The following is a 144,179-nucleotide window of genomic DNA, read 5'->3' as shown; positions in this document are numbered from 1 at the left end:
TGTCATCAGCCCAGCCAGTCAATGTATAAACTTGATCTCCACTATAAAAAGCATCTGGACATTCTCACATTTCTTTTAGACTAACATTTAGTGTTCAACACTTGGAGATTTGACAGGGAGGCAGTGTTTCTCAGCCAGTCGAAATCGTGATTCAGCTGGCATCACTTTTATGGATATATACAAAGAAATGTCAATTGAAAAAAGGTATATAATAAACAGCTTTTAGAAAAAGTCTCTCTCTCTCTCTCAACGTGACATCAAGAGACAGGTTGGAATGTCTGACTGATGGTGGTGTTTGAATTTATGGATAAAATTTGGGATGTGATTGTTTGCGGGACAAAGGTCCAAAATTCCCGCACAATCCGGGACATGTGGTCACCCTATTCCCAGGTGAATGGGGAGGCACAGAAACTCACATCAATACCTTTGTCAGCTAACATTGAATCTAAGAATTGATGCTATAGCTAGCAATCAATAGGAAACTGACTGAACCACTCAAAAGGTCCCCAGCTTTCCAAATGGACATTTGTTGTGAGGGCCGAGATGCCCATTCATTTACTTTTGTTCGCTACATGTCGGGGATGTTATTCACGATGACATATTGTTCTGTCTTACGATTCTCGAGCATGAAACTGCACAGAGGATGCGTGACTATATTGACAAAAAACTGATTCCATGAGATTGACTGGTGGGCAAAAAAAAACAGCCTTTGTTGACTTTCTTTGTAATGAAAAGAAACTACGTCCCGTTGCCTATGTAAATTACATATTTGGGAAACTGAACGAACTGAACGCAAGCATGCAGGAGAAATACAAAACATTCTACAGATGAGTGACCGATTCAGTGGATTCAGAGAAAATATTTATTACTGGAGAGAAATCTGTTTGACTGTTATCCTGCCTCTGTTGACATGCCGGTAAGTGAAATTAAATGCTTCAAGAGCCATTATTGTCACACCCTGATCTGTTCCACCTGTCCTTGTGCTTGTCTCCACCCACTCCAGGTGTCACCCATCTTCCCCATTATCCACTGGGTATTTATATCTGTGTTTTCTGTCTGTCTGTCTGTGCCAGTTTGTCTTGTTTTGTCAAGTCAACAAGCATGTTATACCGTGCGCCTACTTTTTCCTTCTCTGTTTTTTGCTAGTCCTCCGTGTTTTGACCCTTGCCTGCCTTGACTCTGAACCCGCCTGCCTGACCATACTGACTGCGCTGACCTCGGGCCTGCCTGCCACTCTGTACCTCCTAGACTCTGACCTTATGATCTTTTGCCTGTCCATGACCATTCTCTTGCCTGCCCCTTGGATACTAATAAATATCAGAGCCTTGAACCATTTGCCTCCCATGTCTGCATCTGGGTCTCGCCATGACCGAATGCTGCAGATAATGCATTTTGGTTCCTGACCCAAAGGGAATAAATATCCTGCCGTCTCCCTCTGAGTATTAAAACTCATGGTACCCTTTGACAGCTCATATCTGTGTGAGGCTGGATTTAGTGTACTAGTCTGCATTAAAACCAAGTAACGTTCCAGGTTGGAAGTGACAGCAGAGATGAGGGGAGCATTGTAAACCACACCCCCTGACTTTGAGAAGATCCAAAGCAACATGCATCAACATGCATCAAGTATGTCTCCTATCTCATTAGTGGTGGTGAGATAAGAGACATTATGTCAGACAAATTTACAATTGACTATCATAGTCCCACATTAAAAGTATGTGATGGTGAATTGAGAAGACAATCAGAAACACTGTTAGAATGTTTTGCTACTGACTGCCATAGCCCATCTTAATTACTACAAAAAAATTAACATGGTTGGGGTCTCGAGAATGATCAGATATCAAAATGGGGTCATGGGCCAAAAAAGTTTGGGAACCCCTCCATAGGTCAGAGTGTGGTCAGTAAAAAGGGAGATTAGAGCAACTAGCTACTCACCATCAGCACAGCGAAGTTAGTGGTGTGATTACAGAAACATCGCAGGCCGTCTTCTGAGTGGTTGACTTTGGAGCAGCCAAAGGTGCTCCAGTCTTTCAATGTGTAGTTCCATGACACGCAGGCAAAGTCATGGAGGGAGGCGTTGGGGACAACCTGAGAAGTGAGAACAGAAACAAACTCACTGTAAATCCTTCAGCAAAAACACATGCATTCACAGTATTCCTTATTTAAAAAATAATCATAAAGTATATTGTGAAATACAACAGGTCATTAAGCACATGTGGGAAATAATTATTATTGATCATATTATATACAAGACAACATATGCTTCCTGGTTCACTATCAAAAACTTGCTTCCCTGTTCACTGGCCAAAATATAAGCGGCAATGGAAAACTTTGATCAGGGTTGTCAAACTTGTTCCATGCAGGGCCTAGTGTCTGCTGGTTTAAGTCTTTTCCTTTCAATTAAGACATAGACAACCAAATGAGGGGAGTTCCTTACTACTTCATCAATCAAGTACAAAAGAGAAGCGAAAACCCACAGCAACTCAACCTTCCGTGGAATGAGTTTGACACATGTGACTTAGATAATGGTTAACTTCCCATGTATGTATCCCAGGGAATTTGGACCGCTATGCATTTATTGATTCTAAGAGAAATCTTACTGTGGGCTTGAAGAGCATTTCAACATGTAACCCAGACACCTGTCCCAGGTTAGCAGAGATGACCCTTCTGCTGGTCCCTGAAGAAGCTCTGAAAGCCCTGGACCTGAAGAACCGGTCGTTTTGGTAGAGTACAAAACCAATGGAGTGGTTTGTGTTTTTACTACGTAAAACTGAGTGGAGTGAGGGAGAAAGAGGGAGAAAGAGAGAGGGGGGCGAGAGAGATTGTTGTTCATATCAGGACTTCATATACATAGTAGCTTGACCTTGCCTTATAGGCTTATCTCATGTGACTCAACTTTATTGGACAATCAATATTTGTGGCACTGCTTACCGGATTTCGACGACCACAAAGAGCAGTTAAGTTATCTCGGTGAAAGCGGTATAAGAAAGGATACATTATGTTTGCATACCAACATTGACTCACCTGGTGGGAATTTTATGACAATCTGGACATCAGTAGAACCTCCATTGTCAGCTATCAGTTCAGAGGTATTGGTGTTGAGATGAATTCTGTTGGCCACAAAATTACCAGATCTTCCTGGAGAAGGAGATTCATTTGATTTAGCAATTTAAAGCAGAACAATATAGTGTTACTTCTGTACTTGTTTGTAGTACAACAAATCAAATCCATACCAAACCTTACTGACCAACAGAGGAGAAACATTAGAAAAATGAGAAGTTTTACCCAGTCTGTCAATACAGATTTAAACTATCACTTTAAATGCCAGTCTGTAGGTTTACTAGCAGTCCCACTCACCAGTCAGAGCAGTAAACTGGATCCCTACTGTGTCACTTGGTACTTGGACAGACTGGACTGCCAGGTTGGGCTGAACCACCAATGATACATTACTGTGCTGGTCCAGGGAAAACTTCTCCAGGGTCTCTGTGAGCCTGGGAGAGAAACACAGAAAAACATTAGTTTACATGCACCCATACAGACACGCACTGAGGCACACGTACACACATAAATTCAAATATATGCAGAAACACACACCACCACACACGCACGCTCACACAGACAAACACACTCAGTACAAACACAGTACTTTTGGACAGCGACTCTCTCCTGTGAACTCTCCTCACTGGAATTCAGCAGCTGACTGATGGTTGTTACAGCTGCCACTGCGATGTCCTGCAACATGATCAAAACCAGGGGATGACCCTCAAGTGTTCAAATCACTGCAGTAACAACCTCACGTTTCTCTCCAGAACATGTCATAGTACGATTTGATTTCAAAACATGTTTTACCTCTGTGATATTTGCAGACAGAAGCAGCGTGTTAGCTATCTGAGCTGCTGTGGTGATGTTGTCAGCTGACAGCTGCTCTGGTTGGGAGGTCAGGATCTGAGTACTGAAGGCTAACTCTAGTAAATCACCTGAACTACTGGAGATCTGAATAGAGACAGACAAGGATTTATATTTTAGTATTGTTTTTCAACAGAACATTGTGCAAGTGGAAGTGAAGTTGCTCTACCAACTGTGAGTACATTTCAATATTAAAATAGTCAGTACTATCTCTGTGGATCAGTTGGTAGAGCAAGGCGCTTGCAACGCCAGGGTTGTGGGTTTCATTCCCACGGGGGACCTGTCACGACTCCGACCGAAGCCGGCTCCCCTTCCCGTTCGGGTGGCGCTCGGCGGTCGTCGTCGCCGGCCTACTAGCTGCCACTGATTATTTTCTCCCCCTCCTTATGTGTTTATTGATTACACCCGTTTTGAGTTTGTTGTAATTAGTTGGGCATTATTAGTCAGCCGGCCCGCCCGTTTCTTTGTGCGGGATTGATTATTGTAAGCCTGGTGTTTGATACAGACAAACGTGTTGGTTTATGTTTGTGTATAGTGCTGGACTGTTTTCGTTCCCCGTGTCTGGGGCAGTTTGTTTTGAGCACCCAGTGTTTAGTGGGGTGGACGTGGTTCACCGTGTGCGCATTAAAAGAGCACTATAATTGAAATCTCTGTTTTCCTGCGCCTGACTTCACACTCACGACACCCAGTACCTTACAGGACCAGTATGAAAATGTATGCAGTTGCTACTCTAAGTCGCTCTTGATAAGAGAGTCTGCTAAATTACTAAAATGTCCCAAACACCGTAATGTGAAACACAACAAATAAAAAATAATGTTCCTCATCAACTGTTAAGCAGAATAAAGGAACAGAATAGATGAGCTGAAGGTAAGAGCCAGTTGTTACTGATCTCCAGACTGTAAGATCTACTCCTCATAATGATGACCTAAGTAACGCAACATTGAGACTTGTCAAATATCAGGATCATAAAAAATATGCTTATTGACTTACATTTCCTTGAATGTCACTGAGGGTAAATTCACACTGCAGCTCATGAGGAGAACCAAACATTGGAGATCCAGTGTCATTTAAACATCTTGCTGAGGCTCTTGGTAAACCGGCTGGAGGAACCAAGTTAAGCAGATACTCAAGATTTTGTGTTATCTATTACAACATTAATTAGGACTGTAACAGATGAATAAATTTTCCTCATTTTAGGTGAATAAAAGTAATACCACTGGTTGTCTTCTCATCACACAACTCTTTTGAATAAGCAGACCAGCCAACCGTTGTTCTTGGGTAGGAGAATTGACCAATGATGGTGGAATTGCAGAAATTCCCTATCGAAGGAAAATGCATTTCAACATTGACCAAATTTATGACTGAATATGAAATATACATTCTGAATGAGAGATCCAGGGAAAAGTGTTGTAGACTCAATGTGAGATCCAGGGTTAGGTATAGTAGTGTAGTGGTGTGTACTGTGAATGTGAGATCCAGGGTTAGGTATAAAAGTGTAGTGGTGTGTACTGTGAATGTGAGATCCAGGGTTAGGTATAAAAGTGGAGTGGTGTGGAGTGGAGTCTGAATGGTAGATCCAGGGTTAGGTATAGTAGTGTAGTATTGTGCAGGAGTCTGAATGGTAGATCCAGGGTTAGGTATAGTAGTGTAGTATTGTGGAGGAGTCTGAATGGTAGATCCAGGGTTAGATATAGTAGTCTAGTTTTGTGCAGGAGTCTGAATGGTAGATCCAGGGTTAGATATAGTAGTGTAGTATTGTGCAGGAGTCTGAATGGTAGATCCAGGGTTAGGTATAGTAGTGTAGTATTGTGGAGGAGTCTGAATGTGAGATCCAGGGTTAGGTATAGTGTAAGTGTGAGGATTTACCCTCTGAACAGGTCTCTCCGGTCCACTCATCAGGACAGATACAGACTCCACTCTGCAGCTCACCACCATTGATACAGACCAGAGGAGGGTTTGTGGTGGTAGAGGTGGTGGTGGAGATGGTGGTGGTGGTGGTAGGAGAGGTGGTGGTAGAGGTGATGGTAGAGGTGGTGGGGAGACTGGTACTGGTGATAGGGATAGAGGTAGGGTAACCAGTAGTTGGAAGACCAGTAGTAGTTAGGTATTCGGTACTTGGAGTGTCAGTAGTTGGAGTGTCAGTAATTGTAGGCTCAGGGGTTATGAGGGAATCAGTAGTTGTAGGGTCAGGGGTTATGAGAGAATCAGTAGTTGTTTGTTCAAGGGGTGCATCAGTAGTTGTTTGTTCAAGGGGTGCATCAGTAGTTGTTTGTTCAAGGGGTGCATCAGTAGTTGTTTGTTCAAGGGGTGCATCAGTAGTTGTTTGTTCAAGGGGTGCATCAGTAGTTGTTTGTTCAAGGGGTGCATCAGTAGTTGTTTGTTCAAGGGGTGCATCAGTAGTTGTATGTTCAAGGGGTGCATCAGTAGTTGTATGTTCAAGGGGTGCATCAGTAGTTGTATGTTCAGGTGGTGCATCAGTAGTTGTATGTTCAGGTGGTGCATCAGTAGTTGTATGTTCAGGTGGTGCATCAGTAGTTGTATGTTCAGGTGGTGCATCAGCACTTGTATGTTCAGGGGTTAATGATGCATCAGTAGTTGGAGTGTCAGTAGTTGTAGTGACAGTTGCTTCGTCAGTAGTTGACGTGTCAGTAGTTGACGTGTCAGTAGTTGGAGAGTCAGTAGTTGACGCGTCAGTAGTTGGAGTGTCAGTAGTTGACGTGTCAGTAGTTGGAGTGTCAGTAGTTGACGTGTCAGTAGTTAACGTGTCAGTAGTTAACGTGTCAGTAGTTAGAGAGTCAGTAGTTGGAGAGTCAGTAGTTGGAGTGTCAGTAGTTATATGGCCATCAGTAATTGGAGTGTCAGTAGTTGGAGTGTCAGTAGTTATAGGGCCATCAGTAATTGGAGTGTCAGTAGTTGGAGTGTCAGTAGTTATAGGGGCATCAGTAGTTGGAGTGTCAGTAGTTGGAGTGTTAGTAGTTATAGGGGCATCAGTAGTTGGAGAACCAGGGGTTAAATGGGTAGTAGTAGTTGGGGGGTCAGGGGCTATAGAGGAAGTAGTAGTTGGAGGGTCAGGGGTTAAATGGGTAGTAGTAGTTGGGGGGTCAGGGGCTATAGAGGAAGTAGTAGTTGGAGGGTCAGGGGTTAAATGGGTAGTAGTAGTTGGGGGGTCAGGGGCTATAGAGGAAGTAGTAGTTGGAGGGTCAGGGGCTATAGAGGAAGTAGTCGTTGGAGGGTCAGGGGTTAAAGGGGCAGCAGTAGTTGGGATAGTTATGTCAATGGTGGTTGTAATGGCAGAGGATGTGGTGAGATCCACCTGTGGCAAAGAAACTGACAAAAAATTAAGAACTCAGTAAACCACATAAACAAGAATACATAGTGTCAGTTGCTTTAATCATAGGAGGTGATCCATGCTGTTCCAGTTTCATTGTGTCTGCATCAGTGTAGAAATATTTTCTACTGTACTTTGACAGAAATACATCTTTATCACTGCCAATAAACGGTAGAGAGTTGATAAAAGGCTATTCTGTTATCAACTGAATCTAAGACCTGACAGTAGTCGATTCACAGTCAATAGTGTCTGCATAAAAATAAACTGAAACAATGTCTTAATAGACTAATGTATTCTTCACAGCAAACAGACAAAACATTGATCAATCATTGACAATAAACAACACTTTTAAATACTTAAACCAAACTGTAAACACAGTAAGGTCACATATTGGTAATAATCAATTGATACGTTAAATGAATCATACATTTTTGCACATCTGAAGTGAAAGCAAATTTCCTACCCAATTCTCAATCATACAAGAAACTTAACATCATACACTGAGTATACCAAACATTACGAACACACTCCAACAGACACACACCCTTCTGTCCTCAGAACAGCCTCAATTTGACAGGGCATGGACTTTACAAGGTGTCGAAAGCTTCCCACAGTTGTGTCAAGTTGGCTGGATGTCCTTTGGGTGGTGGACCATTCTTGATACAAACTGTTGAGCGTGAAAAACCCAGCAGCGTTACAGTTCTTGAGACAAACGGGTGCGCCTAGCACCTACTACCTACTATACCCCTGTCACGTTCGTTCTCCTCGCCTGAGGAGGTGCATGGATCGGATCAATACGCAGAGTGATATGAGTACATCTTCTGTTATTAGAGATGAAGACGAAACGAACAATATACAAACTAATACACAAAAGTGAAGCTACAAACGAAAGTGCACACACAGCTACTAACGTTAGACATAGACAATTACCCACAAACACCTAAAGCCTATGGCTGCCTTAAATATGGCTCCCAATCAGAGACAACAATAAACAGCTGTCTCTGATTGAGAACCAAACCAGGCAACCATAGACTTTCCTAAACCTCTCTACTGAACACAACCCCATACATCTTCAAAACCCCCTAAACAATACACACACCCTAAACTAGACAAAACACACAACCATCCCATGTCACACCCTGACCTAACTAAACTAATAAAGAAAATCAATATAACAAAGGCCAGGGTGTGACAACCCCGTTCAAAGGCACTTACATCTTTTGTCTTTCTCATTCACTCTATGAATGGCACACAAACACAATCCTTATCTCAAGGCTTTAAAATCCTTCTTTAACCTGTCTCCTCCCCTTTATCTACACTGATTGAAGTGGATTTCACAATTGACATTAATAAAGCATCATAGCTTTCACCTGGATTCACCTGGCCAAACTGTCATGGAAAGAGCAGGTGATCTTAATGTTTTGTACACTCAGTGTAGTCTGAACATCTTAAATCACCCTGAATGAATCGAATATAGAGCAAGTCTTACCTGTAGCAAAGACAGCCATAATCCATAGCTCCTTCATCTCTGCTGTTTCCAGTCACCCAGTGTCAGCAGACTGCACATTATTAGGACGTCTGTTGGTCTAATGTTGTGCTGCTCTCCACCTGTCACAGAGACTGCAGTAACGTGCAGATACCAGTTAATGATTTACTATTGAAATTAAGGGGGAAGTACTGTACTTTGGCTCCAACACAACCCATGTTGTCAACAGGGTCAGTAAAGACACACACAAGTAGATCAGCTACATGACAGGATGAATAAAATGGATACACATGGATGGATATTGTGAGGACCAGTCAACCAATAGCATTACCCTTCTCTCTGCAAAACATTCTTAGTTGCACCTGAGAAGATACAGTACATGTTTTGGTAAACAGAACAACTTTCCACTAGAGCAGGTGTAATTAGATCTCCTGATTATAGTTGAAGAATAAAACAAAGTAATGGAAGTGTCTTGGAGGTCTGGATTAGAATGTGAGGACACTAGAGGGTAGACTTCTCTAGAACAGGGTTTCCCAAACTCAGTCCTGGGGCCCTCCTGGGTGGATGTTTTGTTTTCTGCCCAAGCACTACACAGTTAATTAACATAACCAACTCATCAAGATTTGATTATTTGAATCAAACGACATTGAAATGACTCAAACCACATCGAAACTGTGTTGAAATTATAATGGACCTACATTTATAGTCTCTTCACTCTGTCCAGCTTGATGAAAGTCAAATAAAACCTAGACAGTCAGGGAGCCTGGAATATTCCAAAAGCATTGGATAGAGGACTATTTTTAGAAAATGTTGACTGTGAGGAAGTATAATATTTAAAATACAATGGGGGTCATCACTGTCGGCTCACCTGAAAGGTACCTTCTGAGAGCTGGATGGCACTGTAATCGCTACTCCTTCTTCCTCCTTCAAGGAACTCAGAATCACCTTACAGGAATTTGACTGGGTGAAATGGAGCTTCTACAATAAACAGAATAAACAGACACACAATGAACAAGCAGAATATACACGGGCTTTGTATATGTACATACATGTACATACACTTTTTTGGTTACTACATTATTCCATATGTATTATTTCATAGTTTTAATGTCTTCACCATTATTCTACAATGTATTAAAACTAAAGAAAAACCCTTGAATGAGTAGGTGTTCTAAAACTTTTGACCGGTAGTGTATGTAGACACAAACAGAAAAGTTTAGGTCAAAAGTTTTAGAACACCTACTCATTCAAGGGTTTTTCTTTATTTTTACTATTTCCTACATTGTAGAATATTAGTAAAGACATCAAAACTGTCTTGGCTGTCTGCCAACCCCCATGTGTGAAAGTTTGTTGCTGTTTGAAAGACATTGTACACAGAGCAAAGCAGAAACTTAATCCGTTGCCTTACCATGTTCCAGATGTCTTGCAAGGTGAGTGCCCTCTCTCTCACACTCCCCCAGCATGTACAGCTGCCCTGTTTTTTTCTGGCTATTTTTTCTGGCATGCCTGCTTTCTTCCTCAGCCTTTCAGACCTCCCTCTGACATGCCTGTTTTAATTTGGAGACAGGTCAAAAAGCATTAAACATTCATGGAAATTTAGCTAGCTAGCTTGCTGTTGCTAGCTAATTTGTCCTGGGATATAAACATTGGGTTGTTATTTTACCTGAAATACACAAGGTCCTCTACTCTGACAATTAATCCACAGATAAGAGGGTAAACCGAGTTAGTTTATAGTAATCTCTCCTCCTTCAGTCTTCTTCTTCATTGGACTTTATATGGTGGTTGGTAACCAACTTCAAGGTGCATTACCACAACCAACTGGACTGGAGTGTGGACCTCAGTTCATCTTTCAATCACCCACGTGGGTATATGCTCCTAAAAACCAATGAGGAGATGGGAGAGGTGGGACTTGCAGCGCGTCAAGCGTCACAAATAGAACCAAATTCTATTTTAGCGCCTGGCTACACAGACGCTGGTTGACGAGCACAAGCATTTTGGATGCAATGATTGAATAACATCAGTGGCGACCCGTCATTCTCTGCCCCACCTGTTTTGAGCCCCAAATAATTTTCAGCAAAAAGAAATACAAATAAAATATATGTACTTTTTGTGAGGCTTGCGGAGCGTTGCGCTGTAATTGGCTCAGTGTTCTGTCACTCATGGGGACACTACGTCACTGCCAAATCTAAGGGTAGACTTGAAAATTCTATCCCCTTGTGTGCTGCTGTAGAGTTACAGAAGAAGTGCCCATCCAAGAAGGCTCTAGGTCATTGGCCACAGATAAAATGACATCACCTCACGTTGATGGGGCGGCAGGGTAGCCTAGTGGTTAGAGCGTTGGACTAGTACTCGAAAGGTTGCAAGATTGAATCCCCGAGCTGACAAGGTACAAATCTGTTGTTCTGCTCCTGAACAAGGCAGTTAACCCACTGTTCCTAGGCCGTCATTGAAAATAAGAATTTGTTCTTAACTTCTTATGGCTGGGGGCACTTGGATGAATAAGGTGCCCAGAGTAAACTGCCTGCTACTCAGTCCCAGTTGCTAATATATAATATATATTTTCTATCCAAATATTATTAGTATATTTGGATAGAAAACACTCTGAAGTTTCTAAAACTGTTTGAATGATATCTGTGAGTATAACATATGGTAGGCAAAAACCTAGAGAAAATATCCAACCAGGAAGTGGGAAATCTGAGGTTGGTCATTTTTCAACTCATTCCCTATTGAAGATACAGTGGGATATTGGTCATGTTGCACTTCCTAAGGCTTTCACTAGATGTCAACAGTCTTTAGAACCTTGTTTGATGCTTCTACTGTGAAGTGAGGCCGAATGAGAGGGGAATGAGTCAGAAACCTGGCAGAGAGACACGAGCTCGTGACGCGCGTTCATGTGAAAGTTACCTCGCGTTCCATTGCTTTTCTACAGACAAATGAATTCTCTGGTTGGAACATTGTGGAAGATTTATGTTAAAACATCCTAAAGATTGATTCTATACTTCATTTGACATGTTTCTACGGACTGTAACGGAACTTTTGGACTTTTCATCTGCTCGTGAGTCATGAAGTTAGATTACTTGGCTGAACGCGCTAACAACAAGAAGGAATTTGGACATAAATATGGACATTATCGAACAAAACAAACATTTATTGTGGAACTGGGATTCCTGGGAGTGCATTCTGATGAAGATCATCAAAGGTAAGTGAATATTTATAATGTTACTTCTAACTTCTGTTGACTGCACAATATGGCGGATATATTTTTGGCTTGTTTGGGCTCTGAGCGCCGTACTCAGATTATTGCATGGTTTGCTTTTTCCGTAAAGCTTTTTTGAAATCTGACACAGCAGTTGCATTAAGGAGAAGTGTATCTAAAGTTCCATGTATAACACTTGTATTTTCATCAACATTTATAATGAGTATTTCTGTAAATTGATGTGGCTCTCTGCAAAATCACTGGATGTTTTTGGAACTACTGAACATAACACGTCAATGTATACTGATATTTTTCTATATAAATATGAACTTTATCGAACAAAACATACATGTATTGTGTGACATGAAGTCCTATGAGTGTCATCGGATGAAGATCATCAACGGTTAGTGATTCATTCTATCTCTATTTCTGATTTTTGTGACTCCTCTCTTTGGCTGGAAAAATGGCTGTGTTTTTCTGTGACTTGGCTCTGACCTAACATAATCGTTTGTGGTGCTTTCGCTGTAAAGCCTATTTGAAATCGGACACTGTGGTGGGATTAACAAGAAGTGTATCTTTAAAATGGTGTGAAATACTTGTATGTCTGAGGAATTTTAATTATGGGATTTCTGTTGTTTTAAATTTGGCGCCTTGCACTTTCACTGGCTGTTGTCATATCGATCCCGTTAGCGGGATCTCAGCCATAATGACTTTCCTAGTTAAATAAAGGTAAAATAAAAAATAAAATAAAAATATCTACAGTATTTTTGATTGGACTGATGTCAACATCATACTTTCAAAATCTTATCTAGCAGTCATCATCATGAATCAAGTTGACAATCTACTGGCAAATCATTTTTAATCCTTGTCATATGAAAGGAAATAATGAAGAGAAATTAAAGATAAAACGTATCAGTGCTCATTAGCCATTGGACATCAACATTACACAACAAGTTGGAAATCGCAAAGTCATCAATGAGCGGTTTGGAATGTGAGTTCACAACAACTGGGAACTCGGGAAAAATTAGCTACGACTGGGAAAATACGTTTTAAACTTTCATCCAACTCGGAATTGTAAATCGGGAACTGTGATCTATTACTAGAGCTACGAACTGAAGATCACTGACATCATCATGATTCAAAAAAAAATTCCTGAGTTCCCAGTTGTCTTCAAAGCACCATAAATCCAGATAATTCCAAACTTTAAGTTTGATGACCGCAGCTCCACCCTCCTGTTCAAGTGAGCACAGCACAACAAGGTGAGTCCAAAAATGTGTTGCATGCTGCTGCATAAATTATGTAATATGCCAGGGAGATATGTATACTGTAGCTAAGAAAATAATACTAAGTGTATGTTGTGTAGTAAGCTGTTAATAGCCCATGAGGCTCACCCTAATAATTTGGTCTATTTTTACCTCTTACTGTTTTTGAGAAATGTAATCATCTGTTACGGCTGTCGTAAGAAGAGGACCAAGGTGCAGCGTGGTGAGTTTACATGTTCTTTATTTAGACAAGACGCCGAACAAAAACAATAAAACACTACAAAAACAAACCGTGAAGCTCAAAGGCAAAGTGCCCTAATCAAAGTCAACTTCCCACAAAGACAGGTGGGAAAAAGGATACCTAAGTATGGTTCCCAATCAGAGACAATGATAGACAGCTGTCCCTGATTGAGAACCATACCCAGCCAAAACATAGAAATAGAAAATCATAGAACACATAGAATCACAAAACATAGAATGCCCACCCCAACTCACGCCCTGACCAAAACAAAATAGAGACATAAAAAGGATCTCTAAGGTCAGGGCGTGACATCATCGAATATTGTAAGAGCTTTCATTGTCTGCTTATATGCCCCCTTTATTTATCCTACGGTTCTGACTTGGTGTACAGAGAGAACACCTTAAGAATGGCCCATGTTCTGAATTCTGTCGCTGTACATTTCAAAAGTGCTGAACAAATAGTTATATTGACTACGTCCGTCCTAGCTCACTCATCGAAACAACGTATTGCCTCTTATTCGCTTGTTGTCCCTTTATGCCACAGTGTGTCCATATCAATTGTCAGAAGAAACCACATTTGTTTAAGCAAGTCAGCCATATCAGCTATGTTTTTTTAAAAGGCAGTAAATGAGGCTGAATGAACTGTTTCGCTGCCAAGGCTAAGCTGATAGCCAGGTGTAGCAGTGGTAAGGTGTTGGGACTGATGTTGGGACAGCTTTAAGTAGGCACTAACAGTTTGTGGGCACTGTTTGTCACCATTATAGTGCAATTAATGTATTGTTTAGTGTTTTGTTGTATAATGGCTTTGCTGGGATGAATACCATATTTTTTTTGCCCTACCAAGATTTACATGCTAAAATCGCCTCTGAATAACATGTGTAAATGTACTGCTGTGTGGTCAGCATGTCAGCCTTTCAGACCTCCCTCTGACATTCCTGCTTTCTTCCTCAGCCTTTTATACCTCTCTGACATTCCTGCTTTCTCAGCCTTTCAGACCTCCATCTGCACCACAGCACTAATGTGGATCTGCTTTCTTCCAGCTTGACCTGGTTGTGATCCCAGACTCAGCCTGTCTTGGTTTACCGACCCACCAAAATCAGAGTGTTGAAGCCGTTCCCTCCGCCTGCCCTAGCGTTCTGACCTTGATCTCTTCCTGGCGAACCCTCTCATCCTTGCTGTCCCACAACATCATAGCCTGACGTGCTTTTGTTAAATTGTACTCCTCTACCACGGATGTAATTGGCAGCTGCAGCCTGTGCTGTACAGGACGATGGAGCAGAAGCTTCTTAATCAACCTCGGCAATGACCAAATGTGGCCCACTATGATGATGTTTTGACACCCCTGGGCTACACTGTCTAAAGCCATTTTCTGAGAGATTGTGTAAAATAATGTTTTTTTTTTACTAAGAATACTGGAACAAACATTTCTATTCTCACTAAGAATAATGGAACAAACATGCTTAAAACAGAATAATCAGATTTATTCAAAACAGTCAACTTTCATAAAGAACACATGTACATAAAGTATTTACAAACATGTGCATAGCCCAAAAATTGGACAATAACACTTTTGATACATAAATGGTGTGTGTATTACTATAGGCAATAATGGAGGTCTATGAGATATTGACAGAGGTTGAACTTGCAGCCAATCAATTAGATGCTTTATACAATCTGAGTAAGAAGGCAGACAATCAAATGTAAATGAAATTAAACATAACTTTTGTTTACCATATTTTATCATGCCATTTAGTAAAATGATCATGTGGTTTTCATTATTGGACATAGTTTTACACAAACATTCAAAGATGGTTAAAAACCAGGACGTGAACGATAACAAAACGGGAACCTGATTAATCACACATGTTCAGGACTAAATGTGTATAAAATGGGATATTACATGACTGTACAATGTTGTTGACCTCAAACATAATTTTGGTATCATGAAATTACTAATATCTTGTTATTTATTAATTTGAGGAACTCTTGAAAAATATGCTCTACCAGGAGGTTGAGTTGCCCATTAAAGGAATGCTATTTAGACAAAGCTAGCTATTATGGACAATGGAGAAACATTGTTGTGGGATTTTTTTATCTGTGCAAATATACATATATTTTCATATTCATACCAGTATTTAAAGTCTGCCTGTTATCTTCAATTTATTTCACAAATGTTTTCAGGACATGTAACTTTACAGGTATTACGAGCATATAAACAGTAAACATTAATGTGTATATATTTGAATACCCATATATTGACACACAACTATATCAGTCATCATTTATCTTGGCCTGTCTTCCATTATAAGTAACCGAAGCAGACATGACGTTAATTAATGTACCATTTTTCAGATGATTTAAAAAGCATATGTAAAATCCAATACAAAATTAGTTTAACCTAATTGGGCAACTGAACAGGCTGGTTGAGATTTTAGCAATCAAATACACATTATTTATGGCCTATATTAAGGTTAAATACACATATTTTTCAGAAGAAAAAAAATGATGTGGCAGTTAAAGGGTTAATGTGTTGACAGCAGTGTCCAGCTGTGTGTAGGATTCAACCTTTTCTTTGTGCTTGCCTCGCCAAAGACTGAATCTCTTGGTGTGAAGTGGGATTTCAACACTAGAGACAGATTTCAAAGCATCTGCCATCATTTTCTTGACAATTGCTGTTCTTACTGTGAACAGAATGAAAATCTGCAAGCCCTGTGGAGCGAAAACAAAAACAACAAAGACATTATCAAGTATTTTCAGGAACACACAAGGACAAACAAAAGGTAGTGTTTCAATAAAGACCAGCTCAATTTATTTATGTTTAGTATGAGTCTAATTTTCAATCATGTCTGGTTTCTGTGGTACAATAGTACACTAGTATTTATAGATTACATTTTAGTCATTTAGCAGACGCTCTTATCCAGCGTGACTTACAGTAGTGAGTGCATACATTTACTACCTGAGTGGTGGTGAGTACACAGAAGGAGATGTTGAGTATGGTGTACATGGTCTGGTTCTGTGTAATGAGCAACAGATAGCCCAGGATCCAGGAGAGACCGAGTACCACAGCCAGAGAAAAGCTACTGAGGAACTTCTTCTTCATCGATGTGTGTCTTGTACTGGGAAACATAACCAACATACTTAGAATGCTGTAATGCTGTTGTATAATAACACTGTGCTTCCATTGACTGAGTGGGTTAGTGCACGGCGATCACTACATTTGATGATTTTCTTACTAACGGCAATGAATAATAATAGAATAATAATACATTTGATTTATTACAAGCTTTTAATGGAAAGACAATAAAACATTAACAAGCATGTAAATCAAGACATCTTAATGAATACAACTTTGTACTTTGTGCCTCCAAAATGCCCCCAATTAATGTTACCTGGTTAAATTTGGGTTGGTCTTGCCTGTTGTGACTGCAAAACATGCCAACACCACTGTGTTGAAGATAAGCATGGACGCCACAGGGATCAGGAACCCCCAAAACATTGGCAGCTTGAAGTCAAAGTTCCCCTTTGGATCGAGGGCAGCAAGCCAGCAACTGAGATGTCAAATTAATGAGTTAGAGAGTGGGACAATGTGACAGACAAAACAGAACACCTGTTATTTGAGTAACGTGGTATGAAGTAAACAAGAAACCTTTGAACGAAATAGAACATTATTTTAATAACTTATGTTTGAACCTTTTTATATTGCTATTGGCCAATTATTAGCATACATTACAAAACATGCATACGAACATTGATAGGGATAACCTTTTACAGCATGAGTTATAAAATGTTATAAAGCAATTACCCCACTTGAATTTATATTGAACCTATTATACAATAACCACTGAAGATGAAGTAAATTGCAGTACAGCGCAGCACAGTACTCAGGTGTAATACGGGTAGTGTAGTACAGTAGAGTAAGATATAGTATAGAACAGTAGAGCACAGTACACAACAGCAAAGTATAATATAGTACAGAGAAGTAGTCCAGTAGTAATATAGTACAGTATCGACTCACAATTCCTCCTGCCTGTAACCCAGTGGATCATCCACTCTGTAACTAATTCCTAAGGTGAGGGCCACCACAACCGCAGGCAGTCCTAAAATACAGAATGTTGTTATTGCCTGGTAGATTTGCATGCAGCCATATACAGAGTATATACACTACACATACAGTGGGGAGAACAAGTATTTGATGCACTGCAGATTTTGCAGGTTTTCCTACTTACAAAGCATGTAGAGGTCTGTAATTTTTATCATAGGTACACTTCAACTGTGAGAGACGGAATCTAAAACAAAAATCCAGAAAATCACATTGTATGATTTTAAAGTAATGAATTGCATTTCATTGCATGACATAAGTATTTGATCACCTACCACCCAGTAAGAATTGCGGCTCTCACAGACCTGTTCATTTTTCTTTAAGAAGCCCTCCTGTTCTCCACTCATTACCTGTATTAACTGCACCTGTTTGAACTCGTTACCTGTAGAAAAGACACCTGTCCACACACTCAATCAAACAGACTCCAACCTCTCCACAATGGCCAAGACCAGAGAGCAGTGTAAGGACATCAGGGATGAAATTGTAGACCTGCACAAGGCTGGGATGGGCTACAGGACAATAGGCAAGCAGCTTGGTGAGAAGGCAACAACTGTTGGCGCAATTATTCGAAAATTGAAGAAGTTCAAGATGACGGTCAATCACCCTCGGTCTGGGGCTCCATGCAAGATCTCACCTCGTGGGGCATCAGTAATCATGAGGAAGGTGAGGGATCAGCCTAGAACTACACGGCAGGACCTGGTCAATGACCTGAAGAGAGCTGGGACCACAGTCTCAAAGAAAACCATTAGTAACACACTACGCCGTCATGGATTAAAATCCTGCAGCGCACGCAAGGTCCCCCTGCTCAAGCCAGCACATGTCCAGGCTCGTCTGAAGTTTGCCAATGACCATCTGGATGATCCAGAGGAGGAATGGGAGAAGGTCATGGGGTCTGATGAGACAAATAGAGCTTTTTGGTCTAAACTCCACTCGCCGTGTTTGGAGGAAGAAGAAGGATGAGTACAACCCCAAGAACACCATCCCAACCGTGAAGCATGGAGGTGGAAACATCATTCTTTGGGGATGCTTTTCTGCAAAGGGGACAGGACGACTGCACCGTATTGAGGGGAGGATGGATGGGGCCATGTATCACGAGATGTTGGCCAACAACCTCCTTCCCTCAGTAAGAGCATTGAAGATGGGTCGTGGCTGGGTCTTCCATCATGACAACAACCCGAAACACACAGCCAGGGCAACTAAGGAGTGGCTCTGTAAGAAGCATCTCAAGGTCCTGGAGTGGCCTAGCCAGTCTGAACCCAATAGAAAATCTTTGGAGGGAGCTGAAAGTCCGTATTGCCCAGCGACAGCCCCGAAACCTGAAGGATCTGGAGAAGGTCTGTATGGAGGAGTGGGCCAAAATCCCTGCTGCAGTGTGTGCAAACCTGGTCAAGAACTACAGGAAACGTATGATCTCTGTAATTGCAAACAAAGGTTTCTGTACCAAATATTAAGTTCTGCTTTTCTGATGTATCAAATACTTATATCATGCAATAAAATGCAAATTAATTACTTAAAAATCATACAATGTGATTTTCTGGATTTTTGTTTTAGATTCCGTCTCTCACAGCTGAAGTGTACCTATGATAAAAATGACAGACCTCTACATGCTTTATAAGTCGGCAGTGTATCAAATACTTGTTCTCCCCACTGTACATGCTCTAAAGACATAACATCACTATACAAGTTGCTTTTAAGTTCTATTTCAGGCTTATTATCTAACATTAGATAAAATATCTCCTAGCATTAGTTTTGGTTCAAGGAGCCAAGGGCTAATGTCAGCCAAAGCTTCAGAAACAACAAAATACTTTATTTTTCTCCATGCTGTCCTACCCCATCCGATGGCCACAGTATAGGCTGTGAACTGTGACTGGCTGGTGGCCAGGCTGTTTCTGATCATCAGGAAGACATGTGTGGCGTACAGCGTGTTCCAGGTGAACGTCCCCAACAGGAAGTACTGCAGCAGGACTGCCACTGCAGTACAGGGCCCTCTGTCCCGCTCTGTGTGTGTGTCGGACGGGGGGAGAATGTTGTCCTCCTGTATTTCAGGTTTGTCCAGCTGTTTATGAGGGTTGTCCACTCCCAACATGAAGAGGAGGGTGAAGATCAGGAGACACATGCAGACGCTCACTAAGAGGACTGTTGGGTTGGTTTTGCGTGATTTCCTGAAGATAGGTGATAGACAACACTATGTTAGGGAAGTTATAAGTGTAGTTATGGATGTGTTGGTTCATTAATAGTGGGTTTTATAATAGTTTCACCTATCAAGTCCTGTTGGATCAGACAAAGGGCTTCTTTACACTATTGAGATGCACCCAATATTTTGAATTGGTTCTGGAACCCTGTAGGATCTTACCTGGTTGCGATCTGGAATGTTATTGTATATTTTGAATTGGTTCTGGAACCCTGTAGGATCTTACCGGGTAACGATCTGGAATGTTATTGTATATTTTGAATTGGTTCTGGAACCCTCTAGGATCTTACCGGGTAACGATCTGGAATGTTATTGTATATTTTGAATTGGTTCTGGAACCCTGTAGGATCTTACCTGGTTGCGATCTGGAATGTTATTGTTAAACTCAACCCAATGATGGACATGGAACATCCCAATATGGTGATCCAGTTTAGCGCCTCAGCGTATTTCAAATCCCTCCTGAATGACTGTAGAAAAAAACAAAAAACATATATTTCAAACACTCTGTTTCTGTCTCAGTCATACTGTATAAAGTCATCACTCTCATGTGTCTGGATATGCTGGGGTAAACCATAGGTCAGCGGTTCCAACACTAGGGGTCGCCTGATATTAAAATGGGGTTGCAGGAGAATATCCAAAATCCTGCAACAAAAAAATATATATATACAGTATATAAAATAATGAGTGTCTTTATTTCTCGAAATCACTGTAATGTGGATAACCTTAAAAATCTAAATGAAAATGATTCAAATGTAACACATAAAAATCAACCAGAGAGCGCCCTTAGATCGTGGGAAAAGGCCGCACTTGACCGCTGCCCTTGAATTATTCCCACTTGAGGTGACCACATTTAAAATACAAAAATGCGAGACAACAGGAGAATTTGCGGGACAGTGTAACCTACCCTGTACCTAACTTCAAAATAGGCCAATGCATCATCCCTGTCAATCATGAATGATAATTCTTCATGTTTTCCCAGTGAAATGTCCAAACTGCGTCTGATTGCCAATCGTTTGATCTCAATCAGATTCATGAGAATATGCATATATTCTTGAGTTACTGTTTCATGCACAAATTAGAGCAGATGGTGTTAAACTATATAGCCTTCATTAATTTTTTTCAATCAAAGCACTTTCTGCCAAGTGCCATGATCATTTTTTGGGACTATTCATCTAACCATCCTAAATCTCATGAGGTGGTGTTTTTAGTGTAATAGTAACGTTATACTATGCTATTATATTTGATTCTGTTTTGTAGAATACTAAATAATTATTATGTGATCTTCCAAGATATTGATTCAGCTTTTTTATACAATGGCTGGGTCTGATCCTGAATGCTGATTGGTTAAAACTGCATTCCAGCCGGTGTCTATTCCACACGTTATCACAGACTAAATCTATGACGTTAAAATGCCTATTTACTCTGTTCCATCTGACTGTGCAATCCACTATCTCATCAGCCCAGCCAATCAATGTATAAACTTGATCTCCACTATAAAAAGCATCTAGCTATTATCTCACATTTCTTTTTGTTTTCTACATTGTAGATTTGACAGGGAGGCAACGTTTCTCAGCCAGTTGAAATCATGAATCAGCTGGCATCATTTTTATGGATATATACAAAGAAATGTCAATTGGTAAAAGTTCAAACAAAACAAAGTGCAGCTAATTTGCAGTCTTTCCAGCTTCAGTTTGAAGTGATTGTGTTTGCTGTGTTGTTGTTGGCTAGCTCCTCTAAACAACAGTGTCCTGACTAGTGAGCACATTTTCTATGCCAGGCGAAATTGCATCCAAATAAATGTCACTAGAAAACAGCTTAAATAAATGCAAATGCAGCTACTTTGCTGTTGTTTTGGCTGCAATTTTTGACGTGACTGTAAGTTACTAATACAAGACTAGTAAAGGCCCAATGCACTATTGTTGAGGAAATATTTATAATTATTTTCACATTTTTCAGGGGGTGCTGCACCTTCAGCACCCTACTTTCCACTGCTATGCCTATATCTTCAGTCTAATATGGCTACTCACTTACTTTTCTAGCTCTTCATCAGAAGCTTTTTGAAGTAGTTAGGCCTAAATGTCCTCTCCGAGTTTAGTCTGTCTGAAAAGTTTTGAGAAATATTGGTTGATGATAGGCCTAGGTTTCATCTTGTGCTGAGCAGAATATCAGATCTCAACACTGATTGGAGAAAAGTCTTTAACATCACCATGGCTGTAAGCTACCACATCCTTATGATATACAAGTATGTCATAGCGCAACGGGACTGCAAGAGACAGGTTGGAATATCTGACTGAATACGGGACAAAGACAGGTTTTTTCTAAATTGGTGGTGGTGTTTGAATTTGTGGATAAAATGTGGGACGTGATTGTTTGGTTGCGGGACAAAGGTCCAAAATGCAGGACCGGGACATGTGGTCACCCTATTCCCATGGTGAATGGCTAGGCCCACTACTGTATGAAACCACACACTATTTCAGGTATATTACCGCAACAATAAATATGGTGAAAACAAGGTGTGGGGAGGCACAGAAACTCACATCAATACCTTTCTCTGATAACACTGTGAAACTAAGAATTGATGCTATAGCTAGCAATCAATAGGAAACTGACTGAACCATTCAATAACTCCTCAGCTTTCCAAATGGATGTTAGTTGTGAGGGTCGAGATGCCCATTCATTTATTTTTGTTCGCTACATGTCGAGGATGTTATTCACAAGGACATATTGTTCTGTCTTATGATTTTCGAGCATGAAACTGCACAGAGGATGTTCAGTGTGCTGCGTGACTATACTGACGAAAACAGATTCCATAGGATTGAATGGTGGGCAACAAAAAAAACGGACTTTGCTGACTTTCTGTGTAATGAAAAGAAATGTGTGGCACTGCCTATGCAGAGGTCATATTAGGGAAACTGAACGCAAGCATGCAGGAGAAATACTAAAATATTCTAACATTCTGCAGATAAGTGACGGTGGATTCAGAGGAGTAAATGTCTTATTGGAAAGAAATCCGTTTGAGTGTGATCCTGACTTAGTCAACATGCCGGGAAGTGACATTGAAAAGTTGATCGACCCCTCATATGACCGAATGCTGCAGAGAACGCATTTTGGTTCCTGACTCAAAGGGAATAAATACCCAGCTGTCTCCCTCTGAGTATTAAAACCAGTGGTGGGCCGTCAGGGCCAGCAAGTCCTTCTCTGCTGGCCTAAACATCATCAGAATATATATATTTTTAAAATATATTTTCCCACAAATATGTATTAAATTATTCCCCAGAGTAAGAATTATACTCTTCATTTCATAGCTTTCCTCTTGGTTGCACTGCTTCCAGCCCCAGGTTGAGATTTGGACAGCTGGTCTTAATTTTAGATCTTTTATCCAATCATATTCAGACATCATGTGTTGCCAGGGGTCTAAAATCTGCCCTCAGGCCTTCAGAATCAACAGTGCGGGCGCTTGTAGCTTAAAGTGAATGGAAATTAAAATTTAGTGTCAACCAATCAGCTTTAGAGTTGGCTATTTTACGCCTGCTGGCTGGCTCTAGTGTTACACAGGAGCCAGCTAGCAGGCGTAGTGCGTGCACGTCTTTTGATTGGATTACCAATATTGAGAAGCAGGTCCTATGGGCAGGTCTATGCAGATCCTCAGAACTAGGAAACTGAATTTGATAAACAAATTAATTTGCGTACGAATAAGCTGTTGTTTTTTCAACCCACAATGGCGGAAGGAGGAGAAGATATCGATTTGGTCGAGGATATAATTATAACGCCATTCTCAAGACGAACTTTTCAAGAAAAGTTAGACATTGTAAGGAGAGGTCGCCCGACGCCGATGCTACAAAGCCTGTCACAGGCGGGAAAGGGGTTCGTTCGCCACTTTCAAAGTTCCAACTACGAGCGCTATCAATGGCTCACAGGCTCCGAGAAGCACTGCAAACTGTACTGCTGGGAATGTCTATTATTCGCAAGTGATCGATTTGGTGTTTGGAGCCACACTGGCTTTGCAAACTTGAGTTGTCTAACCAAGGCAGCAACGAGACACCAAAGTACGGCTGGGCACTTACAAGCAATGGTGCTTTTGAAAACTTTTGGGGACACCCGAGTGGATCTACAGCTCAATGAACAATCGTGCAGGGCAACGGAGCTGCACAATGAAAAGGTGAAGAAAAATAGCGAAATATTGAAAAGACTCATTGATTGTGTCATGTTTTTGGGTAAACAGGAACTTTCTTTTAGGGGAGACGATGAAAGTGCTGACTCCACAAACAAAGGGAACTACGTGGAGCTTCTTTCTTTTCTTTCTGAAAGCAACACAGATTTACAATACCACCTGTCCACTAACAAAGTGTTCATTGGGACGTCCGGCAAAATACAAAATGACCTAATTTATGCTATTGCTGAAGTGATGGGAGAAGAGATCAAAATGGAGATTAAATAAGCTCCCTTTGTTGCTGTTATGGTGGACGAGACAACAGATGTGGGAAATGCAGCACAGCTCTCACTCGTCCTGCGTTATGTGACGGACACAGGAGTCAAGGAGCGATTTATCCGATTTGAAGATTTGACAAGCGGCAAGCGAGCTGATGACATTGCCGCTCTTATTTTCCGTTTCTTGGAGGAAAATGAATGTAGCCTGGATAAAGTTGTGGCACAGTGTTTTGATGGCGCAGCAGTCATGGCATCTGGACTCAATGGGGTGCAGGCTAAAGTTAAGGAGAGGGCACCGATGGCCTTATTCATTCACTGCTGTGCACATCGACTAAATTTAGTACTGACTCAAGGAGCCTCAAAGCTTAAAGAGTGCAAGGTCTTCTTTGCCAACCTCAATGGCCTTGCAGCATTTTTCTCACGATCCCCTAAGCGCACGCAACTGCTGGATGACATCTGCAAGCGTGTCTTCCTAAGGTTGCACCAACGAGGTGGCAATATACATCTAGATTGGTCAATGCAGTCTTTGAAAAGAGAGTTGCCCTCAAGGAGCTGTTTAGCCACTTACTGGAACATCATGATGACCATGACGGGGATACTGTGCTTATGGCTGATGGATTTAATGCACGTTTGGATGATTTTGAGTTTTGTTTTTTGTTTGAAACATTCAATGGGATTTTTAATTATTCGGATGTGCTTTTTGGAATTCTACAGAAACAAACTTTGGATGTACAATTCTGCCTGACAAGGGTGAACGAGTTTTGTGACACAATTGAGCGAGAGAGGTGCAGGTTCAGTCAAATCTACGATGACACAGCCGCATCTCAAGTTCACCCAGCGCACGCAGAGGCCCAGCACAAGGAGACCCTCACACATACTATCAACAACTCCACAGCAATATTCTGGACAAAATTCTTTGCCAGATACGAAACAGGTTTCAAGACCACGAAAAATGTATGTTTCTCTCCCTCCTGGACCCCCACTTTCAGACCTACCGGAAAAAAATCCCGCAAACAGCCTTCTCCAGCTTAACAGAGAGTCACGGAACACTGTTCGACCTATCCAAGCTAAAAACAGAACTGACTGTAATGTATGCTATGACTGATTTTGAAGGGAAAAGTCCCTCTGATCTCCTTGATTTCCTTAAGCAGAAAAATCTGAATGAGGACATGGGGCAACTTTACACATTGGCATGTGTGACAGTGACTATCCCTATGTCCACGGCTTCTGTCAAGCGGTCATTCTCGGCCTTAAAGCGAATCAAAACGTATTCCAGAAATGCTACTGGACAGACTCGGCTTTCAGCATTAGCCTCCATGTCGATAGAAAATGACTTATTGGTGGAACTAAAACGCACAGATAGACTGTACAACAGAGTCATTGAAGTCTTCTTGAGGAAAGAAAGGAGGAAGGATTTTGTGTTCAAATAATCAGTCTTTGGTGAGTAGGCATACAATGCATGTTATTTTTTATTAAATGTGTATGTATGTTTCGCATTTGATTTCGTTAATATTAAATACCCTATATATTAACAAAATAAAATGGCAAATAGCCTATGTTGCAAATTATTTGTTTTCTTTCTTTTATTTTCAGTGAATAGTTATGTGTCTTTATCATCACGGTGAAACTGCTTTGGGTGCGACAATGCACTGTTTAGTGAACACACTGTATTTATTTTTCGGGGGACTTAAAGCTCAAAGTTTGTGGACCAGAAATGGATAGAAGAAGAATATTAATATAACTCTGTTGCACTCGACTATGTTCTTGACTAATTTGCTAAACGACTACCGCCCCGTAGCACTCACTTCCGTCATCATGAAGTGCTTTGAGAGACTAGTCAAGGACCATATCACCTCCACCCTACCGGACACCCTAGACCCACTCCAATTTGCTTACCGACCCAATAGGTCCACAGACGACGCAATCGCAACCACACTGCACACTGCCCTAACCCATCTGGACAAGAGGAATACCTATGTGAGAATGCTGTTCATCGACTACAGCTCAGCATTTAACACCATAGTACCCTCCAAACTCGTCATCAAGCTCGAGACCCTGGGCCTCGACCCCGCCCTGTGCAACTGGGTCCTGGACTTCCTGACGGGCCGCCCCCAGGTGGTGAGGGTAGGTAACAACATCTCCACCCCGCTGATCCTCAACACTGGGGCCCCACAAGGGTGCGTTCTGAGCCCTCTCCTGTACTCCCTGTTCACCCACGACTGCGTGGCCATGCACGCCTCCAACTCAATCAAGTTTGCGGACGACACTACAGTGGTAGGCTTGATTACCAACAACGACGAGACGGCCTACAGGGAGGAAGTGAGGGCCCTCGGAGTGTGGTGTCAGGAAAATAACCTCACACTCAACGTCAACAAAACAAAAGAGATGATTGTGGACTTCAGGAAACAGCAGAGGGAGCTCCCCCCTATCCACATCGACGGGTCAGTAGTGGAGAAGGTGGAAAGTTTTAAGTTCCTCGGTGTACACATCACGGACAAACTGAATTGGTCCACCCACACAGACAGCGTTGTGAAGAAGGCGCAGCAGCGCCTCTTCAACCTCAGGAGGCTGAAGAAATTCGGCTTGTCACCAAAAGCACTCACAAACTTCTACAGATGCACAATCGAGAGCATCCTGTCGGGCTGTATCACCGCCTGGTACGGCAACTGCTCCGCACACAACCGTAAGGCTCTCCAGAGGGTAGTGAGGTCGGCAGAACGCATCACCCGGGGCAAACTACCTGCCCTCCAGGACACCTACACCACCCGATGTCACAGGAAGGCCATAAAGATCATCAAGGACAACAACCACCCAAGCCACTACCTGTTCACCCCGCTATCATCCAGAAGGCGAGGTCAGTACAGGTGCATCCAAGCAGGGACCGAGAGACTGAAAAACAGCTTCTATCTCAAGGCCATCAGACTGTTAAACAGCCACCACTAACATTTAGCGGCCGCTGCCAACAAACTGACTCAGCTCCAGCCACCTTAAAAATGGGAATTGATGGAAATTATGTAAAAATGTACCACCAGCCACTTTAAACACCCTACATTACACATCTCTTATGTATATGTATATACTGTACTCTATATCATCTACTGCATCTTGCCATCTTTATGTAATACATGTACCACTAGCCACTTTAAACTATGCCACTTTATGTTTAAATACCCTACAGTACTCATTTCATAGGTATATACCGTACTCTATACCATCTACTGCACCTTGCCTATGCCGTCTGTACCATCACTCATTCATATATCTTTATGTACATATTAGTAGTTGCGGAATTGTTAGGTTAGATTACTTGTTGTTATTACTGCATTGTCGGAACCAGAAGCACAAGCATTTCGCTACACTCGCATTAACATCTGCTAACCATGTGTATGTGACTAATAAATTTGATTTGATTTGATTTGATTTAGTTGAACTGTACTGTATTGTACTCTTCCCCTGCAATTCTCTGAATAAAAATGTCAATTTCAAGGTGACGCAACGCCTGGTTATACTGTGTTTCTGTAATAAGAGGTGGATTAATTCGGGTGGGACTGTGTAGGACCTCACTGAAGGCCCAGGCCCCAGGCCCACGGCACGCTACTGATTAAAACTCATGGTACCCCTTGACAGCTCATATCTGTGCGCGGCTGGAAATAGTGTACTAGTCTGCATTAAAACCTAAGAAGACAAGCAGAAACACTGTTAAAATGTTTTGCAATTGACTGCCATAGCCCTGAATAAAAAGTAAACATTGGCTCTTAATTACTACAAAACATGAAAGTGTTATGTTCTGTTAATTACTGATGTCCCCTTTAAGAACGGAGCACCCTTGGTCATGCGCAGTGTTGCTCTATGTTGTTCTTGTAAATAAACTTCAGTTAGTGTTAAACACGGCTGCTAGAATCTTGACTAGAACCAAAAAATGTGATCATATTACTCCAATGCTAGCCTCCCTACACTGGCTTCCTGTTAAGGCTAGGCCTGATTTCAAGGTTTTACTGCTAACCTAAAAAGCTTTACATGGGCTTGCTCCTACCTATCTTTCCGATTTGGTTCAGCCGTACATACCTACACGTACGCTACGGTCACAAGACGCAGGCCTCTAAATTGTTCCGAATTTCTAAGCAAACAGCTGGAGGCAGGGCTTTCTCCTATAGAGCTCCATTTTTATGGAATGGTCTGCCTACCCATGTGAGAGACGCACACTCTGTCTCAACCTTTAAGTCTTTATTGAAGACTCATCTCTTCAGTAGGTCCTATGATTGAGTGTAATCTGGCCCAGGGGTGTGAAGGGGAACAGAAAGGCACTGGAGCGACAAACCACCCTTGCTGTCTCTGCCTGGCGGGTTCCCCTCTCTCCAATGGGATTATCTTGGGGGCCTTGAGCCCTAGGACCATGCCTCAGGACTACCTGGCCTGATGACTCCTTACTGTCCACAGTCCACCTGGTCGTGCTGCTGCTGCTCCAGTTTCAACTGTTCTGCCTGCGGCTATGGAACCCTGACTTGTTCACCGGACCTGCTGTTTGACTCTCTCTCTCTCTACCGCACCTGCTGTCTCAAACGGTGTCTGATTGGCTATGAAAAGCCAACTGACATTTACTCCTGAGGTGCAGACCTGTTGCACCCTCTACAACTACTGTGATTATTATTATTTGACCCTGCTGGTCATCTATGAACGTTTGAACATCTTGGCCATGTTCTGTTATAATCTCCACCCGGCACAGCCAGAAGAGGACTGGCCACCCCTCAGAGCCTGGTTCCTCTCTAGGTTTCTTCCTAGGTTCTGGCCTTTCTAGGGATTTTTTCCTAACCATCGTGCTTCTTCATCTGCATTGCTTGCTGTTTGTGGTTTTAGGCTGGGTCTCTGTACAGCACTTTGTGACATCGCCTGATGTAAAAGGGCTTTATAAAAAAAATTGATTGATACTTGTACCAACTAGCTTTAGTAAATGTGAAGCTCCAGTTCACTTCCTTGTATTCAGTCTTTCTTAATACATACATTAGTAATAAGAGCTAAGACACTACAATGGCGACAAGGATGATTACCTACATTGTGCATCGCGAATGCAGACGGGGCTCGTAGAAAGAGAGGAACATTTCAACCCTGTAGCGCAACAACCAGTGATGACGAGGGGAGTGCAGATCAAAGACCCGCAGAGCCGGAGGTAAAGAGAATGGATAGCATCGAGTTTGATGACACGCAAGAAAAGGAGGCAATTTACATTGAACATCTGGACCAATACTTCATTGCAAACAACATTGTACCAGTGCTGTTGAGTTTGATTGGCCCCAAAACGTACAGTTTGCTAAGAGATCTGACTGCCTCTCTGAAGCCCTCCAATAAAACATTCACAGAGATTGTGGAGATATTGCAAAATCACCTAAACCACTCCTGATCGCGGAACGTTTTCATTTCCACAAGAGACACCAGAATGAGGGGAGGGTGTTAGTTTCTTCAACTCTGCTACATATGTACTGTCTGAGCGTTGCCAGTTTGGAGAGAACCTAAATTACACATTAAGGGAAAGATTTGTTTATGGACTGAAACATGAACACATTCAGAAATGTTTGCTCACAGAATCAGATCTCATTTTTGCAAAGGCTGCAAATTGCAAATTGCTGTAGCTATGGAAATCGCGACCAAAGATGCAATTGAGTTGCATAAATACTGTCCTCCTCTCACAAACTTGCCTGCACAAGTTCTCACGCAGTCGACAGCACCCCCGTGTGGCCTAAAAATGCAACAGGGATGGTCAGAGCAGAGGACTGCCTTTTCAAAGACAAAATAGAAGGGGGACGTTCAAAGAACATGCAGAGCAAATTACAGTCACAACAGGAAAACTGAGAAAGTGAAAAGGCCTGTGAATGCACTAGCAGAGAACAGTGGCAGTGATTCAGTTGAACAATTCATTGGTACAATGGATTTAAACACAGTGACTTCTCCCAGCAGTAGCGCAATATCGGTGACACCAGATATCGAAGGCACACCCCTCAAAATGGAGCTGGACACAGGATCTGCAGTGTCTATAATTTCCACAACTGTCTACAATGAGCACTTCAAGGATATCAAGCTGAAGAACACAAATGTGTTGCTGAAGACCTACTCAGGAGAGAGATTGAGTCCAATGGGGGCGTTGCAGGTCAGGGTGAGCTATGGGGGGCAAACACAGCAGTTACAGCTGTATGTGGTGCCTGGAACTGACCCCCTATTTGTTCGCAGGGAATGGCTGTCTAAAATAAAGCTGAACTGGTGTGACTTGAAAATGCTCCACACATCCCAGCCTAAAAGGAAAGGCACAAACCAAACACTGGAACACTTGCTGAAGAAATATGCCACCGTTTTCAGTGATCAGATGGCAACAGTAAAAGGCTTCACAGCCAAACTCGTACTGGGAGAGGATGCAACCCAAAATTCTGCAAAGCCAGATCTGTTCCATACTCCCTGAGACCAAAGGTGGAAGCGGAAATGGAACGCTTGCAAGATACAGGAATCCTGACGAAAGTGGACAGAAGCGAATGGGCCACGCCCATTGTTCCTATTGTAAGGAAAAATGGGTGTGTTAACTGTGAAGGCTTACCTGCAGCTACCGGTTGAAGAGAGGTTCAAACAGTACCTGACAATAAACATACACAAAAGGTATATACAGGTATAACCGCCTGGTTTTTGGCAATGCATCGGCCCAACCATTTGGCAACAAACTATTGACCAGAGTTTGCAAGGAATCCCATGAACCCAGTGTATCGTAACAGGACGCACAGACAAAGAGCACCTGGCTAACCTGGAAGAGGTCCTGAGAAGACAAAGAGTACGGACTGCAGGCAAAATTCCTCAAAGACAAGATTGTCTTCTGTCGACATGAAATTGACCGCAATGGATTGCCCAATACACAGGACCAAAATCAATGCAGTGGTAGAGGCACCACGACCGCAAAATGTGACTGAAGTGAGATCTTTCACTGGACAGATCAATTACAACAGAAGTCTCCTCCCAAACCTTTCAGCAGTACTCCAGCCTCTCAATCAGCTCCTGGAAAATAACAGTACATGTCAGTGGACAGCAGTGTGAAAATGCGTTTAAAACTGCTCATCACAGCTGAACATGTCCAGATGCATTGAAGTTGGTTTGTGATGCGTCCCCTTATGGCTTAGCGACCATCCTTCACACACACTGAAAGATGGGTCAGAGAGGCCAGTGGATTTTGTATCACAAATGTTGAATGATGCAGAGAAAAACTACTCACAAATCGACAAAGAAGCACTGGCGCTAGTGTGGGGCGTCAAGAAATTCCACACCTATATGGCAAGAGTTTCACAATGGTTACGGATCACCAGCTGTTGCTTTTCAGTCAAAAGAAAGGCATTTCGACAATGACAGCAGCCAGGTTACAGCGATACGCTTTGTTCCTTGCCGGTGATATGTATGTCACTGAGTTTATGCAGCCATCCCTCCACACAAATGCAGATGGATTACAGAGACTGTGCTGTACAAGAGAAAGACAAAGGCGTGTGGATGCAGTGGACACTTTTCATACCTCTCAGCTTGAGGCAGTACCTGTCAAATCAAATCAAATTGTATTTGTTGCATGCGGCGAATACAACAGCTTGGGGGTAGAAGCTGTTAAGGAGCCTTTTGGTCCTAGACATGGCGCTCCGGTACCGCTTGCCATGCAGTAGCAGAGAGAATAGTCTATGACTTGGTGACTGGAGGCTTTGACAAGTTTTAGGGCCTTCCTTTAACACAGCCTAGTATATACTGTAGGTCCTGGATGTCAGGAAGCTTGCCCCCAGTGATGTATTGGGCCGTACGCACTACCCTCTGTAGCACCCTACGGTCAGATGCCAAGCAGTTGCCATACCAGGCAGTGATGCAACCAGTCAGGATGCTCTCGATGGTGCAGCTGTAGAACTTTGAGGATCTGGGGACCCATGCCAAATCTTTTCAGTCTCCTGAGGGGGAAAAGGTGTTGTCTTGCCCTCTTCTCAACTGTCTTGGTGTGTTTGGACCATGATAGTTTGTTGGTGATGTGGACACCAAGGAACTTGAAACTCTCGAGCCGCTCCACATCAGCCCCGTTGATGTTAATGGGGGCCTGTTCAGCCCTCCTTTTCCTGTAGTCCACAATCATCTCCTTTGTCTTGCTCACATTGAGGGAGAGGTTGTTGTCCTGGCACCACACTGCCAGGTCTCTGACCTCCTCCCTATAGGCTGTCTCATCGTTATCGGTTGTGTCGTCAGCAAACTTGATGATGGTGTTGGAGTTGTGCTTGGCCACGCAGTCGTGGGTGAACAGGGAGTACAGGAGGGGACTAAGCACGCACCACTGAGGGGCCCTAGTGTTGAGGATCAGCGTGGCAGATATTGTTGTTGCCTACCCTTACCACCTGGGGGCGGCCCATCACAAAGTCCAGGATCCAGTTGCAGAGGGAGGTGTTTAGTCGCAGGATCCTTAACGTAGTGATGAGCTTTGTGGGCACTATGGTGTTGAACGCTGAGCTATAGTCAATGAACAGGTTTCTCACATAGGTGTTCCTTTTGTCCAGGTGGGAAAGGGCAGTGTGGAGTGCGAATGAGATTGTGTCATCTGTGGATCTGTTGGGGCGGTATGCAAATTAGAGTGGGTCTAGGGTTTCCAGCATGATTGTGTTGATGTGAGCCATGACCAGCCTTTCAAAGCACTTCATGGCTACCGACGTGAGTGCTACGATAGTACAGGGACACATCCGAGCTGAGGATTTAGATTTACCCCCGTGAACAACTGTGTCACGGCTGGGGTCCGCCCCTATATATAGACCCCATGGCTGCGACACACGTTCTCTTTCATTTTCTCGGCAGACGTCCGTATGGTTTGAGGTTAAAACTTTATGAAGTTCACTTGGTAAGTCGCTGGTTAGTGTACTGTAATATCTTGCGTTGAAGTGTACTCACTGGCTGTTTGCAGCCTGGAGCAGCTGTGGCCAGCCTCTCCTCAAGTGTTCCACTTGCTGCGCGCGGTTGATCAGTCTCTTCTGCCCATGGTTTGTCGTACTTGCTTTTGTTTCGTTAGCGTTACACTACGACTCTGTGTGCATCCATTAGTATGGTGGCTCTTGCTGGCAAAAACTGTAATTTACCTTACACAACTTGTCGACTGGCTTGTTCTATGTGTGTGTTGTGAATTGCTTTAACACGCTGCTCCAATACCTGCAGTCTCGCTTGGATGAGGGCTTGGCAGCCTCTACACTGAGAGGATATTTGGCTGCCATATCTGCCTGCCATGTGGGGTGGATGGCTGAAAGAAGGGCCAGTGGGGCGCCATCCCTTGGTCTCCAGGTTTATGAAGGGGGTTCGTCGCCTGCGTGTAGCTAGGACACACTCAATGGCGAGCTGGGATCTGGATGTGGTCTTGGCAGCTTCGGCAAAGCCGCCTTTCGAACCGTTGGAATTTTCCTCCCTGAAATACCTCTCTATGAAGGTGGCTTTCTTGGTAGCTATTAATTTCATGAAGAGGGTGGGTGAGCACCATGCTCTTTCGGTAAGTTCTGAGTGCTACCGGATGGACCCCGGTGGGAGGAGCATATCTCTCCGCCCCAACCCTTCATTCCGAAGGTTCTGTCAGACAGGCATGTGAACATCCCTTTTATCCTGACTGCTTACGACCCCCCGGTAGTGAGGGGGAGTCTGGGCCTCCCTACGGGCATGCTGTGCCCTGTGAGGGCACTGGCTGCCTTTGTGGAGCAGACACGGTCGGTGAGAACAGACCAGCTCTTTGTCTGCTATGGTGAGAGAGTCCTGAGGGCTGGGTTATCAAAGCAGAGGCTCTCTCACTGGATCGTGGACACGATTAAGACAGCATACTGCCTGGCTGGCAGGCCAGTGCTGGGATCTGTGGGGGCACATTCAACACGAGGTGTGGCTGCGCTCTGGGCTCTACTGAGAGCCGTCTGGCATAGCCCCTCGCTGATATCTGTGCTAGGCTTCCTCTTGCTGCCAGCTAGGCTTCCTCTTGCTCCTTTGCCAGGTACTATCGGATAAATGTGGCACCTCCCTCTGCGGTTGGTTCATTCGGCCCTGGGCGTCGCTGGGACCCGTTCCTCATTGACGGACCCTGCATCTCGGTCCCGCGCTGGGACTTCGCCGCTGGCTGGCCAGGTCCCTCTAGCACCGACTAAATCTGGTACGGGTATACCAATATATTGGAGTGATCCAATATAGTGAAACATAACAAAAGTTACGTATGTGAGCTATATGGATCACTACAATTCTCTACGGTGCTAGAGGCTCCTCAAAAAGTATGTAGAGAACGTGTGTCGCGGCCATGGGGTCTATACACAGGGGCGGACCGCAGCCGTGACAGGTGTGCACGGGAGTAAATCTGTAAATCCTCACCTCGGATATATCCTTCTGCCATGGAGTGACACCAATATATTGGAGTGAACCATATAGCTCACATAACCGTGGTTTCATATGTAACCTTCGATGTTTGATGTGGGGATTGAGAGTCATCATACCGCAGAAATACAAACATCAGCTTTTGCAGCAACTACATGAAAGTTAATTGTAATTGTCAAAATGAATTGCTCGCGAGGAGCCACTTCTGGTGGCCCGGGTTGGATCAACAGATCGAAAACATGGCAAAGACCTGTAGCGGATGTTTGGAAACTCTTCACATGCCTGCTCCTGCCCCAGTCCACTTATGGGAATAGCGCATTGCAGAGAATTCATGTGGACGCTTTGAAAAGCTTCTGGTTATAGTTGATGCCAATTCCAAATGGACAGAGGTGTTTTGCACTGACTCCTCCACCTCAGCTCAGATTATAGTGTCTCAGAACAACTTTTACTCGCTTCGGATTGGCTCTGCAGCTGGCAAGCGACAAAGTGCAAGCTTTTGTAAGCGAGTTTTCAAGATTCATGTCAGCCGGGAGCGCCATCTCCGAACAGTACAGGAAGTGATGGTGCGAGATTACAGAAGGGGAAGGAAATGGACAAGAGGGACCGTACACGCACAAACGGGACCCAGAACTTACCAGGTTCAAGTGAGCCCAGACATAATGTGGCGGCGTCACATTAACCAAATGCATTCCACGGAAAACAGCACAACAATCGAGAGAGAACAGGCACAGAGAGCTCCTGAGAGAGACACACAGGGAACTGTAGAGGGCGGTGGGGCAGTAAAGAGACCCCAGGCTGAAAGAAGGGAAAGTGTGGATGAAGGTTCTGCTATAGCAGAAACTATTATGGACCAAGCACACACTGCAGATGTGCAGGAGACTCCAGACAATCCAAGGCGATACTCAGAACGAAGACACCAGACAGACTGGACTTATAAACAAACAAACACAAACAAAAATGAACTGTTCAAGTTCATATCAAAAGATGCAAAATAACTACAACAAGTTCTGGAAAATGTTTCAGTTGTGGTTTGGTAGAAGTAACTCTGATTGTATAAGAGAAGGAATGTCATCTTCTGTTAATTACTGATATCTCCTTTAAGAACAGAGCACCGTACTTGCACTAACTAGCTTTAGCAAATGTGAAGCTCCAGTTCACTTCCTTGTATTGGAGACTTTCTTATTATATCCATTAGTAATAAGAGCTACGACACTACAAAATGGTTGGGTCACGAGAATCTTCAGATATCAAAATGGGGTCATGTTTCAAAAAAGTCCAGGAACCCCTCCATAGGTCAGTGTGGTCAGTAAAAGGGAGATGAAGGCAGCTAGCTACAGTACTCACCATCAGCACAGCGAAGTTAGTGGTGTGATTACAGAAACAACGCAGGCCGTCTTCTGAGTGGTTGACTTTGTAGCAGCCAAAGGTGCTCCAGTCTATCAACGTGTAGTTCCATGACACGCAGGCAAAGTCATGGAGGGAGGCGTTGGGGACAGCCTGAGAAGTGAGAACAGAAACAAACTCACTGAAAATCCTTCAGAAAAACACATGCATTCACAGTACTCATCTTTTTTTTAAATCTAAGTCAATTGTGAAGTCTAACAGGTTTAAGTAAATGTGGGAAAGAAGAAATACCAATTCTGATAGATTGTATTATGTACAAGACTGTAGCAGATGTAGCGGATAAGCATCAATGGAGAACTTCGATCATGGGTGTCAAAGATGTGACTTAGATAATGAATAACTGTGTGTTTATTGATTCCATCAGAAATCTTACTGTGGGCTTGAAGAGCATCTCAACATGTAACCCAGACACCTGTCCCAGGTTAGCAGAGATGACCCTTCTGCTGGTTCCTGAAGAAGCTCTGAAAGCCCTGGACCTGAAGAACCGGTCGTTTTGGTAGAGTACAAAACCAATGGAGTGGTTTGTGTTTTTACTACGTGAAACTGAGTGGAGTGAGAGAGAGGGGAGAGAGGGAGGGAGAAAGAGAGATTGTTGTTCATATCAGGACTTCATATACATGAGTAGCTTGACCTTGCCTTGAGGGCTTATCTCGATAAATGTAAATGTTTGGAGACGACAAAGAGCAGTAAGCTCTCTTGGTGAAAGCGGTACAAGGAAATTGAAGCTTGAGTTTATACACTATGTTTGCATACCAACATTGGCTCACCTGGTGGGAATTCTATGACAATCTGGACATCAGTAGCACCTCCATTGTCAGCTATCAGTTCAGAGGTATTAGTGTTGAGATGAATTCTGTTGGCCACAAAATTACCAGATCTTCCTGGAGACAGAGATTAAACTGATTTAGACATTTAAAGCAGAACAATATAGTGTTACTTCTGTACCACAGAAGGTGGGTGGCACATTACTTTGGGAGGACGGGCTCATGGTAACGGCTGAAGCAGAATAAGTGGAATTGTATCAAATACATCAATGTGTTTTATGCCATTCCATTCGCTCCGTTCCAGCCATTAATATGAGCCATCTTCAGCCACCACAGTTCTGTAGTACAACAAATGAAATCCATACCAAACCTTACTGACCAACAGAAGAGAAACATTAGAAAAATTTGAAGTTTTACCCAGTCTGTCAACACAGATATAAACTATCACTTTAAATGCCAGTATGTAGGTTCACTAGCAGTCTCACTCACCAGTCAGAGCAGTAAACTGGATCCCTACTGAGTCACTTGGTACTTGAACAGACTGGACTACCAGGTTGGGCTGAACCACCAAGGACACATTATTGTGCTGGTCCAGGGAAAACTTCTCCAGGGTCTCTGTGAGCCTGGGAGAGAAACACAGAAAAACATTAGTTTACATGCACCATGCAGACACGCAGAGGCACACGTACACCCATACACTCAAGCATATACAGAAATACACACCACCACCCATGCACACACACACACACACACACACACACACACACACACACACTCCAGTACTTTTGGACAGCGTCTCTCTCCTGTGAACTCTCCTCACTGGAATTCAACAGCTGACTGATGGTAGTTACAGCTGCCACTGCGATGTCCTGCAACATGATCAAAACCAGGGGATGACCCTCAAGTGTTCAAATCACTGCAGTAACAACCTCACGTTTCTCTCCAGAACATGTCATAGTTCACGACTTGATTTCAAAACATGTTTTACCTCTGTGATATTTGCAGACAGAAGCAGCGTGTTAGCTATCTGAGCTGCTGTGGTGATGTTGTCAGCTGACAGCTGCTCTGGTCGAGAGGTCAGGATCTGAGTACTGAAGGCTAAGTCTAGTAAATCACCTGAACTATTGGAGATCTGAATAGAGACAGACAAGGATTTATATTTTATTTTAGTATTGTTTTTCAACAGAACATTTTATAAGTGGCAGCAACATGCTGAACTGTGAGTACATTTGGATATTAAATTGCCAGTACTAACTCAGCAAAAAAAATAAACAGCCTCTCACTGTCAACTGCGTTTATTTTCAGCAAACTTAACATGTGTAAATATTTGTATGAACATAACAAGATTCAACAACTGAGACATAAATTGAACAAGTTCCACAGACATGTGACTAACAGAAATTGAATAATGTGTCCCTGGACAGAGGGGAGTTCAAAATCAAAAGTAACAGTCAGTAGCTGGTGTGGCAACCAGCTGCATTAAGTACTGCAGTGCATCTCCTCCTCATGGACTGCACGAGATTTGCTAGTTCTTGCTGTGAGATGTTACCCCACTCTTCCACAAAGGCCCGCAAGTTCCCGGACATTTCTGTGCGGGATGGCCCTATCCCTCACCCTCCAATCTAACAGGTCCCAGACGTGCTCAATGGGATTGAGATCCGAGCTCTTCGCTGGTCATGGCAGAACACTGACATTCCTGTCTTGCAGGAAATCACGCACAGAATGAGCATTATGGCTGGTGGCATTGTCATGCTGGAGGGTCATGTCAGGATGAGACTGCAGGAAGGGTACCACATGAGGGAGGAGGATGTCTTCCCTGTAACGCACAGCATTGAGATTGCCTGCAATGACAACAAGCACAGTCCCATGATGCTGTGACACACCGCCCCAGACCATGACGGACCCTCCACCTCCAAATCGATCCTACTCCAGAGTACAGGCCTCGGTGTAACGCTCATTCCTTCGACGATAAACGCGAATCCGACCATCACCCCTGGTGAGACAAAACCGTGACTCGTCAGTGAAAAGCACTTTTTGCCAGTCCTGTCTGGTCCAGCGATGGTGAGTTTGTGCCCATAGGCGACGTTGTTGCCGGTGATGCCTTACAACAGGCCTACAAGCCCTCAGTCCAGCCTCTCTCAGCCTATTGCGGACAGTCTGAGCACTGATGGAGGGATTGTGCGTTCCTGGTGTAACTCAGGCAGTTGTTGTTGCCATCCTGTACCTGTTCCGCAGGTGTGATGTTCGGATATACCGATCCTGTGCAGGTGTTGTTACACGTGGTCTGCCATTGCGAGGACGATCAGCTATCTGTCCTGTCTCCCTGTAGCGCTGTCTTAGGTGTCTCACAGTACGGACATTGCAATTTATTGCCTTGGCCACATCTGCAGTCCTCATGCCTCCTTGCAGCATGCCTAAGGCACGTTCACGCAGATGAGCAGGGACCCTGGGCATCTTTCTTTTGGTGTTTTTCAGTCAGTAGAAAGGCCTCTTTAGTGTCCTAAGTTTTCATAACTGTGAACTTAATTGCCTACCGTCTGTAAGCTGTTAGTGTCTTAACGACCGTTCTACAGGTGCATGTTCATGAATTGTTTATGGTTCATTGAACAAGCATGGGAAACAGTGTTTAAACCCTTTACATTGAAGATCTGTGAAGTTATTTGGATTTTTACGAATTATCTTTGGAAGACAGGATCCTGAAAAAGGGATGTTTCTTTTTTTGCTGAGTTTATGTGGCTCAGTTGGGAGAGAATGGCACTGGCAACGCCAGGTTCGATTCCCACAGGGGACAAGTATGAAAATGTATGCACTCACTACTATGTCACTCTGGATAAGAGCGTCTACTAAATGTAAAAATAAAATGTTACGTAAAACACAAGAAATAAAAAAATAATGTTTCTCATCACCTGTTAAGCAGAATAAAGGAACAGAATAGATGATCTGAAGGTAAGAGCCAGTTGTTACTGATCTTCAAACTTGTTAAGGCTGTCGCTCTCCTCATCCTCGGATGAGGTGAGGAGAGAAGGATCTTCAGACCAAAATGCGGTTTGCGGGAAATAAGCCATCTTTCATTATAAATACGACAAAACTGAATAATGATGGCAACAAGAAAACAAACACTTTAACAAACTTACAAAATAACAAAACGACGTAGAACGAAACCTGAACATAAACTCACATCACTAAACGTAAACTCACGGACAGGAACGTTACATCAAAACACACGAACAGCCAAACAGTCCCCGAAAGTGAATAACATCGACAACACGAGAGACATCACAGGAGACAATCACCCACAAACAAACAGTGAGAACGCCCTTCCTAAATATGACTCTTAATTAGAGGAAAACGCAAACCACCTGCCTCTAATCAAGAGCCATACCAGGTAACCCAAAACCAACATAGAAACAGATAACATAGACTGCCCACCCAAAACACATGCCCTGACCATAAACACATAAAAAACAACATAAAACAGGTCAGGACTGTTACAAAACTGTAAGATCCACTCCTCATAATGATGACTAACTGACCTGAAGAACGCTAAATCAAGACTAGTCATAAATCAAGATAATAAAAAAATATACCTTGACTTACATTTCCTTGAATGTCACTGAGGGTTAATTCACACTGCAGCTCGTGAGGAGGACCAAACATCGGAGATCCAGTGTCATTCAAACATCTTGCTGAGGCTTTTGGTAAACCGGCTGGAGGAACCAAGATAAAAAGATACTCAAGATTTTGTGTTACCTATTACAACATTAATTAGGACTGTAAAAGACGAATACATTTTTGTCATTTCAGGTGAATAAAAGTAACATACCACTGATTGTCTTCTTATCACATAACTCTTCTGAATAAGCAGACCAGCCAACCGTTGTTCTTGGGAAGGAAAAATCACCAATGATGGTGGAATTGCAGAAATTCCCTATCGAAGGAAAATACATTTCAACATGGACCAAATGTATGACTGCAAACGTGAAGTATACATTCTGAATGTGAGATCCAAGGAATAATGTTGTGGACTGTGAATGTGAAATCTAGGGTAAGCTATAGTAGTGGAGTGGTGTGTACTCTGAATGTGAGATGCAGGGTTAGGTGTAGTATTGTAGTGGTGTGTACTGTGAATATGAGATCCAGGGTTAGGTGTAGTATTGTAGTGGTGTGTACTGTGAATGTGAGATCCAGGGTTAGGTATAAAAGTGTAGTGGTGTGTACTGTGAATGTGAGATCCAGGGTTAGGTATAAAAGTGTAGTGGTGTGTACTGTGAATGTGAGATCCAGGGTTAGGTATAAAAGTGTAGTGGTGTGTACTGTGAATGTGAGATCCAGGGTTAGGTATAGTAGTGTAATATTGTGGAGGAGTCTGAATGGTAGATCCAGGGTTAGGTATAGTAGTGTAATATTGTGGAGGAGTCTGAATGGTCGATCCAGGGTTAGATATAGTAGTGTAGTATTGTTGTGGAGTCTGAATGGTCGATCCAGGGTTAGATATAGTAGTGTAGTATTGTTGTGGAGTCTGAATGGTCGATCCAGGGTTAGGTATAGTAGTGTAGTATTGTGGAGGAGTCTGAATGGTAGATCCAGGGTTAGGTATAGTAGTGTAGTATTGTAGAGGAGTCTGAATGGTAGATCCAGGGTTAGGTATAGTAGTGTAATATTGTGGAGGAGTCTGAATGGTAGATCCAGGGTTAGGTATAGTAGTGTAGTATTGTGGAGGAGTCTGAATGGTAGATCCAGGGTTAGGTATAGTGTAAGTGTGTATTTACGTACCTTCTGAACAGGTCTCTCCAGTCCACGCATCAGGACAGATACAGACTCCATTCTGCAGCTCACCACCATTGATACAGACCAGAGGAAGGATTGTGGTGGTAGAGGTGGAGATGGTGGTGGTGGTAGAGGTGGTAGGAGAGGTGGTGGTGGTGTTAGACGTGGTGGTAGAGGTGGTGGTGGAGGTGGTGGTGGAGGTGGTGGTGGAGGTGGTGGTGGAGGTGGTGGTGGAGGTGGTGTTAGAGATGATAGGAGAGGTGGTGGTGGTGGTGTTAGAGATGGTAGGAGAGGTGTTGGTAGAGGTGGTGGTGGTGGTGCTAGAGGTGGTGGGGAGACTGATACTGGTGACAGGGATAGAGGTAGGGTAACCAGTAGTTGGAAGAACAGTAGTATTTATGTAACCAGTAGCTGGAGGATCAGTAGTAGTTAGGTAACCAGTAGTTGGATGACCAGTAGTTGGAGTGTCGGTAGTTGGAGGGGCACTAGCTGAAGAATCAGGCGTTAAAGGGTCAGTAGTAGTTAGGTAACCAGTAGTTGGAAGAACAGTCGTATTTATGTAACCAGTAGCTGGAGGATCAGTAGTAGTTAGGTAACCAGTAGCTGGAGGATCAGTAGTTGGAGTGTCGGTAGTTGGAGGATCAGTAGTTGGAGTGTCGGTAGTTGGAGGGGCACTAGCTGGAGAGTCAGGCGTTAAAGGGGCAGTAGTAGTTAGGTAACCAGTAGTTGGATGACCGGTAGTTGGAGTGTCGGTAGTTGGAGTGTCGGTAGTTGGAGTGTCGGTAGTTGGAGTGTCGGTAGTTGGAGAATCAGGCGTTAAAGGGGCAGTAGTAGTTGGGGTAGTTATGTTAATGATGGTTGGAATGGCAGATGATATGGTGAGATTCCCCTGTGATAAAGAGACTTTAAAAAAGATAATTAACTCAGTAAACCACATAAACAAGGATACATAGTGTCAGTTGCTATAATCATAGGAGACGATCCATGCTGTTCCAGTTTCATAGTCTGCATCAGTGTAGAAATGTTTCCTACTGTACTTTATGAGAGAAAGAAGTCATTATCACTGCCAATAAACGGTAGAGAGTTGATAGCAAAAGCTACTCTGTTATCAACTGTATCTGAGACCTGACAGTAGTCTATTCACAGTATGTAAACAGTGTCTTATCAGTAAATCGAAAGTGTTTGGACTAAAATAAAGTCTGAAACAGTGTCTTCATTGATGCTATTGTATCCCTCACAGCAAACAGACAAAACCTAAATCAGTAATTTCCTATAAATCGAACTTTAAAATTAAATAAACCAAACTGTAAAAACAGTACGGTTATATATGGGCAATAATCAATTGATAAGTTAAATGCATCATACATTTTTGCACATCTGAATTGAAAGCAATTTTCCAACATAATTCTCCATCACAGAAGACTCTTAACAACAGCATCATACACTGAGTATAAAAAACATTAGGAACACCTTCCTGATATTGAGTTGCACCTCCACACACTTTCGCCCTCAGAACAGCCTCAACTCGTCAGGACTTGGACTCTACAAGGTGTCGAAAGGGATGCTGGCCCATTTTGACTCCAATGCTTCCAACAGTTGTGTCAAGTTGGCTCGATGTCCTTTGGGTGGTGAACCATTCTTGATACACACAGGAAACTGTTGAGCGTGACAAACCCAGCAGCGTTGCAGTTCTTGAACAAAAACGGTGGGCCTGGCACCTATTTCCATACCTGTTCAAAGGGACTTAAATCTTTTGTCTTGCCCATTCACCCACTGAATGGAACACATACACAATCCATGTCTCAATTGTCTCAAGGCTTTAAAATCCTTCTTTAACCTGTCTCCCCCCCTCATCTCCATTGATTGAAGTAAATTTAACAAGTGACATTAATAAAGCATCATTGCTTTCACCTGGATTCACCTGGCCAAACTGTCATGGAAAGAGCAGGTGATCTTAATGTTTTGTACACTCAGTGTAGTCTGAACATCTTAAATCACCCTGAATAAATCAAATATAGAGCAAGTCTTACCTGTAGCAAAGACAGCCATAATCCATAGCTCCTTCATCTCTGCTGTTTCCAGTCACCCAGTGTCAGCAGACTGCACATTATTAGGACGTCTGTTGGTCTAATGCTGTGCTGCTCTCCACCTGTCACAGAGACTGCAGTAACGTGCAGATACCAGTTAATGATTTACTATTGAAATTAAGGGGGAAGTACTGTACATTGGCTCCAGCACAACTCACATTGTCAACAGGATCAGTAAAGACACACACAAATAAGTCAGCTATGTGACAGGATGAATACAATGGACCAGTCAACCAATAGCATTACCCTTCTCTATGCAAAACATTCTTGGTTGCAGCAGGGAAGGTACAGTTCATGTTTTGGTAAACAGAAAATATTTTTTTCCACTAGAGCAGGTGTAATTAGATCTCCTGATTAGAGTTGAAGAAAGTAATGGAAGTGTCTTGGAGGTCTGGATTAGAATGTGAGGACACTAGAGGGTAGACTTCTCTAGAACAGGGTTTCCCAAACTCAGTCCTGGGGCCCTCCTGGGTGGATGGTTTGTTTTCTGCCCAAGCACTACACAGTTAATTAACATAACCAACTCATCATCAAGATTTGAATATTTGAATCAAACGACATTGAAATGACTTAAACCACATCAAAACTGTGATCAAATTATAATGGACCTACATGTATAGTCACTTCACTCTGTCTAGCTTGATAAAAGTAATCGAAACAAAAGCTAGACAGTCAGGGAGCCTGTAATATTCCAAAATCGATGGATAGAGGAAGAGTTTGAGCAAATGTTGACTGCGAGGAAGTACTGTATCTAAATGGGGGTCATCGCTGTTGGGTCACCTGACAGGTACTCGCCACCCTGAGTATTCTGGGAGCTGGATGGTACCGCAATCGCTACTCCTTCTTCCTCCTTCAAGGAACTCAGAACCAGAATCCCCTTTATTCACCAAATAATTTTGCATGTACAGGAATCTGAGTCTGTGAAATGGTGCTGCCACAATAAACAGAATATACAGACAATAAACAAACAGATTATATACGGACAATATATATATATATACATATACACACAGTACCAGTCAAATAAACATATATACTGTATATAGACACATAATTAATTTAGACTACAGACCAGGCAACAACAAAAAAATGACAGACTACACAATAACCACCAGGCTAAAAACTACAGACTACACAATAACCACCAGGCTAAAAACTACAGACTACACAATAACCACCAGGCTAAAAACTACAGACTACACTATAAACACCAGGATAAAAACTACAGACTACACTATAAACACCAGGATAAAAACTACAGACTACACTATAAACACCAGGATAAAAACTACAGACTACAATATAAACACCAGGATAAAAACTACAGACTACACAATAACCACCAGGCTAAAACTACAGACTACACTATAAACACCAGGATAAAAACTACAGACTACACTATAAACACCAGGATAAAAACTACAGACTACACTATAAACACCAGGATAAAAACTACAGACTACACTATAAACACCAGGATAAAAACTACAGACTACACTATAAACACCAGGATAAAAACTACAGACTACAATATAAACACCAGGATAAAAACTACAGACTACACTATAAACACCAGTATAAAAACTACAGACTACACTATAAACACCAGGATAAAAACTACAGACTACACTATAAACACCAGGATAAAAACTACAGACTACACTATAAACACCAGGATAAAAACTACAGACTACACTATAAACACCAGGATAAAAACTACAGACTACACAATAACCACCAGGCTAAAACTACAGACTACACTATAAACACCAAGATAAAAACTACAGACTACACTATAAACACCAGGATAAAAACTACATACTACACTATATACACCAAGATAAAAACTACAGACTACACTATAAACACCAGTATAAAAACTACAGACTACACTATAAACACCAGTATAAAAACTACAGACTACACTATAAACACCAGGATAAAAACTACAGACTACACTATAAACACCAGGCTAAATACTACAGACTACACTATAAACACCAGGCTAAAAACTACAGACTACACTATAAACACCAGTATAAAAACTACAGACTACACTATAAACACCAGGATAAAAACTACAGACTACACTATAAACACCAAGATAAAAACTACAGACTACACTATAAACACCAGGATAAAAACTACAGACTACACTATAAACACCAGGATAAAAACTACAGACTACAATATAAACACCAGGATAAAAACTACAGACTACACTATAAACACCAGGATAAAAACTACAGACTACACTATAAACACCAAGATAAAAACTACAGACTACACTATAAACACCAGGATAAAAACTACAGACTACACTATAAACACCAAGATAAAAACTACAGACTACACTATAAACACCAGGATAAAAACTACAGACTACACTATAAACACCAAGATAAAAACTACAGACTACACTATAAACACCAGGATAAAAACTACAGACTACACTATAAACACCAGGATAAAAACTACAGACTACACTATAACCACCAGGCTAAAAACTACAGACTACACAATAACCACCAGGCTAAAAACTACAGACTACACTATAAACACCAGGATAAAAACTACAGACTACACTATAAACACCAAGATAAAAATTACAGACTACACTATAAACACCAAGATAAAAACTACAGACTACACTATAAACACCAGGATAAAAACTACAGACTACACTATAAACACCAAGATAAAAACTACAGACTACACTATAAACACCAGGCTAAAAACTACAGACTACACTATAAACACCAGGATAAAAACTACAGACTACACTATAAACACCAGGATAAAAACTACAGACTACACTATAAACACCAGGATAAAAACTACAGACTACACTATAAACACCAGGATAAAAACTACAGACTACACTATAAACACCAGGATAAAAACTACAGACTACACTATAAACACCAAGATAAAAACTACAGACTACACTATAAACACCAGGCTAAAAACTACAGACTACACTATAAACACCAGGATAAAAACTACAGACTACACTATAAACACCAGGATAAAAACTACAGACTACACTATAAACACCAGGATAAAAACTACAGACTACACTATAAACACAAAGATAAAAACTACAGACTACACTATAAACACCAGGATAAAAACTACAGACTACACTAGCCAGCCACCACAACAATAGACTGTTCTCTCTACTTCCTGCATGTCAAGCGGTACTGGAGTGCCAAGTCTAGGACAAAAAGGCTTCTCAACAGTTTTACCCCCAAGCCATAAGACTCCTGAACAGGTAAACAAATGGCTACCCGAACTATTTGCACTGTGTGCCCCCCCCCCCCCAACCCCTCTTTTACACTGCTGCTACTCTGTTTATCACGTATGCATAGTCACTTTAACTATACATTCATGTACATACTACCTCAATTGGCCTGACCAACCAGTGCTCCCGCACATTGGCTAACCGGGCTATCTGCATTGTGTCCCGCCACCTTCCGCCAACCCCTCTTTTACGCTACTGCTACTCTCTGTTCATCATATATGCATAGTCACTTTAACCATATCTACACGTACATACTACCTCAATCAGCCCGACTAACCGGTGTCTGTATATAGCCTCGCTACTGTTATAGCCTTGCTACTGTTTATAGCCTCACTACTGTATATAGCCTCGCTACTGTTATAGCCTAGCTACTGTTTATAGCCTCACTACTGTTTATAGCCTCGCTACTGTATATAGCCTCGCTACTGTTTATAGCCTCGCTACTGTTTATAGCCTCGCTACTGTTATAGCCTCGCTACTGTTATAGCCTCGCTACTGTTATAGCCTCGCTACTGTTATAGCCTCGCTACTGTTTATAGCCTCGCTACTGTTTATAGCCTCGCTACTGTTATAGCCTTGCTACTGTTTATAGCCTCACTACTGTTTATAGCCTCACTACTGTTTATAGCCTCGCTACTGTTATAGCCTTGCTACTGTTTATAGCCTCACTACTGTTTATAGCCTCACTACTGTATATAGCCTCACTACTGTTATAGCCTTGCTACTGTTTATAGCCTCACTACTGTTTATAGCCTCACTACTGTTTATAGCCTCGCTGCTGTTTATAGCCTCGCTACTGTTATAGCCTTGCTACTGTTTATAGCCTCACTACTGTTTATAGCCTCACTACTGTTTATAGCCTCGCTACTGTTATAGCCTTGCTACTGTTTATAGCCTCACTACTGTTTATAGCCTCACTACTGTTTATAGCCTCGCTACTGTTATAGCCTCGCTACTGTTATAGCCTCACTACTGTATATAGCCTCGCTACTGTATATAGCCTCGCTACTGTTATAGCCTTGCTACTGTTATAGCCTCGATACTGTTATAGCCTTGCTACTGTTTATAGCCTCACTACTGTATATAGCCTCGCTACTGTTATAGCCTTGCTACTGTATATAGCCTCGATACTGTTTATAGCCTCACTACTGTTTATAGCCTCACTACTGTATATAGCCTTGCTACTGTTATAGCCTTGCTACTGTTATAGCCTCGATACTGTTATAGCCTTGCTACTGTTATAGCCTCGCTACTGTTATAGCCTTGCTACTGTTATAGCCTCACTACTGTATATAGCCTCACTACTGTATATAGCCTTGCTACTGTTATAGCCTCACTACTGTTTATAGCCTCACTACTGTATATAGCCTTGCTACTGTTATAGCCTTGCTACTGTTATAGCCTCACTACTGTATATAGCCTCACTACTGTATATAGCCTTGCTACTGTTATAGCCTCACTACTGTTTATAGCCTCACTACTGTATATAGCCTTGCTACTGTTATAGCCTTGCTACTGTTATAGCCTCACTACTGTTTATAGCCTCACTACTGTATATAGCCTTGCTACTGTTATAGCCTCACTACTGTTTATAGCCTCACTACTGTATATAGCCTTGCTACTGTTATAGCCTTGCTACTGTTATAGCCTCGATACTGTTATAGCCTTGCTACTGTTATAGCCTCGCTACTGTTATAGCCTTGCTACTGTTATAGCCTCGATACTGTTATAGCCTTGCTACTGTTTATAGCCTCACTACTGTATATAGCCTCGCTACTGTTATAGCCTTGCTACTGTTTATAGCCTCACTACTGTATATAGCCTCGCTACTGTTATAGCCTTGCTACTGTATATAGCCTCGATACTGTTTATAGCCTCACTACTGTATATAGCCTCGCTACTGTTATAGCCTCGCTACTGTTATAGCCTTGCTACTGTATATAGCCTCGATACTGTTTATAGCCTCGCTACTGTTATAGCCTTGCTACTGTATATAGCCTCGCTACTGTTTATAGCCTCACTACTGTATATAGCCTCGCTACTGTTATAGCCTTGCTACTGTTATAGCCTTGCTACTGTATATAGCCTCGCTACTGTTTATAGCCTCACTACTGTATATAGCCTCGCCACTGTTATTTTTCACTGTCTTTTTACTGTTGTTTTTATTTCTTTACTTACCTATTGTTCACCTAATACCTTTTTTGCACTGTTGGTTAGAGCCTGTAAGTAAGCATTTCACTGTTTCACCTGTTGTATTCGGCACACATGACAAATAAACTTTGATTTGATTTGAAACAACAGGCTGGCAGCAAGTCATCAACTGAGAGGTCAAGTTAATGAGTTAGTGCGACTATGTGACAGACAAAACAGGACGCCAGTGATTTGAATAATGTGGTATAAAGTAAACATGGTGGGTGGCATAAGTAAACAGGAAACCTTTCAACACAATGGATCGTTCTTTTAGTTTTTTACAACTTTTAAAATTGCTGTTTGCCATTGATAAAAGCATGCAATACAAACATTGATAGGGAAATGCTTTTACAGTATTAGTTATAACATTTTATACAGCAATTGCCCCAATTGGTAATACAGTACAGTTCATTTGAAAGATATCATCAGCTCCAGCTCGTGGCTTCAGCCAACCAGACTGTCCCCATGCACCCCACACTCTGCCCATGCACTGACCATGCATCCTGTGATTGGTCAGATGCTCCTAGCTAGCCCAACACTGGCAAGTCTGTTCCATTGCATGGTCTCTCAAGCGTATCAGTATTAACCGCAAGATAACACACAAAGACTTGATAAAAGCAAATGAGATGTTTATGCAAATATGTTTCTAGTACAAGAGGGTGCTGTCCGTATGTAGCGGGTGTGTCCTGTCCTGAGGGAGCGGGTGTGTCCTGTCCTGATGGGGCGGGTGTGTTCTGTCCTAATGCAGCTGGTGTGTTCTGTCTGATGGGGCGGGTGTGTCCTGTCCTGATGGGGCGGGTGTGTTCTGTCCTAATGCAGCTGGTGTGTTCTGTCCTGATGGGGCGGGTGTGTTCTGTCCTGATGGTGCAGCTGTGTTCTGTCCTGATGGGGCAGCTGTTTTCTGTCCTGATGGGGCAGCTGTTTTCTGTCCTGATGGGGCAGCTGTTTTCTGTCCTGATGGGGCGGGTGTGTTCTGTCCTGATGGGGCAGGTGTGTTCTGTCCTGATAGGGCGGGTGTGTCCTGTCCTGATGGGGCAGGTGTGTTCTGTCCTGATGGGGCGGCTGTTTTCTGTCCTGATGGGGCGGGTGTGTTCTGTCCTGATGGGGCTGGTGTGTTCTGTCCTGATGGGGAAGGTGTGTTCTGTCCTGATGGGGCGGGTGTGTTCTGTCCTGATGGGGCGGGTGTGTTCTGTCCTGATGGGGCTGGTGTGTTCTGTCCTGATGGGGAAGGTGTGTTCTGTCCTGATGGGGCGGGTGTGTTCTGTCCTGATGTGGCGGGTGTGTCCTGTCCTGATGGGGCGGGTGTGTTCTGTCCTGATGGGGCAGGTGTGTTCTGTCCTGATGGGGCGGGTGTGTTCTGTCCTGATGGGGCGGGTGTGTTCTGTCCTGATGGGGCAGGTGTGTCCTGTCCTGATGGGGCAGGTGTGTTCTGTCCTGATGGGGCGGGTGTGTTCTGTCCTGATGGGGCGGGTGTGTTCTGTCCTGATGGGGCAGGTGTGTTCTGTCCTGATGGGGCAGGTGTGTTCTGTCCTGATGGGGCGGGTGTGTTCTGTCCTGATGGGGCGGGTGTGTTCTGTCCTGATGGGGCAGGTGTGTTCTGTCCTGATGGGGCAGCTGTTTTCTGTCCTGATGGGGCGGATGTGTCATGTCCTGATGGGGCGGGTGTGTTCTGTCCTGATGGGGCGGGTGTGTTCTGTCCTGATGGGGCGGGTGTGTTCTGTCCTGATGGGGCGGGTGTGCTCTGTCCTGATGGGGCGGGTGTGCTCTGTCCTGATGGGGCGGGTGTGTTCTGTCCTGATGGGGCGGGTGTTTTCTGTCCTGATGGGGCGGGTGTGTCCTGTCCTGATGGGGCAGGTGTGTTCTGTCCTGATGGGGCGGGTGTGTCCTGTCCTGATGGGGCGGGTGTGTTCTGTCCTGATGGGGTGGGTGTGTCCTGTCCTGATGCAGCAGGTGTGTTCTGTCCTGATGGGGCGGGTGTGTTCTGTCCTGATGGGGCGGGTGTGTTCTGTCCTGATGGGGCAGCTGTTTTCTGTCTTGATGGGGCAGGTGTGTTCTGTCCTGATGGGGCGGGTGTGTTCTGTCCTGATGGGGTGGGTGTGTCCTGTCCTGATGGGGCGGGTGTGCTCTGTCCTGATGGGGCGGGTGTGTTCTGTCCTGATGGGGCGGGTGTGTTCTGTCCTGATGGGGCAGGTGTGTTCTGTCCAGATGGGGCGGGTGTGTTCTGTCCTGATGGGGCGGCTGTGTTCTGTCCTGATGGGGCAGGTGTGTTCTGTCCTGATGGGGCAGGTGTGTTCTGTCCTGATGGGGCAGGTGTGTTCTGTCCTGATGGGGCGGGTGTGTTCTGTCCTGATGGGGCAGGTGTGTTCTGTCCTGATGGGGCAGGTGTGTTCTGTCCTGATGGGGCAGGTGTGTTCTGTCCTGATGGGGCGGGTGTGTTCTGTCCTGATGGGGCGGGTGTGTTCTGTCCTGATGGGGCGGGTGTGTTCTGTCCTGATGGGGCGGGTGTGTTCTGTCCTGATGGGGCGGGTGTGTTCTGTCCTGATGGGGCAGGTGTGTTCTGTCCTGATGGGGCGGGTGTGTTCTGTCCTGATGGGGCGGGTGTGTTCTGTTCTGATGGGGCGGGTGTGTCCTGTCCTGATGGGGCGGGTGTGCTCTGTCCTGATGGGGTGGGTGTGTTCTGTCCTGATGGGGCGGGTGTGTTCTGTCCTGATGGGGCGGGTGTGTTCTGTCCTGATGGGGCGGGTGTGTTCTGTCCTAATTCAGCAGGTGTGTTCTGTCCTGATGGGGCAGGTGTGTTCTGTCCTGATGGGGCAGGTGTGTTCTGTCCTGATGGGGCGGGTGTGTTCTGTCCTAATGGGGCAGGTGTGTTCTGTCCTGATGGGGCGGGTGTGTTCTGTCCTGATGGGGCGGGTGTGTTCTGTCCTGATGGGGCGGGTGTGTTCTGTCCTGATGTGGCAGGTGTGTTCTGTCCTGATGTGGCAGGTGTGTTCTGTCCTGATGGGGCAGGTGTGTTCTGTCCTGATGGGGCGGGTGTGTTCTGTCCTGATGGGGCGGGTGTGTTCTGTCCTGATGGGGCGGGTGTGTTCTGTCCTGATGGGGCAGGTGTGTTCTGTCCTGATGGGGCGGGTGTGTTCTGTCCTAATGCAGCAGGTGTGTCCTGTCCTGATGGGGCGGGTGTGTTCTGTCCTGATGGGGCAGGTGTGTTCTGTCCTGATGGGGCGGGTATGTTCGGTCCTGATGGGGCGGGTGTGTTCTGTCCTGATGGGGCTGGTGCATCGATCCATCCTGATGGGGCTGGTGCATCGATCCATCCTGATGGGGCTGGTGCATCGATCCATCCTGATGGCGCTGGTGTGTTGATCCATCCTGATGGGGCTGGTGTGTTGATCCATCCTCATGGTGCTGGTGTGTTGATCCATCCTGATGGGGCGGGTGTGTTGATCCATCTTGATGGGGCTGGTGTGTTGATCCATCCTGATGGCGCTGGTGTGTTGATCCATCCTGATGGCGCTGGTGTGTTGATCCATCCTGATGGGGCGTGTGTGTTGATCCATCTTGATGGGGCTGGTGTGTTGATCCATCCTGATGGGGCTGGTGTGTTGATCCATCCTGATGGCGCTGGTGTGTTGATCCATCCTGATGGCGCTGGTGTGTTAATCCATCCTGATGGCGCTGGTGTGTTGATCCATCCTGATGGCGCTGGTGTGTTGATCCATCCTGATGGCGCTGGTGTGTTAATCCATCCTGATGGCGCTGGTGTGTTGATCCATCCTGATGGCGCTGGTGTGTTGATCCATCCTGATGGCGCTGGTGTGTTGATCCATCCTGATGGGGCGGGTGTGTTGATCCATCCTGATGGGGCGGGTGTGTTGATCCATCTTGATGGGGCTGGTGTGTTGATCCATCCTGATGGGGCTGGTGCATCGATCCATCCTGATGGCGCTGGTGTGTTGATCCATCCTGATGGCGCTGGTGTGTTGACCCATCCTGATGGGGCTGGTGTGTTGATCCATCCTGATGGCGCTGGTGTGTTGATCCATCCTGATGGGGCTGGTGTGTTGATCCATCCTGATGGGGCTGGTGTGTTGATCCATCCTGATGGCGCTGGTGTGTTGATCCATCCTGATGGGGCTGGTGTGTTGATCCATCCTGATGGGGCTGGTGTGTTGATCCATCCTGATGGGGCTGGTGTGTTGATCCATCCTGATGGGGCTGGTGTGTTGATCCATCCTGATGGGGCTGGTGTGTTGATCCATCCTGATGGGGCTGGTGTGTTGATCCATCCTGATGGGGCTGGTGTGTTGATCCATCCTGATGGGGTGCTTGCATTCCATTCATGCGGGTGTCTGCTGTGTTAAAATATGGCAGAGCAATGCCACGCCACTCACCAAATGTGCAGTCCTTCTTGGTCGTTTAAGTGGCCCAGCGCTGTCTTTATTCATCTTTCTTCTCCATCGGCTTCCAGGCTCTGGTCTTGTCACTTGTCATTCCAATATTATTCAATAGAGATACAACTAATTACGGCTAGCCCAGTGCCACAACTCACACAATCATCATCAAGATACGAAGGCCTAATACATCTGATAAAGATTCAAGATGCAATACTAACATGCATTACCAAATAGAATGTTGTCCCTTATATACAGTACACACATATGCGGAAATAATAAGGCTACCAGCTAGGCAACGTTATATTGTAATTCAATATGCATGGGGGTCTCGACTGAAGTATATTATGTGATAAACTTGCATTACTAACACAAAAAGATAACGCTATTTTACTTAGTTAGCTCTTGCAAACACTGACGCAACTTTTCCCTGTGAGTTTGTACAAGCTCCCTGGCAAAACCATATGACGTGTATTTGCTCCCTGGCAAAACCATATGACGTGTATTTGCTCCCTGGCAAAACCATATGATGTGTATTTGCTCCCTGGCAAAACCATATGACGTGTATTTGCTCCCTGGCAAAACCATATGACGTGTATTTGCTCCCTGGCAAAACCATATAACGTGTTTTTGCTCCCTGGCAAAACCATATAACGTGTATTTGCTCCCTGGCAAAACCATATGACGTGTATTTGCTCCCTGGCAAAACCATATAACGTGTTTTTGCTCCCTGGCAAAACCATATAACGTGTATTTGCTCCCTGGCAAAACCATATAACGTGTTTTTGCTCCCTGGCAAAACCATATAACGTGTATTTGCTCCCTGGCAAAACCATATAACGTGTATTTGCTGCCAGGCAAAACCATATAACGTGTATTTGCTCCCTGGCAAAACCATATAACGTGTATTTGCTCTCTGGCAAAACCATATAACGTGTATTTAACGTGTATAACGTGTATCTTAGGTCAGGAGTAACCATTCTAACCAAGTGGTCAGACGGCAGATTTTATAAGGCCACTGTTGAATACATTGGGCAGCCAGACCAGATTTTTAAAAAAGTTTGAAAGAAAAACAATGACATATTCTTAGATATGGACAAGCAAGAGAAGGGCTGCCCACCTCAACCAACAGTACGTCAGTCGCCCACATCTGAACATTTAAGCTCACAGTGTTCAAGTGACACTAATAATTGAGGAGCCCACTGTCTGAACACGGTGAAGATGTCAGATCAATACCTACTCTGTGCAGACGAAACACAGCCTGTCCAATTCTATGGTGGCAATGCACCCACCCTGGTGAGACAGCATCAACCAGCCCCAATTGAACAGCACACACCAGCCCCAGTTGGACAGCATTCCCCAACCCCTATGAGACAGCACACACCCACCCTGGTGAGACAGCACACACCCACCCTGGTGAGACAGCACACACCCACCCTGGTGAGACAGCACACACCCACCCTGGTGAGACAGCACACACCCACCCTGGTGAGACAGCACACACCCTGGTGAGATAGCATCCACCAGCAGTGCAGGGACAGCTTTCCCTAGCCCCTGTGGGACAGCACGCACCAGCCCCCACTGAATGGAATGCACCATTCCCAGTGGGACAGCACGCACCAGCCCTCACTGGATGGAATGCACCATTCCCAGTGGGACAGCACGCACCAGCCCCCACTGAATGGAATGCACCATTCCCAGTGGGACAGCACGCACCAGCCCTCACTGGATGGAATGCACCATTCCCAGTGGGACGGCACGCACCAGCCCTCACTGGATGGAACGCACCAGCCTCAGTGGGACAGCACGTACCAGATCCAGTGGGACAGCACGCACCAGATCCAGTGGGACGGCACGCACCAGATCCAGTGGGACGGCACGCACCAGATCCAGTGGGACAGCACGCACCAGATCCAGTGGGACAGCACGCACCAGATCCAGTGGGACAGCACGCACCAGATCCAGTGGGACAGCACGCACCAGATCCAGTGGGACAGCACGCACCAGCTCCAGTGGGACAGCACGCACCAGATCCAGTGGGACAGCACGCACCAGATCCAGTGGGACAGCACGCACCAGCCGCACGGCAGCTATGAGATGGTTGCAGGGATGAGGTTGAAAAAAATCCTGTGACAAGGGAAGGATGGAGGAAGTAATTTTGAGAAGAGGTAAGTAATTAATATCATGTCACCTATCAAACTTTATTTTGTGAAGTTGAATTGTAAATCATTTTGAAAAATTTCACCAACCCCATTTCTGTCTTTATTTTATTTTTTTACATTTGGAAGAGTGATTGGGCCTTGAACACATAATAATGAATGCACTGTATGTGCTATTGTCTCATCTCAGACCGAGTCCAGATCCGAGAGCTGCACGCTCTCATTGACATCGTTGGAGAGCAACACTGTGAGCTACAGGAGAGAAAGTCATCGGTGCTGTCTAGCGAGCAAGAGTTGTTTCCTGACAGTGGCATGTTGCTCTCATCGTTCCATCCTGCTGCCATCCATCAGGCATCTAGGTAAGAGTTGTTTCCTGACAGTGGCATGTTGCTCTCATCGTTCCATCCTGCTGCCATCCATCAGGCATCTAGGTAAGAGTTGTTTCCTGACAGTGGCATGTTGCTCTCATCGTTCCATCCTGCTGCCATCCATCAGGCATCTAGGTAAGAGTTGTTTCCTGACAGTGGCATGTTGCTCTCATCGTTCCATCCTGCTGCCATCCATCAGGCATCTAGGTAAGAGTTGTTTCCTGACAGTGGCATGTTGCTCTCATCGTTCCGTCCTGCTGCCATCCATCAGGCATCTAGGTAAGAGTTGTTTCCTGACAGTGGCATGTTGCTCTCATCGTTCCGTCCTGCTGCCATCCATCAGGCATCTAGGTAAGAGTTGTTTCCTGACAGTGGCATGTTGCTCTCATCGTTCCGTCCTGCTGCCATCCATCAGGCATCTAGGTAAGAGTTGTTTCCTGACAGTGGCATGTTGCTCTCATCGTTCCGTCCTGCTGCCATCCATCAGGCATCTAGGTAAGAGTTGTTTCCTGACAGTGGCATGTTGCTCTCATCGTTCCATCCTGCTGCCATCCATCAGGCATCTAGGTAAGAGTTGTTTCCTGACAGTGGCATGTTGCTCTCATCGTTCCGTCCTGCTGCCATCCATCAGGCATCTAGGTAAGAGTTGTTTCCTGACAGTGGCATGTTGCTCTCATCGTTCCATCCTGCTGCCATCCATCAGGCATCTAGGTAAGAGTTGTTTCCTGACAGTGGCATGTTGCTCTCATCGTTCCGTCCTGCTGCCATCCATCAGGCATCTAGGCAAGAGTTGTTTCCTGACAGTGGCATGTTGCTCTCATCGTTCCATCCTGCTGCCATCCATCAGGCATCTAGGTAAGAGTTGTTTCCTGACAGTGGCATGTTGCTCTCATCGTTCCGTCCTGCTGCCATCCATCAGGCATCTAGGTAAGAGTTGTTTCCTGACAGTGGCGTGTTGCTCTCATCGTTCCGTCCTGCTGCCATCCATCAGGCATCTAGGTAAGAGTTGTTTCCTGACAGTGGCGTGTTGCTCTCATCGTTCCGTCCTGCTGCCATCCATCAGGCATCTAGGTAAGAGTTGTTTCCTGACAGTGGCATGTTGCTCTCATCGTTCCGTCCTGCTGCCATCCATCAGGCATCTAGGTAAGAGTTGTTTCCTGACAGTGGCGTGTTGCTCTCATCGTTCCGTCCTGCTGCCATCCATCAGGCATCTAGGTAAGAGTTGTTTCCTGACAGTGGCATGTTGCTCTCATCGTTCCATCCTGCTGCCATCCATCAGGCATCTAGGTAAGAGTTGTTTCCTGACAGTGGCGTGTTGCTCTCATCGTTCCGTCCTGCTGCCATCCATCAGGCATCTAGGTAAGAGTTGTTTACTGACAGTGGCATGTTGCTCTCATCGTTCCGTCCTGCTGCCATCCATCAGGCATCTAGGTAAGAGTTGTTTCCTGACAGTGGCATGTTGCTCTCATCGTTCCATCCTGCTGCCATCCATCAGGCATCTAGGTAAGAGTTGTTTCCTGACAGTGGCATGTTGCTCTCATCGTTCCATCCTGCTGCCATCCATCAGGCATCTAGGTAAGAGTTGTTTCCTGACAGTGGCATGTTGCTCTCATCGTTCCGTCCTGCTGCCATCCATCAGGCATCTAGGTAAGAGTTGTTTCCTGACAGTGGCATGTTGCTCTCATCGTTCCGTCCTGCTGCCATCCATCAGGCATCTAGGTAAGAGTTGTTTACTGACAGTGGCATGTTGCTCTCATCGTTCCGTCCTGCTGCCATCCATCAGGCATCTAGGTAAGAGTTGTTTCCTGACAGTGGCATGTTGCTCTCATCGTTCCGTCCTGCTGCCATCCATCAGGCATCTAGGTAAGAGTTGTTTCCTGACAGTGGCATGTTGCTCTCATCGTTCCGTCCTGCTGCCATCCATCAGGCATCTAGGTAAGAGTTGTTTCCTGACAGTGGCATGTTGCTCTCGTCGTTCCGTCCTGCTGCCATCCATCAGGCATCTAGGTAAGAGTTGTTTCCTGACAGTGGCATGTTGCTCTCATCGTTCCATCCTGCTGCCATCCATCAGGCATCTAGGTAAGAGTTGTTTCCTGACAGTGGCATGTTGCTCTCATCGTTCCGTCCTGCTGCCATCCATCAGGCATCTAGGTAAGAGTTGTTTCCTGACAGTGGCATGTTGCTCTCATCGTTCCGTCCTGCTGCCATCCATCAGGCATCTAGGTAAGAGTTGTTTCCTGACAGTGGCATGTTGCTCTCATCGTTCCATCCTGCTGCCATCCATCAGGCATCTAGGTAAGAGTTGTTTCCTGACAGTGGCATGTTGCTCTCGTCGTTCCGTCCTGCTGCCATCCATCAGGCATCTAGGTAAGAGTTGTTTCCTGACAGTGGCATGTTGCTCTCATCGTTCCATCCTGCTGCCATCCATCAGGCATCTAGGTAAGAGTTGTTTACTGACAGTGGCATGTTGCTCTCATCGTTCCGTCCTGCTGCCATCCATCAGGCATCTAGGTAAGAGTTGTTTCCTGACAGTGGCATGTTGCTCTCATCGTTCCGTCCTGCTGCCATCCATCAGGCATCTAGGTAAGAGTTGTTTCCTGACAGTGGCATGTTGCTCTCGTCGTTCCGTCCTGCTGCCATCCATCAGGCATCTAGGTAAGAGTTGTTTCCTGACAGTGGCATGTTGCTCTCATCGTTCCGTCCTGCTGCCATCCATCAGGCATCTAGGTAAGAGTTGTTTCCTGACAGTGGCATGTTGCTCTCGTCGTTCCGTCCTGCTGCCATCCATCAGGCATCTAGGTAAGAGTTGTTTCCTGACAGTGGCATGTTGCTCTCATCGTTCCGTCCTGCTGCCATCCATCAGGCATCTAGGTAAGAGTTGTTTCCTGACAGTGGCATGTTGCTCTCATCGTTCCGTCCTGCTGCCATCCATCAGGCATCTAGGTAAGATCGCTTGCATCTGTTTCATTTCCTTTTTGACAGTTTTTTTCTCAGTGGAAGAATGTGTCAATTCTTTTGCCTTTGGACGCCATGGCAACATCCCAGAGGGGAAGCGAGTGCTCGACCGGAAGAAGGTCAGCAGAGTTCTAAGTAAGTCTTTTCTCAAAGCTAGGTTACTTTGTTACTTAACTGTCTACAGCAAATTAGGATTGATTCTTGATTAAAAGGATGTACGTATGTTATTTGCTAATTCATCTCTGCAATCAAGTCAAATCAAGGTTCTGAATACTGTATCTTAAATACCTCGAAAACAAACCAAAATCCCCAATGTTTTTTTAAGATGTTTGTGTTTTGCATACTGTGAGTCCTTGAGTAGATTTGTCATGTGTTATTTGTCAAAATATTCATGAAATGTTTTATATACTGTGTTCCAGTGTCACGCCCTGGCCTTAGTATTATTTGTTTTCTTAATTGTTTTAGTTAGGTCAGGGTGTGACATGGGTAATGTATGTGTTTTTTTGTAGTGTCTAGGGTGGTTGTAAAGTTTAGGGGGTTTATTAGAGTAGTTGGGTTTATGTTTAGTATAGAAGTCTAGCTGTGTCTATGGTTGAGTGTAGGTATCTAGGAAAGTCTATGGTTGTCTGAATTGGGTCTCAATTAGAGACAGCTGGTTATTGTTGTCTCTGATTGGGAGCCATATTTAAGGCAACCATAGGCTTTAGCTGTTTGTGGGGAATTGTCTATGTCAGAGTGTTTAGTGTCAGCACTTCTGTTTGTATAGCTTCACGGTCGTCTGTTTTGTTGTTTTTGTAGTTTGTTTAGTGTTGTTTTCGTCTTCTTTCTCAAATAAAGAGGATGTACTTTCCACGCGCTGCGCCTTGGTCCTCTCTCTCTCCCTTTGACGATCTTGACAGAATTCCCCACCAATCTACGACCAAGCGGCGTGTCAAGCGGCAACAGGATCCACCTACACAGGATTCATGGACATGGGAGGAGATACTGGATGGTAAGGGGCCTTGGGCACAACCGGGAGAATATCGCCTCCCTCGTGAAGAGCTGGAGGCAGCTAAAGCCGAGAGGAGGCGATATGAGGAGGCAGCACGGAAGCAAGGCTGGAAGCACGTGAGTACAACCCAAAAATTTCTTGGGGGGGGCCTTAAAGGGAGTGTGGCGAAGTCAGGTAGGAGACCTGCGCCTACTCCCTGTACTTACCGTGGAGAGCGAGAGTACAGTACGGGCAGACACCGTGTTACGCAGTAGAGCGCATGGTGTCTCCTGTACTCGTGCATAGCCCGGTTCGGTACATTCCAGCTCCATGTATCGGCTGGGCTAGATTGAGGTTGAGCCGGATGTCATGAAGCCGGCCCAACGCATCTGGTCACCAGTGTCTCCTCGGGCCGGTGTACATGGCACCAGCCTTACGCATGGTGTCCCCGGTTCGCCTACATAGCCCGGTGCGGGTTATTCCACCTCCCCGCACTGGTCGGGCGACGGGGAGCATACAACCAGGTAAGGTTGGGCAGGCTCAGTGCTCAAGGGAGCCAGTACGCATGCACGGTCTGGTATTTCCGGCGCCACCTCCACGCCCCGACCCAGTACCACCAGTGCCTACACCACGCACTAGCCCTATGGTGCGTGTCTCCAGCCCTTTGCCACCGGTGCCTACACCACGCACCAAGCCTCCTGTGTGTCCCCAGAGTCCTGTGCGTCCTGTTGCTGCTCCCCGCACTAGCCCTGAGATGCGTGTCCCCAGCCCGGTACCACCAGTTCCGGCACCACGCACTAGGCCTAATGTGCGTCTCCAGGGTCCAGTATGCCCTGTTCCTTCTCCCCGCACTAGCCTGAAGGTGCGTGTCCCCAGCCCGGTAACACCAGTTCCGGCATCACGCACCAGGCCTACAGTGCGCCTCAGCCGGCCAGAGTCTGCCGTCTGCACAGCGGGGCCTGAACTGCCCGTCTGCCAAGCACCATCTGAGCCATCCGTCTACCCAGCGCCATCTGAGCCATCCGTCTACCCAGCGCCATCTGAGCCATCCGTCTACACAGCGCCATCGGAGCCATCCGTCTACACAGCGCCATCGGAGCCATCCGTCTACCCAGCGCCATCTGAGCCATCCGTCTGCCCCGAGCCGTCAGAGCCGCCCGTCTGCCCCGAGCCGCTAGAGCCATTCGTCAGTCAGGAGCCGCTAGAGCCATTCGTCAGTCAGGAGCCGCTAGAGCCATTCGTCAGACAGGATCTGCCAGAGCCGCCTACCAGACAGGATCTGCCAGATCCGTCAGCCAGCCATGAGCAGCCAGATCCGTCGGCCAGCCATGAGCAGCCAGATCCGTCGGCCAGCCATGAGCAGCCAGATCCGTCGGCCAGCCATGAGCAGCCAGATCCGTCGGCCAGCCATGAGCAGCCAGATCCGTCGGCCAGCCATGAGCAGCCAGATCCGTCGGCCAGCCATGAGCAGCCAGATCCGTCGGCCAGCCATGAGCAGCCAGATCCGTCGGCCAGCCATGAGCAGCCAGATCCGTCGGCCAGCCATGAGCAGCCAGATTCGTCGGCCAGCCATGAGCAGCCAGATCCGTCGGTCAGCCATGAGCAGCCAGATCCGTCGGTCAGCCATGAGCAGCCAGATCCGTCGGTCAGCCATGAGCAGCCAGATCCGTCGGTCAGCCATGAGCAGCCAGATCCGTCGGTCAGCCATGAGCAGCCAGATCCGTCGGCCAGCCATGAGCCGTCCAGCCAGGATCCGCCAGAGCCGTCCAGCCAGGATCCGCCAGAGCCGTCCAGCCAGGATCCGCCAGAGCCGTCCAGCCAGGATCCTCCAGAGCCGTCCAGCCAGGATCCGCCAGAGCCGTCATCCAGCCAGGATCCGTCCCTCAGTCCGGAGCTGCCGTCCCTCAGTCCGGAGCTGCCCCTTATCCCGGGGCTGCCCCTTATCCCGGTGCTGCCCCTTAGTCCGGTGCTGCCCCTTAGTCCGGTGCTGCCCCTTAGTCCGGTGCTGCCCCTTAGTCCGGTGCTGCCCCTTAGTCCGGTGGGGTTAATGTGGAGGGTGGCCATTTGGAGGAGGCTACGGAGGCGGGTAGTGACTGTGGTGGGGTGGGGACCACGACCAGTGCTGGAGCCGCCGCCGTGGACGGACGCCCACCCAGACCCTCCCCTAGACTGTGTGCTGGTGCGCCCGGAGTTCGCACCTTAAGGGGGGGGGTTATGTCACGCCCTGGCCTTAGTATTCTTTGTTTTCTTAATTGTTTTAGTTAGGTCAGGGTGTGACATGGGGAATGTATGTGTTTTTTTGTAGTGTCTAGGGTGGTTGTAAAGTTTAGGGGGTTTATTAGAGTAGTTGGGTTTATGTTTAGTATAGAAGTCTAGCTGTGTCTATGGTTGAGTGTAGGTATCTAGGAAAGTCTATGGTTGCCTGAATTGGGTCTCAATTAGAGACAGCTGGTTATTGTTGTCTCTGATTGGGAGCCATATTTAAGGCAACCATAGGCTTTAGCTGTTTGTGGGGAATTGTCTATGTCAGAGTGTTTAGTGTCAGCACTTCTGGTTGTATAGCTTCACGGTCGTCGTTTTTGTAGTTTGTTTAGTGTTTGTTTCGTCTTCTTTCTCAAATAAAGAGGATGTACTTTTCACGCGCTGCGCCTTGGTCCTCTCTCTCTCCCTTTGACGATCTTGACATCCAGCCTACGTCTTGCGATGTGCTACCTTGAAAGGTTGGACCGGAATCGATGAAGGCATTCATCAACAAGTGTAGGACCAGAGCAGGACAGAGTATTGGCTCAAATAGTTTTGTTTGTGTGCAATGTTCATATTTGCAATAAGGTTAACTTAAGAACATACTGTTATGTGCTTGGTGTCACATGTAGGTTAGACTTTTTGTTGACTACATCTGGTGGGTGACAACTGCCTATTTTCATCTCTACAATATTATTTTGGGGTTTAACTAATACAAGAGCATATGTACAAGAGCATATGTACAAGAGCATATGCTGTATATTCATTTTGGTTTCCATTAACTGTAAGAACGTAAATAATCTCAAATCAAACTTTGTCACATGCGTCGAATACAATAAGTGTAGACTTTTCCGTGAAATGCTTACTTACAAGCCCTTAACCAACAGTGTCATTTAAGAAGAGTTAAGAAAATATTTACCAAGTAGACTAAAATTAAAAGTAATACAATAAGAATAACGAGGCTATATACAGGGGTCACCGGTACCGAGTCAGTGTGCAGGGGTACAGGATAGTTGAGGTAATTTGTACATGTAGGAGGGGGTGAAGTGACTATGCATAGATAGCAAGTAGCAGCAGTGTGCAAAAAGGAGTGCTGGGAATGAAAAGTGAGATGCTTTGTTAATATAATAAACACTGTTGAATACATTTGTTGAACTGTATCAGTTTTCATTCTTGTTTTGAACAGCTAATCATTAATACTGCAAATGAACGCTAACAAATTAAATTCTCAACTGTCTCATCTCATCAATCAAGCTGATGTATAGCTTCTGTAGTAATTTTAAGAGAAATAAATGAGACATGGATGAGACGTTGCACATACAATGTAGAGATCTCCTTTATGGCTCATACTTCTTCGATATTTCTGAAATGATCATTAGATCATTAGCCTAATAAAAGTCTCAAACTTGTCTCAGGAACTTATCATTATTGCTCCTTTAAAATAACAGAGGCAAGGATAAGCTCAACGGTATACAATGATGAAACCTCTGCTGATCATACTTCTCGAATACTGCTAAAACCATCACCTCAATTAATCTTCATGTGTCCTATATATGTATCATAGAAGTCTCTAACATCTCAATATTTCTCCTAACGGGCCTTTAGGAGCAATAACCCAGACACAAATGGTCACAGAATGATTCAAAATTGAGAAGCTCTAGATAGCCACAAAAGATCTGGAGGATATCTGAGTGAACAGATTTTTTTCCTATGGGCAGTACAGTATAGTACAGAGAAGTAGTCCAGTAGTAATATAGTACAGTATTGACTCACAATTCCTCCTGCCTGTAACCCAGTGGATCATCCACTCTGTAACTAATTCCTAAAGTGAGGGCCACCACAATCGCAGGCAGTCCTAAAGACAGAATGTTGTTATTGCCTGGTAGTTTGCATTTTATTTAACTAGGCAAGTCAGTTAAGAATAAATTCTTAATTATATTGACGGCCTACCCTGGCCAATCCCGGACGACGCTGGGCCTATTGTGCGCCGGCCTATGTGACTCCCAATCACAGCCCGATGTGAGACAGCCTGGAATCGAACTAGGGTCTGTAGTGACGCCTCTAGAACTGAGATGCAGTGCCTTAGACATGTCAGTTCTAGAGGCGTCACTACAGACCCTGTGCCACTCAGGATCCCATGTATGCAGCCATATAGAGCATTCGGAAAGTATTCAGACCCCTGACTTTTTACACATTTTGTTACCTTAGTCTTATTCTAAAATGGAATAAATACAATTGTTTCCTCATCAATGTACAAACAATACCCCATAATGACAAAGCGAAAAGAGGTGTTTAGACATTTTTGAAAATTTATTGAAAACCAAAACATAAATACCTTATTTACAAAAAAGTATTTACCCTTTGCTGTAAGAATCAAAATTGAGCTCATGTGCATCCTGTTTCCATTGATCATCCTTGAGATGTTTCTACAACTTGATTGGAGTCCACCTGTGGTAAATTCAATTGATTGGACATGATTTGGAAAGGCACACACCTGTCTATATGAGGTCCCACAGTTGACAGTGTATGTCAGAGAAAAAAACAAGCCATGAGGTCGAAGGACAATTAGAGCTCCATGACCGGATTGAGGCACGGCACAGATCTGGGGAAGGGTACAAAAACATTTCTGTAGGATTGAAGGTGTCCAAGAACAGTGGCTTCCATCATTCTTAAATGGAAGAAGTTTGGAACCATCAACACTCTTCCTAGAGCTGGCCACCCGGCCAATCTGAGCAATCAGTGGAGAAGGGCCTTGGTCAGGGAGGTGACCAAGTAACTCTGAAAGAGCCCCAGTGTTCCTCTGGAGATGGGAGAACTTTCCAGAAGGACAACCATCTCTGCTGCACTCCACCAATCAGGCCTTTATGGTAGAGTAGCCAGATGGAAACCACTCCTCAGTAAAAGTCACATGACAGCACGCTTGGGGTTTTCCAAAATGAAACCAAGATTGAACTTTTTGGCCTGAATGTCAAGCGTCACATCTGGAGGAAACCTGACACCATCCCTATGGTGAAGCATGGTGGTGTCAGCATCATGCTGTGGGGATGTTTTTCAGCGGCAGGGTCTGGGAGACCAGTCAGGAACGAGGGAAAGATGAACAGAGCAAAGTACAGAGCTATCCTTGAAGAAGACCTGCTCCAGAGCGCTCAGGACCTCAGACTGCCTGGTAGGTTGGATAATGATAATGGCGCTGGAGGGGATGGCTGCCCTTTACGGGCTTCGAACCAACTGTGCTATGTTGTTTGTTTTTTTGCATTGTTTTCAACTTATTTTGTACATAATGTTGCTGCTACGGTCTCTTATGACCGAAAAGAGCATCTGGATATCAGAACTGCGATTACTCACCTCAAACTGGACAAAGATTTTTTTTCTTTAATGAGTCTGACGCGAAGGATATAGTGCTTCCCCAAGACCAGGCCCAAATCCTTGTCATTCGTGTGAAGAAAAGACGGAAATACAGGGGGCGGAGATCGGGGTGCCTTGTGAGAATTTGTTGGCGAGTGGGTGACACATCTCTAACATCCGTTCTATTGGCCAACGTGCAATCACTGGAAAATTAACTGGGTGATCTCAGTTTGAGATTATCCTACCAACAGGACATTAAAATTGTAATATCTTATGTTTCACCGAGTCGTGGCTGAACGACAACACGGATAATATAGAGCTGGCTGGCTTCTCCGTGCATCGGCAGGACAGACCAGCTATGTCTGGTAAGACAAGGGGTGGGGGTATGTGTCTATTTGTCAATAACAGCTGGTGCACAATTTTTAATATTAAGGAAGTCTCGAAGCATTGCTTGCCTGAGGTAGAGTACCTCATGATAAGCTGTAGACCACACTACCTACAGTTTGAAGAGAGTTTTATCTATATTATTTGTAGCCGTCTATTTCCCACTACACACCGATGCTGGCACTTAGACCGCACTCAACAAGCTGTATAAGGCCATAAGCAAGCAAGGAAATCCTCAGGTAGCCTAGTTGTTAGGGCGTTGGACCAGTAACTGAAAGATTTCTAGACCGAATCCCCAAGCTGACAAGGTAAAAATCTGTCGTTCTACCACTGAGCAAGGCAGTTAACCTACTGTTCCCCGGGAGCTGAAGACGTGGATGTCGATTATTGGTCAGGGGTTAAAGGGGCAGCAGTAGTTGGAATGTCTGTAGCTGGACTGTCAGTGTGAGTGTAAGTAGTTGAGGTAGTTATGTCAATGGTGGTTGGAATGACAGATGATGTGCTGAGATCCCCCTGTGAAAAAGAGACTTTAAAAAAGTTAATCAACTCAGTAAACCACATAAACAAGGATGCATAGTGTCAGTTCCTATTATCATAGCAGATGATCCATGCTGTTCCAGTTTCATTGTGTCTGCATCAGGGTAGAAATTTTTCTACTGTACTTTATGAGAGAAATAAATCTTCATCACTGCCAGTAAATGGTAGAGAGTTGATAGAAGGCTACTCTGTTATCAACTGAATCTGAGACCTGATAGTAGTCTATTCAGTCTGTAAACAACAGCTTAGCGATAAATCTAAATAGTTTGGATAAAAATAAAGTCTGAAACAATGTCTTCATTGATGCTACTGTGTCATGACGTTGGCCTGTTGGGGGAGGTTTATGACCCTCATAAATACTTTTTCCTCTTTCTAACATAGAGAGTCTGGGAACATCAAAAGGTGGGAAACGGAACCATATTTCAGTAATCCAACCAGTTGAAAATATGCGTTGGTACAGATCAGTTGCGTCTGACACATTATTACTGATGATAGGACGTCATAAACTGTATCTTGGAAAGTCTACACATTCTAGTTATCAGATTCACATGGAATTGTTGTGCAATTTAAATGTTTAAATATGAAACTATTTGTGAAAAGATGAAATATAATTTTAGCTTCTAAATGAGAGATTTGGTTTTCAATGGGTGAACTATGCTCAACTCAGTGGCCCCGCCCATGTGAACAGACACTGGTTGTAAAATATGAAACACGGCCCTCTCTCCCAACCCTATATAAGCCCCTTTAGGAAAATGTAACTTTCTGTTCCAAGGACGTGCGGGCTTAAGGTCCCCACGTTGAAAGGCCAAAGACCACCTACAGAACTAAGCCAACCTCAGCAAGAACCTAACGAAATTAGCATCGAATTTCAATGTGAAGGTGACAACCTACACGCCGGAAGGATGAATTTCGACTATACCAGCCAGAATATAGCATGAGCTTAAAGTATGACAACTTGGTATGAACTTTGAACTCTTATTCACTAAAGAAGTGATACCTCCTAGCCATTGTGTTAGCGCAGCAACTGTAGACGTGAGCTAGGAGAGGACGGACAGAGTATCAGTCCTACCACACGACGACGGTACTACCAAGTATCCGTTCTACCACCAGACATTCTTCAAAGGACAACCCAGCCTCCCATCTACGACCAACCGATCGAAGCGCAGCTCAGAGTAAATATTTATTGCATTTTCCTTTTCCAAATGGGCGTTTATTTAGAATGCATAAGATTCTGTATTTACGATAGAGTAGCTGCCTAAAGCCCGATAGAGACACAAAATATTTTTGTTCCTCAGTCTTCCCGCTCTTTCATTCAAAACCCAACCCCCTTTCTTTGTGTAACCAGCCGTCATATCGGTTCCGTCCACTCGGAACATTTTCCTTTATGACATAATTTGTAATCAATGTATGATCCACTCTGTGTGATTATTTAGGTATTTAGTAAATAAATAAACCAAATTTTGTATTGCTGATTCAACTTGTTATCCAGGGTTCGTGAAAATAACCAAGAATTTACAACTTTCAGATGAGACTGAATAAGGCGACGATTAAATATTGACTGCTATTGATGTAAAAGATGACCAGGTCTTTAAGAGTTTATTCGGAAGATAAGTTCTATAAACATTATTTTGTGGTGCCCCGACTTTCTAGTTAATTATTTACCTGATTAGCTTAAATCAGGAAATATTAATTACAGAGAAATTATTTTATAGAACAGCATGTGATATCACTTAATCCGGCATAGCCAAAAGACACGACAACTGTCTTTTGCTATGACAACCTCACAGCACAGACAAAACATTAATCAATCATTGACTATAAACCAAACTTTAAAATTCATAAACCAAACTGTAAAATCAGTGAGGTCATATATTATTATTAGTCTGCATTAACATGCAGGTACCAGATAAAGATTTAGTATTGAAATTAAGGGGAAAGTACTATACATTGGTTTCAACACAACGCACGTTGTCAACATTATCAGCAAAGACAACGAAGGACATTTTTGGGGGAAAATAGATCAGACATGACAGGATGAATAAATAGGATACACATGGATGATGTCCCGTGTGGCTCAGTTGGTAGAGCATGGCGCTTGCAACGCCAGGGTTGTGGGTTCAATTCCCACGGGGGGACCAGGATGAATATGTATGAACTTTCCAATTTGTAAGTCGCTCTGGATAAGAGCGTCTGCTAAATAATGTAAATGTAAATGTAATGTAAATGATGATTACTGTGAGGACCAGTCAACCAATAGCATTACCCTTCTCTATGCAAAACATTCTTTGTTGCAGCTGGGAAGGTACAGTACATGTTATGGTAAACAGAAGAAAAACAATTCCACTAGAGCAGGTGTAATTAGATCTCCTGATTCGAGGATTAGATTTTTTTTTTTTAAGTGATAACTGTTTTGGAGGTGTGGATTAGAATTTGAGGCCACTAGAAGGTGTACTTCTCTAGAACAGGGGTTCAATGCTGAAGTACATGTCACACAAAACTCATCATATACTAAGAGAAAACTGTTCCAATGAAAGGCAGTTGTTCCTTAAGTAACAAGACAGATGAACCCAACTGCAGAGATGACAAATGATGCCGTTACATTGACATTATTAATTCATTCAATAATAGCCTAGACGCAAAGCTGCTACAGCATAGCCATTTATTGTTATTTAACAATGTACATCTCATTTAGAAACAATTAAATTGTTGAGTACTGTCAACATGAAAATGTGCATTGACAGCAGCACACAACCATATGGACGCAATCTGACCACTGCTCTTGTCTTTCTCTGAACCCTTTCCGTTCAGCTCTGGATGCCTCCTCTCATTAAGGCCACATCATGCCCTGACCTAGTCATGGGTATGTCCCAATTATAACTCCTGCCTCCTGAAGTGTACACTCGTTCACTATTTCACCCACAAATCTAAAAACATTGGATTCGCAGAGGCACTGTCCAAGGCAGGGATGGGAAACTGCTGGTCCGAGGTTGGCCCACGAATACATTTCCAAAAATGAAAGAGAAAAAAATGAGGAACTCAGTCGGGTTCTCAACTTACTGTTGAAAGTTAGAATAGTAGAAAACACAAGGTGCAATTTCAATGTTTGGTTGTGCATCAGCAGTTTCTCTCTTGTTATGTCAGTCACTGATATTCACTCAATTAGCACATGTCAGCTAACATTTGTTTAGACTGGTAAGATAGTCCAGCCAGCGATCTAAACTTGTAGTAATCATGGTTGAATTACCGACAGGGGAGCCCTAATTGATTTTGTAAGTCATTCTCACTCAGATATCATAATAAAAACTGCAAACATTTCTCTCCACCCTATTGCAAATGATTAGAACTCCATGAAATTAGTTAAGTTACAAAATCTGTCCTCCCCATGGCAAATTGTGTAGAATATCAGGAAATTAATTCTAAAACGTACTTTTTTCCTTCTCCATTGTCATTAGGGGGGGGGGCGCTAAAACTTTGTGCTCGTAAGGTGGGACACACACAAAATTCCACTTAGGGCCCCCAAAAGGCTCTGACTATGTGTGGATGAGATTATTTATTTAACCTTTATTTAACTAGGCAAGTCAGTTAAGAACAAATTATTTCAAATTGCCTTGTTCAGGGGCAGAACAACAAATTTTTACCTTGTCAGCTCGGGGATTCGATCTTGCAACCTTTTGGTCACTAGTCCAACGCTCTAACCACTAGTCTACCTGCCGCCCCAAGGTTAGGTAGACCCGCGAGCTACTGCGGCCCCTCATGATGAGTTCAGATGTCTTGTGGTCCCCACCCCCATCAAAGTTGCCTGTCCCTGGTCTAGTGGGAGTTTCTACCATATTTATTATTCCAGTCATTTCCTTTCAAATCAGTGAACAAGTGCAAACTTGTGGAGGAAGGAGAGATAATTAGAACGTATGGCTAAGACTGGAGGTACAGTAGCTAGCATACTATCCTTTGGGGGACAGATTACAGATTAAGGCAGCCAGCTCCATAGATCAGGATGAGATATAAAGAGGATGGGTTTCTAAAGGCAGCAGGACAGGTCAACATTAAACCCTGGAGTCTCAGACAACTCAAGTCTTAATCTGTCCACAGGCTCCAGAGCCAGGAGATGAGATAATGGAGGTGAGAGGGTTACCAGGAAAACGACAGGACAGCCTGCTGAGTGGTATAAAGGATTCCAATTAGTCCTACAACTATCAATTAGGGATGGCGAGATGGGGATGTAGAATTCAAATATAGATGGAAGATGGGCCTAGAAGTGGTGTCAGACAGTGGCAGGCAGCAATAGTCATTCCTTGTCAGTTGTTTAAATAATTTAATCCTCTGTCCTCATTTCTTCTTCTTGTCTTGTGTGGAGGTGAACCAGGCGTCCAGCAGCTTCTTGCTGTAGTAGATCTGCCAGCCGTGCACCTGCACCGCGATTACCATCACCAGGTACATGACGGACACAGCAGAGAAGCCGAAGATGAAGCGGTATGCCTTGCCGTGGCGGTACAGCTGCTGGGCCACCGGGAACATCTCCATGCCCCCGTAGATGAGCGGTGCTATGCAGAAGAGACCGGCACTGATCATGGAGATCACCAGGTAGCTGATGTTGTTTTTGGGCAGGGCCATGAAGCTGAAGAGGGAGGGGATGATACTGAGCAGGTAGGGGTACTCCCACTGGTAGGGAGCAGCCACCACGCTGTGGGACACTAGGTTCAGCTGGCTCACTGTCACCTGGGCAGCTAAGAGGAGCCAGATCAGAACATGGACGATGTTCAGTTTACGGATCTCGGACTTGAGGGCGACACTGATGAGAAAGACAGAGGAGAAGCACAAGAATGTGATGTTTCAAATGGGTCACTGTGAACAAAACCTGTCATCTTGTTTTTATGTAGGCACTTAACCCTAATCGCTCCTGTAAGCCGGTCTTTAATAAGAGCGTCTGCTAAATGACTAAAAGGCAAAACCATTCAAATGAGAGCGAACCTCATCTGGTAGTGTGAGGCCACTCTCTCGCGGTGCTGAAAGTCACTTCCATCTGTGCCAGTAGCTCGAGGTCCAGCTCGGGAAGCCATGGTTACCGCCTGTCCAAAAAACTCAAAGTAAAACATGTAATTCATTGTGTTAGAGCTTTCTAAGGTGCTCATTTGTTATTTCAGAACTGCAGATAAGTATACAGCATTCGTTATCACTCTCAAAGACATCGTAACCTAATGGCAGTAGCCAATAGCCTTTAAAATAATAGAACTAATACAATTTGTATGAAATGAGCAATACCAATGAATTAAAAATTGCATTAGTCACATGCACTGTAAACAGGTGTAGACTAACAGTGAAATGCTTACTTACGGGCCCTTCCCACAATGCAGAGAGAAAAATAGAACAATAATAGAAAGATAATAACAAAGAATAAATACACAATGAGTAACAAGTACTTAGCTATATACACAGGGTACCAGTACTGAGTCAATGATAACATGGCTATATACACAGGGTACCAGTACTGAGTCAATGATAACATGGCTATATACACAGGGTACCAGTACTGAGTCAATGATAACATGGCTATATACACGGGGTACCAGTACTGAGTCAATTATAACATGACTATATACACTGGCTACCAGTACTGAGTCAATTACAACTTGACAAAATACATGGGGTACCAGTACTGAGTAATGATGACTTGGCTATATACACTGAGTACCAGTACTGAGTCAATGTAATTGAGGTAGATATTTACATATAGGTAGGGGTAAAGTGATTAGGCAACATGATAGATAATAAGCAGTATCCGCAGCGTATGTGATGACTCAAAAGGTAGCTATTTGGTTAACTATTTAACAGTCTTGTGGCTAAGGGGTAGAAGCTGTCCAGGGTCCTGTTGGCAGTAGGTACCGCTTGCCGTGCGGAGTACAGATAACAGTCTTATGGCTAAGGGGTAGAAGCTGTCCAGGGTCCTGTTGGCAGTAGGTACCGCTTGCCGTGCGGAGTACAGATAACAGTCTTATGGCTAAGGGGTGAATAAGGTCTATGAATTAGGCTACTAGATTAGTTGATGAGGCATAAATACAGAAATGGCTTGTACAAAGCATAGCTGATCCTCCTAGTTTTCCTAAAAGTGACCCAGTGAACTTGACAGTGGACACATGAGGATGATGGGCATGTGGATTAACACTAGCTAGGCTACCCTCTGCTTTCCTGACCCCTTCTGCTGGCTTATCAGATAACGCCAGGCCAGGCAAGGATGATTTCTAGTTAGCAAGTCAAATATTTAAATCCCCCCTGTGGGCTATTTAGAAAGAACCCAGAGGCGCTTGTGTTAAAATATTCATCAACAGGCCTGATTCCAATACAGTTTTTTAAGACAGTTAGTTAGCGAGCATCATCAGCTATTAGTCTGTAGTTTATAAAACGACCAGCTGCTTGTAAACTAAACAAGCATGCTCACAGTTCGTCCTGGACTGTGAGTGGGGAAATGCATGACAATGTAACGTTACAAGTCAAAATTTAAAAAAAAAGTCGCCAAGACAATTTTAAAGTTACCAAGCTAGCTAGCCAGCTTGCCAATTTAGTGGTACTGCTAGATTAAGTCTCATTGCCGTAGACACCTTGCAAGAACAAACTACAGACAACTGCAGCTAAAGTTTAGTTTGCTAGACATACGTTAATGTAATACTTACTGTATGTTCAGTACAACAGTAGTCGTTACACGGTCAATCAACAAACTTATTGCGACTAAACTCGGTGGACATTGCTCCTTTCTCCCGTAGACATGTGCAATACGGAAGTGTTGACTATTCAGTCTGTGATTGGACAGATGACTGAACGGAGGGTAGTGGGGGACAATCCAAAAAGTTATACTACAGTTGGAAACAGAAACGCTCATTGCGACAGGCTATGATCTTCTTGTTCTTCGTGAGGTTCGAAATAAGTTTGTTAATTGAATGTTTATAAATCCATTCAACAATATTATAAATCCATTACACTTTGTGAAACAAAATAAGAAAAGGGGAAAAATAAAATATATTTTTTAATTACCCTACCAACTACCGGTAACCTTACACTCATTAAAACCCACCACCTTATTTCACTACTTTAACCGTATCTGATTCTACCCCAGGCCAACGCACTGAGAGGACGGGACACTACCACTCAACACACCCTGTAACTCTTCTGAAGTCAAATCTCCTACCCCCATGTACTTTTCTACAGCTGTCACCACAACATATATTTTCTGTGACTTACATTCCATCACTGTGGTACATTTGATAACCATTGCTAAGGAGCCAACCTTACTGAAACATACAGTAAATCACTCATTGGCCTATCCCTCTGTTCTGGCACAGATCTACTATTCACAGGGATCCTCTCAGAATCCCTTACCCTTGATCCACCCTCCTCTACTTTCTTCACTGCCTCATAATAGGACATCTTCTGCACTACTCAGACCCTGGCCACCTCAACCTGCGTCTCTCGCACCGGACACCTCCAATTCTCCGCAACATGGGCACAGTTGACACACACATTTTTTTCCATCGAAACTACACATTGCTCTGTCCCATGTCCTCCTTCATACTTCCTACATCTTGGATTATCCCTCCAACACACTGCTGCAACCTGCCCATAAATGTGACACCTATAACATCGCAGTGTATTCTATGATATTCATTTGTTTGTAGCTATATGAGAGATGCATAACTAGTGGTCTGTCAAATATAAATGATTCTTTATGTAAACATTTAGCAACAAATGCATTATAATGAATTTTGTGAGTGTATGCAGTGTTGTACAGGTATTGACAAAAATGATGATGGTGATCTTCTTGAAAACAGTGAGTAACCAACAATAGCATGTGTTGGACCCTCGTTCACACTGCAGGCCTTAATGCCCGAATCAGTTTTGTTTTTGAAATCCGTTTTGGAATACTGTACAAACAGCAAGTCATTTGCTGACATGGCTATGGCAGTTGTCATAGTAATGGCAGGTGTGTGCGCAGTGGTGTAGGCTGATTGGTGGTGGTGCTCTTGGTTCCTATCGATCTAAAGTTATGTAACAGGCTAAGGTGACAACAATGCCTGCCATGGACGTTTACTAGTTGCTTTAAATGTTCAAAATCATAGTGTAAGAACTCAAAGGATAAGATGATTCAACTTTAAAAACAAGTCCTTTAAAGGATAGCCATAGCAGTCAACGAGCTCGCTAGGTAGCATATTGACTAATTTGCTTGTAAACAATTAACAAGCAAGTTGGCTAACACATGTTTTTGTCAAATTGTCAGCGTGTCCAGCAAGCAACAAGATATGCCAAAGTGTCAAGTCGCATGGCCAGGACTCAGATTTGTATCTGATTTCATACCACCTACGAAGATGATTTGAAATGTGGCTTGAAATATCTGATTCCATGTGTTTTTTGGCGGTTCAGATGGCAGGAAAAATAACAGATTAAAATCGGATATACAAAAAAAATGGATTTGAGTCACTTCAAACGGCCAATGTGAACACAGCTTGTGTGCAACAAGAAGAGAACACATTGTTTTAATCACTTCATCTTTATTTAGAAAAACAACAATAGTGCCAAAAACATTATACTAAGTTCTTCATTTGGTTATATGTTTAGCACCATTGTCAGGTAACATTTACTTTTCCTTCAAGGCAGTCTCAACAGGTATACACATTTACAATTTCAGACAAAATCAGTAGTTCAACAAATAAACGACAGAGAGGAATACTGCCACATACCTTACAGAAGTGTGGTTGACTTTTTAACTTAATGTGCATATTGAAAATGTTGACTATACACCCCTTCAAACTCCCATAACTCATTTATTTATTAATGCAGCTTGGCAGCTTACAACCAAATGTCTTCACTATGTTGCATATCAATTGAATTTTATTTTAGGTTCCAAACCATGAAACAATCTAATTTCCAAATATGATATCAATAAATAAAAATGGTAGACACTTCTGCATAATCTGGAACAACGTGAATAAGTTGATGAAAAAAAGAAATCAATCTGTCATGGAGGAACTATGGGATAGGAAAAATCATCTTGTTAAAGGGGAACAATGTATGGTAATACATACTGTGAATGTAACAGTGTTACTTATATGCCAAAAGTATTAGCTGGCATGAAATAAAGCCAGGATGTCTTCTGAAAAGTCCACACATGGAAGAATAATTTTGTATTAACATTAGGTATGCCTGACAGATAAAGCTGATGTGTTGATGCTTGCTTATGAAAGCTGCGGTAGACGGCTAGCCATTTAGTGGCGTCATATGGCTGTGACTGTTGGAATGCAAAGAACGGATATACTGAGTGCACATAACATAAATCTGATATGGAAATATAAAATACAAACAAATGCTATATATTCACATAAGGAGAAGAACATGTTGGGCAAATGTAATAATTCCATCCTAAAAATAGTTATCTTTAATAAAAAAATAACACATTTTTTCCAATGTAATATGCTGCTATCCACAGTAGCGCCATAGGATGTCAGCAACCAGGTTTTCTCTATAAACACTGTCAATCATGTGAGGTGGATGACAATGCTACAATTGGGATAGTCAGTATTCTCAATCATTTGCAACATTTTTACCCCCTATTAACCAACAGAAATTGTAATTTGGATAATTATCTGAATATCTACATACAGACATCTCAAATAATTTATCTGAGGGTTTTGCCAAATTAATTTCTGGGGTAAATTAAATGTATTGCAGAGAGATTGATTTTTGTTTTTTTTCACCCATCTAATACTGCAATACAAAGGCAGAAACATACTATAGCATGTACTGTAGCACTCACACATTCATTGGATACTTCTGAGCCGAGTAGTAGTTTTCACCGTTGTCATCCTGTGTCACTATTGAGGTCAACAGTTTAAAATGAATAAAACACTAATAAAACAGCTATGTAGTGAGTTGTGGTGTGGATGCCCTTTCTGTTGTTGTTGTTGATCTTCACATTGGGTACAATAAATATCCAGAGAATGAAGAGTGGACATATTGACCAGCATAAAGTCCTGCTGCCTGGTCAGATGGAAGCTGTACATGCACAGTGTCTCCTTGCTGTAAGGGGAGCACAGCGCTCCCTGACGCCTGGTCCAGGCTGCCCTTTTTGTACTCATCATATGTGTACATCACAGGCTCATTGTTCTTGACCAGCGCCACCCACACATTCGCTCCTTTGCAGTGGACGTGGTAAGCAAAGTAATAGATTCCCGGTATTGTACAGCTGAAGACGCCGGTTTGGGGATTGTAGTCCTGATGGCCATTGTACAGGAGCTTGTCGAAGACAACAGGGGAGCCTACGGGGGGGAAAGGAGTGGTGAGCTGAGCCGTGAATGCTGGCATCTCCAGGCCGTTCCTGTCCCCTCCATTCTTTGGTTTCTTGTAACCGCCTTGTTTAAGACCGTCCAGACCAGGACCCAGCTCAGGGAGGATTTCACCAAGACCAGGTGGTTGGGTGGGGGGTCCGGGTGGGCCAGGAGGACCAGGTTGTCCTGGTTGTCCAGGCTGACCAGGGGGTCCACCGTTGCCAGGTTTCCCTTGGGGCCCTAAAGCACCTGGAACACCAGGTTTACCTTCGCCGGGGTAGCCAGGTTTCCCTGGTGGACCAAGCTCGCCTTTTGGCCCGGGAAGACCGGGAGGACCAAGTGGCCCACCTGGACCAAAATTTCCAGGGATTCCCTTGGGTCCCTGGTGACCTTTTTCTCCGGGCATTCCACCTTCTCCCCTTGAACCAGGCATTCCAGGAGCTCCAGGAAGGCCAGGTAACCCTTTGTGGCCATTATCCCCTTTCGGACCCAGTGGTCCTGGTATACCTCTCGGTCCTGGTTGACCACCCTCTCCAGGATACCCACCCTGTCCAGGAAGCCCTGGAGGCCCTGGCTCACCTTTAGGACCCGGCAGCCCCTTTGGCCCTCCATTGCCACCTTCTCCCTTCGGACCTGGGAAACCAAGACCCCCAGGTGGCCCAATGGGACCGGGCAGGCCCGGTGGCCCGTTGGGTCCAGGAAGGCCTTCCTGCCCTGGGAGACCTCCATGACCTTTGTCACCTTTTGGGCCTGGAGCTCCAGGAAAACCTCCATGTCCTTTGTCTCCTTTTGGTCCAGGATATCCTGGCTTTCCGTAACCAGGTAGGCCTGGGCCCCCTGGCAAACCTGGTGGGCCTGATTCCCCTTTACCGCCTGGGAACCCTGGTTGTCCTGGCAAACCATCTTGCCCGGGCTTGCCAATACCTGGTAGCCCAGGTGGTCCTCGTTCTCCTCCTTCACCTGGTGGACCAGCAAGCCCTCCTTCTCCAGATGGGCCTGGTTTTCCTGCCCCCCCGGGCAATCCTGGTAGTCCATTCAGACCTGGTTTTCCAACCCCTGGCAAACCCCCTTGACCAGGAGGCCCAGGTGGTCCACCAGGTCCTTTCAAACCTGGCAATCCTGGCAAGCCAATCCCTTTGTCTCCCTTGGGCCCAGGAAGACCAGGCAGTCCAGGTATGCCCTTGTGTCCAGGCTCCCCTCGAGGCCCAGGCTGCCCAGGCAGTCCCTGACCTCCTGGCTTCCCGATGCCTGGCAGGCCTGGTGGCCCTGGAAGACCTGGCCCCCCAGGCATCCCCATTGGTCCTACATCACCACCAGGACCAATGTCGCCCTTCGGACCTGGCTGGCCGCCTCCACCAGGTTTACCGGGCATACCCGGCATTCCGGGTTTCCCTATCCCAGGATACCCTTGGGGACCAGGAGGGCCTGGTTTTCCATGGGGGCCGGGCATCCCTTGACCTAGCATCCCTGGAGGGCCCTGTGGTCCTGGAGGCCCTTGAGCTCCTGGTGGCCCCTCGGGACCAGGACCCTGTAGTCCCCTATCATCAGGTGGTGGGCCTCCAAGGCCTTTCCCATTACTGGGATATGACTGACCTGTGGATGACATCAATTAGCATTTATCATGAATTACTGACTTGAGTTAGTGACTTGAGTATATCATTGAGCACATAGGAACATGACCAATTAATATGCATGGACATTGGGGTAAGCCCAATGGACCTTCATCCGTAGATGATGGGCCAAATTATTATTTTTGAAATCCAGAATCCAGAATATAAATACGTGGTGTGTATAGACATTATATAATTTGTAAGGAAAATGGTTTGTATAGTAGTTACTAAATTAGGATGAGCTATGTGGCGAACACAGTACAGACATACACAGTGAGTAAACAACAGTGTATTTTGCCTGCTTCACATATGATTTGTCAAGGATGCTTTTATAACCCATGAGCTGGATCTGATTTCCTGTGGATGCTAGGACAGATGACGTTTGCTTTGGCGAAGGGAGAAGAATCTTGGAAAAGCAGTTGAGAGGTGTTTTGAATGGAACTAACATGTCAGAGACTGGGTAATGGTTTCATGTCAGCACTGCCCCATGAACATGGCTAGTCTACCTCTGGTTGTACCATACTGTCCATGTTGGCTTTCCCTTCAAACCCACCTTGGTGGCCATGGCCATGATCCAATTTAAAATCTAAATATGGTTCAAATATGCTATTGTTTAGCCTACATTCTTAGAAAAAAAGGTGCTATCTAGAACCTAAAACGGTTCTCTAGCTGTCCCCACAGGAGAACCCTTTGAAGAATCCTTTTTAGTTCCAAGTAGAACCCTTTTGGTTCCATATAGAACCAAAAAGGGTTCTCCTATGGGGACAACCAAAGAACCATTTTTTTCTAAGTGTGTACATTTCTGTGATGTAGACAATCTATTAAAATCTCACCTTTTCCCTTGCCCTTATTAGGTGGCATCTGGGGTTGTTCGTGCATCTGTGGAAGCATCTGTGGAAGTTCTTGCCCATACTGTGGCAGGACATATGGCATCTCTTTGCCGTATGGCATATGTTGTGGCATTTCCTTCCCGTACTGTTGCTTGGGCAGCCCGTCCCCATTCCCGTTCCCGTTCCCATACCCGTTCCCTAGGGGCATGTGAGGTATCTGTTGCATGGGCTGGTGCTGTTGGGGAAGGTGCTGCTGTGGGTGCTGTGGCTGCTTGTGCCCGTAATATGCCGCCCCACGGGCATGGTTGCGTAGGACTAGACACAGCTGGAGTGCCACCACCAATAGATGAGTAGAGGGGAGGGGCTTGGCCATGTCCTATAGGAGAGAGAGGGCAGGTCAGCAGATTCGATTTTCAAGACCATAGAAAGAGTTAAGCAGAGGTATTCTGACAGATATATTAGAGAAAATGTAGGGCAGTACAATAACCCCTCGCCGAAGTTTCTCGGAACCATGAGACCTAAGATAAGTGTGCTATTTAACATTTTGTAGCGAGGCCTCAGGATGCGCACTATAACCATATGACTATACACAGCGAGGGACTCCAAAATATTCTGATCATACTGTACTCTGAAACATTTTAAAAGACATCTTTTTGTGGAACAGATAATAAATAGTTCTGACAAGCTAAATCACATGGATTTGAATTTGATACTCCCAGCATGGACAGCCAGGCCACTCCTCAAGGGCAGACATTTTTGGCTCTGAAACCATAACACTCTTATTCAGAGGTGGGGTTTTGAGTTACTGGGCGGGTAGGAAAAGAGAGTGAGCTCCTTGTTGTTGTGGATGTCACTTCCTGCTCTAATGAAGAGATGTGTTTTGCATCATTGAGAAGCGAATGTGCAAAACTTCAAACTGAAAATAATCCAACGCATTACTTCGAAGCTTCACACAGTACAATTGTTACTGATCCAGTGGGCCTACCCCGGTGAAACGAGGGAAGGGGTGATTCATCATACGACTGTATTTCTGTATTTTGAAAGTTATATATCTTGATAACTTGATTGTTGACACGCAAACCATTTTGGGATAATATCAACCACAGACTAATGAAAGAAATACCAAAAGATTAGTTTTAACACTGCAGTATGCTTGTTTGGGTTTTAAAGGGAACATTTGGTTCAAACAAGGTGTTAGAGTACATTTGGAGGGACATGGAGCTAGCTGAAAGATTACTGTTGATCAGTGGAAGCTGCTGAGGGGAGGACGGCTCCTAATAATGCCTGGAACGGTGCCAATGGAACGACATCAAACAGATGGAAACCATGTGTTTGATACAGTACCATTCCACTGATCCGCTCCAGGCATTACCACGAGCCCGTTCTCCACCAGCCCCCTGTGCTGTTCATACATTATGATTAGTCTTATTCCAGACACCTAGGCAAAACAACTGTGAAAGGTGAAGAGTTAGATGCAACATAGCAGAGTCTAAACATGACAAAGTCTTCACAGCATATCTATTCCCACTGGGAATTCCCACATCATTTCAACAAAATAAATAATGTGATGACGTTGAAGCAACGTGGAAAACTGATTGTATTTGCTCATCAGTGTAAGAGAGTTTTGTCTTTTCTTTTTGTACCTAAATCCAATGGCATGGTGACATTGTTTGTGGATTTCACGCTGAATTCACGTTAATTGACAACTCAACCAAATGGAAATCAAAACTAGACTTTTGAACTGACGTCTGTGCACAGTGGGTTGTCAGTATATGCTAAGTACATGCAGTACAACACTGACATGGCATTTAAGTGACCTCCTCAGACCAAAGGAAAAGCAATAACTAAATGGACAATTGGCACGTGTGGTTCTTGTAGACATCAACATGGACCACAGACTACCATACCACCTGAATCAAGTCATTTATGGTTTGACTTGACAAAAATATCTCTGCTTTCACTAACCATTTAATGCACAGTTTGTCTACGCAGTAACCATTTGTTCTCGCTCAACACTGGATAAAATGACCTCACTCTGTCCAAGTCAAGGTTGTGATTCTCCATGCTTTCATAAGAATCAGTCTGGCCAGGCTGTGAACAGGAGAGAACAGCAGTGAATCCATTTATAGCCCACATGCCAGATGTATTATGTCTCAGAAAACAAGCAGGAAGCAGGGGTACAGGATAACATTTTGTTTTATGCTCAGCCAAAATGAATTGCCCTAAAAAAGCTTAAATGCTGACTTTATCAAGTCTTGGTTGTGACAGACCGCTTAGAAACAGGAGGTCTGTAGCGTCCTGACCAGAGTTCTTATGTGTTTTGCTTGTTTAGTGTTGGTCAGGACTAGCTGGGTGGGAATTCTATGTTGTGTGTCTAGTTTGTCTGTTTCTGTGTCCAGCCTAATATGGTTCTCAATCAGAGGCAGCTGTCAATCGTTGTCCCTGATTGAGAATCATATATAGGAGGCTTGTTTTGTGTTGGGATTTTGTGGGTGATTGTTTCCTGTCTCTGTGTTTTGTCTGCACCAGATAGGGCTGTCTCGGTTTTCACATTTGTTATTTTGTTATTTGTATTAGTGTTACCGTTTATTTGTCTAATTAAACATGTTGAACACTAGCCGCGCTACATTTTGGTCCTCTCCTTCATCCCAGGAAGAAAACCGTGACAAGGTCGGCACATTGGACCTAGTCAAAGCTACGGAACACTTTGACTTTCAGGGTTTTCCAAATTTCACTAATGTCACCAGTCCTGTTGATCAAACATCTTTAAATGTTTACTGGTAGAATTAAGCATCATTTCTCATTCACAACCACTGTAGGAGCATACCATGAACAACTTGTTGATGGAATTGATTAATCCCATGAGCCAGTGCGAAATAAGGAAAGCAGATAAACACCAAATCACTCCACACTGTTCCTTAACACTGCCAACTACCAAGCTGTGAAAGCACCATAACATACATCCAGACCTTTGTGCTGTTACCATGACGTCTGGGAATTCAACAACACATTACCATGTCATTAGACTGAAGGGCGCTACCCACATAAAAAAATACTACAGTTTACTATAGAATACTACACTACTTATTATAGATTTCTGCAGAAAACTGTAGTATGCTGTAGAATACTATACTACACACTGCAGTATTTTTCGATCATGTGTATTACTTAGTATATAATTTTGTAGTATACTATAGTAAATGCTAGTGTTATCTGCAAAAAAATACTGTAGTAAATAATATAGATATGTCAGCAAAAACACATATATAAAAACAATAGTAGATACCACAGTATTTAATTTGCATATACCCTGCCCATTCCCCACCCCCATATCCCAATTTGTGCCAGCCATAAGTGAGAAACCTACATGCCAAGTATAGACCATAATTATATTGTGTTCCGAATGGTTATTGAAAAGAGCAGAAGCTCTGAACTACCTGCTCAGACCCCAGTCCAACCTTTCTACCTACATGTTATGGAAAATTTGCTCTTTTAGTATTTCTCCAGTAGGTTTCCTTAAGGAGAAAACCTCCACTTCTATCTCAAAGATAATGCAACTAAAACACTATAGTAAATACTACACTATACTTCAGTCCACAAAAACACTACAGTGAATACAACAGTATTACTACCATGGTATACACTACAGTCGTTTTTCATGTGGGTAGGCTGTTGGAGCCACACAAATTGGCTGCCGCCAGTGTTGGAGCCACAAGATGGCTGCCGCCAGTGTTACACAGTCCACCCGCTTACTGTCAATGCAATGTCAGCGTTGTGTTGGTTAACATTGGCTCAGTCAGCAGACATTCCAATTTCAGCTGCAAATTCTTTGTGTATACTGTAAGTAGTGGATTTGTAGACACATGAATATGGTTGATATTATCCCTCTATAGACCATAAAGGCTGCCAGACTGTATTAATGGATAACATTTGTAGGCCTATAGTGTATAGTAACTCACCACATCCATAACCTGTTGCATTGTGGGGGGACGTGCTGTAGGCTGGTGACTATTTATTAAATTATTCTATTTCCCTCTGCTAATTTTGGTTTAGTGTTTTAATAGCAACATCAGCCATTTTGTTAGAGTTTGGAATTGGTTTTGGAAAGCTGCGCTGGATGGATTCTCCTCGCCAGAATAGCAGTCATTAGGTTGATGAATAACACATGAGAAATCATGGGAATAATGCCTCTATTATTCCAACCACCAATGTTAAAATAATACAATTACAATAAGCACATGGGGGAAGCATCAAGCAGCTGTGCCACATGTCAGTGTAGACCAGACCAGAGACTGTGAGGAAGAATGGCCTGTAATATTCACTCTGTTCATTCTCAGAGCAACAACATGAGTGGAGCTACGCCCATTCCCTTCATTCCATGAACGACCTCCTATCCACTGCAATTACACTGTGCTGTGTAGCAAAAAATGCACAGCAAAAAATACAAAACAGTGTGGATTACCCTCACAGAAAAAAAACATGATTTCACATCAAATTCAACATAAGATCACATGTGATCACGTGAAATTCAGGGTCCAGTTAGCTGTTGTATATGTAACCTCTACGGTCACTCACCTGCACACCTCTTAACTTGTTTTTATCTGCACTGTGTCTTTCACTTGTCTTTTCTGTCAGAATAAACTAAAACACTCTGGTTCTGGGCTGCAGCACCATCTCATAAACACAAGTTGTCTGACACGTCCTTCTCTCACTTTCTGCTCTTTCTACACAATGATGATGGAAAGTTCAACTGTGTGTGCATGCGTGTGTGTGTGTGTCTAATATGTTTGGTTGTGTGTATTTAGTCCTTGTGTCACTATTTCAATGTTTTATTGAAATTGTTATCTTTATCATTAACTCTGCATTGTTTGAAAATGACCCGTAAGTAAGCATTTCACTGCTTGTCTGCACCTGTTGTTTACGATGAATGTCACAAATCAAATTTGATTTGATGTAATCTCTTTGACCACAAGAGGGCGCTACGCCCAATCATTTCACTCTCCACACATCTACAGTAGTGGAGAAGACACCCCTGATACCTATACCTCACCCTTTAACTAACATCCTACATTCACCACTAGTGGGCAGAAATCAGTCCAATACTTGACAGACGCAGTGAAGACATCATGAGAAAACAACATTGTACCTTGTGTTATGGCAAGTTGTGATTCTGGAGAATTGAGAATTTGTTAGGATTTGTTTTTAAAAAACAATTTGCGGCCAATAAGCTCACACACACACACACACACACATACACACACACACACACACACACACACACACACACACACACACACACACACACACACACACACACACACACACGCTTCCATAGAAGGCCAAACTCAAACGCCCTCCACACCCTGGATGTGTGTACATTCCTCCTTTCCTCTATTTTCCTTTCCCATCCTTCCCTCAATCCCCTCCTTCCCTCCTGCCTCTCTCCGCCGGCCCGTCGCTGAGTAAGGAAGACAGAGTCACGTTTCCCCTCAGAGTGAGTTGTTCCACACAGAGAGCACATGCTGCTAAATGGGAGATGATTAGAGACAGGAACCTAGGACGTGACTATATGTGTGTGTGTTTCTGCATGTGTGTGTTTCTGCATGTGTGTGTTTCTGCGTGTGTGTGTTTCTGCGTGTGTGTGTTTCTGCGTGTGTGTGTTTCTGCATGTGTGTGTTTCTGCATGTGTGTGTTTCTGCGTGTGTGTGTGTGTGTGGACCCACCACCGCACTCCGCTGGGCCGCAGTACTCCTTTAAACATGGACCACGTCTCAGGAGATTTGTACAACGCTGCCAAGTGATCGGTGCAATAATAAACATAAGGTGTGAATGTATGTACGCTTCCCTCACGGTCGTCTTTACTGTTCTTTCAGCCGCGCTGAGCGCTGAGATCAAAGCCTTGACTTATGGAGAGAAGATGTTTATTCTGCCTGCTGAAATAACCTCCCAAGTTGTTCTATTATGGAAAGATTATGTTACACTTGTTTAACCGGTGTGAAATGACTGGCTAGTTAGCCGGGCGCACTGTGGGGCATTTCAATCAGTGATGTCACTCACTCTGAGACCTTGAAGTAGTTGTTCCCCTTGCTTTGCAAGAACCGCAGCTTTTGTGGAGCGATAGGTAACGATGCTTCGAGGGTGACTGTTGTCGATGTGTGCAGAGGGTCCATGATTCAAACCCAGGTTGGGGCAAGGAGAGGGACGGAAGCAAAACTGTGACACTTGCATAGATATTGTTGCTATCAACATCATGCTGAAGGTGTGAGGAGAAAAGGCACTAGTACAGAGAAGAATCTATACTCTACATAACACCCTTCAGACATAGAATATCTCTGTCTGTCTGTCTGTCTCTTTTTTTATTGAACAATTACGCACGTTCATTTCCTTCCTCCATGACCTGCTAACCTCTTGAACTGACAAACAGAAAAAGCATGCTCCTCTTACCCTTAGTGTCTCCTCTCCTCAAACCCAAGGGCCTGTCGCGACGATGACCTAACCTCTCGCTCTGACCTTTGGCCCGCAGGTCTCACTGTACTTTCCCTCTGTTTTTGGTGGTGTTGGAGATGGGGATTTCCCGAGGCATGAGACTGCTTGTGACTCTGGCTACAGGTCCGATGAGTTGCAGTGCAGTCTAGGGCCCTGCAACAGAATGATGATGAGTGAGAGATCCTGGAGCACCATGACTTTTCTCAGACAGCTGGGGTTTTAACACTGAGCTGCCATCTCCAGCTCACTGCCCTTCCCAACTTGGCTGTCATACAGTACTGTACAGTAGTAGAGGTGTTATCACTCTGGACAGTAGTAGAGGTGTTATCACTCTGGACAGTAGTAGAGGTGGTATCACTCTGGACAGTAGTAGAGGTGTTATCACTCTGGACAGTAGTAGAGGTGTTATCACTATGAACAGTAGTAGAGGTGTTATTACTCTGGACATTAGTAGAGGTGTTATCACTCTGGACAGTAGTAGAGGTGTTATTACTCTGGACAGTAGTAGAGGTGTTATCACTATACAGTAGTAGAGGTGTTATCACTCTGGACATTAGTAGAGGTGTTATTACTCTGGACAGTAGTAGAGGTGTTATTACTCTGGACAGTAGTAGAGGTGTTATTACTCTGGACATTAGTAGAGGTGTTATCACTAAGAACAGTAGTAGAGGTGTTATTACTAAGAACAGTAGTAGAGGTGTTATCACTAAGAACAGTAGTAGAGGTGTTATCACTAAGAACAGTAGTAGAGGTGTTATCACTATACAGTAGTAGAGGTGTTATCACTAAGAACAGTAGTAGAGGTGTTATCACTATACAGTAGTAGAGGTGTTATCACTCTGGACAGTAGTAGAGGTGTTATTACTCTGGACATTAGTAGAGGTGTTATTACTCTGGACAGTAGTAGAGGTGTTATTACTCTGGACAGTAGTAGAGGTGTTATCACTCTACAGTAGTAGAGGCATTATCACTCTACAGTATTAGAGGTGTTATCAGTCTGGACAGTAGTAGAGGTGTTATCACTCTACAGTAGTAGAGGTGTTATCACTCTACAGTAGTAGAGGTGTTATCACTATACAGTAGTAGAGGTGTTATCACTATACAGTAGTAGAGGTGTTATCACTATACAGTAGTAGAGGTGTTATCACTCTACAGTAGTAGAGGTGTTATCACTATACAGTAGTAGAGGTGTTATCACTATACAGTAGTAGAGGTGTTATCACTATACAGTAGTAGAGGTGTTATTACTATACAGTAGTAGAGGTGTTATCACTATACAGTAGTAGAGGTGTTATCACTCTGGACAGTAGTAGAGGTGTTATCACTATTTACAGTAGTAGAGGTGTTATCACGCAGGACAGTAGTAGATGTGTTATCACTCTGGACAGTATTAGATGTGTTATCACTCTGGACAGTAGTAGAGGTGTTATCACTCTGGACAGTAGTAGATGTGTTATCACTCTGGACAGTAGTAGAGGTGTTATCACTAAGAACAGTAGTAGAGGTGTTATTACTCTGGACAGTAGTAGAGGTGTTATCACTCTGGACAGTAGTAGAGGTGTTATCACTAAGAACAGTAGTAGAGGTGTTATTACTCTGGACAGTAGTAGAGGTGTTATTACTCTGCACAGTAGTAGAGGTGTTATTACTCTGCACAGTAGTAGAGGTGTTATTACTCTGCACAGTAGTAGAGGTGTTATTACTCTGCACAGTAGTAGAGGTGTTATTACTCTGCACAGTAGTAGAGGTGTTATCACTATGAACAGTAGTAAAGGTGTCATTACTCTGGACAGTAGTAGAGGTGTTATTACTCTGCACAGTAGTAGAGGTGTTATTACTCTGGACATTAGTAGAGGTGTTATCACTCTGGACATTAGTAGAGGTGTTATCACTCTGGACATTAGTAGAGGTGTTATTACTCTGGACATTAGTAGAGGTGTTATCACTCTGGACATTAGTAGAGGTGTTATTACTCTGCACAGTAGTAGAGGTGTTATTACTCTGGACAGTAGTAGAGGTGTTATTACTCTGGACATTAGTAGAGGTGTTATTACTCTGGACAGTAGTAGAGGTGTTATCACTCTGGACATTAGTAGAGGTGTTATTACTCTGCACAGTAGTAGAGGTGTTATTACTCTGCACAGTAGTAGAGGTGTCATCACTATTTACAGTAGTAGAGGTGTTATCACTATGAACAATAGTAGAGGTGTTATTACTATGGACAGTAGTAGAGGTGTTATTACTCTGGACATTAGTAGAGGTGTTATTACTCTGGACAGTAGTAGAGGTGTTATTACTCTGGACAGTAGTAGAGGTGTTATCACTAAGAACAGTAGTAGAGGTGTTATCACTATGAACAGTAGTAGAGGTGTTATCACGCTGGACAGTAGTAGAGGTGTTATTACTCTGGACAGTAGTAGAGGTGTTATCACTCTACAGTAGTAGAGGCATTATCACTCTACAGTATTAGAGGTGTTATCACTATGAACAGTAGTAGAGGTGTTATCACTCTGGACAGTAGTAGAGGTGTTATCACTCTACAGTAGTAGAGGTGTTACCACTATACAGTAGTAGAGGTGTTATCACTCTGGACAGTAGTAGAGGTGTTATCACCATTTACAGTAGTAGAGGTGTTATCACGCTGGACAGTAGTAGAGGTGTTATCACTCTGGACAGTAGTAGAGGTGTTATCACTCTGGACAGTAGTAGAGGTGTTATTACTCTGGACAGTAGTAGAGGTGTTATCACTCTGGACAGTATTAGAGGTGTTATCACTCTGGACAGTAGTAGAGGTGTTATTACTCTGGACAGTAGTAGAGGTGTTATCACTATAAAGTAGTAGAGGTGTTATCACTATTTACGGTATTAGATGTGGGATCACTATTTACTGTATTCGAGGTGTTATCACTATACAGTTGTAGAGGTGTTATCACTATACAGTAGTAGAGGTGTTATCACTATTTACAGTAGTAGAGGTGTTATCACTCTGGACAGTAGTAGAGGTGTTATTACTCTGGACAGTAGTAGAGGTGTTATCACTCTGGACAGTAGTAGAGGTGTTATCACTATGAACAGTAGTAGAGGTGTTATTACTATTTACAGTATTATAGATTTTATCACTATTTACAGTATTAGAGATGTTATCGCTATTTACAGTATTAGAGGCGTTATCACTCTACAGTAGTAGAGGTGTTATCACTCTACAGTATTAGAGCCGTTATCACTCTACAGTATTAGAGGTGTTATCACTCTACAGTATTAGAGGCGTTATCACTCTGGACAGTAGAGATGTTATCACTACAGTAGTAGAGGTGTTATCACTCTACAGTATTAGAGGCGTTATCACTCTACAGTATTAGAGGCGTTATCACTCTACAGTATTAGAGGCGTTATCACTCTACAGTATTAGAGGTGTTATCACTCTACAGTATTAGAGATGTTATCACTATTTACAGTATTAGAGGTGTTATCACTATGAACAGTAGTAGAGGTGTTATCACTCTGGACAGTAGTAGAGGTGTTATCACTCTGGACAGTAGTAGAGGTGTTATCACTAAGAACAGTAGTAGAGGTGTTATTACTCTGGACAGTAGTAGAGGTGTTATTACTCTGCACAGTAGTAGAGGTGTTATTACTCTGCACAGTAGTAGAGGTGTTATTACTCTGCACAGTAGTAGAGGTGTTATCACTATGAACAGTAGTAAAGGTGTCATTACTCTGGACAGTAGTAGAGGTGTTATTACTCTGCACAGTAGTAGAGGTGTTATTACTCTGGACATTAGTAGAGGTGTTATCACTCTGGACATTAGTAGAGGTGTTATCACTCTGGACATTAGTAGAGGTGTTATTACTCTGGACATTAGTAGAGGTGTTATCACTCTGGACATTAGTAGAGGTGTTATTACTCTGCACAGTAGTAGAGGTGTTATTACTCTGGACAGTAGTAGAGGTGTTATTACTCTGGACATTAGTAGAGGTGTTATTACTCTGGACAGTAGTAGAGGTGTTATCACTCTGGACATTAGTAGAGGTGTTATTACTCTGCACAGTAGTAGAGGTGTTATTACTCTGGACAGTAGTAGAGGTGTTATCACTCTGGACATTAGTAGAGGTGTTATTACTCTGCACAGTAGTAGAGGTGTTATTACTCTGCACAGTAGTAGAGGTGTCATCACTATTTACAGTAGTAGAGGTATTATCACTATGAACAATAGTAGAGGTGTTATTACTCTGGACAGTAGTAGAGGTGTTATTACTCTGGACATTAGTAGAGGTGTTATTACTCTGGACAGTAGTAGAGGTGTTATTACTCTGGACAGTAGTAGAGGTGTTATCACTAAGAACAGTAGTAGAGGTGTTATCACTATGAACAGTAGTAGAGGTGTTATCACGCTGGACAGTAGTAGAGGTGTTATTACTCTGGACAGTAGTAGAGGTGTTATCACTCTACAGTAGTAGAGGCATTATCACTCTACAGTATTAGAGGTGTTATCACTATGAACAGTAGTAGAGGTGTTATCACTCTGGACAGTAGTAGAGGTGTTATCACTCTACAGTAGTAGAGGTGTTACCACTATACAGTAGTAGAGGTGTTATCACTCTGGACAGTAGTAGAGGTGTTATCACTATTTACAGTAGTAGAGGTGTTATCACGCTGGACAGTAGTAGAGGTGTTATCACTCTGGACAGTAGTAGAGGTGTTATCACTCTGGACAGTAGTATAGGTGTTATTACTCTGGACAGTAGTAGAGGTGTTATCACTCTGGACAGTATTAGAGGTGTTATCACTCTGGACAGTAGTAGAGGTGTTATTACTCTGGACAGTAGTAGAGGTGTTATCACTATAAAGTAGTAGAGGTGTTATCACTATTTACGGTATTAGATGTGGGATCACTATTTACTGTATTCGAGGTGTTATCACTATACAGTTGTAGAGGTGTTATCACTATACAGTAGTAGAGGTGTTATCACTATTTACAGTAGTAGAGGTGTTATCACTCTGGACAGTAGTAGAGGTGTTATTACTCTGGACAGTAGTAGAGGTGTTATCACTCTGGACAGTAGTAGAGGTGTTATCACTATGAACAGTAGTAGAGGTGTTATTACTATTTACAGTATTATAGATTTTATCACTATTTACAGTATTAGAGATGTTATCGCTATTTACAGTATTAGAGGCGTTATCACTCTACAGTAGTAGAGGTGTTATCACTCTACAGTATTAGAGCCGTTATCACTCTACAGTATTAGAGGTGTTATCACTCTACAGTATTAGAGGCGTTATCACTCTGGACAGTAGAGATGTTATCACTACAGTAGTAGAGGTGTTATCACTCTACAGTATTAGAGGCGTTATCACTCTACAGTATTAGAGGCGTTATCACTCTACAGTATTAGAGGCGTTATCACTCTACAGTATTAGAGGTGTTATCACTCTACAGTATTAGAGATGTTATCACTATTTACAGTATTAGAGGTGTTATCACTATGAACAGTAGTAGAGGTGTTATCACTCTGGACAGTAGTAGAGGTGTTATCACTCTGGACAGTAGTAGAGGTGTTATCACTAAGAACAGTAGTAGAGGTGTTATTACTCTGGACAGTAGTAGAGGTGTTATTACTCTGCACAGTAGTAGAGGTGTTATTACTCTGCACAGTAGTAGAGGTGTTATTACTCTGCACAGTAGTAGAGGTGTTATCACTATGAACAGTAGTAAAGGTGTCATTACTCTGGACAGTAGTAGAGGTGTTATTACTCTGCACAGTAGTAGAGGTGTTATTACTCTGGACATTAGTAGAGGTGTTATCACTCTGGACATTAGTAGAGGTGTTATCACTCTGGACATTAGTAGAGGTGTTATTACTCTGGACATTAGTAGAGGTGTTATCACTCTGGACATTAGTAGAGGTGTTATTACTCTGCACAGTAGTAGAGGTGTTATTACTCTGGACAGTAGTAGAGGTGTTATTACTCTGGACATTAGTAGAGGTGTTATTACTCTGGACAGTAGTAGAGGTGTTATCACTCTGGACATTAGTAGAGGTGTTATTACTCTGCACAGTAGTAGAGGTGTTATTACTCTGGACAGTAGTAGAGGTGTTATCACTCTGGACATTAGTAGAGGTGTTATTACTCTGCACAGTAGTAGAGGTGTTATTACTCTGCACAGTAGTAGAGGTGTCATCACTATTTACAGTAGTAGAGGTATTATCACTATGAACAATAGTAGAGGTGTTATTACTCTGGACAGTAGTAGAGGTGTTATTACTCTGGACATTAGTAGAGGTGTTATTACTCTGGACAGTAGTAGAGGTGTTATTACTCTGGACAGTAGTAGAGGTGTTATCACTAAGAACAGTAGTAGAGGTGTTATCACTATGAACAGTAGTAGAGGTGTTATCACGCTGGACAGTAGTAGAGGTGTTATTACTCTGGACAGTAGTAGAGGTGTTATCACTCTACAGTAGTAGAGGCATTATCACTCTACAGTATTAGAGGTGTTATCACTATGAACAGTAGTAGAGGTGTTATCACTCTGGACAGTAGTAGAGGTGTTATCACTCTACAGTAGTAGAGGTGTTACCACTATACAGTAGTAGAGGTGTTATCACTCTGGACAGTAGTAGAGGTGTTATCACTATTTACAGTAGTAGAGGTGTTATCACGCTGGACAGTAGTAGAGGTGTTATCACTCTGGACAGTAGTAGAGGTGTTATCACTCTGGACAGTAGTATAGGTGTTATTACTCTGGACAGTAGTAGAGGTGTTATCACTCTGGACAGTATTAGAGGTGTTATCACTCTGGACAGTAGTAGAGGTGTTATTACTCTGGACAGTAGTAGAGGTGTTATCACTATAAAGTAGTAGAGGTGTTATCACTATTTACGGTATTAGATGTGGGATCACTATTTACTGTATTCGAGGTGTTATCACTATACAGTTGTAGAGGTGTTATCACTATACAGTAGTAGAGGTGTTATCACTATTTACAGTAGTAGAGGTGTTATCACTCTGGACAGTAGTAGAGGTGTTATTACTCTGGACAGTAGTAGAGGTGTTATCACTCTGGACAGTAGTAGAGGTGTTATCACTATGAACAGTAGTAGAGGTGTTATTACTATTTACAGTATTATAGATTTTATCACTATTTACAGTATTAGAGATGTTATCGCTATTTACAGTATTAGAGGCGTTATCACTCTACAGTAGTAGAGGTGTTATCACTCTACAGTATTAGAGCCGTTATCACTCTACAGTATTAGAGGTGTTATCACTCTACAGTATTAGAGGCGTTATCACTCTGGACAGTAGAGATGTTATCACTACAGTAGTAGAGGTGTTATCACTCTACAGTATTAGAGGCGTTATCACTCTACAGTATTAGAGGCGTTATCACTCTACAGTATTAGAGGCGTTATCACTCTACAGTATTAGAGGTGTTATCACTCTACAGTATTAGAGATGTTATCACTATTTACAGTATTAGAGGTGTTATCACTATGAACAGTAGTAGAGGTGTTATCACTCTGGACAGTAGTAGAGGTGTTATCACTCTGGACAGTAGTAGAGGTGTTATCACTAAGAACAGTAGTAGAGGTGTTATTACTCTGGACATTAGTAGAGGTGTTATCACTCTGGACATTAGTAGAGGTGTTATTACTCTGCACAGTAGTAGAGGTGTTATTACTCTGGACAGTAGTAGAGGTGTTATTACTCTGGACATTAGTAGAGGTGTTATTACTCTGGACAGTAGTAGAGGTGTTATCACTCTGGACATTAGTAGAGGTGTTATTACTCTGCACAGTAGTAGAGGTGTTATTACTCTGGACAGTAGTAGAGGTGTTATCACTCTGGACATTAGTAGAGGTGTTATTACTCTGCACAGTAGTAGAGGTGTTATTACTCTGCACAGTAGTAGAGGTGTCATCACTATTTACAGTAGTAGAGGTGTTATCACTATGAACAATAGTAGAGGTGTTATTACTCTGGACAGTAGTAGAGGTGTTATTACTCTGGACATTAGTAGAGGTGTTATTACTCTGGACAGTAGTAGAGGTGTTATTACTCTGGACAGTAGTAGAGGTGTTATCACTAAGAACAGTAGTAGAGGTGTTATCACTATGAACAGTAGTAGAGGTGTTATCACGCTGGACAGTAGTAGAGGTGTTATTACTCTGGACAGTAGTAGAGGTGTTATCACTCTACAGTAGTAGAGGCATTATCACTCTACAGTATTAGAGGTGTTATCACTATGAACAGTAGTAGAGGTGTTATCACTCTGGACAGTAGTAGAGGTGTTATCACTCTACAGTAGTAGAGGTGTTACCACTATACAGTAGTAGAGGTGTTATCACTCTGGACAGTAGTAGAGGTGTTATCACTATTTACAGTAGTAGAGGTGTTATCACGCTGGACAGTAGTAGAGGTGTTATCACTCTGGACAGTAGTAGAGGTGTTATCACTCTGGACAGTAGTAGAGGTGTTATTACTCTGGACAGTAGTAGAGGTGTTATCACTCTGGACAGTATTAGAGGTGTTATCACTCTGGACAGTAGTAGAGGTGTTATTACTCTGGACAGTAGTAGAGGTGTTATCACTATAAAGTAGTAGAGGTGTTATCACTATTTACGGTATTAGATGTGGGATCACTATTTACTGTATTCGAGGTGTTATCACTATACAGTTGTAGAGGTGTTATCACTATACAGTAGTAGAGGTGTTATCACTATTTACAGTAGTAGAGGTGTTATCACTCTGGACAGTAGTAGAGGTGTTATTACTCTGGACAGTAGTAGAGGTGTTATCACTCTGGACAGTAGTAGAGGTGTTATCACTATGAACAGTAGTAGAGGTGTTATTACTATTTACAGTATTATAGATTTTATCACTATTTACAGTATTAGAGATGTTATCGCTATTTACAGTATTAGAGGCGTTATCACTCTACAGTAGTAGAGGTGTTATCACTCTACAGTATTAGAGCCGTTATCACTCTACAGTATTAGAGGTGTTATCACTCTACAGTATTAGAGGCGTTATCACTCTGGACAGTAGAGATGTTATCACTACAGTAGTAGAGGTGTTATCACTCTACAGTATTAGAGGCGTTATCACTCTACAGTATTAGAGGCGTTATCACTCTACAGTATTAGAGGCGTTATCACTCTACAGTATTAGAGGTGTTATCACTCTACAGTATTAGAGATGTTATCACTATTTACAGTATTAGAGGTGTTATCACTATGAACAGTAGTAGAGGTGTTATCACTCTGGACAGTAGTAGAGGTGTTATCACTCTGGACAGTAGTAGAGGTGTTATCACTAAGAACAGTAGTAGAGGTGTTATTACTCTGGACAGTAGTAGAGGTGTTATTACTCTGCACAGTAGTAGAGGTGTTATTACTCTGCACAGTAGTAGAGGTGTTATTACTCTGCACAGTAGTAGAGGTGTTATTACTCTGCACAGTAGTAGAGGTGTTATTACTCTGCACAGTAGTAGAGGTGTTATCACTATGAACAGTAGTAAAGGTGTCATTACTCTGGACAGTAGTAGAGGTGTTATTACTCTGCACAGTAGTAGAGGTGTTATTACTCTGGACATTAGTAGAGGTGTTATCACTCTGGACATTAGTAGAGGTGTTATCACTCTGGGCATTAGTAGAGGTGTTATTACTCTGGACATTAGTAGAGGTGTTATCACTCTGGACATTAGTAGAGGTGTTATTACTCTGCACAGTAGTAGAGGTGTTATTACTCTGGACAGTAGTAGAGGTGTTATTACTCTGGACATTAGTAGAGGTGTTATTACTCTGGACAGTAGTAGAGGTGTTATCACTCTGGACATTAGTAGAGGTGTTATTACTCTGCACAGTAGTAGAGGTGTTATTACTCTGCACAGTAGTAGAGGTGTCATCACTATTTACAGTAGTAGAGGTGTTATCACTATGAACAATAGTAGAGGTGTTATTACTCTGGACAGTAGTAGAGGTGTTATTACTCTGGACATTAGTAGAGGTGTTATTACTCTGGACAGTAGTAGAGGTGTTATTACTCTGGACAGTAGTAGAGGTGTTATCACTAAGAACAGTAGTAGAGGTGTTATCACTATGAACAGTAGTAGAGGTGTTATCACGCTGGACAGTAGTAGAGGTGTTATTACTCTGGACAGTAGTAGAGGTGTTATCACTCTACAGTAGTAGAGGCATTATCACTCTACAGTATTAGAGGTGTTATCACTATGAACAGTAGTAGAGGTGTTATCACTCTGGACAGTAGTAGAGGTGTTATCACTCTACAGTAGTAGAGGTGTTATCACTCTGGACAGTAGTAGAGGTGTTATCACTCTGGACAGTAGTAGAGGTGTTATCACTATTTACAGTAGTAGAGGTGTTATCACGCTGGACAGTAGTAGAGGTGTTATCACTCTGGACAGTAGTAGAGGTGTTATCACTCTGGACAGTAGTAGAGGTGGTATTACTCTGGACAGTAGTAGAGGTGTTATCACTCTGGACAGTATTAGAGGTGTTATCACTCTGGACAGTAGTAGAGGTGTTATTACTCTGGACAGTAGTAGAGGTGTTATCACTATAAAGTAGTAGAGGTGTTATCACTATTTACGGTATTAGATGTGGGATCACTATTTACTGTATTCGAGGTGTTATCACTATACAGTTGTAGAGGTGTTATCACTATACAGTAGTAGAGGTGTTATCACTATTTACAGTAGTAGAGGTGTTATCACTCTGGACAGTAGTAGAGGTGTTATTACTCTGGACAGTAGTAGAGGTGTTATCACTCTGGACAGTAGTAGAGGTGTTATCACTATGAACAGTAGTAGAGGTGTTATTACTATTTACAGTATTATAGATTTTATCACTATTTACAGTATTAGAGATGTTATCGCTATTTACAGTATTAGAGGCGTTATCACTCTACAGTAGTAGAGGTGTTATCACTCTACAGTATTAGAGCCGTTATCACTCTACAGTATTAGAGGTGTTATCACTCTACAGTATTAGAGGCGTTATCACTCTGGACAGTAGAGATGTTATCACTACAGTAGTAGAGGTGTTATCACTCTACAGTATTAGAGGCGTTATCACTCTACAGTATTAGAGGCGTTATCACTCTACAGTATTAGAGGCGTTATCACTCTACAGTATTAGAGGTGTTATCACTCTACAGTATTAGAGATGTTATCACTATTTACAGTATTAGAGGTGTTATCACTATGAACAGTAGTAGAGATGTTATCACTCTGGACAGTAGTAGAGGTGTTATCACTCTACAGTATTAGAGGCGTTATCACTCTGGACACTAGTAGAGGCGTTATCACTCTACAGTATTAGAGGCGTTATCACTCTGGACAGTAGTAGAGGCGTTATCACTCTACAGTATTAGAGGCGTTATCACTCTGGACAGTATTAGAGGCGTTATCACTCTACAGTAGTAGAGGCGTTATCACTCTACAGTATTAGAGGCGTTATCACTCTACAGTAGTAGAGGTGTTATCACTCTACAGTATTAGAGGCGTTATCACTCTACAGTATTAGAGGCGTTATCACTCTATAGTATTAGAGGTGTTATCACTCTACAGTATTAGAGGCGTTATCACTCTGGACAGTAGAGATGTTATCACTACAGTAGTAGGGGTGTTTTCACTATTTACAGTATTAGAGGCGTTATCACTCTACAGTATTAGAGGTGTTATCACTCTACAGTATTAGAGGCGTTATCACTCTACAGTATTAGAGGCGTTATCACTCTACAGTATTAGAGGCGTTATCACTCTGGACATTATTAGAGGCGTTATCACTCTACAGTAGTAGAGGCGTTATCACTCTACAGTATTAGAGGCGTTATCACTCTACAGTATTAGAGGCGTTATCACTCTACAGTATTAGAGGCGTTATCACTCTACAGTAGTAGAGGCGTTATCACTCTGGACAGTAGTAGAGGCGTTATCACTCTACAGTATTAGAGGCGTTATCACTCTGGACAGTATTAGAGGCGTTATCACTCTACAGTAGTAGAGGCGTTATCACTCTACAGTATTAGAGGCGTTATCACTCTACAGTAGTAGAGGTGTTATCACTCTACAGTATTAGAGGCGTTATCACTCTACAGTATTAGAGGTGTTATCACTACAGTAGTAGAGGTGTTATCACTACAGTAGTAGGGGTGTTTTCACTATTTACAGTATTAGAGGCGTTATCACTCTACAGTATTAGAGGCGTTATCACTCTACAGTAGTAGAGGTGTTATCACTCTACAGTATTAGAGGCGTTATCACTCTGGACAGTATTAGAGGCGTTATCACTCTACAGTAGTAGAGGCGTTATCACTCTACAGTATTAGAGGCGTTATCACTCTACAGTAGTAGAGGTGTTATCACTCTACAGTATTAGAGGCGTTATCACTCTACAGTAGTAGAGGTGTTATCACTCTACAGTATTAGAGGTGTTATCACTCTACAGTATTAGAGGCATTATCACTCTACAGTATTAGAGGCGTTATCACTCTATAGTATTAGAGGTGTTATCACTCTACAGTATTAGAGGCGTTATCACTCTGGACAGTAGAGATGTTATCACTACAGTAGTAGGAGTGTTTTCACTATTTACAGTAGTAGAGGTGTCATCACTGTACAGTCAACAACATGTCAGTCCTTCCTGGTTAAGGGTTGGCGAGAGATTAACTGCTTCTTTTCATGAGAAATATTACTGCAATGAAAATTCCAGATTGTCTGCGTAATCAAACATTCAGCTCAGACACCCATACATACCCCACAAGACATGCCACCAGGCATCTGTTCACAGTCGCCAAGTCCAAAAGGAATTCACGTTAACGCACGGTATTATACAGAGCCATGATCGCATGGAACTCCCTTCCATCTTCCATTACTCATTACAGTACCTTTAAAAAAGCGGGACTATGAGGGGACACGCACACAAACACACACATTGTTTTTTAGTTGTGTTGTTCGTATATCGTTGTGTTTAAAAGTTGTGTGACTGTCCTTGTCTATCAGTGTTCTGTTACTTGTCATGTTTTGTGTGTTTTGTAGACCCCAGGATGAGTAGCTGCTGCTTCTGCAAAAGCTAAGGGGGAACCAAATAAACAAATAAAAAGATGAACCCAATATTTGATTTACAGCAGGTTTTTAAAGGACCAAAGTGTAATGACGGTCCTCCTCCTCATCCGAAGAGGAGGAGCAGGGATTGAACCAAGGTGCAGCGCGTTGAAATGACATGATGAATTTATTTAACAAGACAAAACGAACTATACTTGAAAATGATACAAAATAACAAAACGAAAGTAGACAGACCTGAACTACGAACTTACATACAACGTGAAGAACGAAATGAACAGGAACATACTACATGAAATGAACAAACCGTATACAGTCCCGTATGGTGCAAACATAGACACAGACACAGGAGACAACCACCCACAAACAAACAGTGTGAATGCCCTACCTAAATATGACTCTTGATTAGAGGAAAATGCAAACCACCTGCCTCTAATCAAGAGCCATACCAGGCAAACCAAAACCAACATAGAAACGAATAACATAGACTGCCCACCCAAAACACATGCCCTGACCATAAACACATAAAAACAACATAAAACAGGTCAGGACTGTTACAGTACCCCCCCCTCAAGATGCGCACGCCGGGCGCACAAGCACAAAGTCCAGGGGAGGGTCCGGGTGGGCAGTTGACCACGGTGGTGGTTCCGGCTCAGGACGCTGTCCCAATCCCACCATAATAAATCCCCGCTTCTGTGTCTTCCTCAAGGTGGCGACCCTCGCCACCGACCTTGGACTGGGAACCCTAGACATGGGTCCCGCTGGATTTAGGGGCCGCCCCGGACTGAGGGACGGCAGCTCCGGACTGAGGGACAACACCGGGACAAGGGGCAACACCGGGACAAGGGGCAGGTCCCGGCTGGCTGGCTCTGGCGGATCCTGGCTGGACGGCTCTGAAGGCTGATCCGGTCTGACGGAAGGCTCTGGCTGATCCGGTCTGGCGGAAGGCTCTGGCTGATCCGGTCTGGCGGAAGGCTCTGGCTGATCCGGTCTGGCGGAAGGCTCTGGCTGATCCGGTCTGGCGGAAGGCTCTGGCTGATCCGGTCTGGCGGAAGGCTCTGGCTGATCCGGTCTGGCTGACGGCTCTGTAGGCTCTTGGCAGACGGGCGGCTTTGCAGGCTCATGGCAGACGGGCAGCTTTGCAGGCTCATGGCAGACGGGCAGCTTTGCAGGCTCATGGCAGACGGGCAGTTCAGGCGCCGCTGGGCAGACGGGCAGTTCAGGCGCCGCTGGGCAGACGGGCAGTTCAGGCGACGCTGGGCAGACGGGCAGCTCAGGCGACGCTGGGCAGACGGGCAGCTCAGGCACCGCTGGGCAGACGGGCACACCTGTAGGGAGGAGACGGAGAGACAGCCTGGTGCGTGGGGCTGCCACAGGACCCACCAGGCTGGAGAGACCTACAGGAGGCTTGATGTTAAAAGGCACCTGAAGGACCGGGCTGTGGGGGAGTACTGGAGCTCTGGTGCGCAGCCTTGGCACCACTCCCCCAGGCTGGCATACTACTCCAGCCCGTACCCTCCAGAGTGCAGGCACAGGTTGAACCGGGCTGTGGATGAGCACTGGAGATCTAGTGCCTACTACGCGCACTTCTCCCTTAGGCTCAACTCCCACATTAGCCCGGTACGAGCGGAGCGTAGGCATAGGACGCACTGCACCCTCCCAGCGCCCCGGAGACACAGCACGCAGAGCCGGCGCAGGATACCCTGGACCGAAACTGCGTACCGGAGACCAGACGCGCTGAGCAGGCACAATACGCCCCGGCTGGATGCCCACACTCACTTGACACTTTCGGGGGGCTGCCCTATAGCGCACCAGGCTATGGGCACGCACTGGCAACACCGTGCGCTTAACCGCATAACACGGTGCCTGACCAGTGACGCGTTGCTTATAATAAGCACGAGGAGTGCGCTCAGGTCTGCTACCTGGCTTAGCCACACTCCTCTCTAGCCCCCCCCCAAAAAATTTCTGGGGTTGCCTCTCGTACCTGTCCCGCTGCCGTGCTGCCTCATATCGCCGCCGCTCAGCTTTCGCTTCCTCCAGCTCAGCTTTGGGGCGGCGATACTCCCCAGCCTGTGCCCAGGGTCCTTCTCCGTTCAACTCTTCCTCCCAAGTCCACAAGTCCTGGGATTTCTGCGGTTGCTGTCCTCTTCCCCGCTGCTTGGTTCTGGTAATTTGGTGGGTGGTTCTGTAATGACGGTCCTCCTCCTCTTCATCCGAAGAGGAGGAGCAGGGATTGAACCAAGGTGCAGCGCGTTGAAATGACATGATGAATTTATTTAACAAGACAAAACGAACTATACTTGAAAATGATACAAAATAACAAAACGAAAGTAGACAGACCTGAACTACGAACTTACATACAACGTGAAGAACGAAATGAACAGGAACATACTACATGAAATGAACAAACCGTATACAGTCCCGTATGGTGCAAACATAGACACAGACACAGGAGACAACCACCCACAAACAAACAGTGTGAATGCCCTACCTAAATATGACTCTTGATTAGAGGAAAATGCAAACCACCTGCCTCTAATCAAGAGCCATACCAGGCAAACCAAAACCAACATAGAAACGAATAACATAGACTGCCCACCCAAAACACATGCCCTGACCATAAACACATAAAAACAACATAAAACAGGTCAGGACTGTTACACAAAGAGTATAATCTGCTTCGTGTTTTCATTTTTGCAAAAGAAAAAATACTGGTATCGTCTCGGCCCTAATATATAGTATAATTAATTTTATATCTGTGTCCATACTGTCCACAAGTTTCTATTATATAGAGTTTCTGCTTCAAGAGAAAATCAACAAAATCATGAAAAAAATCTAATCAACAATTACATTATTTTCAAATAACTCTGCAACTCTTCCAACTATTGTATTTTTTGATAACTGCCACCAGTGTGGCACCAACACATTTACAACAAAGACATATTGACATAGAAAAATAAATAAAAGTGTTTAAAAAAAAATACAGATAAATGATATTTCATGCTGAAACCCTCATATTAAACACCAATGGTATTCACTAAGCTGATGGTTTGTATTTAGAATAATGTTTTACAGCTTTGTCATTGTATTTTTTATCATCTTATTATATATATAGTAATAGTCAAAGTTTAGACACACCGACTTATTCCAGGGTTTTTCTTTATTTTGACTATTTTCTACATTGTAAAATAACACATATGGAATCATCTAGTAACCAAAAAAGTGTTAAACAAATCAAAACATATTTTATTTTTGAGATTCTTCAAAGTAGCCACCCTTTGCCTTGATGACAGCTTTGCACACTCTTGGCATCCAGAGTGATCAGCGACACAATGATTCCCAGACTCAGAAGACATCCCTTAGGCTTCATGTCGGAAATTACTCTGAGACCTCTGGATTAAGAATGATTTACAGCTTTGATTAACCTGTTGGGGATGGGGGCGCTGTTTAGACTATTTATGCTAATGTGGCTAATTTTTTAAACGGCTTCCCACAAAATCCTTGATCGTACAATATGCATATTATTATTATTATTGGATAGAAAACAGTCTATAGTTTCTATAGGAGTTGAAATTTTGTCTCTAAGTGGAACAGAGCCCATTCTACAGCAATTTCCCTGACATGGAGTCAGATTTGAGAAATGTTGGCCACTTTTCTGAAGTCAGTTAAAAGGGCACTGTCGTTGCTATGACTATACGGACACTTCTTACGTCTTCCCCTGGATGCCTTTACGTGATGACGATTCCAACGGGGTCGATTGCTCGTTCACAGGCCCTACAAATGAAAAAAACCTTTAGCTAGCAAGTCTTTTCTTGCTGCGTAACGCGCGTGGAAGACACCGACCCTCTCCTGTTCCAAGCGTTAGTTTAGCCTGTTATATTTCTCCGGTCATCTTTTCACTCGTTATAGGAGTTACAAACATCATGAAGTAGTTAATTTAAAGCGTTTTATAGCAATTTATATCCGTTTAGTGCGATTTTGGGACATTTATTTTTGCAACGATGTGAAAAGTTGGGCACGCTTTTCAGTTCATCCCGAACGCAGTTGACATTTCCACATGGCAAGAGGACAGCTTTCCACCAAAAGACGATTTCTCCCAAGAAAGGATCCTTTGCCCAAGATACTGATGGAAGAACAGCTCAAGGTAGGACATTTTTATTATGATAAATCGTGTTTCTGTCGAAACATTTTAGTGGCTTAGGACGCCATGTTTTTTGACGTAGCTTCGCTTGGCGCAAACTGTATTGAAAAGTAAGGATAAATTAAAAAATGTAATAACGCAATTGTATTAAGAATTAAATTGTCTATCAATCCCTGTCCACCCTATATTTTTTAGTCACGTTTATGAGTTTTTATGTATAAGAGTAGATCACTGTCTAAGTGGCGCAAGGACAAATTCTGACCAGCTGAGTTACATTTCACATTGTCTAACCATGATTTTGGTGGCTAAATATAAACATTTTCGATCAAACTGTATATGCATGTTGTAATGTGATGTTACAGGAGTGTCATCGGAAGAATTCTGAGAAGGTTAGTGAAAAAATTAATATCTTTTGGCGATGTTGACTTTTATCGCTCACTTTGGCTAGAATCAATGCTGGGCTGCTAATTGCTATGTGCTAAGCTAATATAACGATTTATTGTGTTTTCGCTGTAAGACACTTAGAAAATCTGAAATATTGTCTGTATTCACAGGATCTGTGTCTTTCGATTCGTGTATGCTGTGTATTTTTACGAAATGTTTGATGATTAGTAGTTAGGTAAACACGTTGCTCATTGTAATTATTCTAGTCCATTTGTGATGGTGGGTGCAATTGTAAACTATGAAGTCTACCTGAAATATGCACTTTTTTCTAACAAAACCTATCCCATACCATAAATATGTTATCAGACTGTCATCTAATGAGTTTTTTTGTTGGTTAGGGGCTATAAATATCTTAGTTTAGCCGAATTGGTGATGGCTACTGGTGTTGGTGGACAAATAAAAGATGGTGGATGATGCTAATGTGTTTTTAGGTAATAGATGTACATCTTTACATATTGTGTCTTCCCTGTAAAACATTTTAAAAATCGGAAATGTTGACTGGATTCACAAGATCTGTGTCTTTCATTAGCTGTATTGGACTTTAATGTGTGAAAGTTAAATATTTTAAAAATATATTTTTTTTGAATTTCGCGGCACTGGTTTTTCAGTGGGGGGGGGGGGGGTGCCGCTAGCGCCACGCTGATCCTAGACAGGTTAAAGTAATACACAAACATGAAAGAGCTGAGTGGGGATACGAAGACACCAGCATTTATTTTAAACCAAGAGGTATATTTCTGATCCGATAAGATTTTCAGGAAGAAAAAAATAGAACTATTGTGTTTGCAATGTATGTATCCAGCACCATGGACAGAGGACTGAGCGCTGCCAAACACGAATGGATTAACACCGGACTGCACTGCAATAGAATTTTTTTTATTTACTCGCTTTGCAATGAGTAAATAATAATAATAAAAAGTATATGACCCGGAAATAAGGGGTTACTGACAACAACAATAACAACAACAACAGCAGTGAAAACAGAGAAGAGCAATAGGCTCTTTAAACAGCTGCATCATGGCACGTCTCCAAGGACGTGTCCACCTGCCTCCCTGCTGAGAGCAACCAGACCAAAACACATCATATTTAATTACCAACACCTGGCCTACCAACACCCCTAGTTCATTTAACAATACTGTGCTTTAACTACTCCCCCTGTGGACAGTGAGGGCCAGACACCCATAGTTAAAGAGAGCTGGGGTACGAGGGTTCACAGCTGCTGTTTTCCAGTCTAGACGCAGCCCACTCACACATCAACCAATCGGGTGACAGTCTTGGATAATCCAAGGGATTCTAGACGGACCAATTGCGAGAGGCCTGTGGGAGCCGTCTTCTTTGGCTCCTCCATTTGGCCGAGGAGAGAGAAGGACGGGCCCCCGCTAGGGAGTCGAAGTCCGGCACACAGCAGATTCAGAATCCAACAACTGAGCCGGGTCCAAGCTCTCAGCTGCAAAAGCAACCTGTTTCCTCCCCACTCCCTGCCTTATTTACTTATCAGATTCACATGGCTGCAATAAAATTCTCACGTTGTTCTCTGGGGCTTGCTGTTGGAACAACAAAAGTCAGTCAAACGTCTAAATATTCCTTCAACGGGCTGCCAAAATGTATTTCTCCGGCCCCTCTGTCAATACTTAGACCAGGACTCTCAAGCCCTGTTCCTGGTGAGCAACCCCCCCTGTAGGTTTTGTACCTATAGTACGGTAGCTTTCCAGGAACGGGGTTGGTGAGCCCTGACCTAGACACTAACTTGTGATTTTTAGTGTGGTGCAAAACAATATTGATAATGCAACAAAGTGGCTCCAGATTGGCGCAGCGGTCTAAGGCACTGCATCTCAGTGCAAGAGGTGTCACTACAGTCCCTGGTTCACATCCGGCTGTGATTGGGAGTCCCATAGGGTGGTGCACAATTGGCCCAGCGTCGTCTGGGTTTGGCCGTCATTTTAAATAATAATTTGTTCTTAACTAACTTGCCTAGTTTAATAAATCAAAAAAGGCTGTTGCCATTCTACCACAGAACGTCTGTTTCCTACCACCTTTGCCACCACTTCCAACCACAGCAGTGTCTGCTTGATCCCGAGCCACAACTCTTTTATCGCCCCAACTCGGGGGTTTGAAAATAATCACATTTCCATTTCTCCTCTGTATTTCCCTGACTGCTTCCAGATGGTAACTTTGATTGTCAATAATCAAAAGGGGATCACGAGGAAAAGCATGTTGAATACCAACCATGCTGTTGAGCCCAGATACGTGCTTCTTTAGTAGTCTGTAGTCAGGCCTGGCATCGCTGTGTCAACGGCACCCCTTGGCCTAATATCCCTTCACTATGTAAACATGCAGTGAACAAGAAAAGTTGACGAGTGAACTTATACGTGAACATTACTGTCCCTGTCATCGTCTATCCAAATAGAACACGGCTTGTTTCTGATTCTGAGCAGACTGCAACCTCACTTCAAACATGGACACAGCAAGCAAATAAATAAGGGATAATATCATATTTTCCACTGATCTGAACTCTGGACTGTTGAAGTGGTAAAATCAGACTCTCTGTTATGAGGCTCAGTAAGACAATACGCAGCTCAGAGGACCAGTACTCTCTCTACCCAGAACACCAGCAGATGTATTTCTAATGTTCACAATTCTCCATCAATCAACTGAAAACACGAGACTGAAAATGGATGAAGACAGGGGCCGTTGTCTTTATCCTGCCATATTATACTTGTGTGTTTTTTATCCAATTTTACATTCATCTCTATAGTTGTATCATTATCAATGCATTGTTGGGAAAGAGCTCTCAAGGAAGAATGTCACAGTAGTGTTTTACACCGGTTGAATCCTGTGCACGTGGCGAATAAAATGAAACATGAAACATATTCAACATGCTGTATATGACGCATATCACTCTAAGACTGGCAATGGAGACAAGCTAAGCTGGAACAGACTCACAGTCAAAAGGTTAGTGGGTTAAACATATTCTATGGAACAGAGATGGAGTGAGGGAAAAGGAGGGAACTAAAGGAAGGATTTTCATTTTTACCACGTTTGGCTTTACTTGATGCCGTTTCCCTTGCGTCGGTTCCAGAAATCAAGCCTGCACCGTTTAAGTTGACTGCGGATCCTGTCCTCTGAACACAAAGGTAGGACGTGTGACTGGAGACAAAGTACTGTAATTCCTACAAAGCTGCCCTTGAAATTCTACACAGAATACCAGAGAGAAATGCCTGACACCTTCCCATGGAAGGACCTATCTCTGTGCTCTCCTTCCTTCCCTGAGTAAAATTAATTTTTACCCTACAGATGTAGGATCTTCATTTGACCACTCTTTTCTTGCTGAAACTTGTAGTGTATTCGTTTAAAAATACTTCCAAAGTTTGTAATTTCCACTTTAAAATGTCAGACTTGATTTGTCCTAATGAAAAATGTATCAACCCATACAAAAAATGTCCAATAATTATAATCCACATAATAATTCACATTTCCTGTTGCTGCAGGATTATTTTCCTGCTGTAGGATACTGGCTCAAAATAAGTTCCTACATCAGTACTCACTGATCCAATGTCAGTTTAACATTTTCCCATCTAATAGGTGAAGTTAGGACATGATGAGGGTAAGATGATTTTAGATCAGAGCCTCAGTTCAGGTTCCCTTCCTACAGGCTGTGGCTGGTGCCCTAAAGAAGCCCATTATCTTTGGTGTCACCCCTTTGGCCCATTGACTCCATGAGAACGGGCTGTTTTCTCTGTCCTCAAGGGCTTCCCAATAAAACGGATGCTGATGGCTGTCACGCTCTTCACGTTACCTAACTCGCACACTTGGCCTGGCCGCCTTGGCAACCGATGTCCACGGGTAACAATGGCAACCACTCCAACCTTTTTTTTTCTTTTTTTTTTTCTTTTTTTTCTTTTTTTTACTCTACCACACACACACACACACACACACACACACACACACAAAGATGGTAATGACTGGAGCAGAATCAGTGGAATGGTATCAAATACATCCACACATGGTTTCCAGGTGTTTGATGTCATTCCATTTGCTCCGTTCCGGACATTATTATGAGCCGTTCTCCCCTCAGCAGCCTCCAATAATGAGTAGTGTGCTAAACAGAAGAAGAGCCGCTCCGTATTAGCAGCAGCATGGGTTAGTGATATCCTGGAACCTTGGGACGTCCCGACCTTAAACCCTAAATCCTAACCTTAACGTTTACCCTAATCTTAACCATAACCCCTACCTAACACTAACCCTTACCTTAACTGTTTTATATTTCAAGTTCAATGGGGTGACGTCAGAGTTGGAGTGTCCAAAAGTATCCCACTTAGACATTTTCCCAGCAGAATTCTGGAGTTTCAAAGGGAGAGACACACCACTGGTTCCAGAGGAATGTCCGATCAGCTGACGGAGCCGAGCGGGAGCCAAGCACACATCTGGGGACTGTAAAACCCATCGGGACCTAAGCCTCTCTCTCTCTCTAGTCTTCATCTCATCTGTGGGTGCTCTGTCTGTGTATTCAGGAACCTATGTCACTACTCCACACTTCACTCAGCTGAAAGGTCGAGTGGTGAAGACCCTTGGGGAGCAGAGACAGAGAGACAGAGCGGGAGTTAGGGAGGGAGGAGAAGAGGAAAAGAGGAAGAGTTGGAGAGAGAGAGAAAGAGAGAAAACGAGAGAGAGACAGAGAGAAGAAGAGTAAGACACACAGACAGAGAGAAGGAGAGTGAGACACAGAGACAGCAAGAGAGAGACAGCCCAAGAAAGAGAAGTAGAGAGAGAAAGAGGGAGGGAAAGAAAAAGAGCTAGAGCTGTTAGTCCCATCAGACAACTGTATTAGGATGAGGTGGCTGTGAGGTCTCCTGTCCCACTCTGACAGCAGCAGCCTGGGGAGCAGCAGAGGAATCAATCCTCCCTCCAACTCACTCCTGATCCTTTGTCTTTCTCTCACTTTAACTTTGTTCCCCAGCTCTCCTCTCCTCTCCCCTCCCCTCCCCTCTGCTCTCCTCTCTTCTCCCTCCTCCACCTCTCCTCTCCTCTCCTCTCCCCTCTCCTCTCTTCTCCCTCCTCTCCCCTCTCCTCTCCCTGTATGTGCTGTTCATCTGGCCTTGTCCGATGTGATTTATACCATCACAAACACTACTCCACTCCCAGCTCCCAGCAGCCTAAATACCTGCCCTGCAAAGGTCAGCGCCTCTGCCAATACTCCCGTTGTCCTGCCCATGTTATGAGCTGATCGATGTGTGTGTGTGTGCCTGGCCTTTTCCAGCATTCCTTCACACATAGACACTCTCTTTACAGAGCAAGGCTACAGGAGTCACCCTGAGTTATTTGGTCGTAGCTCTCAGCCTCCAGAGGGGGGAAACCAACGGTGATCACGATGACCTCAGCAGTACACAGTTCACAGAGCTGGGTTGAATAGGACGTCGTAATGGAGGTCAGGGTCAACGAGGGGTCAAGAAGGTCACAAACAAGCTGAGGAGAGGCCAACTTTCTGTTGGGAAGGCTTTGGTACCTTCACAATACTTGGTGATCTCAGACTAAGACTATTTCCTGTTGTTAACACTGGGAACTGTGAGCTGTCGCATATTTTAGGCCACACTTTTGTGGAGAGGCACGATATTCTTGTTAAGCTTGAGCTGTATTGAATGTTTGAAACCCTCCAGGAACTGAACTCCTCATCTAATTTACAATAAAGGTATTCTATTCTATTCTATACATATTTAAATCCATGGACATAACTGATATAAATAACTGATGATAAATTATGTCACAAATGATGTTACATCAGTGGTGTAAAGTAAATATATGTTGAAGTACCACTTAAGTCGTTTTTTGGGGTATCTGTACTTGACTTTTCTATTTATATTTATGACATCCTTTACTCCACTACATAAGAAAATATGTACTTTTACTCCCATAAATAGGTACTCATTACATTTTGAATGCTCAGGCAGGACAGCAATATGGTCAAATTCACACACCTATCAATATGACGCGTTGTAATCCCTACGGCCTCTGATCAGGAGACTCATTATGTCTGAGTGTTGGAGAGTGCCCGTCTGTCCGTAAATATAAAAAGCAACCTGTGTCGTCTGGTTTGCTTAATATAAGGAATTTTATGTATAGCATTTACTTTTTTAGTATGACAATTCAGTACTTTTTCCACCACTGTACTTAAGTACATTAAAATCAGATTGTCACAACTTCTGCCGAAGTTGGTCCCTCTCCTTGTTCGGGCGGCGTTTGGCAGTCGACGTCACCGACCTTCTAGCCATCGCCGATCCACTTTTAATTTTCCATTGGTTTTGTCTTCCATCACACCTGGTTCCAATTCCATCAATTACATGTTGTGTATTTAGCCCTCTGTTCCCCTCATGTCCTTGTCCGTAATTGTTTCTTGTAGTGCTTGTCCACGGTATGCTGGTTATTACCGGGTTTTGTTTGACCCATTTATTGTATTGTTCTGTTGACGGTGGTTTATGGATATTAAACGACACCGTTGTAAATCTGTTTTCGCTCTCCTGCGCCTGACTTCTCTGCCGCCAGTACGCACCGCATTACACAGACACTTTAAGACTTTTACTCAAGTAATATTTTACTGGGTGACATCCACTTTGACTTGAGTTATGTTTTATTAAGGTATCTTTACTTTTACTCAAGTATGACTATTGAGTACTTTTTCAACTACTGCAGTGAGAAATATCAGATCGAAGAGACCAGTCTAAGGGACTTTGGCTTCTGTCGTCGATGCTCTCTTCACAATAACACTGGTAACACTTTACCCTGCAGTTACAAAGCAGTTACTATGTAACGACATGTTAATAATAAAATGTTATTACCGGTGGTTACATAAGGTGTTACCATAACACATATTACTCCTTCCCCTCTCTATCCATTAGAGTACCATAATCCACCATAAAATCTATATAACAGCATGTTGGGTTATTTTTACACACATGCTGATGGCTTCACTCCAGACCATTAAACCAAACCCAGGCTAATTTAGGATCTCTCAGAAGAGAGATGTACAGTACGGCCACGGGCCAGACAGGATAGTGATGAGAATAAGGAACATGATGGATGTCAGAGACAACTTAATGTATTATACAGTTCAGTGATAAAATATGTTCTATATCACATGCCATACAAAACTGACGTAGGAGTTCTGAATTCCATGCCATACAAAACTGACGTAGGAGTTCTGAATTCCATGCCATACAAAACCGACGTAGGAGTTCTGAATTCCATGCCATACAAAACCGACGTAGGAGTTCTGAATTCCATGCCATACAAAACCGACGTAGGAGTTCTGAATTCCATGCCATACAAAACCGACGTAGGAGTTCTGAATTCCATGCCATACAAAACCGACGTAGGAGTTCTGAATTCCATGCCATACAAAACCGACGTAGGAGTTCTGAATTCCATGCCATACAAAACTGACGTAGGAGTTCTGAATTCCATGCCATACAAAACCGACGTAGGAGTTCTGAATTCCATGCCATACAAAACTGACGTAGGAGTTCTGAATTCCATGCCATACAAAACTGACGTAGGAGTTCTGAATTCCATGCCATACAAAACCGACGTAGGAGTTCTGAATTCCATGCCATACAAAACCGACGTAGGAGTTCTGAATTCCATGCCATACAAAACCGACGTAGGAGTTCTGAATTCCATGCCATACAAAACCGACGTAGGAGTTCTGAATTCCATGCCATACAAAACCGACGTAGGAGTTCTGAATTCCATGCCATACAAAACCGACGTAGGAGTTCTGAATTCCATGCCATACAAAACTGACGTAGGAGTTCTGAATTCCATGCCATACAAAACTGACGTAGGAGTTCTGAATTCCATGCCATACAAAACTGACGTAGGAGTTCTGAATTCCATGCCATACAAAACCGACGTAGGAGTTCTGAATTCCATGCCATACAAAACTGACGTAGGAGTTCTGAATTCCATGCCATACAAAACCGACGTAGGAGTTCTGAATTCCATGCCATACAAAACCGACGTAGGAGTTCTGAATTCCATGCCATACAAAACCGACGTAGGAGTTCTGAATTCCATGCCATACAAAACCGACGTAGGAGTTCTGAATTCCATGCCATACAAAACCGACGTAGGAGTTCTGAATTCCATGCCATACAAAACCGACGTAGGAGTTCTGAATTCCATGCCATACAAAACTGACGTAGGAGTTCTGAATTCCATGCCATACAAAACCGACGTAGGAGTTCTGAATTCCATGCCATACAAAACCGACGTAGGAGTTCTGAATTCCATGCCATACAAAACCGACGTAGGAGTTCTGAATTCCATGCCATACAAAACTGACGTAGGAGTTCTGAATTCCATGCCATACAAAACCGACGTAGGAGTTCTGAATTCCATGCCATACAAAACCGACGTAGGAGTTCTGAATTCCATGCCATACAAAACCGACGTAGGATTTCTGAATTCCATGCCATACAAAACCGACGTAGGAGTTCTGAATTCCATGCCATACAAAACCGACGTAGGAGTTCTGAATTCCATGCCATACAAAACCGACGTAGGAGTTCTGAATTCCATGCCATACAAAACCGACGTAGGAGTTCTGAATTCCATGCCATACAAAACCGACGTAGGAGTTCTGAATTCCATGCCATACAAAACCGACGTAGGAGTTCTGAATTCCATGCCATACAAAACCGACGTAGGAGTTCTGAATTCCATGCCATTCGCTTGAGACATCATCCGCGTAACTTTCAGGGGTATTTTATTAAGAATATGACTCTACATATCTGCATAACTTTTAAGCTATTTTATTTTAGAATACCACATAACTGTCAAGTTATTTTGTCAATAGTATTATTAAATTCACTATGAATACTTCAATTCAGAATCGACATAACTTTTAAGCTATTTTATTTTAGATATCCACATAACTGTCAAGTTATTTTATCAACAGTACCTTCAGAAAGTATTTATACCCCTTGACTTATTGCACATTTTGTTGTGTTACAGCCTGAATTCAAAATAAATTAAATATATTTGGTCTCACCCATTTACACACAATACCCCATAATGAAATAAGTGAAATTATGTTTTTAGAAATTGTTGCAAATGTATTTAAAGTTATATACAGAAATATCTCATTTACACAAGTATTCACTCCCCTGAGTCAATACATGTTAGATTCACCTTTGGCAGTGATAACAGCTGTGAATCTTTCTGGGTAAGTCTCTAAGAGCTTTGCACACCTGGATTATACAATATTTGCACAATATTCTTCAAGCTCAAACAAGTTGTTTGTTGATCATTGCTAGACAGCCATTTTCAAGTCTTCCCATAGATTTTCAAGCATATTTAAGTAAAAACGGTAACTAGGCCACTCTGGAACATTCAATGTCATCTTGGTAAGCAACTCCAGTGTTTATTTGGCCTTGTGTTTTAGGTTATTGTCCTGCTGAAAGGTGGATTTGTCTCCCAGTGTCTGTTAAAAAGCAGACTGAACCAGGTTTTGTGCTTAGCTCTATTCTGTTTATTTTTATCCTAAAAAACTCCCTTGTCCTTGCCGATGACAAGCATACCCATAACATGATGCAAGTGTAACGGATGTGAAATGGCTAGCTAGTTAGCGGGTACGCGCTAGTAGCATTTCAATCAGTTACGTCACTTGCTCTGAGACTTAAGTAGTGTTGCCCCTTGCTCTGCAAGGGCCGCGGCTTTTGTGGAGCGATGGGTAACGACGCTTCGTGGGTGTCAGTTGTTGATGTGTGCAGAGGTTCCCTGGTTCGCGCCCGTGTCGGGGCGAGGGGACGACGTAAAGTTATACTGTTACTGATTTGCCCCAAACATAATGCTTTGTATTCAGGACATAAAGTTAATTTCTTTGCCACATTTTTTTGCAGTTTTACTTTAGTGCCTTATTGCAAACAGTATGATTGTTTTAAAATATTTTTTATTTTGTACAGGCTTCCTTCTTTTCACTTTGTCATTTAGGTTGATATTGTGGAGTAACTATAATGTTGTTGATCCATCCTCAGTTTTCTCCTATCACAACTGTTTTAATTCACCATTGGCCTCATGGTGTATCTCAGTAGTGACTGGGTGTATTGACTCACCATCCCACCATCACCATGCTCAAAGGGATATTCAAAGTTTGCCTTTTTTTACCCATCTACCAATAGGTGCCTTTATTTGTGAGGCATTGGAAAACCTTTCTGGTCTTTGTGGTTGAATCTGTGTTTGAAATTCACTGCTCGACTGAGGGACCTTACAGATATTATTGCACACAGAGTGAGTCCATGCAATTTATTATGTGACTTGTTATTAAGCCCATTTGTACTCCTGAACTTATTCAGGCTCGACATAACAAAAGGGGTGAATACTTATTGACTCAAGGCACTTCAACTTTTCATTTGTACATTTAAAAAAAAAAACACAATTCCAATTTGGCATGATGGGGTGTTGTGTGTAGGTCAGTGACACAACATCTCTATCTTCAGGCTGTAACACAACAACATGTGGGAAAAGGGCTGTGAAAACCTTCCGAAGGCACTGTAATTAAATGCACTATGAATACATCTATTCAGTGGGTGTTACATCCTGATGAGCTACTAAAGAACCAGATAGAGCAGCTGTAGTGGAACGGAACAGGGCTTCTCTGCTCCCGACAGTAGGGCTGTGTCACGCCCTGGCCTTAGTATTCTTTGTTTTCTTGATTATTTTAGTTAGGTCAGGGTGTGACATGGGGAATGTTTATGTTTTGTTGGTGTTGGGTGTTTATATGGTAAAGGGGTTATGGGTTGTTGTATAGTATATGGGTTTGTGTGGAGTACAGGTGTCTAGTGTTTTCTATGTATGTTTAGTTGTCTAGGAGAGTCTATGGTGGCCTGAATGAGTTCCCAATTAGAGACAGCTGATTTCGGTTGTCTCTGATTGGGAGCCTTATTTAGGGTAGCCATAGGCTCTCATTGGGTGTGGGTAATTGTCTATGTAAGAACGTTAGTAGCCTGTATGTTTGTGCACAACGTTTGTAGCTTCACGGTCGTTTTGTTGTTTTGTTAAAGTGTTTTGTTCGTGTTCATCTTCGTGTTGTTATAATAAAAGAAGATGGCTTATTTTCCAAGTGCTGCATTTTGGTCCGTTAATCCGCCACACGATCGTGACAGAATTACCCACCATAGGACCAAGCGGCATGACCAGCGGCAACAGGAGCAATACAAGGATTTATGGACATGGGAGGAAATTTTAGACCGGGAGGTACCAGGAGAATATAACCGCCCCAAAGCTGAGCTGGAGGCAGCGAAAGCAGAGAGGCGGCGATATGAGGAGCTAACTCGGAGGCAGGAAAAGGAACCTACAAAGGATCTGGGTTACACTACGTGGGAGGAGATCGACAGGTGGGCGATCAACCCAGGGAGAGTGCCGGAGCCCGCCTGGGATTCTCTGGCGCAGTGCGAGGAGGGATACCGGCGAATGGAGGCAGCACGACGAAGCGGTAGGAAGCCTGTGGGAAAACCCAAAAAAATTCTTTGGGGGGGGCTTAAAGGGAGAGTGGCGAAGTCAGGTTGGAAACCTGCGCCTACTCCCTGTAATTACCGTGGAGAGCGAGAGTACGGGCAGACACCGTGTTACGCAGTAGAGCGCACGGTGTCTCCTGTACGTGTGCATAGCCCGGTGCGGGTTATTCCACCTCCCCGCACTGGCAGGGCTAGATTGAGTATTGAGCCGGATGTCATGAAACCGGTCCTACATATCTGGCCACCAGTGCGTCTCCTCGGGCCGGTTTACATGGCACCAGCCTTACGCATGGTGTCCCCGGTTCGCCTACATAGCCCGGTGCGGGTTATTCCACCTCCCCGCACTGGTCGGGCAACGGGGAGCATTCAACCAGGTAAGGTTGGTCAGGCTCAATGCTCAAGGGAGCCAATACGCCTGCACGGTCCGGTATTTCCGGCGCCACCTTCCCGCCCCAGTTCAGTGCCACCAGTACATACACCACGTAACAGGCTTCCAGTGTGTCTCCAGAGCCCTGTTCCTCCTCCACGCACTCGTCCTATGGTGCGTGTCTCCAGCCCGGTACCACCAATTCCGGCACCACGCACTAAGCCTCTTGTGCGTTTCCAGAGTCCTGTGCATCCTGTTGCTGCTCCCCGCATTAGCCCTGAGATGCGTGTCCCCAGTCCGGTACCACCAGTTCCGGCCCCACGCACTAGGCCTAATGTGCGTCCCCAGGGTCCAGTATGCCCTGTTCCTTCTCCCCGCACTAGCCCTGAGATGCGTGTCCCCAGCCCGGTGCCACCAGTCCCGGCACCACGCACCAGGCCTACAGTGCGCCTCAGCCGGCAGGAGTCTGCCGTCTGCACAGCAATGACTGAACTGCCCGTCTGCCAAGCGCCATCTGAGCCATCCGTCTCCCCAGCGCCATCTGAGCCATCCGTCTCCCCAGCGCCATCTGAGCCATCCGTCTGCAATGAGCCTGCAAAGCCGCCCGTCTGCCATGAGCCTGCAAAGCCGCCCGTCTGCCATGAGCCCACTGAGCCGTCCGCCAGACAGGAGCCGCTAGAGCCGTCCGTCAGACAGGAGCCGCTAGAGCCGTCCGTCAGACAGGATCTGCCAGAGCCGTCAACCAGACAGGATCTGCCAGAGCCGCCAACCAGACAGGATCTGCCAGAGCCGCCAACTAGCCATGAGCAGCCAGATCCGTCAGCTAGCCATGAGCAGCCAGATCCGTCAGCTAGCCATGAGCAGCCAGATCCGTCAGCTAGCCATGAGCAGCCAGATCCGTCAGCTAGCCATGAGCAGCCAGATCCGTCAGCTAGCCATGAGCAGCCAGATCCGTCAGCTAGCCATGAGCAGCCAGATCCGTCAGCCAGCCATGAGCAGCCAGATCCGTCAGCCAGCCATGAGCAGCCAGATCCGTCAGCCAGCCATGAGCAGCCAGATCCGTCAGCCAGCCATGAGCAGCCAGATCCGTCAGCAAGCCATGAGCAGCCAGATCAGTTAGCCAGCCATGAGCAGCCAGATCTGTCAGCCAGCCATGGGCCGTCCCTCAGTCCGGAGCTGCAGTCCCTCAGTCCGGAGCTGCAGTCCCTCAGTCCGGAGCTGCCATTCCTCAGTCCGGAGCTGCCCCTTACCCTGGAGCTGCCCCTTACCCTGGTGCTGCCCCTTACCCTGTTGCTGCCCCTTACCCTGGTGCTGCCCCTTACCCTGGTGCTGCCCCTTACCCTGGTACTGCCCCTTACCCTGGTACTGCCCCTGATCCTGGTACTGCCCCTTACCCTGGTACTGGCCCTTAATCCGGAACTCCCCCTTAATGCAATGGGATTAATGTGGAGAGGGGTTATTTTGAAGAAACTAAGGAGGTGGTTAGGGACTGTGGTGAAGTGGGGACCACGACCAGAGCCGGAGCCGCCACCGTGGAGGGAAGCCCACCCAGACCTTCCCCTAGACTGTGTATGGTGCGCCCGGAGTTCGCGCCTCAAGGGGGGGGTTATGTCACGCCCTGGCCTTAGTATTCTTTGTTTTCTTGATTATTTTAGTTAGGTCAGGGTGTGACATGGGGAATGTTTATGTTTTGTTGGTGTTGGGTGTTTATATGGTAAAGGGGTTATGGGTTGTTGTATAGTATATGGGTTTGTGTGGAGTACAGGTGTCTAGTGTTTTCTATGTATGTTTAGTTGTCTAGGAGAGTCTATGGTGGCCTGAATGAGTTCCCAATTAGAGACAGCTGATTTCGGTTGTCTCTGATTGGGAGCCTTATTTAGGGTAGCCATAGGCTCTCATTGGGTGTGGGTAATTGTCTATGTAAGAACGTTAGTAGCCTGTATGTTTGTGCACAACGTTTGTAGCTTCACGGTCGTTTTGTTGTTTTGTTAAAGTGTTTTGTTCGTGTTCATCTTCGTGTTGTTATAATAAAAGAAGATGGCTTATTTTCCAAGTGCTGCATTTTGGTCCGTTAATCCGCCACACGATCGTGACAGGCTGCTAGGGATAGACTGCTACTGTCCCGTATTTGGTAGTGTACTCAAATCACAGCCACTGCAGCTGTATGATCCCAGAGCACATTCCCCTAAACCTTAATAATACACAGTCACTTGTCAGTCGGAGGCGAGGGTTGATGTGCAATATTTTGATTTTATATGTGTTTATATGTTTTACAACTCAAATGTATAAAGTCCAACAGCAATATGTGCAATGAATTGTATGTGTAATGTCCTAGCCTCTGTTCTGAAACGTGTCTATATGTCCTTCCTGTTGTTTTTAAATGTCTGATGTACGTATGTTGTCCTTTTGTATATAATGTTGTCGTGGTTACAGTATATGTTCACTTGCCCGGGGACTAAGGATGTAAATGAGCTGTTTGATAAATCTGGTGCAACTCATGCTGTCCCTGTCCAAATAAACTTCAGAAATAAAATAAATAAATGAGATCACTAGGTGTGATTTATTTTAAACTAGCAAAGAACACAGTTATAACCATGTCAGAGACTCAATCTCCATTTTTTGTTGTCGAGTCAAATCTCTGCCAACTGACTAAACCCCGAATCCCCTCTTCACCCTGAACAAGGCAAGGGCACCACCCTTAGCTCACACAACTTAGAAGTTGAATTCCAAACGATTTCATCCACCCCTCCCTGTAATGGCTGAGCGGTCTAAGACAGACCACACCGGGTACTATGGTTCCACACCTTTAGGGGGAGAGTGACCCTCTGGGCAGGGTAGAGCGACAACCCGCTGCCCAGGCCTTTTTCTGGCCCTCTCTCTCAGGCTGCACAGCAGACACCCAGGAATGCTCCCACAATGAACCTCAGAGACAACAGAAACTACCTGCTGCTGTATCTAATCCCTGTATAGGAAGAGAGAGAGGAAGAGAGAGCAAAAGAGGGGGGAAAGAGAGAGAGGAAAAAGAGGGGGGGGGGGGGCAGAATAGTCGCCCTCAGGGTCCAGGCAGGTAAAGCTAGGATGCTGCATGGGGCTTTAGGGAACCCATTATAAAGCCCAGAGCCACATAGTCATGTCTAGTGAACACAGGACCTACTGACTTTACAAGGATAGGCCATCAGGCTGCATCCTGGAGGTATGTTTTCAATGGGTTACTCTGTGTTCAACAGCCTGAATGTGAATAATATGAATAATATTTTAATGCTAAGCGAAGGATTTAGCATATGATCATATTCAGGAGGTGACATCACCATCCTAATACATGATGTTGTATTAACTAAATAGACTGGAGATGACATCACCATCCTAATACATGATGTTGTATTAACTAAATAGACTGGAGTAGACATCACCATCCTAATACATGATGTGGTATTAACTAACTAGACTGGAGACGACATCACCATCCTAATACATGATGTGGTATTAACTAAATAGACTGGAGATGACATCACCATCCTAATACATGATGTTGTATTAACTAACTAGACTGGAGATGACATCACCATCCTAATACATGATGTGGTATTAACTAACTAGACTGGAGATGACATCACCATCCTAATACATGATGTGGTATTAACTAAATAGACTGGAGATGACATCACCATCCTAATACATGATGTTGTATTAACTAAATAGACTGGAGATGACATCACCATCCTAATACATGATGTTGTATTAACTAAATAGACTGGAGATTACATCACCATCCTAATACATGATGTGGTATTAACTAACTAGACATAACATCACCATCCTAATACATGTTGTGGTATTAACTAACTAGACTGGAGATGACATCACCATCCTAATACATGATGTGGTATTAACTAACTAGACTGGAGATGACATCACCATCCTAATACATGATGTGGTATTAACTAACAAGACTGGAGATGACATCACCATCCTAATACATGATGTGGTATTAACTAACTAGACTGGAGATGACATCACCATCCTAATATATGATGTGGTATTAACTAACTAGACTGGAGATGACATCACCATCCTAATACATGATGTGGTATTAACTAACTAGACTGGAGATGACATCACCATCCTAATACATGATGTGGTATTAACTAACTAGACTGGAGATGACATCACCATCCTAATACATGATGTGGTATTAACTAACTAGACTGGAGATGACATCACCATCCCAATACATGATGTGGTATTAACTAACTAGACTGGAGATGACATCACCATCCTAATACATGATGTGGTATTAACTAACTAGACTGGAGATGACATCACCATCCTAATACATGATGTGGTATTAACTAACTAGACTGGAGATGACATCACCATCCTAATGCATGATGTGGTATTAACTAACTAGACATAACATCACCATCCTAATACATGATGTGGTATTAACTAACTAGACTGGAGATGACATCACCATCCTAATACATGATGTGGTATTAACTAACTAGACTGGAGATGACATCACCATCCTAATACATGATGTGGTATTAACTAACTAGACATAACATCACCATCCTAATACATGATGTGGTATTAACTAACTAGACTGGAGATGACATCACCATCCTAATACATGATGTGGTATTAACTAACTAGACTGGAGATGACATCACCATCCTAATACATGATGTGCTATTAACTAACTAGACTGGAGATAACATCACCATCCTAATACATGATGTGGTATTAACTAACTAGACTGGAGATGACATCACCATCCTAATACATGATGTGGTATTAACTAACTAGACTGGAGATGACATCACCATCCTAATACATGATGTGGTATTAACTAAATAGACTGGAGATGACATCACCATCCTAAGACATGATGTGGTATTAACTAACTAGACTGGAGATGACATCACCATCCTAAGACATGATGTGGTATTAACTAACTAGACTGGAGATGACATCACCATCCTAATACATGATGTGGTATTAACTAACTAGACATAACATCACCATCCTAATACACGATGTGGTATTAACTAAATAGACTGGAGATGACATCACCATCCTAATACATGATGTGGTATTAACTAACTAGACTGGAGATGACATCACCATCCTAATACATGATGTGGTATTAACTAACTAGACTGGAGATGACATCACCATCCTAATACATGATGTGGTATTAACTAACTAGACATAACATCACCATCCTAATACATGATGTGGTATTAACTAAATAGACTGGAGATGACATCACCATCCTAATACATGATGTGGTATTAACTAAATAGACTGGAGATGACATCACCATCCTAATACATGATGTGGTATTAACTAACTAGACTGGAGATGACATCACCATCCTAATACATGATGTGGTTTTAACTAACTAGACTGGAGATGACATCACCATCCTAATACATGATGTTGTATTAACTAAATAGACTGGAGATGACATCACCATCCTAATACATGATGTTGTATTAACTAAATAGACTGGAGATGACATCACCATCCTAATACATGATGTTGTATTAACTAAATAGACTGGAGATGACATCACCATCCTAATACATGATGTGGTATTAACTAACTAGACTGGAGATGACATCACCATCCTAATCCATGATGTGGTATTAACTAACTAGACATAACATCACCATCCTAATACATGATGTGGTATTAACTAACTAGACTGGAGATGACATCACCATCCTAATACACAATGTTGTATTAACTAACTAGACTGGAGATGACATCACCATCCTAATACATGATGTGGTATTAACTAAATAGACTGGAGATGACATCACCATCCTAATACATGATGTGGTATTAACTAACTAGACTGGAAGTAAAGCTACTGGGTCTGTTCTCTCAGAGTTAACACCTCTGACAAGCCCTGGATTTCTACTGAACAGACGGTCTGTTTCACATGTCCTTTTCTCTTTGGAAAAAGAAGTGCCTCATCATCACGAGATTTAGGATTATTCCAGCATGATCTTATTCAGGGAGTCTCTCAGTGAAGAAAGTTTACAAAAGTCCCAATGAACACTGAACAATTTGAGCTGAACGTTCTCTTCATTTGAACCACATAGCCTTCAAAACAACCCAGACACGTGCAAAGAATCTCGCCCCGTTCCCTCGACACCCTTGCCAGAACACACAAACTCACCGGAGGAGAAAAATGCAGACATTGAAAGCACCAAATAGTCAGGTGGTACCAGGTCTAGAGAATGAAAATACACTCCTGAACACCCAGTTCACAAAACCCCTCCAAATCATCATCATAATATCAGCCAAATGAATCCTGACAGACCACACCTTCCTCCAGGAAACCTATAGGATATCCTTACCTTGCTCAGTGTGTGTCTGTTGAGGGGAACTATCACTGGAGTTACAGAAGTGTGATACAGACCCCTGACCAGAAGTTAACAGCATGGACTAGGCTTTTATGTGCAGGTGGGTGGAGCTACTGGGGAGGAGACTAGGCTTTTATGTGCAGGTGGTGGAGCTACTGGGGAGGAGACTAGGCTTTTATGTTCAGGTGGGTTGAGCTACTGGGGAGGAGACGAGGCTTTTATGTTCAGGTGGGTGGAGCTACTGGGGAGGAGACTAGGCTTTTATGTTCAGGTGGGTGGAGCTACTGGGGAGGAGACTAGACTTTTATGTGCAGGTGGGTGGAGCTACTGGGGAGGAGACTAGGCTTTTATGTTCAGGTGGGTGGAGCTACTGGGGAGGAGACTAGGCTTTTATGTTCAGGTGGGTGGAGCTACTGGGGAGGAGACTAGGCTTTTATGTTCAGGTGGGTGGAGCTACTGGGGAGGAGACTAGACTTTTATGTGCAGGTGGGTGGAGCTACTGGGGAGGAGACTAGGCTTTTATGTTCAGGTGGGTGGAGCTACTGGGGAGGAGACTAGGCTTTTATGTTCAGGTGGGTGGAGCTACTGGGGAGGAGACTAGGCTTTTTATGTTCAGGTGGGTGGAGCTACTGGGGAGGAGACTAGGCTTTTATGTGCAGGTGGGTGGAGCTACTGGGGAGGAGACTAGGCTTTTAAGTGCAGGTGGGTGGAGCTACTGGAGAGGAGACTAGGCTTTTATGTGCAGGTGGGTGGGGCTACTGGGGAGGAGTACCCCTCAGAGAAGGTGGGCAGAGCGAGAGGCGAGGTAGCCCCCGAGAGAGTGTGAAAGAGGGAGAGAGAAAGAGAATAGAAGAGAGGGAGATAGAAAAGAGAGGGAGAGAGGGGAGATGTATTTTCCTGAGTAGTAGGGATACAGAGTCAGAGAGAGAGAGGGAGAAGAGAGGTGGAGAGAGAGAAGAGAGATGGATAGAGAGAAGAGAGGTGGACAGAGAGAAGAAAGATGGATAAAGAGAAGAGAGGGGGATAGAGAGAAGAGAGATGGATAGAGAGAAGAAAGATGGATAGAGAGGTGGACAGAGAGAAGAAAGATGGATAGAGAGGTGGATAGAGAGAAGAGAGGTGGATAAAGAGAAGAGAGATGGATAGAGAGAAGAGAGGTGGATAAAGAGAAGAGAGATGGATAGAGAGAAGAGAGATGGACAGAGAGAAGAAAGATGGATAGAGAGGTGGATAGAGAGAAGACAGATGGATAGAGAGAAGAGAGGTGGACATAGAGACATGGCAGATAACTCAAAGGAAATAAATCCAACCTCTAACACTACTCCTGTAAGGAGCTTCTCCTTGATTCTCATTTGATTTCATCTGTTAAAACCATTCTTTGGCGTGATGATTTCCTACGGATAGAAGCTTGGTTCAGTGGAGCGGTGGTGTTTAGGTGAAGTAGTAGAGCTATATCTCCCAGTATCTGTCCACTGGGCCGGCTACTGATCTCTAGCACAGTACAACTCAGTGGCGCTTCTGCTGCAGAGCTTCACATCACCAGAACACAGCGAGTGAACAGCTGGTTGAGATTTGATGCCGTATTGAAACCGTGTTGTAATGTTGCAGTTTGCCATGTCCTTCCCGCGCCATTCCTGTTGATCTAGAAAACATTATCATAACCACCGCCCATTCCTTTTGATCTAGAAAACATCCCTGTTTATCTAGAAAACATTATCATAACCATCGCCCCTTTCCTTTTGATCTAGAAAACATGATCATAACCACCGCCCATTCCCGTTGATCTAGAAAACATTATCATAACCACCGCCCATTCCTGTTGATCTAGAAAACATTATCATAACCACCGCCCATTCCTGTTGATCTAGAAAACATTATCATAACCACCGCCCATTCCTGTTGATCTAGAAAACATGATCATAACCACCGCCCATTCCTGTTGATCTAGAAAACATTATCATAACCACCGCTCATTCCTGTTGATCTAGAAAACATGATCATAACCACCGCCCATTCCTGTTGATCTAGAAAACATTATCATAACCACCGCTCATTCCTGTTGATCTAGAAAACATTATCATAACCACCGCCCATTCCTGTTGATCTAGAAAACATTATCATAACCACCGCTCATTCCTGTTGATCTAGAAAACATTATCATAACCACCGCCCATTCCTGTTTACCTAGAAAACATTATCATAACCACCGTCCATTCCTTTTGATCTAGAAAACATTTTCATAACCCTCCCCCATTCCTGTTGATCTAGAAAACATTATCATAACCACCGCCCATTCCTGTTGATTTAGAAAACATTATCATAACCACCGCCCATTTTATTGTCAGCTGCATCTGTCTTGCATCCACTATAGGCACACTCCTCATTATTGTCCTTTCTAATACAAATAGGCTGTCCTCAAGTGCTGCTTCTCTCTCTCTCTCTCTCTCTCTCTCTCTCTCTCTCTCTCTCTCTCTCTCTCTCTCTCTCTCTCTCTCTCTCTCTCTCTCTCTTTCTCTCTCTCTCTCTCTCTCTCTCAAATATCAACCTTTTTCTGGACACTTTTTGTCCATCTGTTCTACTGCCCCACCTGTCTCACATTATGGTGTCTGGCAGGAACCACTCACCCTGTTTCTATTGATCTATTATACACCGTATTATCTTCCATTACATATCAAGGAAAAACATTGAACAGCCACCAGTTGAATGGAAACTTTGACATCATACCTGCCCAGACTTCCTATCCATGTAGTTAACCTGCATGTGCTTACATCTCAAGGCCAAAATGTTATTATGTCAAACAGCGGCCCCAGAAATGTGGTATGCATACGCCATTATATCTCTGCTTCCTGTTGTTTGATCAACTTCCTTTAATCTGGCCCATTGGCAGTTAGTGGGGATGACTAATATGTCAACTGAGCTCACTCCCATACTACAGGAGCCATTGAGTCCAACTATCAAAACATGATGGGAACATTTGTACATGATAACGACAATATCTGATACACCACGGTATGTTGATCTGTGGTCTATCATTTAGTTTGACTGTCTTTAAATCCTCAGTGACTAGTTCTTATAGATTCATGGACGTGCCAGTGAGAGCAGCAGTAAGACAGAGAGAGAGACAGTGAGAGAGACAGAGAGAGAGACAGAGAGAGAGACAGACAGACAGACAGACAGACAGACAGACAGCTGCTGCGTTTGCCTTGTGTTACCCACACAGCTCATGTTCTCTGGTGCTGACAGGCTGTCTGTTAGAGACACGGGCAATGTTTCAGTATGAATGTGTTGGATCGACAGCTGAAACGTGACCGGCAGCTGAGCCCTGGTCCGGGGCAGAACCCTGCAGCTGCCGAGCACAGCAGTCACTCCGGTCAACCCAGGTTACACACAGAAATTCACAGCCACAGCACTAAACACTCAACCACACACAAAGAGATGAGAGATGACATGGCCCTTTGTGGGACCATTCATGGGACCATTCATAAATACGTCATGTTCTGTAGCTAGTCTAATACAATGCATGATCTTTCTCCAAACCAAACTTGAACAATTACATTTACATTTCATGTTATCATTCTTGAATATTGTACATATTATAAATAGCTACATGTATTCATCAGTGTGGCTGTCAGTGCTGAGATATCAAAGAAGTATATTGTAGGGTTGTACGTTGTAGGGTTCATCGAGGTTTCTGCTGCTATTCTAATGAGTCACAGAGCAGCTAATAGAGGTTCAACAGAGAGGACGTTCAAGAAACCTCCATTTTCACAGAACACTAATGCAGAGCAGAGATGTGTTCATTGCTTCACTCACAAAAACGGCATTCACCATGCGTCTCATTGGGAGAGTTCTAGATAAAAATGTTATGTTAAATTTACATCATTACATTTTCACAGACTATCCCAGCCTTGACTGAGATATACAGTTACAGAGGGGTTGCAAAGGGAGGGTACTGTATATTACTTTAGAAGTTTATCAGAATACGAACAGAATTTTGGTAACTTTTAAGGATTTTAGCACAAGACGTCTAGTGGGTCTTTTGGGTAATTCCAATTATCACAGGTGTCTGTCATTTTTTCTGGCCCTCCGTGTGGCCTTATCACGTGTAAAATATATAAAATAATCATATAAGATGATTTTTAAATAACAAATACAATGACAAAGCTGTTAAACATTATCTGAAATATAAACCATACATTTTGTGAAAACCATTGGTGTTTAATTTGAGGGTTTCAGCATGAAATATATTTTATAAACATTTTTACACACTTTTTTTACTATGTCAATATGTCTTTGTTGTACATTTTTTGATGCCAAACTGGTGGCAGCTGTGGAAAAAAGTCAATAGTTGCAAGAGTTGTAGAGTTTACTGAAAATAATGCCATTGTTGATTAGATGCTTGTTTCATTAATTAGGCTATTTTCTCTTGAACCATATGGTCTATCTACTAGAAACTCATGGACAATATGGACAGAGATTTTAAAAATGAATACTATATGTGAATACATTTTTTAAAAGCTACCAAAGTTACCATAAATTGCCATAGATTACCAAAATTACAGAAGATTCTGGTAACTTTGGTAAATTACCACTAGCTTTGCAACCTTAGTTACAGAACATTCACTTCATAAACTGAAAAGTCCCCATTGGCTGTAAACCATGACACTGATCTGTAGCAGCGTTAGCGAAGTCAAAAAGACAAGAATGAGATTCAATTGGTCAATTATTCGAATTCTGCTAGGTCAGGTGACCTCAGATTCCGGCCGACGGCCGCAGACCACAGAGATGATCGATGGTTGTCTTCTGTGGTTCCCATGGTCAGAGGAAGTCAGCTGAAGTTTAAGAAGCGAGAACGAGAGAGGTGTAAGAGTGCAGCTGGGTGCGACTCTGAATATCGTTTCTGTTACTGCGGTGTTATATCGCCGCCGAGTCGTGTTCGGGTTGACCGCCTAACTCACTCCCATTTAGTAGAATTACAGCTGTCGAGTTTGGCCGAGGATTGGACACGTTTGCCTGTGAGAACATTTCATAAAGCTGCAGTCACATGCTCCTCTGAAAAATGCAGACGGTCCCCTTTTCCAGAGATCTCAACACAGCATCCAGTCCATCCCCCCTGCCAAATGAAGGCTAGGTTGGAAAATATTCCTCTCTGTTTTTATGGGCCTTCAGAACAGCTTTTGATAAGGTCATCAAAACGTGTCGGAATTCATTGCCATTTGATACCTAATTAAGGATTCAAGAACCACTTCTGAGAAGGACGAAATGTAATGGATAAACAGTTGGTGCAAGATTGAGACAGATTCATCATGTGAACATCAGCCTTCAGATGGTGTTGGAACGGCCCTATTTGTCAGTGTAACCAGAATGGACGGTCCCCAGATGTGCAACTGGTCTTCCAGCACAGATACGTCATGACCTCTGGAAAGTTGAAACTGTTCCAACAGACCAATGACCTGTTTTTGTGCCTCGTTATTACATCTCTGTCTATTTTGGCTCGGGTGCAAGGACAGGTGAAGTCACCAATACAGAGCAAAACATGAGGGAGCGCCAACCCTGCTGAGGTGGTTTCAGAAAAAGGGAGTGCAGGCTTTTGTTCCATCCCTGCCCTAACACACTATCAGAACCTGAATGACGTATGTTAGAGCCGTAACACAACCCTGCATGCCCAGTAGCTCTCCAGCAGGGTTAGTATGCCCTGTTTGTCCCATGATGAGTACATTAAAACTGTATCCCAGACATACATATGTTGGAGAATATTAACCTTACAGACCTGAGCTGGCCAACAGACTGATGTCGATAGACATTCCTCACGTGACACTGACGCACACAAGTTAGATGTTGGAAACTCAGCCACAGGGACTGAGCCTGTACCATACCTCAGAGGACTATCCTTCTAAAGCCCACAAATATAATTAGTAAAAGAAGTCAATTACTCAACGAGCGGTAGAGTTGAGAAATGTATAAACTCTCTGTGGGTTTCCTGCTACCACAGGACTAAGCTTCATTATTCACGCATTCATATATCAAGCACTCGCTACAGAGGCATTTCCTCGTTCCCTGTTTTGTTTTGGCACACAAACATGGAAAATATCATTACCTCTTAAATGTTCCCCCACCGAACCACCTGCAGACTGCATAACATGTCGTCCTTTTAGTCAAAATGTTCTCAATCCTAATTGTTAATAGGGCGGTTTGAACAACACTATATTGAGTTCTGAAAAACAATTTTTTCACCCAGACAGTGATATTCCCAAGTGTGTGTGTGTGGCAGCAGACTGAAATCTCTCAATGGATCATGTGTGTTGTGTTGTGTGTGTGTGTGTGGCAGCTGACTGAAATCTCCCAATATATGACCCATTGGGAGATTTCAGTCTGCTGCCACATACACACACAACACACACATGATCCATTGAGAGATTTCAGTCTGCTGTCACACATACACATAAAAAAACACACACACACAACACAACACAACACACACATGACCCATTGGAAGATTTCAGTCAGCTGCCACACACACAACACACATATGTGTGTGTTGTGTTGTGTTTGTGTGTGCGTGTGTGTGCGTGTGTGTGCGTGCGTGTGTGCGTGTGCGTGTGCGTGTGCGTGTGTGTGTGTGTGTGTGTGTGTGTGTGGCAGCAGACTGAAATCTCCCAATGGGTCATGTGTGGTTAACGTTCCTCCCTATGACAGTGAGTGTCTGTTTAATATTTTTTCTGTAATAGCATTACGAAAAATTGAACAAATTTCAGGGTAATTTAGTTCAAACAGATCTCTCAATCATCACAGGATGGGTCTTTACACTTTAATTGGTATGATGTCATTAAAGCAAATGATGCAGAACAAAACATCACTTTCTGCCATAAAGCTGGTCGGCTATTACAGGACCTGTTCCTTCACTGTAATATGTACATAATGTATTCAAGCCCTCAATCTCCACTCTCCTTAAGGAGAGCGGTTGTAATGTTGACATCGTGAAGAAAGGGTTCATCCTTTCTATGGTAACTATGGTAACACTACCATCAAGGGTTGGACTACTGTGTGAAATACCAGTCTGACCACTTGTTTGCTAACACTAGCTTTGCCAGTTGGGCACGGGTTGAATTTGCTGTCCTGCCATCAATCTCTCTGGCATTTGTGGGTTTGTGTTGAGTCGGTCTACTGCTCTGTGTTTTTCTCCAGTACGGCAGGCTGGCGGCAGGGTTGAACCTCCGGTATGGGACGTTGGACGAAACAGAACCAAACACTAGTCCCTGCGCTGGGCTCCTCACACCGGGCTTTGGGGCAGAGAGACTCTGTGTGTTCCCGTCTGTCCTCTACGATCCAGACGACCCAGCCGTTGGGAGATACATCACGTGTGAGAAGAGTTCATCTGCTGGTCGCTCCTCTCCTCAGACGACAAGCAGAGATAGAGGCAGGCTATGAGGGATATTATTAGTTACACATGTCCTCATTTTTAAAGAGTACCTCATCTAGTGTAAGATACTCCACAGGGGTGACCAGAACTAGACAGTCAGTTGAGCCCAGAATAAAAGAAAGGAAGGTTGTCTGCAGTACACAAAACATGTATTTTCAACCATGTAAAAAGAACAGGTATTCCCAAATATATTGTAGAAACAACACTTCATAACTGAGTCAGCAGCTGTTCTTCCTCCTAACCATGTCTTCACTTGTGTACAAGTTACTATTTCCCCAACAACAACAGCCATTTACCATGAGGGTGGCATTTCCCCAACAACAACAGCCATTTACCATGAGGGTGGCATTTCCCCAACAACAACAGCCATTTACCATGAGGGTGGCATTTCCCCAACAACAACAACAGCCATTTACCATGAGGGTGGCATTTCCCCAACAACGACAGCCATTTACCATGAGGGTGGCATTTCCCCAACAACAACAGCCATTTACCATGAGGGTGGCATTTCCCCAACAACAACAGCCATTTACCATGAGGGTGGCATTTCCCCAACAACAACAACAGACATTTACCATGAGGGTGGCATTTCCCAAACAACAACAGACATTTACCATGAGGGTGGCATTTCCCCAACAACAACAACAGACATTTACCATGAGGGTGGCATTTCCCCAACAACAACAGACATTTACCATGAGGGAGGCATTTCCCCAACAACAACAACAGACATTTACCATGAGGGTGGCATTTCCCCAACAACAACAGACATTTACCATGAGGGTGGCATTTCCCCAACAACAACAGACATTTACCATGAGGGTGGCATTTCCCCAACAACAACAGACATTTACCATGAGGGTGGCATTTCCCCAACAGCAACAGACATTTACCATGAGGGAGGCATTTCCCCAACAACAACAGACATTTACCATGAGGGTGGCATTTCCCCAACAACAACAGCCATTTACCATGAGGGAGGCATTTCCCCAACAACAACAGATATTTACCATGAGGGTGGCATTTCCCCAACAACAACAGACATTTACCATGAGGGAGGCATTTCCCCAACAACAACAGACATTTACCATGAGGGTGGCATTTCCCCAACAACAACAGACATTTACCATGAGGGTGGCATTTCCCCAACAGCAACAGACATTTACCATGAGGGTGGCATTTCCCCAACAGCAACAGACATTTACCATGAGGGAGGCATTTCCCCAACAACAACAGACATTTACCATGAGGGTGGCATTTCCCCAACAACAACAACAGCCATTTACCATGAGGGTGGCATTTCCCCAACAACAACAGACATTTACCATGAGGGTGTCATTTCCCCAACAACAACAGACATTTACCATGAGGGTGGCATTTCCCCAACAACAACAGACATTTACCATGAGGGTGGCATTTCCCCAACAACAACAGACATTTACCATGAGGGTGGCATTTCCCCAACAGCAACAGACATTTACCATGAGGGTGGCATTTCCCCAACAACAACAGACATTTACCATGAGGGAGGCATTTCCCCAACAACAACAGACATTTACCATGAGGGTGGCATTTCCCCAACAACAACAACAGCCATTTACCATGAGGGTGGCATTTCCCCAACAACAACAGACATTTACCATGAGGGTGGCATTTCCCCAACAACAACAGACATTTACCATGAGGGTGGCAATTCCCCAACAACAACAACAGCCATTTACCATGAGGGTGGCATTTCCCCAACAACAACAGCCATTTACCATGAGGGTGGCATTTCCCCAACAACAACAGACATTTACCATGAGGGAGGCATTTCCCCAACAACAACAGACATTTACCATGAGGGTGGCATTTCCCCAACAACAACAACAGCCATTTACCATGAGGGTGGCATTTCCCCAACAACAACAGACATTTACCATGAGGGTGGCATTTCCCCAACAACAACAGACATTTACCATGAGGGTGGCAATTCCCCAACAACAACAACAGCCATTTACCATGAGGGTGGCATTTCCCCAACAACAACAGCCATTTACCATGAGGGTGGCATTTCCCCAACAACAACAACAGCCATTTACCATGAGGGTGGCATTTCCCAAACAACAACAGACATTTACCATGAGGGTGGCATTTCCCCAACAACAACAGACATTTACCATGAGGGTGGCATTTCCACAACAACAACAGACATTTACCATGAGGGTGGCATTTCCCCAACAACAACAGCCATTTACCATGAGGGTGGCATTTCCCCAACAGCAACAGACATTTACCGTGAGGGTGGCATTTCCCCAACAGCAACAGCCATTTACCATGAGGGTGTCATTTCCCCAACAGCAACAGACATTTACCATGAGGGTGGCATTTCCCCAACAACAACAGACATATACCATGAGGGTGGCATTTCCCCAACAGCAACAGACATTTACCATGAGGGTGGCATTTCCCCAACAGCAACAGACATTTACCATGAGGGTGGCATTTCCCCAACAACAACAGCCATTTACCATGAGGGTGGCATTTCCCCAACAACAACAGACATTTACCATGAGGGTGGCATTTCCCCACCAACAACAGCCATTTACCATGAGGGTGGCATTTCCCCAACAGCAACAGCCATTTACCATGAGGGTGGCATTTCCCCAACAGCAACAGCCATTTACCATGAGGGTGGCATTTCCCCAACAACAACAGACATTTACCATGAGGGTGGCATTTCCCCAACAGCAACAACAGACATTTACCATGAGGGTGGCATTTCCCCAAGAGCAACAACAGACATTTACCATGAGGGTGTCATTTCCCCAACAGCAACAGACATTTACCATGAGGGTGGCATTTCCCCAACAGCAACAGCCATTTACCATGAGGGTGGCATTTCCCCAACAGCAACAGCCATTTACCATGAGGGTGGCATTTCCCCAACAGCAACAGCAATTTACCATGCGGGAGGCATTTCCCAAACAACAACAGACATTTACCATGAGGGTGGCATTTCCCCAACAACAACAACCATTTACCATGAGGGTGGCATTTCCCCAACAACAACAGACATTTACCATGAGGGTGTCATTTCCCCAACAACAACAGACATTTACCATGAGGGTGGCATTTCCCCAACAACAACAGACATTTACCCTGAGGGTGTCATTTCCCCAACAACAACAGCCATTTACCATGAGGGTGTCATTTCCCCAACAACAACAGACATTTACCATGAGGGTGTCATTTCCCCAACAACAACAGACATTTACCATGAGGGTGGCATTTCCCCAACAACAACAGACATTTACCATGAGGGTGTCATTTCCCCAACAGCAACAGACATTTACCATGAGGGTGGCATTTCCCCAACAACAGACATTTACCATGAGGGTGTCATTTCCCCAACAACAACAGACATTTACCATGAGGGTGGCATTTCCCCAACAACAACAGACATTTACCATGAGGGTGGCATTTCCCCAACAACAACAACCATTTACCATGAGGGTAGCATTTCCCCAACAACACCAGACATTTACCATGAGGGTGTCATTTCCCCAACAACAACAACCATTTACCATGAGGGTGGCATTTCCCCAACAACAGCAGCCATTTACCATGAGGGTGGCATTTCCCCCCCAACAACAGCAATTTACCATGAGGGTGGCATTTCCCCAACAACAACAGACATTTACCATGAGGGTGGCATTCCCCCAACAACAACAGCCATTTACCATGAGGGTGGCATTTCCCCAAGAGCAACAACAGACATTTACCATGAGGGTGTCATTTCCCCAACAGCAACAGACATTTACCATGAGGGTGGCATTTCCCCAACAGCAACAGCCATTTACCATGAGGGTGGCATTTCCCCAACAGCAACAGCCATTTACCATGAGGGTGGCATTTCCCCAACAGCAACAGCAATTTACCATGCGGGAGGCATTTCCCAAACAACAACAGACATTTACCATGAGGGTGGCATTTCCCCAACAACAACAACCATTTACCATGAGGGTGGCATTTCCCCAACAACAACAGACATTTACCATGAGGGTGTCATTTCCCCAACAACAACAGACATTTACCATGAGGGTGGCATTTCCCCAACAACAACAGACATTTACCCTGAGGGTGTCATTTCCCCAACAACAACAGCCATTTACCATGAGGGTGTCATTTCCCCAACAACAACAGACATTTACCATGAGGGTGTCATTTCCCCAACAACAACAGACATTTACCATGAGGGTGGCATTTCCCCAACAACAACAGACATTTACCATGAGGGTGTCATTTCCCCAACAGCAACAGACATTTACCATGAGGGTGGCATTTCCCCAACAACAGACATTTACCATGAGGGTGTCATTTCCCCAACAACAACAGACATTTACCATGAGGGTGGCATTTCCCCAACAACAACAGACATTTACCATGAGGGTGGCATTTCCCCAACAACAACAACCATTTACCATGAGGGTGGCATTTCCCCAACAACACCAGACATTTACCATGAGGGTGTCATTTCCCCAACAACAACAACCATTTACCATGAGGGTGGCATTTCCCCAACAACAACAGCCATTTACCATGAGGGTGGCATTCCCCCAACAACAACAGCCATTTACCATGAGGGTGGCATTTCCCCCCAACAACAACAGCCATTTACCATGAGGGTGGCATTTCCCCAACAACAACAGACATTTACCATGAGGGTGGCATTTCCCCAACAACAACAGCCATTTACCATGAGGGTGGCATTTCCCCAACAACAACAGCCATTTACCATGAGGGTGGCATTTCCCCAACAACAACAGCCATTTACCATGAGGGTGGCATTTCCCCAACAACAACTGACATTTACCATGAGGGTGGCATTTCCCCAACAACAACAGCCATTTACCATGAGGGTGGCATTTCCCCAACAACAACAGCCATTTACCATGAGGGTGGCATTTCCCCAACAACAACAGCCATTTACCATGAGGGTGGCATTTCCCCAACAACAACAGCCATTTACCATGAGGGTGGCATTTCCCCAACAACAACAGCCATTTACCATGAGGGTGGCATTTCCCCAACAGCAACAGCCATTTACCATGAGGATGGCATTTCCCCAACAACAACAGCCATTTACCATGAGGGTGGCATTTCCCCAACAACAACAGACATTTACCATGAGGGTGGCATTTCCCCAACAACAACAGCCATTTACCATGAGGGTGGCATTTCCCCAACAACAACAGCCATTTACCATGATGGTGGCATTTCCCCAACAACAACAGACATTTACCAGGAGGGTGGCATTTCCCCAACAACAACAGCCATTTACCATGAGGGTGGCATTTCCCCAACAACAACAGCCATTTACCATGAGGGTGGCATTTCCTCAACGACAACAGCCATTTACCATGAGGGTGGCATTTCCCCAACGACAACAGCCATTTACCACGAGGGTGGCATTTCCCCAACAACAACAACCATTTACCATGAGGGTGGCATTTCCCCCCCAACAACAGCAATTTACCATGAGGGTGGCATTTCCCCAACAGCAACAGCCATTTACCATGAGGGTGGCATTTCCCCAACAACAACAGCCATTTACCATGAGGGTGGCATTTCCCCAACAACAACAGACATTTACCATGAGGGTGGCATTTCCCCAACAACAACAGACATTTACCATGAGGGTGGCATTTCCCCAACAACAACAGCCATTTACCATGAGGGTGGCATTTCCCCAACAACAGCAACAGCCATTTACCATGAGGGTGGCATTTCCCCAACAACAACAGCCATTTACCATGAGGGTGGCATTTCCCCAACAACAACAGACATTTACCATGAGGGTGGCATTTCCCCAACAACAACAACAGCCATTTACCATGAGGGTGGCATTTCCCCAACAACAACAGACATTTACCATGAGGGTGGCATTTCCCCAACAACAACAGACATTTACCATGAGGGTGGCATTTCCCCAACAACAACAGACATTTACCATGAGGGTGGCATTTCCCCAACAACAACAGACATTTACCATGAGGGTGGCATTTCCCCAACAACAACAGCCATTTACCATGAGGGTGGCATTTCCCCAACAACAACAGCCATTTACCATGAGGGTGGCATTTCCCCAACAACAACAGCCATTTACCATGAGGGCGTCATTTCCCCAACAACAACAGACATTTACCATGAGGGTGGCGTTGGTCATCAAAGTAGCTGTAAGGCATGAGCTTGTTATTGTTATTGCATGGTAACCCCGTTCAACCCCGTCATGGCGCTACACGCTCACGCTTTTGACCTGCGTCATGTAGTGCACGTTCACAGCAGGTAAAGATCAGTTCCTCGCCACATGCTGCACTGCACTCTGCTGCCCAGGGACTACGCATAGCTCCCAAAAAACAAGACATAACATTCCTGCTGGAGCATCAGTCCGAGCATGTGCCAAGTAGCTGAGGTAGAAAGAGAGCTTGGCGAGCGGTTTCCACAGAGGTGCTATCCCTCATCCTCCGTTTCAACAGGCCCCTTTTTACCAGCCCCGTCTCTTCCCTTCATCCCTCTAGCTCTGTACAGCTCTGGAGATGTCCCAGCCAAGCCAGCTGTCAAACCAGCACCCCGTCATCCCAGAGACATGACCCGTTCACACATAAACAACTAATCTCTCTCTATGGAGGGAAGGAGGCAGGGCTGATCAGAGGAACATGGGAACGTATGAGCATGGACCCCAGCAGAGTATGTCTGGACCAGGACTAATACTAAAACATATAACCGGGGTCATCTAAAATGTGATGTAGAAAATGCAAGCTACAGAAACATGTAGTTTGACTAGCTAAGACTAAGCTAGTATTTTGCCATTTCAACAGTGTCCATACCATTGAACATTATACAGTAACCCTAGTAACCCAGGACCCTAAACATCAGTAGGCTAACGTACACATCCAGTGTATACCATTCATCCACTTGATGACACACACACAGAATTTATGAACATCACAAACGCCTGCAGTCCCATTCATCACCATTGACTTCCCTCTGGTGGGTGAGGTCAGGGGTAAATAGCAGAGCAACGTAAATACACCAGCGTGCCTCCATGTGAGGAAACAGGTCATTACCCCAAACTGACGTTTCCTGTGGAGGGTAAGTCACTGGTCACGACACCTACAGCAGGGGCAATGTGAGCAAACCACCTCTGCGAGCAAAACTTCCTCTCCTGTGATTTTTATTTTATTTATATATTTTTTTATTTAACCTTTATTTAACTAGGCAAGTCAGTTAAGAACAAATTCTTATTTACAATGACGGCCTACCAAAAGGCAAAAGGCCTCCTGCGAGGATGTGTGTCTGGGATTTTTTTTTTAAATGAATGAACACAATATAAAGATAGGACAAAACACACAACAAAACACTACATAAAGAGAGACCTAAGACAACAACATAGAAAGGCAGCAACACATGACAACACAGCATGGTAGCAACACAACATGACAACAAAATGGTAGCAACACAACTTAACAACAACATGGTAGCAACACAACATGGTAGCAGCACAAAACATGGTACAAACATTATTGGGCACAGACAACAGCACAAAGGTCAAGAAGGTAGAGACAACAAAACATCACACAAAGCAGCCACAATCGTCAGTAAGTGTCCACGATTGAGTCTTTGAATGAAGAGATTGAGCCTCCAGTATTTATGCTGCAGTAGTTTATGTGTCGGGGGGCTAGGGTCAGTTGGTTATACCTGGAGTACTTCTCCTGTCTTATCCAGTGTCCTGTGTGAATTTAAGTATGCTCTCTCTAATTCTCTCGTTCTCTCTTTCTCTCTGAGAACCTGAGCCCTAGGACCATACGTCAGGACTACCGGGCATGCTGACACCTTGCTGTCCCCAGTCCGCCCGGCCTTGCTGCTATTCCAGTTTCAACTGTTCTGCCTGCGGTTACGAAACCCCTACCTGTCCCAGACCTGCTGTTTTCAACTCTTAATGATCGGCTATGAAAGCCAACTGAGATTTATTCCTGATTATTATTTGACCATGCTTGTCATTTATGAACATTTTGAAAATCTTGGCTCTCTCTAATTTTCTCCTTCTCTCTTTCTTTCTCTCGGAGGACCTGGGCCCTAGGACCATGCGTCGGGACTGCCGCCCGTGGTGACTCCTTGCTGTCCCCAGTCCGCCTGGCCTTGCTGCTATTCCAGTTTCAGCTGTTCTGCCTGCGGTTATGGAACCGCCACCTGTCCCAGACCTGTTGTTTTTCAACTCTTAATGATCAGCTATGAAAAGCCAACTGAAAATTATTCATGATTATTATTTGACCATGCTTGTCACTTATGAACATTTTTGAACATCTTGGCATAGTTCTGTTATAATCTCCACTCGGCACAGCCAGAAGAGGACTGGCCACCCCTCATAGCCTGGTTCCTCTCTAGGTTTCTTCCTAGGTTTTGGCCTTTCTAGGGAGTTTTTCCTAGCCACCGTGCTTCTACACCTGCATTACTAGCTGTTTGGGGTTTTAGGCTGGGTTTCTGTACAGCACTTCGAGATATTAGCTGATGTACGAAGGGCTATATAAAATAAAATTGATTGATTGATTGAGATAAAGAGATTGTGATGCTAAATCCTGCTGAGCTGAGCCAGGGTCGTGGGTTCAATTCCCACTGGGGCCACATATCCTAAGATATAAGATGTTGAAACATTCTGTCCTGTTAGTCACATTGTATTATATACCATTATTATTGAGTCTGGGGACACAAAGAACTTGGCTCTGCTGACTCCTCGTCTGCATGGAGCAGACACCAGACACTGTTGTTGTTCCTGAATGAACTTCTTGGACACCAGAACCCCCAAACAGTACTCCTACATTTCTCCTAAATGATGATAGATTCATATCCATGTGCAACAGTGCATAACATGGAATTCCGGCTTAGATAAGTTAAAGCAGTGGTGTTAAGAAAGATATAGGGGAATTACAGTGCATTCGGAAAGTATTCAGACGCCTTGACTTTTTCCAAATGCTATGTTACAGCCTTATTCTAAAATGGATCAAATAAAAACAATCCTCCTTAATCTACACACAATACCCCATAATGACAAAGCAAAACAGTTTTTTAGACATTTTTGCTAATTTATTTTTTAAAAACAACAGAAATAGTTATTTACATAAGTATAAGTATTCTGACCCTTTGCTATGGAACTCGAAATTGAGCTGTTTCCATTGATCATCCTTGATGTTTCTACAACTTGATTGGAGTCCACCTGTGGTAAATTCAATTGATTGGTCATGACTTGGAAAGGTACACACCTGTCTATATATATAAAGGTCCCACATGTGACAGCGCATGTCAGAGCAAAAACCAAGCCATGATGTCTAAGGAATTGTCCGTAGCGCTCTGAGACAGGATTGTGTCAAGGCACAGATCTGGGGAAGGGTACAAAAAAACATTTCTGCAGCATTGAAGGTCCCCATGAACACAGTGGTCTCCATCATTCTTAAATGGAAGAAGTTTGGAACCACCAAGACTCTTTCTAGAGCTGGCCGCCAGGCCAAACTGAGCAATCAAGAGAGAAGGGCCTTGGTCAGGGAGGTGACAAGAACCCAATGGTCACTCTGACAGAGCTCCAAAGTTCCTTTGTGGAGATGGGAGAACTTTCCAGAACGACAACCATCTCTGCAGCACTCCAACAATCAGTCCTTTATGGTAGAGTGGCCAGGTAGAAGCCACTCCTCAGTAAAAGGCACATGACAGTCCGCTTGGAGTTTGCCAAAATGCACCTAATGGACTCTTAGACCATAAGAAACAAGATTCTCTGGTCTGATGAAACCAAGATTGAACTCAGATGTGACGCCTGTATGCCAAGCGGTGACGCATGGTGGTGGCAGCATCATGCTGTGGGGATGTTTTTCAGCGGCAGGCACTGGGAGACTCGTCAGGATCGTGGGAAAGATGAATGGCGCAAAGTACTGAGAGTTTCTTGATGAAAACCTGCTCCAGAGCCCTCAGGACTTTGACGAAGGTTCACCTTCCAACAGGACAACAACCTTTAAGCACACAGTCAAGACAACGCAGAAGTGGCTTCGGGACAAGTCTTTGAATGTCCTTGAGTGGCCCAGCCAGAGCCTGGACTTAAACCCGATCGAACATCTCTGGAGAGGCCTGAAAATAGCTCTGCAGCGCACTCCCCATCTAACCTGACAGAGCTTGAGAGGATCTGCAGAGAAAAATAGGAGAAACTCCTCAAATACAGGTGTGCCAAGTTTGTAGCGTCATACCCAAGAAGACTCGAGGGTCTTTGGCTCTCTGCCAAAAGTGCTTCAAGAAAGTGCTGAGTCTGAATACTTATGTAAATGTGATATTTCAGTTTTTTATTTTAAATTTGCAAACATTTCTAAAAAACTGTTTTTGCTTTGTCATTATGGGGTATTGTGTGTAGATTGATGAGGGAAAAAAACAATTTAATCAATTTTAGAATAAGGCTGTAATGTAACAAAATGTGGAAAAAGTCAAGGGATCTGAATACTTTCCGAATGCACTGTAGATCACTATATAGGCTGACTTGGTGACTAAGTGCACTGTAGATCACTATATAGGCTGACTTGGTGACTAAGTGCACTGTAGATCACTATATAGGCTGACTTGGTGACTAAGTACACTGTAGATCACTATATAGGCTGACTTGGTGACTAAGTGCACTGTAGATCACTATATAGGCTGACTTGGTGACTAAGTGCACTGTAGATCACTATATAGGCTGACTTGGTGACTAAGTGCACTGTAGATCACTATATAGGCTGACTTGGTGACTAAGTGCACTGTAGATCACTATATAGGCTGACTTGGTGACTAAGTGCACTGTAGATCACTATATAGGCTGACTTGGTGACTAAGTGCACTGTAGATCACTACATAGGTTGACTTGGTGACTAAGTGCACTGTAGATCAATTTATAGGCTGACTTGGTGACTAAGTGCACTGTAGATCACTACATAGGCTGACTTGGTGACTAAGTGCACTGTAGATCACTATATAGGCTGACTTGGTGACTAAGTGCACTGTAGATCACTATATAGGCTGACTTGGTGACTAAGTGCACTGTAGATCACTATATAGGCTGACTTGGTGACTAAGTGCACTGTAGATCACTATATAGGCTGACATGGTGACTAAGTGCACTGTAGATCACTATATAGGCTGACTTGGTGACTAAGTGCACTGTAGATCACTATATAGGCTGACTTGGTGACTAAGTGCACTGTAGATCACTATATAGGCTGACTTGGTGACTAAGTGCACTGTAGATCACTATATAGGCTGACTTGGTGACTAAGTGCACTGTAGATCACTATATAGGCTGACTTGGTGACTAAGTGCACTGTAGATCACTATATAGGCTGACTTGGTGACTAAGTGCACTGTAGATCACTATATAGGCTGACTTGGTGACTAAGTGCACTGTAGATCACTATATAGGCTGACTTGGTGACTAAGTGCACTGTAGATCACTATATAGGCTGACTTGGTGACTAAGTGCACTGTAGATCACTATATAGGCTGACTTGGTGACTAAGTGCACTGTAGATCACTATATAGGCTGACTTGGTGACTAAGTGCACTGTAGATCACTATATAGGCTGACTTGGTGACTAAGTGCACTGTAGATCACTATATAGGTTGACTTGGTGACTAAGTGCACTGTAGATCACTATATAGGCTGACTTGGTGACTAAGTACACTGTAGATCACTATATAGGTTGACTTGGTGACTAAGTGCACTGTAGATCACTATATAGGCTGACTTGGTGACTAAGTGCACTGTAGATCACTATATAGGCTGACTTGGTGACTAAGTGCACTGTAGATCACTATATAGGCTGACTTGGTGACTAAGTGCACTGTAGATCACTATATAGGCTGACTTGGTGACTAAGTGCACTGTAGATCACTATATAGGCTGACTTGGTGACTAAGTGCACTGTAGATCACTATATAGGCTGACTTGGTGACTAAGTGCACTGTAGATCACTATATAGGCTGACTTGGTGACTAAGTGCACTGTAGATCACTATATAGGCTGACTTGGTGACTAAGTGCACTGTAGATCACTATATAGGTTGACTTGGTGACTAAGTGCACTGTAGATCACTATATAGGCTGACTTGGTGACTAAGTGCACTGTAGATCACTATATAGGCTGACTTGGTGACTAAGTGCACTGTAGATCACTATATAGGCTGACTTGGTGACTAAGTGCACTGTAGATCACTACATAGGCTGACTTGGTGACTAAGGAATAAAGCGGGGTGGCAGAATCGGAACCACCTCTTTCCTCTTTCCTTTTTCACTGAAAACTGGATGCTTCCGGTTTCTTCCGACTCAGCTGAGGTTGAGTCATTTCTGAAAACAGCTGCAGTGCCTGTAAGGGTGGCATATTTTCAGTACTCCTGAAAAGGTGAAAACATTTTTAACCAAGGACAAATTCTCTGGCCGCTCACACAAAACGTATTTTTCAGGAAAACTTACAGTAGAATAAAATGATACATCATGTTTCGATGTTGTATCAGGGAATAACAATTTAGAAAGCAACAAAGTCCCAAAATGTTAAAAAAATTTTTTTTGCATTAATTGATTGTCCACGATATTGTTTACATTCCTTTGCACAGTAACTGGGCAAGAAGTATGCCATTTTGTGGTCAGAACCTGCCATTGCAAGTACATGTTCTGCAAGTCATCTTTGTCCACACATGGTGCACATTTGCAAAGGAAATGTATAGTGTATAAGGTTACAACTCTACAAAGACATATTGATCCCTGACCTTATCCTTTTCATTATCACGTGTGTTGACATTTCTGAAGCACTGTGTATATCATGTAGTTTCTTTAGCATGGATTGATCATGTATAGAAGTTGTAGTCACTTTACATCAATAAGACATTGAACATGGGCATAGTAACTTAAAAAATATATATCTTAATAATCTTGAATTATTGAGTCAATGCATGTTCACTATCTTAAAAATGCTGGCAAGTCGACAAGAGAATTCAAGAGTCAGTGGACACTGATTCTCCACTTCTTCCTGTGTCTTCAAAGGATTCTGCTATTTATTTCAGAGCACAATTCATGGCTTTGAACGTCAAGGGAATCCTTCACCGTCTGATTACTGGATAATCTGAGTGAAAACTGTGGCGTTCACAGAGACGCTGAGACTTCTCCTCTTCAAATGGTTTATTTATTTGCCCGTGACCGCGATCCAAACTGTTTCTGTTCTGCTGAATGTTTTGCTCCAACGCTTCCCTTGGAACAGCAGCCATATATTTTGACTGGAAACCATGTTGATCAGAGGGAGCAAATTAATCAACTTAGATAGATCCAAAAACATGAGTAACGTTCGTACATGAAAGGCACTGAGTCATCGTCTAATGATTCGACAGTCTGTTTGGCCAATGTCTGGACACACTTAGTTAAAGTTTGAGGCAAATGTTTGAGATTTGCTTTAAACCAGGGAGCTCAAAGCATACGAAGGTGAAAAGACATTTGCCCCTTCTCCTCCTCTTTTTCTTTCCTTCCTTCTTCACATTTGTCCGGTTTCCATGGCAACCGGTTGGAAGACGTGTCGGGGCTGGGTTTGGTTTGAGAGTTTTGTTCTGGGATGCCCACAATATCATCTGGTGTGCTTTGTGAAACTCCTAGAAAATGTCTAACGGTGACCAACAGGTTAGGATATGCTGTTCGAGGTGATAGGTGAATACATGGAGAGGCCTAATTGTATCAATAATATATTTACAATTCTACCACCAGTCCCTACTTTACAGGAAAACAACACAATGTGAAAACTGTACAAGGGAGTGAATACAGCTTCATACTGTACATCCAAAGTACTACAACAAAAACAGAATATTGGAATATAAATATCCTACAGTTTACTACAGGTAAATGCTGACTGGGAGTTGCCTCATCTCATCCAGCATGTCTAGTCTGACCTTTAACCTACTAGGCCATACAGTACATTGTAGTTACAACCCAGTGTCTCTCTCTCCCCACTGGGCCATACAGTACGGTGTAGTTATAACCCAGTGTCTCTCTCCCTACTGGGCCATACAGTACAGTGTAGTTACAACCCAGTGTCTCTCTCTCCACTGGGCCATACAGTACGGTGTAGTTACAACCCAGTGTCTCTCTCCCCACTGGGCCATACAGTACAGTGTAGTTACAACCCAGTGTCTCTCTCTCCACTGGGCCATACAGTACAGTGTAGTTACAACCCAGTGTCTCTCTCCCCACTGGGCCATACAGTACAGTGTAGTTACAACCCAGTGTCTCTCTCTCCACTGGGCCATATAGTACAGTGTAGTTACAACCCAGTGTCTCTCTCCCCACTGGGCCATACAGTACGGTGTAGTTACAACCCAGTGTCTCTCTCCCCACTGGGCCATACAGTACAGTGTAGTTATAACCCAGTGTCTCTCTCCCCACTGGGCCATACAGTATGGTGTAGTTAAAACCCAGTGTCTCTCTCCCCACTGGGCCATACAGTATGGTGTAGTTAAAACCCAGTGTCTCTCTCCCCACTGGGCCATACAGTACAGTGTAGTTGTAACCCAGTGTCTCTCTCCCCACTGGGCCATACAGTACAGTGTAGTTATAACCCAGTGTCTCTCTCCCCACTGGGCCATACAGTACGGTGTAGTTAAAACCCAGTGTCTCTCTCTCCCCACTGGGCCATACTGGACGGTATGCAGTGAACGGTCTACTCTTCCAGCGGGAGGTTTTTGGATGAGGATGAAGAGGGCCCAGGGTGAGTTCCTCATGGGGTTGCTGTTTGAACAAGGCCAGACGGGTGTCTCCTGCACTTCACTGCACCCCCTCCACCCCCCTGCGCACACACGCACACACACACACACACGCACACACACACAACGTCCTGAAATGGACACCTTGTGTCTGACGTGCTTGAGGGGGCCGGCTGACCCAGCCACTACCCAGTCTGAGAGTTAAAACATGTCATTACTAATCATTACAATCTGTAGGCTACTCAGCAGTGACATCCAGACACAGTCAGCGACGTCATTATTACAAATACCAGCCGAGCTGGGGACCTCATGAGTCATGAAAATCCTGTTTAACATAAGTTTAAGATTGGTTTTAGCTCATGTAATGCATTCTCAGCAGAATTTCAGGCGTTCCATGGAACCTACCGCAGGAACAGCAAAAACTAAATACCAAGCATGTTTGATAGTTCATCAGG

At 43.9% G+C, this 144,179-nt stretch overlaps 4 protein-coding genes and 1 non-coding gene across 5 annotated transcripts; 1 reads left to right on the top strand and 4 right to left on the bottom strand.

The window, feature by feature from the left end:
- Window positions 1–3,929: 3,929 nt before the first annotated feature.
- On the bottom strand, window positions 3,930–8,833 carry LOC129860005 (mucin-2-like). Its single transcript, XM_055930316.1, has 4 exons — window positions 8,721–8,833; window positions 5,770–7,230; window positions 5,118–5,222; window positions 3,930–5,003 (listed from the first exon to the last, which is right to left on the bottom strand). The coding sequence occupies exons 1-4, from the start codon at window positions 8,755–8,757 to the stop codon at window positions 4,882–4,884; spliced, it is 1,725 nt and encodes a 574-aa protein (XP_055786291.1). The 5' UTR covers window positions 8,758–8,833; the 3' UTR covers window positions 3,930–4,881.
- A 6,042-nt stretch (window positions 8,834–14,875) lies between these two features.
- LOC129860004 (adhesion G-protein coupled receptor G7-like) lies at window positions 14,876–43,649 on the bottom strand. Its single transcript, XM_055930315.1, has 16 exons — window positions 43,467–43,649; window positions 41,443–42,339; window positions 40,493–40,597; window positions 40,267–40,376; window positions 37,658–37,801; window positions 37,453–37,538; window positions 37,159–37,292; window positions 36,673–36,786; window positions 36,279–36,448; window positions 35,846–35,998; window positions 20,060–20,172; window positions 19,345–19,676; window positions 17,431–17,512; window positions 16,805–16,963; window positions 16,372–16,531; window positions 14,876–16,124 (listed from the first exon to the last, which is right to left on the bottom strand). The coding sequence occupies exons 1-16, from the start codon at window positions 43,501–43,503 to the stop codon at window positions 15,930–15,932; spliced, it is 2,991 nt and encodes a 996-aa protein (XP_055786290.1). The 5' UTR covers window positions 43,504–43,649; the 3' UTR covers window positions 14,876–15,929.
- Window positions 43,650–69,009: 25,360 nt separating this feature from the next.
- On the bottom strand, window positions 69,010–73,159 carry jagn1b (jagunal homolog 1b). Its single transcript, XM_055930314.1, has 3 exons — window positions 73,030–73,159; window positions 71,333–71,455; window positions 69,010–71,153 (listed from the first exon to the last, which is right to left on the bottom strand). The coding sequence occupies exons 2-3, from the start codon at window positions 71,419–71,421 to the stop codon at window positions 70,691–70,693; spliced, it is 552 nt and encodes a 183-aa protein (XP_055786289.1). The 5' UTR covers window positions 71,422–71,455; window positions 73,030–73,159; the 3' UTR covers window positions 69,010–70,690.
- A 1,725-nt stretch (window positions 73,160–74,884) lies between these two features.
- On the bottom strand, window positions 74,885–121,577 carry LOC129860002 (collagen alpha-1(VIII) chain-like). Its single transcript, XM_055930313.1, has 4 exons — window positions 121,516–121,577; window positions 85,556–85,750; window positions 79,115–79,487; window positions 74,885–78,264 (listed from the first exon to the last, which is right to left on the bottom strand). Exons 3-4 carry the CDS (start codon window positions 79,482–79,484, stop codon window positions 76,316–76,318), a joined length of 2,319 nt encoding a protein of 772 aa, XP_055786288.1. The 5' UTR covers window positions 79,485–79,487; window positions 85,556–85,750; window positions 121,516–121,577; the 3' UTR covers window positions 74,885–76,315.
- LOC129860236 (U7 small nuclear RNA) lies at window positions 82,590–82,644 on the top strand. The gene has a single exon (XR_008760330.1). It is a non-coding gene; the product is annotated as a U7 small nuclear RNA (small nuclear RNA).
- Window positions 121,578–144,179: the final 22,602 nt, after the last annotated feature.

Source organism: Salvelinus fontinalis, chromosome 7, assembly GCF_029448725.1.
Source record: "Salvelinus fontinalis isolate EN_2023a chromosome 7, ASM2944872v1, whole genome shotgun sequence".
In the NCBI taxonomy this organism is placed as follows: domain Eukaryota; kingdom Metazoa; phylum Chordata; class Actinopteri; order Salmoniformes; family Salmonidae; genus Salvelinus; species Salvelinus fontinalis.
This window is presented reverse-complemented; position numbering and strand designations above follow the sequence as displayed.

What these genes read in the sequence shown, in the direction of transcription:
- LOC129860005 (XM_055930316.1), bottom strand. Translation starts at nt 8,757, where the DNA reads ATGAAGGAGCTATGGATTATGGCTGTCTTTGCTACAG. An exon ending in TATGGCTGTCTTTGCTACAG is followed by an intron (nt 7,231 to 8,720) that starts GTAAGACTTGCT and finishes ATTTTTTGTCAG; the next exon opens with TTTCTTTGCCACAGGTGGAT. An exon ending in CGGAGAGACCTGTTCAGAGG is followed by an intron (nt 5,223 to 5,769) that starts GTAAATCCTCAC and finishes TTCCTTCGATAG; the next exon opens with GGAATTTCTGCAATTCCACC.
- LOC129860004 (XM_055930315.1), bottom strand. Translation starts at nt 43,503, where the DNA reads ATGAAGGAGCTATGGATTATGGCTGTCTTTGCTACAG. An exon ending in CCAGTTTACTGCTCTGACTG is followed by an intron (nt 36,787 to 37,158) that starts GTGAGTGAGACT and finishes CTCTGTCTCCAG; the next exon opens with GAAGATCTGGTAATTTTGTG. An exon ending in GGTTACAGGCAGGAGGAATT is followed by an intron (nt 16,964 to 17,430) that starts GTGAGTCGATAC and finishes TTGACATCTCAG; the next exon opens with TTGCTGGCTTGCTGCCCTCG.
- jagn1b (XM_055930314.1), bottom strand. Translation starts at nt 71,421, where the DNA reads ATGGCTTCCCGAGCTGGACCTCGAGCTACTGGCACAGATGGAAGTGAC. An exon ending in GCCTCACACTACCAGATGAG is followed by an intron (nt 71,154 to 71,332) that starts GTTCGCTCTCAT and finishes CTTTCTCATCAG; the next exon opens with TGTCGCCCTCAAGTCCGAGA.
- LOC129860002 (XM_055930313.1), bottom strand. Translation starts at nt 79,484, where the DNA reads ATGGCCAAGCCCCTCCCCTCTACTCATCTATTGGTGGTGGCACTCCAG. An exon ending in TAATAAGGGCAAGGGAAAAG is followed by an intron (nt 78,265 to 79,114) that starts GTGAGATTTTAA and finishes TGTCATCCACAG; the next exon opens with GTCAGTCATATCCCAGTAAT.